The sequence below is a fragment of the Dendrobates tinctorius genome, unplaced genomic scaffold, assembly GCF_039654945.1.
Source record: "Dendrobates tinctorius isolate UK_male_01 unplaced genomic scaffold, ASM3965494v1 ptg000028l, whole genome shotgun sequence".
In the NCBI taxonomy this organism is placed as follows: Eukaryota; Metazoa; Chordata; class Amphibia; order Anura; family Dendrobatidae; genus Dendrobates; species Dendrobates tinctorius.
In genome coordinates this window covers 47433214-47577392 of record NW_027361696.1, presented here as the reverse complement: position 1 = coordinate 47577392, position 144179 = coordinate 47433214, and the positions used below count along the sequence as shown (strand labels likewise).

Sequence of the window (144179 nt, the reverse complement as noted above, 5' to 3'; positions counted from 1 at the left end):
TGGATGATCCAGAGGAGTTTTGGGAGAATGTCCTATGGTCTGATGAAACCAAACTGGAACTGTTTGGTAGAAACACAACTTGTCGTGTTTGGAGGAAAAAGAATACTGAGTTGCATCCATCAAACACCATACCTACTGTAAAGCATGGTGGTGGAAACATCATGCTTTGGGGCTGTTTCTCTGCAAAGGGGCCAGGACGACTGATCCGGGTACATGAAAGAATGAATGGGGCCATGTATCGTGAGATTTTGAGTGCAAACCTCCTTCCATCAGCAAGGGCATTGAAGATGAAACGTGGCTGGGTCTTTCAACATGACAATGATCCAAAGCACACCGCCAGGGCAACGAAGGAGTGGCTTCGTAAGAAGCATTTCAAGGTCCTGGAGTGGCCTAGCCAGTCTCCAGATCTCAACCCTATAGAAAACCTTTGGAGGGAGTTGAAAGTTCGTGTTGCCAAGCGATAAGCCAAAAACATCACTGCTCTAGAGGAGATCTGCATGGAGGAATGGGCCAACATACCAACAACAGTGTGTGGCAACCTTGTGAAGACTTACAGAAAACGTTTGACCTCTGTCATTGCCAACAAAGGATATATCACAAAGTATTGAGATGAAATTTTGTTTCTGACCAAATACTTATTTTCCACCATAATATGCAAATAAAATGAAAAAAAAACAGACAATGTGATTTTCTGGATTTTTTTTTCTCAGTTTGTCTCCCATAGTTGAGGTCTACCTATGATGTAAATTACAGACGCCTCTCATCTTTTTAAGTGGTGGAACTTGCACTATTGCTGACTGACTAAATACTTTTTTTCCCCACTGTATATAGACTGCTTTATATACAACATTTAAATGATACTGCTGTATATAATCACTGTATCGCCTGTATAATGTATGTACAGCAGTCTATGTACATTACAGTTGTGGCCAAAAGTATTGACACCCCTGCAATTCTGTCAGATAATACTCAGTTTCTACCTGAAAATGATTGCAAACACAAATTCTTTGGTATTATTATCTTAATTTAATTTGTCTTAAATGAAAAAACACAAAAAGAATTGTCCTAAAGCCAAATTGGATATAATTCCACACCAAATATAAAAAAGAGGGTGGACAAAAGTATTGGCACTGTTCGAAAAATCATGTGATGCTTCTCTAATTTGTGTAATTAACAGCACCTGTAACTTTCCTGTGGCACCTAACAGGTGTTGGCAATAACTAAATCACACTTGCAGCCAGTTGACATGGATTAAAGTTGACTCAACCTCTGTCCTGTGTCCTTGTGTGTACCACATTGAGCATGGAGAAAAGAAAGAAGACCAAAGAACTGTCTGAGGACTTGAGAAACCAAATTGTGAGGAAGCATGAGCAATCTCAAGGCTACAAGTCCATCTCCAAAGACCTGAATGTTCCTGTGTCTACCGTGCGCAGTGTCATCAAGAAGTTTAAAGCCCATGGCACTGTGGCTAACCTCCCTAGATGTGGACGGAAAAGAAAAATTGACAAGAGATTTCAACGCAAGATTGTGCGGATGTTGGATAAAGAACCTCGACTAACATCCAAACAAGTTCAAGCTGCCCTGCAGTCCGAGGGTACAACAGTGTCAACCCGTACTATTCGTCGGCGTCTGAATGAAAAGGGACTGTATGATAGGAGACCCAGGAAGACCCCACTTCTTACCCCAAGATATAAAAAAAAGCCAGGCTGGAGTTTGCCAAAACTTACCTGAAAAAGCCTAAAACGTTTTGGAAGAATGTTCTCTGGTCAGATGCGACAAAAGTAGAGCTTTTTGGGCAAAGGCATCAACATAGAGTTTACATGAGAAAAAAAGAGGCATTCAAAGAAAAAAACACGGTCCCTACAGTCAAACATGGCGGAGGTTCCCTGATGTTTTGGGGTTGCTTTGCTGCCTCTGGCACTGGACTGCTTGACCGTGTGCATGGCATTATGAAGTCTGAAGACTACCCACAAATTTTGCAGCATAATGTAGGGCCCAGTGTGAGAAAGCTGGGTCTCCCTCAGAGGTCATGGGTCTTCCAGCAGGACAATGACCCAAAACACACTTCAAAAAGCACTAGAAAATGGTTTGAGAGAAAGCACTGGAGACTTCTAAGGTGGCCACTGGCCAGCAATGAGTCCAGACCTGAATCCCATAGAACACCTGTGGAGAGATCTAAAAATGGCAGTTTGGAGAAGGCACCCTTCAAATATCAGGGACCTGGAGCAGTTTGCCAAAGAAGAATGGTCTAAAATTCCAGCAGAGCATTGTAAGAAACTCATTGATGGTTACCGGAAGCGGTTAGTCGCAGTTATTTTGGCTAAAGGTTGTGCAACCAAGTATTAGGCTGAGGGTGCCAATACTTTTGTCTGGCCCATTTTTTGAGTTTTGTGTGAAATGATCAATGTTTTGCTTTTTGCTTCATTCTCTTTAGTGTTTTTTTCATTTAAGACAAATTAAATGAAGATAATACCAAAGAATTTGTGATTGCAGTCATTTTCAGGAAGAAACTGAAGACAGACAGTTTCTTTGGTCTTCTTTCTTTTCTCCATGCTCAATGTGGTACACACAAGGACACAGGACAGAGGTTGAGTCAACTTTAATCCATGTCAACTGGCTGCAAGTGTGATTTAGTTATTGCCAACACCTGTTAGGTGCCACAGGTAAGTTACAGGTGCTGTTAATTACACAAATTAGAGAAGCATCACATAGAATCATAGAATCATAGATTTTTCGAACAGTGCCAATACTTTTGTCCACCCTCTTTTTTATGTTTGGTGTGGAATTATATCCAATTTGGCTTTAGGACAATTCTTTTTGTGTTTTTTCATTTAAGACAAATTAAATGAAGATAATAATACCAAAGAATTTGTGTTTGCAATCATTTTCAGGAAGAAACTGAGTATTATCTGACAGAATTGCAGGGGTGTCAATACTTTTGGCCACAACTGTATATATACACACACCACAGTGTCACCTATATAACGTATATACATATCGGTAGCAGTATCACCTATATAATGTAGATAGACAGCTGTATATACAATATATACAGTGGGGAAAAAAAGTATTTAGTCAGTCAGCAATAGTGCAAGTTCCACCACTTAAAAAGATGAGAGGCATCTGTAATTTACATCATGGGTAGACCTCAACTATGGGAGACAAACTGAGATAAAAAAATCCAGAAAATTACATTGTCTGTTTTTTTTTCATTTTATTTGCATATTATGGTGGAAAATAAGTATTTGGTCAGAAACAAAATTTCATCTCAATACTTTGTGATATATCCTTTGTTGGCAATGACAGAGGTCAAACGTTTTCTGTAAGTCTTCACAAGGTTGCCACACACTGTTGTTGGTATGTTGGCCCATTCCTCCATGCAGATCTCCTCTAGAGCAGTGATGTTTTTGGCTTTTCGCTTGGCAACACGGACTTTCAACTCCCTCCAAAGGTTTTCTATAGGGTTGAGATCTGGAGACTGGCTAGGCCACTCCAGGACCTTGAAATGCTTCTTACGAAGCCACTCCTTCGTTGCCCTGGCGGTGTGCTTTGGATCATTGTCATGTTGAAAGACCCAGCCACGTTTCATCTTCAATGCCCTTGCTGATGGAAGGAGGTTTGCACTCAAAATCTCACGATACATGGCCCCATTCATTCTTTCATGTACCCGGATCAGTCGTCCTGGCCCCTTTGCAGAGAAACAGCACCAAAGCATGATGTTTCCACCACCATACTTTACAGTAGGTACGGTGTTTGATGGATGCAACTCAGTATTCTTTTTCCTCCAAACACGACAAGTTGTGTTTCTACCAAACAGTTCCAGTTTGGTTTCATCAGACCATAGGACATTCTCCCAAAACTCCTCTGGATCATCCAAATGCTCTCTAGCAAACTTCAGACGGGCCCGGACATGTACAGGCTTAAGCAGTGGGACACGTCTGGCACTGCAGGATCTGAGTCCATGGTGGCGTAGTGTGTTACTTATGGTAGGCCTTGTTACATTGGTCCCAGCTCTCTGCAGTTCATTCACTAGGTCCCCCCGCGTGGTTCTGGGATTTTTGCTCACCGTTCTTGTGATCATTCTGACCCCACGGGGTGGGATTTTGCGTGGAGCACCAGATCGAGGGAGATTATCAGTGGTCTTGTATGTCTTCCATTTTCTAATTATTGCTCCCACAGTTGATTTCTTCACTCCAAGCTGGTTGGCTATTGCAGATTCAGTCTTCCCAGCCTGGTGCAGGGCTACAATTTTGTTTCTGGTGTCCTTTGACAGCTCTTTGGTCTTCACCATAGTGGAGTTTGGAGTCAGACTGTTTGAGGGTGTGCACAGGTGTCTTTTTATAGTGATAACAAGTTTAAACAGGTGCCATTACTACAGGTAATGAGTGGAGGAAAGAGGAGACTCTTAAAGAAGAAGTTACAGGTCTGTGAGAGCCAGAAATCTTGATTGCTTGTTTCTGACCAAATACTTATTTTCCACCATAATATGCAAATAAAATGAAAAAAAAACAGACAATGTGATTTTCTGGATTTTTTTTTCTCAGTTTGTCTCCCATAGTTGAGGTCTACCTATGATGTAAATTACAGACGCCTCTCATCTTTTTAAGTGGTGGAACTTGCACTATTGCTGACTGACTAAATACTTTTTTTCCCCACTGTAAGTGATACTGGCTGCTACTGCTGTATAATCACAGTATCACCTATATAATGTATATACAGCAGTCTATATACATTATATAGGCAAAACTTCTACTGATGTGTATGTAGTACGTTATTTATAGGTGATAATGCTGTGTAAATATGTATGTATATGCACACACAGCAGTAACACCTATATAACGTATATATAGTATTTGCAGTATCACCTGTATAATGTATAGACTACTGTATATACATTATATAGGTGATACAGCTGTGTATAGTCTCAGTATACACACAGATGCTGTGTGTGTGGCTATAGATATATAATGCAACAATACACAGCAGTATCACCTATGTAACATGTATACAGTATTCTTGTCATGCTGCTGCTATGCAGGTAGATGCAAGCTCCACTAGATGGCAATTGAGTGGAGGGAGGACTGCACACAGCAAAAGCCTACCTGTAGCTCAACAGTGAGGCTACCACCAGGTGGCAGCGGAATAATAAAACAAGCCGGGTCAATATTAGTCTGTAGCACAGTACCAAAGGAATAAACAAGCACAGAGTCAGAAAGAAGCTAAATGGGTCAATACTGGTCAGGAGCTGATATGCCAAAGACAAGAGACAGACAGCAGGTCAGGGTCCAAGCCAAGTCAAATACCAGGGAGCCAAAACACGAGAAGGGGAACACAAAGTTGGGATGGGAAGAGGGGAATAAACAGACACGGGTACAGTCAGCAAAAGTGGCAGGTTAAATCAGGGCAAGCAGCTACACACGCCGTAGGCAGAAACTATAACTGACATCGCCTGCAGGATGCAGTGGAGAGAAATAGCCGGCCTGAAGCTAGAATGAGGCAGAGAAAAATTAACCCTTGACATGATCAGACGGGGAAAGAAAGACAGGATACGAAACCCGGCCTGGATTATGACAGTTCTATACAATATACAGGTGATACTGCAAATGCTGTATACACATTATATAGACAAAACATTTATATATATGTTTCGCCCATATAATGTGTATACAACATGTGAAGTATCACATACAATATAAAGGTGATACTACAACTATACACAGCAGTTGCAGTATCAACTATACATTGTATATACGGTAGTTTCAGTGTGATATATTCAGCAGTCACGGTGCCTCCTATGTTATCATAAGTACATCATCCTCAGTGTCTACTATGTGATACAGTGCCTTGCGAAAGTATTCGGCCCCATGGAACTTTTCAACCTTTTCCCACATCTTATGCTTCAAACATAAAGATACCAAATGTAATTTTTTTGGAAGAATCAACAAGAAAATGGGACACAGTTGTGAAGTTGAATGAAATTTATTGGTTATTTTAAAGTTTTGCGGAAATTCAAAAACTGAAAAGTGGGGCGTGCAATATTATTCTGCTCCTTTAACTTAATACTTTGTTGCGCCACCTTTTGCTGCGATTACAGCTGCAAGTCGCTTGCGGTATGTCTCTATCAGTTTTGTACATCGAGAGACTGAAATTCTTGCCCATTCTTCCTTGGCAAACAACTTGAGCTTCGTGAGGTTTGATGGAGATCGTTTGTGAACAGCAGTTTTCCGCTCTTTCCACAGATTCTCAATTGGATTCAGGTCTGGACTTTGACTTGGCCATTCTAACACCTGGATACGTTTATTTGTGACCCACTCCTTTGTAAGTTTTGCTTTATGTTTGGGATCATTGTCTTATTGGAAGACAAATCTCTGTCCCAGTCTCAGGTCTTTTGCAGACTCCAACAGGTTTTCTTCAAGAATGGTCCTGTATTTGTCTCCATCCATATTCCCATCAATTTAAACCATCTTCCCTGTCCCTGCTGAAGAAAAGCAGGCCCAAACCATGATGCTGCCACCACCATGTTTGACAGTGGGGATGGTGTGTTCAGGGTGATGAGCTGTGTTGCCTTTACGCCAAACATATCGTTTGGCATTGTTGACAAAAAGATCGATTTTGGTTTCATCTGACCAGGGCACCTTCTGCCACATATTTGGTGTGTCTCCCAGGAGCCTTGTTGCAAACTTTAAACAACACTTTTTATGGATATCTTTGATTAAAGGCTTTCTTCTTGCCGCTCTTCCATAAAGGCCAGATTTGTGCAGTGTACGACTGATTGTTGTCCTATGGACAGACTGTCCCACCTCAGCTGTAGATCTCATCCAGAGTGATCATGGGCCTCTTGGCTGCATCTCTGATCAGTCTTCACCTTGTTTGAGATGAAAGTTTAGAGGGACGGCCGAGTCTTGGTACATTTGCAGTGGTATGATACTCCTTCCATTTTAAAATGATCGCTTGCACAGTGCTCCTTGAGATGTTTAAAGTTTTGGAAATCATTTTGTATCCAAATTCGGCTTTAAACTTCTCCACAACAGTATCACGGACCTGCCTGTTGTGTTCCTTGGTCTCTTTGGAGATTATCACTGAGCAGGTGCAATTATACGGAGACTTGATTACACACAGGTGGATTATATTTATCATCATTAGGCAGCACGGAGTCCTGGGTTCGAATCCCACCAAGGACAACATCTGCAAGGAGTTTATATGTTCTCCCCGTGTTTGCGTGGGTTTCCTCCCGCATTCCAAAGACATACTGATAGGGAATTTAGATTGTGAGCCCCATCGGGGACAGTGATGATAATGTGTGCAAACTGTAAAGCGCTGCTGTATATATAAAAAAAAAAGATTAGTCATTTAGGACTACATTGGATCATTCATAGATCCAATATGAACTTCTGAAGTGAGTTTGCTGCACTGAAAGTAAAGGAGCCGAGTAATATTGCACGCCCCACTTCACAGGAATTTCCACAAAAATTTAAAATCACCAATAATTTTTGTTCAACTTCACAATAGTGTTCCACTTGTTGATTCTTCACCAAAAATTTACATTTGGTATCTTTATGTTTGAAGCATGATATGTGGGAAAAGGTTGAAAAGTTCCAGGGGGCCGAATACTTTCGCAAGGCACTGTATACACTGCACAGTACCACTCCTCCTTTCCTCTATATAAACCACTGCACAGTACCACTGCTCCTGTTGTGCATATATACACTGCACAGTACCACTCCTCCTGTCCTGTATGTATACACTGCTCGGTACCACTCCTCTTGTCCTGTATATACACTGCACAGTACCACTTCTCCTGTCCAGTATATATACTGCACAGTACCACATGTCCTGTCCTGTATATATACACTGCACTGTATCACTCCTCCTGTCCTGTATATATACACTGCACAGTACCACTCCTCCTGTCCTGTATATATGCACTGCACAGTACCACTTCTCCTGTCCTGTATATATGCACTGCACAGTACCACTTCTCCTGTCCTGTATATACACTGTGCAGTACAACTCCTCCTGTTCTGTATGCATACACTGCACAGTACCACTCCTGTCCTGTATATATATATATACACTGCACAGTACCACTCCTCCTGTCTTGTATATATACACTGCACAGTACCACTCCTCCTGTCCTGTATATATACACTGCGCAGTACCACTCCTCCTGTCCTGTATATACACTGCACAGTACCACTCCTCCTGTCCTGTATATATACACTGCACAGTACCACATGTCCTGTCCTGTATATATACACTGCACAGTACCACATGTCCTGTCCTGTATATATACACTGCACTGTATCACTCCTCCTGTCCTGTATATATGCACTGCACAGTGCCACTTCTGTCCTGTATATACACTGCACAGTACAACTCCTCCTGTCCTGTATATATACACTGCACGGTACCGCTCCTCATGTCCTGTATATATACACTGCACAGTACCACTCCTCCTGTCCTGTATATATACACTGCACAGTATCACTCCTCCTGTCCTGTATATATACACTGCACAGTATCACTCCTCCTGTCCTGTATATATACACTGCACAGTACCACTCCTCCTGTCCTGTATATACACTGCGCAGTACCACTCCTCCTGTCCTGTATATACACTGCGCAGTACCACTCCTCCTTTCCTGTATACATTGTACAGTACCACTCCTCCTGTCCTGTATATATACACTGCACAGTACCACTTCTCTTGTCCTGTATATATACACTGCACAGTACCACTCCTCCTGTCCTGTATATATACACTGCACAGTACCACTCCTCCTGTCCTGTATATATACACTGCACAGTACCACATGTCCTGTCCTGTATATAAACACTGCACAGAACCACTCCTCCTGTCTTGTATCTATACACTGCACAGTACCACTCCTCCTGTCCTGTATATATACACTGCACAGTACCACTCCTCCTGTCCTGTGTGTATACACTGCACAGTACCACTCCTCCTGTCCTGTATATATACACTGCACAGTACAACTCCTCCTGTCCTGTATATATACACTGCACAGTACCACTCCTCCTGTCCTGTATATATACACTGCACAGTACCACTCCTCCTGTCCTGTATATATACACTGCACAGTACCACATGTCCTGTCCTGTATATACAGTGGGGCAAAAAAGTATTTAGTCAGTCAGCAATAGTGCAAGTTCCACCACTTAAAAAGATGAGAGGCATCTGTAATTTACATCATAGGTAGACCTCAACTATGGGAGACAAACTGAGAAAAAAAAATCCAGAAAATCACATTGTCTGTTTTTTTTTCCTTTTATTTGCATATTATGGTGGAAAATAAGTATTTGGTCAGAAACAAGCAATCAAGATTTCTGGCTCTCACAGACCTGTAACTTCTTCTTTAAGAGTCTCCTCTTTCCTCCACTCATTACCTGTAGTAATGGCACCTGTTTAAACTTGTTATCAGTATAAAAAGACACCTGTGCACACCCTCAAACAGTCTGACTCCAAACTCCACTATGGTGAAGACCAAAGAGCTGTCAAAGGACACCAGAAACAAAATTGTAGCCCTGCACCAGGCTGGGAAGACTGAATCTGCAATAGCCAACCAGCTTGGAGTGAAGAAATCAACTGTGGGAGCAATAATTAGAAAATGGAAGACATACAAGACCACTGATAATCTCCCTCGATCTGGTGCTCCACGCAAAATCCCACCCCGTGGGGTCAGAATGATCACAAGAACGGTGAGCAAAAATCCCAGAACCACGCGGGGGGACCTAGTGAATGAACTGCAGAGAGCTGGGACCAATGTAACAAGGCCTACCATAAGTAACACACTACGCCACCATGGACTCAGATCCTGCAGTGCCAGACGTGTCCCACTGCTTAAGCCTGTACATGTCCGGGCCCGTCTGAAGTTTGCTAGAGAGCATTTGGATGATCCAGAGGAGTTTTGGGAGAATGTCCTATGGTCTGATGAAACCAAACTGGAACTGTTTGGTAGAAACACAACTTGTCGTGTTTGGAGGAAAAAGAATACTGAGTTGCATCCATCAAACACCGTACCTACTGTAAAGCATGGTGGTGGAAACATCATGCTTTGGGGCTGTTTCTCTGCAAAGGGGCCAGGACGACTGATCCGGGTACATGAAAGAATGAATGGGGCCATGCATCGTGAGATTTTGAGTGCAAACCTCCTTCCATCAGCAAGGGCATTGATGATGAAACGTGGCTGGGTCTTTCAACATGACAATGATCTAAAGCACACCGCCAGGGCAACGAAGGAGTGGCTTCGTAAGAAGCATTTCAAGGTCCTGGAGTGGCCTAGCCAGTCTCCAGATCTCAACCCTATAGAAAACCTTTGGAGGGAGTTGAAAGTCCGTGTTGCCAAGCGAAAAGCCAAAAACATCACTGCTCTAGAGGAGATCTGCATGGAGGAATGGGCCAACATACCAACAACAGTGTGTGGCAACCTTGTGAAGACTTACAGAAAACGTTTGACCTCTGTCATTGCCAACAAAGGATATATCACAAAGTATTGAGATGAAATTTTGTTTCTGACCAAATACTTATTTTCCACCATAATATGCAAATAAAAGGAAAAAAAACAGACAATGTGATTTTCTGGATTTTTTTTCTCAGTTTGTCTCCCATAGTTGAGGTCTACCTATGATGTAAATTACAGACGCCTCTCATCTTTTTAAGTGGTGGAACTTGCACTATTGCTGACTGACAATACTTTTTTGCCCCACTGTATACACTGCACATTACCACTCCTCCTGTCCTGTATATATACACTGCACAGTACCACATGTCCTGTCCTGTATATATACACTACACAGTATCACTCCTCCTGTCCTGTATATATACACTGCACAGTACCACTCCTCCTGTCCTGTATATATACACTGCACAGTACCACATGTCCTGTCCTGTATATAAACACTGCACAGAACCACTCCTCCTGTCTTGTATCTATACACTGCACAGTACCACTCCTCCTGTCCTGTATATATACACTGCACAGTACCACTCCTCCTGTCTTGTATATATATACACTACACAGTATCACTCCTCCTGTCCTGTATATATACACTGCACTGTATCACTCCTCCTGTCCTGTATATATACACTGCACAGTACCACTCCTCCTGTCCTGTATATATACACTGCACAGTACCACTCCTCCTGTCCTGTATATATACACTGCACAGTACCACTCCTCCTGTCCTGTATATATACACTGCACAGTACCACATGTCCTGTCCTGTATATATACACTACACAGTATCACTCCTCCTGTCCTGTATATATACACTGCACAGTACCACTCCTCCTGTCCTGTATATATACACTGCACAGTACCACTCCTCCTGTCCTGTATATATACACTGCACAGTACCACTCCTCCTGTCCTGTATATATACACTGCACAGTACCACTCCTCCTGTCCTGTATATATACACTGCACAGTACCACTCCTCCTGTCTTGTATATATATACACTGCACAGTACCACTCCTCCTGTCCTGTATATATATACACTGCACAGTACCACTCCTCCTGTCCTGTATATATACACTGCACAGTACCACTCCTCCTGTCTTGTATATATATACACTACACAGTATCACTCCTCCTGTCCTGTATATATACACTGCACAGTATCACTCCTCCTGTCCTGTATATATACACTGCACAGTACCACTCCTCCTGTCCTGTATATATACACTGCACAGTACCACTCCTCCTGTCCTGTATATATACACTGCACAGTACCACTCCTCCTGTCCTGTATATATACACTGCACAGTACCACTCCTCCTGTCTTGTATATATATACACTACACAGTATCACTCCTCCTGTCCTGTATATATACACTGCACTGTATCACTCCTCCTGTCCTGTATATATACACTGCACAGTACCACTCCTCCTGTCCTGTATATATACACTGCGCAGTACCACTCCTCCTGTCCTGTATATATACACTGCACAGTACCACTCCTCCTGTCCTGTATATATACACTGCACAGTACCACTCCTCCTGTCCTGTATATATACACTGCACAGTACCACTCCTCCTGTCTTGTATATATATACACTACACAGTATCACTCCTCCTGTCCTGTATATATACACTGCACAGTACCACTCCTCCTGTCCTGTATATATACACTGCACAGTACCACTCCTCCTGTCCTGTATATATACACTGCACAGTACCACTCCTCCTGTCCTGTATATATACACTGCACAGTACCACTCCTCCTGTCCTGTATATATACACTGCACAGTACCACTCCTCCTGTCCTGTATATATACACTGCACAGTACCACTCCTCCTGTCCTGTATATATACACTGCACAGTACCACTCCTCCTGTCCTGTATATATACACTGCACAGTACCACTTCTCCTGTCCTGTATATATACACTGCACAGTACCACTCCTCCTGTATGTATACACTGCACAGTACCACTCCTCCTTTATATATACAGTACCACTTCTGTCCTGTTCTGTTCTTGGAGAGGCAAGATTGGTATTTGGGAGGGTCAATACTGGTTTAGTATTTTCAGTATTCTTTTGGGAAAATAAAAAAAATTGGAAAACCCATTTAAATGGTTTATCCCAAGTAAAGCCCCTGTCCCAAGAACTTACCAATCGCTGGGGTCCAACCGCTGGGACCCCCATGAACCCGAGAACTAGAGCTCTAAAGAGAATCATGTTAATGGACCTGTGGTCGATCATACGCACTGCGGCGCCATTCACATGTTGCTCTTCAAATGACGCTTTTAAGGCTACGTTCACACTTGCGTTTTTTTGCGCTGTGCTGCGTGTGCAGTGCAAACGCGCATAAAAAAAGCATCATGCGTTTTTTATGCGTTTTCTTGGTTTTTGAGCATGGTTTTTTGCTCTGACGTTCGCATGACCATGTGCACGTCAGCGCTCCCATAGACTATAATGTGTTTTTGGGTGAAATCCGTGCACATGCATTTTTTTGAGACAGGTCGGGCGCACCAAAAATGCAACAGGATGCATTTTGTGCGCCCGGGCACACACTACAAAAAAATGCACGCGCATGCAAACGCGCACAAACGCATGACAATGGGCACCCTTGTTATATATAGGAAAAAAAACGCATGCGCGTGTATGCACAAAAATACAGCGAAAAAAATGCAAGTGTGAAACCAGCCCAAGACAAAGTATAGCAAAATTCACTGTTCGGGGGTGGGGGTGTTTGAGTATGCGGGCTGGTTGGGTTTGTGTGGCAGGGCTGCTTTTTTGTCTCTGCCGGGCCCTGATGCTCTTACCCATGGTCATATGTGAGTGATGCATTGTGCCTTTACCCAAGGCGCGTTTCTTGTCGGCTTCCTCAAGGGCACATGTCCCTTTGTGTGTCTCTAACAGGCATTAAATATGAATGTCTCCAGGTGTAGCGAATTTCCATAGATGGCGCATGTGTAAAATCGCAATAATAATAATAATAAGGGCTAAAATAGCCAACTGCAAAAAAGCCACTTAGGGTGGCGACACGCGTCGGGTCTCCTTTCTGCCTGGCTTTATTCCACATGGGGTCCGCACACAGCTAATGTGAATCTGTGGTGCAGTTTTTTTTTTTGCAGGTGGCTATTTTAGCCCTTATTATTTATCCTTATGTACCCATTACCATTTGGTCACATTGTGGGCTTCCAGTGTTTCATGTCCGCTGTTGGACTTGGTCTATTATATTCTGGTGGCTGGCCAATTAAGCCTGTCATTCCTGACACTTATGTAATGCATATGGATAAGCTGCTCTTAGATAACACAGAGTCATTTGACATTTTCTTTGTACTATCTATATTATGTGTGTGCCCTGCTCATGGTGACCCCTAGTTACCAATTTCAGCTACGTGCTATTAGGTTTTGAACTATTTCTTGTAGGTATATTTGTGTGTGGGTCATTTTTATATTCTCTACACAGGTGCATTGACTATTTAAATGGTCCACACCTATCACACTTTGATATGCTGTTTATATGGTTCTAGGGCTAGCACACATATTGGTACTTTGTGGAGTATTTTGCTGCAGGTGGTTGGCTCTATTATGAGTCTAATGTGATTTGTCTGTATGTCACATGTGTGACTATTAATGTTTTTAAATGTTTTTTGCTTGCTTTTCTATGTCAAATAAAGTTTGTATAATTTTATGCTATTTCCTGCCTTGGGTGATCCCCTGTCTGTGGCCTATTTCTTTTTTCTTCTTTTATATTGACATGATAGGTCTAGAACGTAACATGTCACCGCTGCATGTGAGTATTTATAGAAAAAGTAACATCAGAGAATTGCAATACTCCTTGTGAATGAGAGAATATAGGGAATCAATAATAATGTGCACCTATGACATTAATTACTGTAACTAACACACGTACCATCCATATAATAAAGTGCAATATGACATGAAGCCTGCGTCGGAAGACCAGACCAGACGATTGCATAATGTGTATACATATCATAAAGTGCTAGTACTACATGAACTATTTAAATATATAGCCACAACATTATATACATCATAGACTTGTGAATGGCATAATCAGAAAATACCAGTAATAAATGCCGACAACATAAATCCTGGTGTAAGTAAAAATATACAGTTAATGTGAAAAACAGGAAAGTGATGGGGAGGAGAATGCAAAGGGAAAGAGGGAGGAAGACAAGGGGGGAAGAAATGAGCATATCATCTGCCATAATTCATGTCAATGCATGTATTGTCCAAGAACATAACGATCAGAGAAGTGGAAGTATGAGAGAAGACCATTCAATGCCTTAGGATTGCTTCCAAAGTGGACCCTTTCAGTCAAACAGAATACTACTGATCATCATTAGAGAAACAGGACTATAAAAGAAAGAAAAAGGGAAAGAAAAAGCACACAAATTAAAATTAGAGTTAAAAAAACAGAGAGCATGGAATATTTATAGGAAGGAGGTAAAGCTTACTTGTTCGTTTAGACCCGTCAGAGTAATTGTACCTAGAACAGAGGTCCAGCGGCATTCTCTCACTGTGAAAGAGTATGTTTGATATCCCAAGCCCTTATGCCAGCACATATTCTGTTGATTCCTGAGATACGCACATTTTTAGGATTCGCATGTGCGAACACGTAGTTCACGAGATGTAAGTCAGATGTATATCATCCCGCAGGTGCAAACCACATACGTAGTATTACAGGCGATCCTTCTGGCTCAGAGAAACTGTCAAACAGGGATGGCTCTGATCGTGGAACTCGAATTTGCCGATGAAGCATGTAGTAATGCATTGACTGAGGTTTCCTTGCGGTACATATCTGTATATACCGAACCGTTGGCTTGCACCTTGAGTGTAATGTCCAGAAAAGAGGTCTCCCAGTGATGGTAAGTGTAGGTGAGACTGATTTTGGAGTCATTGTGATTCAGTTCCAACATAAAGTCATGCAAATTGATGTCCATGCCTTGCCATATAAAAAGGATATCATCGATATACCCATACCATCCAAGAATCTGGGGCGTGGCATGTGTGTCATCTGAAGAAATGCCTCTCTCTCAAAATTAAAGAAACAAATTATCATAGGATGGCACACATGAAGCCTCCCTGGCCATGCCTTGCTTCTTTAGTAAAAATCGATAATTGAAGTAAAAAAAATTGTGAGTCAGGACGAATCGCAGTAACTCCAACACCAGTTCATGTACATCAGCATCAAGATTACTGGACTCAAGGAAAAACTTTTGTGGCCTTAAAACAATCTTCATGGCGGATGCTAGTTTAAAGTGACACCACATCTACCGTGACGAGGGTCATGTCCGCGTCCAGGAAGAGGCCATCAACCCACCTCAGGATGTCCGTAGTGTCCCTGACATAGAAGGGCAGCGTCTCAACCTGTGGACGTAAGTAGTGTTCAATAAATTTACAGACTGGATCGCATAGCCACCCTATGCCAGAGACAATAGGACGCCCCAGGGAAGACACAGGAATGTACCTGGCAGTTAAACCTGGCAGAAAGACAGGGCAGGAGACAGGTAAGACAATTAAACAAATCTATTCCCAGTACAATTGGATTGCAACAAATATTCACCATATGCATTTGTATTATTTATATCCTGGCTACTGAATTCACTCATATCCATCGTCCGTGCATTAACTCTTTACACTCCATCCATATCGGCCCCTCAGTTCTCTCCTCTCCTATGTATAGCACTCACACTCTTTTCACATTGGTACACTGCATAGATCCATCCAGTCCCACCATCAAACATAAGAGACGCTCTAAAATAACTTAACCATCTGTTCACTCTTTCTATCCTCCTTCTCCTAGTTGTAGGAGATATCTCTTCCAACCCCTGCTCCTCATGTTATAGTATGTCAAACCCCTCAGCTGCTACACTCAGAAACCCCTGTGCCCTTTGGAATTCTCGCTCATTGTGTAATAAACTCTCCTTCATCCATGACTTCTTCCTTTCTGATTCTCTTAACCTTCTGGCTCTTACTGAAACCTGGATCCAGCAGTCAGACACCACCGCTGCGCTGCTCTCTCATATGGTGGACTTCACTTCTCTCATACCCCAAGATCAGACAACAGAGCAGGTGGAGGCGTTGGTCTGCCCCTATCACCCAAATGTACCTTTCAGGTTATCCCTCAAGTACCCTCACTTGTCTTCCCTTCTTTTGAGGTCCATGCTATCAGACTCTACATCCCCTTCGCCATGCGAGTGGCAGTGGTGTATTGTCCTCTGGGCCCCTCCCATCAGTTCCTGGATCACTTTGCCACCTGGCTCCCACATTTTCTCTCCTGTGCCATCCCTACCCTCATTATGGGTGACTTCAATATTCCCATTGCTCTTCCCCTCTCCCCATCTGCTACTCAGTTTTATCTCTAGCCTCCTCTTTTGGCCTTTCGCAGCTTACTAACTCTCCTACGCATGAAGACTGAAACTCCCTCGACTTGGTCTTCTCCCGGCTTTGCTCAGTGTATGATTTTGCCAACTCCCCTCTCCCGCTCTCTGATCACAATCTTCTTTCATTCGTTATGAAGAGCTACCATTCCGCTCAGGTCCACACTAATAGAAATATACAGGCCATTAACACCCAGAAACTTATGAAGAACTTGCAGTCATCATTAGCCTCTATCTCCTCCCTCTCATGTCCTGAGTCTGCACTGCAAAGTACCCTGGATGAAACTGCACACCCTGTACATAGAACAACTCGGTACAGATGGGGACAACCCTGACACATTCTGCAAACACGTTTTCTACAGCGGTGCTCCAGGTGCGCCGAACGTCTGTGGAGAAAATCCAATCTACCAGAAGATTTCATCCATTATAAGTTTATGCTTAAAACATACAACACTGCCCTTCACCTCTCCAAACAAACCTATTTCAACACCCTCATCACCTCACTATCCAATAACCTGAAATGTTTCTTTGACAGTTTTCATTCCCTACTCAACCAAGAGTGCAGGCTCCAACCATGGATCTCTGTGCTGACAATCTGGCCAATTACTTCAAAGAAAAAATTGACCATATCTAACAAGAAATTTTCTCCCAATTCCCTCATACCATGCACTGTCCTCCCTCCCCCACTGCATCTAGCTCATTCTATGATTTTGAACCAGTCACAGAAGAAGAAGTAATCAGGCACCTTGCATCTTCTTGCCCTACTACTATTTGCACCAGTGACCCTATTCCGTCACATCTCCTCCAGTCCCTGTCCCCTGCTGTCGCCACTCACTTAACAAAAATATTCAATCTCTCTCTCTCTTCCGGTGTCTTTCCTTCCTCATTTAAGCATGCCATCTGTCACGATAGGGGGTTATATGACCTTTGGCCGCACATGGCTATCACAGGTGCAGGGGGGCTTATCTTAGTTATCCCTCCACTGCCAACAATTTGTTAAAAACTGCCGGGATTTATGTATATCCCACTTTCCAGTTCCGCTTTGGATCTTGCAGCTCTCTGGCACCCCCCTTACCCTCAGGTCAGTCAGGGAACTGCACCTAGGATAATTAGACGCCGGAAAGGCTACTTGTTGTGCACTGGCTATTAGGCCCGCTGCAGCGAGGGAATTATAAAGGCTCTGGCCGCAGCAAGACAATCAGCTTATAAAACCCCTTCTGTCACTGCCAGCTAGCCCACCTTGCCCAGAGCACACTTCGCTGCCACCAGCTTCTGATTTCTCTATCAATATTTAAATTAATAAAGAGGGTCCAAAGCCAACACAAAATAGTAGCGCAATTAACTTTTAGGCACGTGAATTCGTCATAGAGCAAGGAGATACGAGACTAATAATTTTATACTTTACTCCAAAAAAAGGTAGGCAGTGTTTACAGAAGGTATAAAAAGATTTTACAAAATGAGACAATTAAAACATGTACAAAGCGATTACAAATAAAAGGGAGTTTTAAAACAGAAATGAACACTCACATGTTACTTAGATCATCTCAGGCAAACCAGGCTGGGGGGATGGGCAACACATCCCAATGCATGTGGGGGTCTTGAGATAAAAGCGTCCAGGCAGCAACTAACGGGGGCTTAGTTGCAGTAACTTATGCGTCTGGGCTTGTGATATCACTAATGGGGCTGGTTTTCCGGCTCCCTCCCACAGCTCAGAGTTACAGATTTGGTTCTGAAAACTTATAACGATCATAACTGGGCTTGAGAACCTAGCAGAATATCGGCAGAACCATCATTCATCTTATTTTGAAGTTAGCTTTCTAATGAGTCCAAACTCAGAGTGGCTATTCACCTCTGTTCAAGAGAAATCTGTTTCTCTGGTTCTGTTGGTGCTGGAACCAGGAAAAACACGGGCTATGAAGCTTAGTTGACCCACGTCCCAGATATGTCATTTTCATATTTCTGTCACTGACGGGGCCCGAATTATGCCCTCTTTACTATCTCCCATATATATGAGAAGCACATGGTCTCTTTGGGACAAAGGACTGCTCTTGCTAATTAACATTCGGGAGGGGGGAGGAAGAGCAGGAAGGAGTGAGGAGACCTGTAGTCTCAGGTTACAGACTGCGAGTGAGCAGATATTTGCAGGCATGACAGGCAGGGGAAAAGAACAGGGAGGTCAAACCCTCACCACTGGCATAGCAGTGTTCAGTATGTGAACAGAAGATTCTGGAATGTTCCAAAAGGTGTGATAATAGGGAAAATCAAACATGATATTTTACATTATCGAGACACCATCATACATCCATTACTTAAAAAACCATCCCTTGACCAAAACTGTACTGCTAACTATAGACCTGTTTCTAATCTTCTCTTTATCTCCAAACTCCTGGAATGCCTGGTCCACTCCCATCTTATCCGCTATCTCTCAGGTAACTTTCTTCTCGACCCTCTACAATCCGGTTTTCGCTCTTTACACTCTACTGAAACTGCCATCACTAAATTCTCTAATGATTTACTAACAGCTAAATCTAATTGTCACTACACCATGCTAATTCTCTTGGATCTCTCTGCAGTATTCGACACTATGGATCATCAGCTCCTCCTCACTATGCTCCGCTCTATTGGCCTCAAGGACACTCTCTGATGGCTCATTCACAGTATATTTTCATGGCTCCTCCTCCTCTCCTCTTCCCCTTTCTGTTGGGGTTCCTCAATATCATTCCTAGGCCACCTCCTCTTCTCTTTGAATACTGCCCCTATTGGACAAACAATCAGTAGATTTGGTTTCCAGTACCATCTCTATGCCGATGACACCCAATTATACACTTCTTCTCCTGACATCACGCCTGCCTTTTTAGAAAAAAAACAGTAATTGTCTTACCTCTGTCTCTACCATCATGTCCTCCCTCTACCTTAAACTGAACCTGTCAAAACTGAACTCCTTATGTTTCCTCCCTCTACTAACCTACTTATGCCCAACATTTCCATTTCCGTGTGTGGTTCCACCATTACTCCCCAGCAACATGCCCGCTGTCTTGGGGTCATACTTGATTCAGAGCTTTCATTAACCCCCACATCAGATCACTGGCTCGCTCTTGTTATCTGAACCTCAAAAACATATCTAGAATTTGAACCTTTTTTACTTTCGACTCTGCAAAAACTCTTACTATTTCTCTTATTCATTCTCATCTGGACTATTGTAACTCTCTACTAATCAGTCTCCCTCTTACCAAACTCTCCCCTCTCCAATCTGTCTTGAATGCTGCAGTCAGGATCATATTCCTCACTATTAGTGTTGAGCGATACCACCCGATACTGAAAAATATCGGATCGGAATGGATCGGCCAATCTAAAAAAAGTATCGGGTATCGCCGATTCCGATCCCGGAAGTCCCATTCAAGTCCATGGAACAGAAATGTCGGAATTAAAAAAAACCCTTTCTTTCCCTGTCGGTTAATTCTACATGAAGAAAAACAACTAATAATAATGCAGAATGTATTGTGGGAGGTGTAGGAGACATTAAAGCCATAGAGGTTTAGCCCAATCAAATGGAATAGCAGGATTTTTTTTTTTTTTTTTAAAGACGTTCGTAGTTCCAAAGATATTGACTATGTTAAAATCTTTAATTTTTTGTCAGATATGTATGTTTCACTACTTCCATGCTCTTCACCTTCTTTTTTTACTTCTCCCACACTTTCTCCATCATCTTCAGCAGCAGCAGTATCTTCTTCTTCTTCTTCTTCTTCTTCTTCTTCTTCTTCTTCTTCTTCTTCTTCTTCTTCTTCTTCTTCTTCTTCTTCTTCTTCTTCTTCTTCTTCTTCTTCTTCTTCTTCTTCTTCTTCATTTTCTACTTCTTCATCTTCTTCCTATTCTTCTTCATCATATTCTTATTTGTGTCAGGCATTCCTGTAGTTGTTATCTATAAAAGTTTGAAGATTACACCTTCCGTTCAGCCTGTCACAAAAGATTTACAACAGGATTTGTCCACGTTCAGTTTGGCCTGCAGCAGCACGCCTTTTCCAGGGGCACCAGGAGGAGGAACGGACTCACCCCCATACACTGCTTAGTCTTCTTCTGCTTATAAATTTGATAATCTCATTTGCTCAGATTTTTAGTCTTATGCTTAATGTTCTTCTGCTTTTGGTTTTTATGCTTCTTGGACTTCTGTCTCTTGTTGTTCTGCATCTTGGTGGTTGTCTTCCTGTTCTTTGTCCTCTTGGTCATCTTCTTCAGGGTCATCTTTAGGTATTCTTCTGTGTGGTCTTCAGGGTCGTCATCTTCAGGGTCATTGTCAGGGAGATCCAGAGTGAGAATCAAAAACCATTTCCACAAGCTTGAACTTTGAAAAGTAGCAGAAGTTACAAGAAGGCTGAGGAACTGGCGAGAACCAGCTGATGGTACTGGAACCCGGAGTGGCAGCAGAATGAACAAGAGCCAATGGCACAACCGTGGACCAGCTGACGGTGCTGGAACACGGTTACTAAGCAGGAGGTACCTGTGCTCCAAAGCACTACCAAGGACCAGCAGATGTTGGTGGAACTCGGATACCGACAAGGAGGCACCTAGGCCAAAGGCACTGCCGAGAACCAGCTGACGGTGCAGGAACCTGGATGGGTAGCAGAAGCTGCAAGAGCAAATGAAACTAGCGAGGACCAGCTGACGGTGCTGGAACCCGGAGGGGCAGCAGACGGAACAAGAGCCAATGGGACAACCGTGGGACAGCTGACGGTGCTGGAACACGGTTACTAAGCAGGAGGTACCTGTGCTCCAAAGCACTACCAAGGACCAGCAGACGGTGGAACTCGGATACCGACAAGGAGGCACCTAGGCCAAAGGCTCTCCCGGGAACCAGCTGACGTTGCTGGAACCTGGATGGGTAGCAGAAGGTACCCATGATTAACAAAGTTTCGCGTCCGCGAGCAGGCCGCAGTTACCGAAACCCACAGTAGTACAGGGGGTGCTTTTCCTATTGGCACGATGGAACCAGCCTTTGTTACCAAAACCCGCAGTCCACATAGAAAGCACTGAAACTGCAGGCACCATAGACTCAGCTAACCCGACCGCACCACCAGAGGCGTATCTAGGCTTTCTGGCACCCGGGGCAAGAATTTGGTTCGGCGCCCCCCCCCAAAAAAAAAGTACATATGTGACTTGCACAGTTAGTCATGTACCCACGAGCTGCTCTCCCTAATGCTCTCAATGTTCAGTAAAAAACTGAAAGCAGGAAGAGAAGCTCGTTGTCACAAGACCATATCTATGAAAATCACATATGAGTGAAGTGTCCATGTGATGACACTGGAACCTGCAGAGCTGAGTCCTGACATTGGAGCTTCTGAATTCTCACAATGAATGCACTGCACACTTTTAGCATTCTCCCTTGCCGATGTACAGTCATGTCAGCACAAGTATGTGATTTGTATACTTCTGGCCACATTCCGACTAGACGTGCCCGGCCTCGCTCTGTTCATTTTCATTGAGTGAGGCCACACATGTCTAGTCAGCATGTGACCGTATGTATGTAAATTACCGGCATGAGAGAATCCTGACAGTGTTCAGTGAGCACTGTGAGAATTCAGAAGTCTGCAGTCACATAGAATGTCTGCAGACTCCGTACAAACCTGGACAACCCCTGTAATGTTCCTAACAAATAAAAACATGAGAATTAGTCAGTATCACTAATAATATTTACATCCAGGTACCTTATAGATGACGTCGTCTCTGCAGTCGTTCTCCTTTTCTTCTTCTTGTCCAGACCCCATGATGAGTTTTCTCATCCACAGCCGTCTCTGCAGACTTCCATCTTCTCCGGTCTTCTGCAGCAAATCTTCACACGATGCCCTTAAAGATAGAAGTGTCATTATAATGCTCCTAAATAAAAATGTCTGCAATATACTGTCGCCTCACACTATTCCCCTCCCTCCTCATACTGTCTCCTCTATCATCCTCCTGTTCACCATACTGTCTCCTCATATATTTACCCCCTCACTCTCTATACTGTCTGCTCACACATATCCTCGACTCCCCATACTGTGTCTGCACACATCCCATCACCCTCACTCCCCATACTGTGCCCACATAAATTCATCCGTTCGCACCCCTTACTGTCTGCACCCATCCCCCATACTGCTTCCTCATATATGCCCTCATACATACTCTTCATTTTGTGTCCTCAAATCTCCCCACACACGTTAAATACCATCCCCACTCCAAATCCACCACACACATTAAGTACCCCCCATCCCCACTCCAAATCCCCCCACACATTAAGTATCCCCCATCCCCACTCAATAATCCCTTGTCCCTACTCCCAAATCCCCCCACACATTATGTACCCCCACTCATTAACACCCATCCCCACTAATTAACCCCATCTCCACTCATTAAACCCCATACATTAACCCCCCCACTTATTAACCCCCATCCCCACATTAACCCCCATCGCCACTCATTAACCCCCACACTCATTAACGCCCCACTCATTAACCCCCATACTTTAACCCCCATCTTCACTCATTAACCCCCCCACTCATTAACCCCCATCTCCACATTAACCCCCTCACTTTAACCCCCATCCCCACATTAACCCCCATCTCCACTCAATAACCCCCACTCATTAACACCCATCCCCACATTAAACCCCATCTCCACTCATTAACCCCCCACTCATTAACCCCCACACTTTAACCCCCACTCATTAACCCCCCGACTCATTAACCCCATCCCCACTCAATAACCCCCCACTCATTAACACCCCCCCATCTCCCATCTTCGGTGGTTCTTCAGCTCCACAGTGGAGCACACTTACCACCAGCGTTTGCTCTGGGCGCCGGGGAGTGACGTCAGCAGCGTGATCACATGACATGATCACGCTGCTGACGTCGCTCTGACCCGGCGGTCAGAGCTAATTGTACAGGCGTCTGTATAGACGCCAGTACAATTGCTGCCTGGGAGCCGGCGCGGCCTCCTTCTCTGCGTTGGCTGTCAGCTTGACAGCCGTCACAGAGAACAGCCGGCTCACAGGATGGGGGGCGGCAGAGCGCAGCCGCCGGGGGGGGAGACACTGCGGACCGCTGCATTAGGCGGCCCGACTGCGCCCCCCTGCTGGCTGCGTCCGGGGCAACTGCCCCGGCTGCCCCCCCCTGGATACGCCACTGCGCACCACGACAGGACAACGTATCAGTGGCAAAGTGACGTTGACACTACCCGGAAACAGCAGGCGTGCTGTAACCAGGCTGGGCAGGAGGGAGTACCCGTGCCAAAGACACTGCCGAGAACCAGCTGACGGTGCTGGAACCCGGAGGGGCAGCAGAATGAACAAGAGCCAATGGCACAACTGTGGACCAACTGACGGTGCTGGAACACGGTTACTAAGCAGGAGGTACCTGTGCTCCAAAGCACTACCAAGGACTAGCAGATGTTGCTGGAAATCGGATACCGAGAAGGAGGCACCTAGGCCAAAGGCACTGCCGAGAACCAGCTGACGGTGCTGGAACCCGGAGTGGCAGCAGAATGAACAAGAGCCCATGGCACAACCGTGGACCAGCTGACGGTGCTGGAACACGGTTACTAAGCAGGAGGTACCTGTGCTCCAAAGCACTACCAAGGACCAGCAGACGTTGGTGGAACTCGGATACCGACAAGGAGGCACCTAGGCCAAAGGCACTGCCGAGAACCAGCTGACGGTGCTGGAACCCGGAGTGGCAGCAGAATGAACAAGAGCCAATGGCACAACTGTGGACCAACTGACGGTGCTGGAACACGGTTACTAAGCAGGAGGTACCTGTGCTCCAAAGCACTACCAAGGACCAGCAGACGTTGGTGGAACTCGGATACCGACAAGGAGGCACCTAGGCCAAAGGCACTGCCGAGAACCAGCTGACGGTGCAGGAACCCAGATGGGTAGCAGAAGCTGAAAGAGCTAATGGAACTAGCGAGGAACAGCTGACGGTGCTGGAACCCGGAGGGGCAGCAGAAGGAACAACAGCCAATGGCACAACCGTGGACCAGCTGACGGTGCTGGAACACGGTTACTAAGCAGGAGGTACCTGTGCTACAAAGCACTACCAAGGACCAGCAGACTCTTAGACAAGCGAGCCTACAAGGGAGAACCCTCTGGACCAAAACACCGAATTCCCACGAGGGAGCTCCACTAACCCCTATAACAGGGATTGACCCAGAACAATCAGGGAGGCTCATGTTCATCAGCTCCAAGATCAGAGGATCAGACCCAAGATGAACAGTAGAACTGATAGGAGGTGAGCGAGCAATCCAGGGAGCCGGAGAAGGTGAACCGAAAGATCCAGAGGGTACCGTCCGCAGGTAGATGGTAGGTAGACAGAACCTTGGTACTAGAGGAAAACAATGGATATTAATATAAAGCGAGACAAGGCTGAACAAGCAGGGGCTTGTCTGGGACCTGAGAACAGCAACATAGAACTAAGCACAAAGTTGCCCAGGCACCTCCCCAAAAGAAGTGCGGACTTTAAGTATAGACAGGCATCTCAGTGATTGGCTGAGAGGTGATTATAAGAAAAGGAAGCACAGGTCCTTTAAATCACTTGACAGCTGTGCGCGCGTCCTATGCTCGTTCCCCCACTAACGGGAAGTGAGGAGGCAGAAGAGACACGTCGGGAAGACGCTGAAGCTCGATGGAACATCGCTGGAGCGTGGACACGGTAAGTAAGATTGTGGGAAACAGAGGAATGCCTGCGGTCAGACAGAGCTTGATCTCCCAATATCCGAGACACGGATCCCGCCGACCGGGTTGTTACATCAACCCACCAAGGACCTTCTTGTTGATAATTCCTCTCTCACATGCTATTTCCAAGATGTTATGTAGTTTAGACTAGAAGGAAGATCGGCGGCTCTAAGGCAACTGTGCATAGATCTCTTTGTTTCGCAGCTGTCTAAAAGCCTCCTATTTGTACTTCTCCACCAGCCATATGACCACGTTCCCCCCCTTATCTGCTGGTTTTATGACCACATCTTCCCAAGATTTTAGTTCTACCAATGCTTTACATTGTGGGGGGTTAGATTATCCTTTTTCTCATAGTTGATAATAGTTCTAAAGTCATCTGTCACCAATTTGGTAATAATCTCAACCTGCGGGCATAGTGACAAGGGGGGAAACCTGGCACATTTGGCAGAGCTAGATGGCAGAGAAGTACCTACCATAGCTGGATTGAATTCACCTTCCAATCCCTCCAGTGTACGTATCGTCTCCAATTCAGTAGTGCTACTCATCTCTGGTCCAAGGGAGGATCGTAAGTGGAGTTTTTTCAGTATGAGCTTATGGGAGAATAAGTGGAGGTCCTTCAGGGCTGTGAAGAAATCAAAATTGGTACATGGGGAGAAGGAAAGCCTCAGCCTTTAAAATTCATAGAAAAGTGCATAGTTCTATATGAGTCAGAAGATACCAAGGGTAAGATGGTGGGGGAGAGCAATGATGCGCTGTTATAAAGCATGTGCTGAGTATTGGATCTCATGTAAACCCATCCCACCATGTCTGCACATGCTCTTATCCATGGGCAGCTATTAGTGATGCCTCATGCCTTTACACCAAGCGCGTTTCTCATCAGCTTCCTCATGGGGCCATGTCCCTTTGTGTTTCTCTAACAGGCGTTAAATATGAATCCCTTCAGGTGTAGCGAATTTCCATAGATGGCGCATGTTTAAGATTGTCCGCACTGAAACTTGCATCACTTCCAACGGCCTCAGTGACGCTGCATGTCATGGGAAGAATCCTAATGACGTCAATTACACACACGGGTCATAACTGGGCGCCATCAGTGATGCTCCAGACCGTGTCACGTTCAAGACATGCAATACATTCAATGGGCTCGAGGACTCGGCATAAAGGCAGGAACTGTCCATATTCCCGCCCTCATATACAAATGATATGTCCCTCCAGACACCATAGGTCCAAGATGTAATTTGTCACCACTGCATGTGAGTATTTAGAAAAAGTAACATCCGAGAATTGCAATACTCCTTATGAATGCGATAATATAGGGAAACAATAATAATGTGCAACCTATGACATCAATTACTGTAACTAACACACGTACCATCCATAGAATAAAGTGAAATGTGACATCAAGCCTGCGTCGGAAAGCCACAAGACCATACGATTGCATAATGTGTATAAAAATAGAATCATAGAATCGTAGAGTTAGAAGGGACCTCCTGTGCCATCTGGTCCAACCCCTGCTCAAAGCAGGATTCACTAAATCATCAGATGTCTGTCCAACCTCTGTTTGAAGACTTCTATTGAAGAAGAGATCACCACCTCTCGTGGCAGCCTGTTCCACTCATTGATCACTCTAACTGTCAGAAAGTTTTTTCTAATATCTACTCTGTGTCTCCTCCCATTCAGTTTTATCCCATTGCTTCTAGTCTTTCCTTGTGCAAATGAGAATAAAGATGATGCTTCTACAATGTGACTGCCCTTGAGATATTTGTAAAAATATGCAAAACACAAGCCGCGGAGACACCATCACATGTTTCTCAATGCAAGCAATGACTAGCCAGGTCTTTCCCTGGGAAGGAACAACCACGGGAAGGGCAGTCTCCAATGAAGGAAACCACCTATGCGAAAACATGGTATCCATCCACAGACAGCTGTTTTGGTTTATTGCCCCTCATCAGTGTGGAGTAGGAAACTGGCCAGTAGGAGCAATGCCTAGTCCCGGGGAAAGACCTGGCTAGTCATTGCTTGCGTTGAGAAACATGTGATGGTGTCTCCGCGGCTTGTGTTTTGCATATTTTTACATATTTCCCATAAGGGATGGGGGCTTTGCTCTAGAATCACTGCCTTGAGAAACATGTGATGGTGTCTCCGCAGTGTTGGATGTTGATCACCATGAGTTCATTCATCCTCATTTTTCACAGTCTTTTACTAGGCATTGCTCCTACTGGCCAGTTTCCTACTCCACATTGATGAGGGGCAATAACCCCAAACAGCTGTCTGTGGATGGATACCCTGTTTTGGCATAGGTGGTTTCCTTCATTTGAGACTGCCCTTCCCGTGGTTGTTCCTTCCCGGGGAAAGACCTGGCTAGTCATTGCTTGCGTTGAGAAACATGTGATGGTGTCTCCGCAGCTTGTGTTTTGCATATTTTTACATATTTCCCATAAGGGATGTGGGCTTTGCTCTAGAATCACTGCGTTGAGAAACATGTGATGGTGTCTCCGCAGTGTGGGATGTTGATCTCCATGAGTTCATTCATGCTCATTTTTCACACTTAAGATATTTGTAGACAGCTATTAAGTCTCCTCTCAGTCTTCTCTTTTGCAAGCTAAACATTCCCAAATCCTGCAACCTTTCCTCATAAGACATGGGTTGCAGACCGGTCACAATTCTGGTCGCTCTCTTATGAACTTGCTCCAGTTTGTTCTGTTAGTTGCTGCCGACTGCTCCAGTTTATTTATATCTTTTTGAATCCTCTCTCTCTCTTCTCTAGTATTAGCTATGCCTCCTAGCTTTGTGTCATCAGCAAATTTAATCAGTTTACCCTCATTTCCTTCATCTAAATCATTGATAAAGATGTTGAACAATACAGGGCCCACGACAGAGCCCTGTGGTACCCCACTTTAGACAATCTTCCAACTGAATGTGCAGCCCTTTACGACCACTCTTTGGGTCCGATCACTAAGCCAGTTATGAATCCACCTAACAGTTGCCTTGTTCATTCCATACTTAGTCATTTTTTCAATAAGGATGGTGTGAGATACTTTGTCAAATGCTTTGCTGAAGTCAAGATATACTATATCTACAGCATTTCCCTGATCCACCCAATCAGTGATTCTGTCATAGAAGGAAATTAAGTTAGTCAGACATGACTTATTAGTTAAAAACCCATGCTGACTCTGTTTAATCACTTCATTCTTATCCAGGTACTTACATAAATGTTGTTTAATAATTTGTTCAAAAATCTTTCCTGGTATAGAAGTCAGACTCTATGGCCTATAGTTGCCTGGGTCCACCTTCTTCCCTTTTTGAAGATAGGAACAACATTTGCTCTTCTCCAGTCTTCTGGGACTTCTCCTGTTCTCCAAGAATTTTCAAAGCTTATGGAGAGTGGTTCAAAAATTTCTTCTGCTATCTCCATCAGTACTCTGGGGTGTAATTCATCTGGACCTGGAGACATGAATTCATTTAGGTTAGATAAGTGTTTCCTCACTATCTTTCTGTTTATAGATATCCTGGATTCTTCTATTCCTTTAATAGGGCAGTGAAGAACAGTTGATGTTACATTTCCTTTCTCAGAGAAAACAGATGCAAAATAGGAATTTAAAAGTTCGGCCTTCTCAACATCCTGTCTTACCATTTCATCATTTTCATCCAGTAAAAATCCTATAGCATCTTTGACTTTTCTTTTACTTTTGACGTATCCCCCAAATCCTTTCTTATTGCTTTTGATGTCTCCTGCAAGCCTCAATTCATTTCAGCTTTAGATAATCTTATTTGTGCCCTGCAGGTTCTGCAGACAGCATTTTATTCTTCTTTAGATATGCCTCCCTCTTTCCATTTTATAAACATTTCTTTCTTCCTTTTTAGCATGTGCTTAAGTTCTGTGTTCATCCATCCTGGTTTCCTTAAATGCTTCCTATTCTTCCCTCTTTTTGGAATTGTTAACAATTGTGCTTTGAGAATTTCATTTTACAAGATTTCCCATCCTTCCTGGACATTTTTGTCTTTAAGGATATCCAGCCATTGGATCCCTTCAATTCTCTTTCTGAATCCCTTAAAATCTGTCTTTCTGAAATCTAACTTTGACGTCTGAGTCTTCACAGGTCTTCCTCCTCTAGTTATCCAAAATTCTAAAATAGCATGGTCGCTTCCTCCTAGGGTCCCAGCCACTCTTACCTCCTCAACCATTTCCTCCCAGTTTATGAGGATTAGATCCAAGGTAGCAGTTCCCCTTGTTTTCTCCCCTACCTTTTGGAAGATAAAGTTGTCAGCAAGAGAGGATAAGAATTTCCTTGACCTGTTAGTTTTACCTGAGAGAGATTCCCAACAAATGTCTGGATAGTTGAAATCTCCCATGACAACTATGTCATATTTTTTGGAGAACTTGGCCATTTGATACATAAAGACTTCATCCATATCTTCAGCTTGCACAGGCAGCCTGTAGTAAATGCCTACAATGGTGTCCTTTCCATTGTTCTGTCCTTGTATTCTTACCCAGTTTCCACAGAACTCCCAGTCTCTGAAGCTTCAATCTCTGCGCAGATATACGCGTTTCTAACATACAATGCGACACCTCCTCCTTGTTTATCAAGTCTGTTTCTTGCAAATAAATTGTATCCTTCTAGTCTTGTATTCCAATCATGTGTATCGTCCCACCAAGTTTCGGTGATTCCAATGACATCATATTTCTTTTCCTACGTTAGTAGTTCCAATTATCGTTGTTTGTTGCCCATGCTTTGTGCATTAGTACAGAAACATTTTAGTTTGTGATTGGTCTCTCTTCCTCCAAAATTTTTATTATTTAGATTTTTTTGTCTTTGTTCTTTCCTTCCACTTCTAATAGCAATCATAAATTAGATAGCAGAATCATAAACTGCTAGTGCTATATGAACTATTTAAATATATAGCCACACCATTATATAAATCATAGACTAGTGAATGGCATCATCAGAAAATACCAGTAAGAAATGTTGATAACATGAATTCTGGTTTATGTAAAAATATACAGTTAATGTGAAAAACAGGAAAGTGACGGGGAACAGAATACAAAAGGCATGGGGAAGGAAGAGAACAAGGGGGGAAGAAATGAGCATATCATCTGCCATAATTCATGTCAATGCATGTATTGTCCAAGAACATGACGATCAGAGGAGTGGAAGGATGAGAGAAGACCATTCAATGCCTGAGGATTTCTTCCAAAGTGGACCCTTTCAGTCAAACAGATTAGTACTGATCATCATTAGAGAAACAGGACTATAAAAGAAAGAAAAAGGGAAAGAAAAAATGCACAAATTAAAATTAGAGTTAAAAAAACAGAGAACATGGAATATTTATAGGAAGGAGGTAAAGCTTAATTGTTCTTTTAGATTAGCCGAACTCAGAGAGCCGCGGTTCCCACGCTGTCAAAAGACACCATGAGCGCTCAGCTGTGATCGGAGGTATAAAGTTTACCTCCAGTCACTGGTGTCAGCGGATGGGACTACTGATCCCATCTTCCGACACCTGCTGCCGCTGATTACAGTGAGAGCAGGACCGCCAGATGGGAGTATTGATTAGCCGCTCCTGCACTGTAAATAAATAATTTAAAAAAAACTGGCATGGGTTCCCCTGTATTTTTGCTAACCAGCCAGACAAAACTCACAGCTGGGGGCTGCAACCCTCAGCTGTCTGCTTCAGCAAGGCTAGTTATCAAGAATAGAGGGGTCCCCACACTGTTTTTTTAAATTATTTGAATAAATAATTTTAAAAAATGGCATGGAGTCCCCCCCATTTATGACAACCAGCCTTGCTAAAGCAGACAGCTGGAGGCTGGTATCCTCAGGCTGTTGAGGGGCCATGGATATGAGCCCCTCCAGCCTAAAAATAGAAGCCCGCAGCTGCCCAGAAAAGGTACATCTATTAGATGCGCCAATTCTGGCGCTTTGCCTGGCTCTTCCCACTTGCCCTGTAGCGGTGGCAAGTGGGGTTAATATTTGTGGGGTTGATGTCACTTTTGTATTGTTAGGTGACATCAAGCCCACGGCTTAGTAATGGAGAGGCGTCTATAAGATACCCATCCATTACTAATCCTATAGTTATATGGTAAATAAAGACACAGCCAGAATAAAATCCTTTTTTTGAAATAAGACTAAACACAGTTTTCCATTTTCATTTAAACGCCTAATTCCTTCGAAGCCCTCATTCTCCTGTAATACAACTAAAACAAAAAAACCAACAATATACAAAACCTGTCCAATGCTCTGTCCCACGCCATAATCCATGTCTGGGTGATAAAAAGTTTTCAACCTGGACGGTGCCAAAATGCGTCCGTCCAGGCTGAAAACCACTGGTGACAACTGCTGCGAGCGCAGTTTCAGAGACAGGTGGTGATGTCATCGAGATTACCTCCGGTCACTGAGACTCTGTTCCCAACTGGGTTGAACGCCGTGATCTTAGTGATATCCCCACTTGCACCGTGAGAGAAAAGCCCCAGTACGGGTACGCTGGCCGTGCGCTGGTATGATTTTACCGGTGCTTGCGCCCTTTGGGCGCTGCGCCGAGTGCACAAAAATGCAACACAGTGTGTTTTCGTGCGCTCGGCAAAGCGCCAAAAGGCGCAAGTGCCAGCAAAATCATACCAGCGCATGGCTAGCGTACCCAACGCTAAATATAGGGTACGCTGATTGCATGCAGCGTCATGCGATCATAGGAGTAGCTGACCAGAGGAGGCGCGGCAGGGGGCGGAGTTTAGCAACGGCCCTGCCCTGCGCCTCAGAAAGCTAGTCTTAGGTTATGTGCCCACGTAGCGTTTTAAAACGCTCACTAAAAACCGGACTCCTTCCCAGAAATCGCGCGTTTTTTTCCGTGCGATTTCACCGCGATTATGATCGCGATTTTGCCGCGATTTTCTCGTGCGATATTCAAGCACTTTCCAAGCGATTTCAAGCATCGCTTGGAAAGTGATTGACAGGTTGGTCACACTCGTCAAACATAGTGTTTGACAAGTGTGACCAGGTTTTTACTATTGAGGCCGCCTATGCAGCATCAATAGTAAAAGATAGAATGTTAAAATGCTAAAAAAAATAAAAAAATCAGGGTATATTTACCTTCCGGCGTCCCGCGCTGCATTCCCGGGCCTCAGCGTTCCCAGTAATGCCTTGCGAGACCTGTGATGACGTAGTCTCGCGTTGCTATAGCGATCTCGCGAGACTGCTTGAGTCACGCGAGACTACGTCATCACAGGACCTTGCCGCAATGCATTACTGGGAACGCTTAGGCCGGGAATGCAGCGCGGGACGCCGGATGGTAAATATACCCCGATTTTTTATTTTTTATTTTTTTTTACAGGGGTATGGTACCCAGGGCCTGGAGGACAGTCTCCTCTCCTCCACACCGTGGGTACCAACCGCACATGAGACGCTTAACTTCCCGCATGGTGGGCATAGCCACATGCGGGAAGTAAGCGATTCTTATGCATTCCTATGGGTGCGGAATCGCGGCAATTCTTTGCGATTCCGCACAAAAGAATGAGCATGCTGCGATTTTTTCCGTGATGCGATTCCGCCGCGGAAAAAAGCGCAGCATTAGCACAGCATGTGCGGAATGCCATAGGAATGCAGGAGGGGCGTTCTGTACACGATTTTTAAACGTTTTCGCAGTGTTTTCGCGCCGAAAATCGCGGCAAAAACGCTTAAAAATCGCTACGTGGGCACACAGCCTTACTGGTGTTTTCTGATGATGCCATTCACTAGTTTATGATGTATATAATGGTGTGGCTATATATTTAAATAGTTCATATACCACTAGCAATTTATGATTCTGCTATTAGAAGTGAAAGGAAAGAACAAAGACAAAAAAATCTAAATAATAAAAATATTGGAGGAAGAGAGACCAATCACAAACTAAAATGTTTCTATACTAATGCACAAAGCATGGGCAACAAGCAAGGAGGATTGGAACTACTAACACAGGAGAAGAAATATGATGTCATTGGAATCACCGAAACTTGGTGGGACGATGCACATGATTGGAATACAAGACTAGAAGGACACAACTTATTTGCAAGAAACGGACTTGATAAACGAGGAGGAGGTGTCGCATTGTATGTTAGAAACGCGTATATCTGCACAGAGATTGAAGCTTCAGAGACTGGGAGTTCTGTGGAAACTGTTTGGGTAAAGGTACTGTCACACTTAGCGATGCACCAGCGATCCCGACCAGCGATATGATGCGGTCAGGATCGCTGGTGCATTGCTAAGTGGTCGCTAGGAGCTGCCACACAGGCAGATCTCACCAGCGACATCGCAGAGGACGGGGGTCGCTACTTACCTGTCACACTAGGCGATCCTGACGTCCTCCCGCCCGCGTCCACGCTCGTCTCTCCACAGGAAGCCCAGCAGGAAGCTGACGACGAGAAACGACCCAGGACGTTCACGCGCGATCAGCGATAAGCAGCGGGGGAGCGGGTCGGAGGTAAGTATCAAACATAGCGATGTCGCTAGCAATATCGCTATAACGTCACAAAACCTGTGACGTTATAGCGATATTGCTAGCGATATTGCTTAGTGTGACAGGCCCTTAAGAATACAAGGACAGAACAATAATAATAATAATAATAATAATAATAATAATAATAATAATAATAATAATAATAATTTTTATTTATATAGCGCCAACATATTCCGCAGCACTTTACAATTAAGCGGGGACATGTACAGACAATAAATTCAATACAAGTTAAGACAATTCAAACAGTGACATTAGGAGTGAGGTCCCTGCTCGCGAGCTTACAATCTACAAGAAAATGGGGGGACACAGTAGGTGAGAAATGCTTGTTAATTCAGGTCTGGCAATTATAATAGGGATTTTCATATAAAGCTGCATGATCCGGTCATCAGCCCGTGTGTTTAAGTGCAATAGACAAGTATCAAATGCAGTTATCATGTGCATGAAGGGTGTGGAGACAGATGAATAGTAGGGTGCAGATTCAGAATAATATTTGGAAGGAGGGAACAGGGCAAAGTTAGCTTGCTGAGTAGTTGATGTGGTAGGCTTGTTTGAAGAGATGGGTTTTCAAAGCGCGCTTGAATAGGTCAGGGCTAGGTATCAGTCTGATCGTCTGGGGAAGTGAATTCCAGAGAACTGGAGCAGCACGAGAGAAGTCTTGGAGACGGAGGTGAGAGGTTCGGATTACGGGGGATGTTAGTCTTAGGTCATTTGTAGAACGGAGGGCGCGTGTAGGGCGATAGACAGAGACGAGAGAGGAGATATAAGGCGGTGCAGAACAGTGGAGAGCTTTGTGGGTGAGAGAGATGAGTTTATACTGGACCCTGTAGCGAATAGGTAGCCAGTGTAATGACTGGCACAAGATGGAGGCATCGGTGAAGCGGCTGGACAGAAATATGACCCTGGCTGCCGCATTCAAGATGGATTGGAGAGGAGAAAGTTTGGTAAGAGGGAGACCGATCAGAAGAGAGTTGCAGTAGTCCAGACGAGAATGAATAAGAGCGACAGTAAGAGTCTTAGCAGTTTCAAAGGTGAGAAAAGGTCGGATTCTGGAGATGTTTTTAAGATGCAGGTGACAAGAGCGACTGAGTGATCGGATGTACGGAGTAAAGGAAAGTTCAGTGTCGAATATGACCCCAAGACAGCGGGCATGCTGCTTGGGAGTTATGGTTGAACCCTCCAGGGTTATTTCGATATTAGGTAGAGTGAGGTTAGTAGAGGGGAGAAACACAAGAAGTTCAGTTTTAGAGAGATTTAGTTTCAGATAGAGGGAGGACATGATGCTAGAGACAGCAGACAGACAATCCTTGGTATTTTGAATTAGGGTAGGGGTGATGTCAGGGGAAGAAGTGTATAATTGGGTGTCATCAGCATAGAGATGATACTGGAACCCAAATCTGCTGATTGTTTGTCCAATGGGGCAGTGTATAAAGAGAAGAGGAGGGGGCCTAGGACTGAGCCCTGCGGGACCCCGATAGTAAGGGGACGAGAAGAGGAAGAGGAGCCGGAAAAAGATACAGTGAAGGAGCGGTCAGAGAGGTAGGAGGAGAACCAGGAGAGGGCTGTGTCCTTGAGGCCTATAGAGCGGAGCATAGTGAGGAGGAGCTGGTGATCCACAGTGTCAAATGCGGCAGAGAGATCCAGTAGAATCAGCAGGGAGCAATGACCTTTCGATTTAGCTGTTATTGAATCATTAGAGACTTTAGTGAGGGCAGTTTCAGTAGAGTGTAAAGAGCGGAAACCAGATTGTAAGGGGTCGAGAAGAGAGTTATCCGAGAGATAGCGGATTAGACGGGAGTGGACCAGGCGTTCCAGGAGTTTAGAGATGAAGGGAAGGTTAGAGACAGGTCTGTAGTTAGCAGTGCAGTTCTGGTCCAGGGATGGCTTTTTAAGTAAAGGGGTTATGATGGCATGTTTAAATGAGGGAAATATACCTGAAGAAAGAGAGAGGTTAAATATTTTAGTCAGGTGAGTGGTGACCACTGGTGAGAGAGACTGCAGGAGCTGTGAAGGAATAGGGTCACTGTTGCAGGTTGTAGGCCGAGCAGAAGCGAGGAGCTTGGAAACTTCTTCTTCTGAAACAGGCTCAAAGATGTCTAGTGAGCTTGAGGTGCGGCAGGGAAGGGGATCCAGGCACTGAGGAGATAGGGCTGAGATATCCTGATGTATGTGGTTGATTTTTTCTAGGAAATAAGTGGCCAGATCCTCACCGCTGAGGTTGGTGATGGGGGCCTGTACTTTAGGTTTCAGGAGGGAGTTTAAGGTTTCAAAAAGTTGTCTTGGGTTGTTGGATAGTGAGGTGATGAGGGTGGTGAAGTAGGATTGTTTGGCCAGATGAAGGGCAGAGTTATAGGTTTTGAGCATGAACTTATAGTGGATGAAGTCTTCTGCTAAGAGAGATTTTCTCCACTGCCGCTCTGCACACCTCGAGCAGCGCTGAAGAAAGCGTGTTTGCCTTGTGTGCCAGGGCTGCCATTGTCTGTCGGGTCTTTCTGCGTATAGAAGGTGCTGCTTCATCTAGGGCATTCTTCAGTGTATTATTGAAGTGTGACAATGCTATGTCTGGACAGGAGAGGGTGGAGATGGGGGCTAAAGATGTGTGGAGATTGTCCCTAAGCTGTTGGGTATTAATGGTACGTGTATTCTGATAAGTGTGGTAAGTGGGGGTGTCCTGGGTGAGGAGACCATTCTTGACAGAGAAGGAAAGAAGGTTGTGGTCCGAGAGCGGGAGAGGCGAGTTAGTAAAGTCGTGCAGCGAGCCGGGACGGGAGAAAACCAGGTCCAGAGTATTCCCGTCCTCATGTGTAGGAGAATTAGTAAACTGTGAGAGGCCGAATGAAGAAGTTAGAGAAAGAAGATGAGAGGCAGACTGGGAGAGCGGATCATTGATGGGGATGTTAAAGTCTCCCATGATGAGGGTGGGGATGTCACAGGATAGAAAGTGAGTAAGCCAGGTGGTGAAGTGGTCTAGAAACTGGCGGGAGGAGCCTGGAGGGCGATAAACAACCGCCACTCGTAAGGAGAAAGGCTTAAAGAGTCTGACGGCGTGGACTTCAAAGGAAGGAAATGTAAGTGAGGGAACAGGGGGGATGACCTGGAAAGCACATTGTGATGAAAGGAGCAAACCAACACCTCCACCCTGTCTGTTCTCAGGTCTGGGGGTATGTGAAAATTTCAGCCCACCAAACGAGAAAGCGGCAGCAGGGGTGGTGTCTGAATGCTGGATCCAGGTTTCTGTAATAGCCAGAAGGTTAAGGGAATTAGAGAGAAAAAGATCGTGAATGTAAGTCAGTTTGTTACACACAGACCGTGCATTCCAGAGAGCACATTGGAAAGTGAGAGGAGAAGGCATGCACTGAATGTTAATAAGATTAGCAGGGTTTCTATATGCAGCTGGAGGAGAGTAACGTATGCTGGTGGAGGGAGGCCCAGGGTTGGGGGAGATGTCACCTGCAGCTATTAAAAGGAGAAAAAACAGAAAAAGCAGGTGGTGGGATGATTTGTATGAACGTTTTGAGTGCTGCATGGTGGTTTTGGATGGTTTGGTGTGGGTAAGAAATGTCAATAGAGCCTCAGAGTTATACATGGGAGAGGGGAAAAGGGAGGGGTGGATATGCAGAGAGTGCACAGAATGTGTAAAAGGGCAGGCGAGTTGTTAGAAAGCAGAGGTGAAGACAAAAAAGCAGCAGGTTGATATGATCAATGCATATGTAGTACGACTGACCAAGAAGCATGCGTGCATGAAAAATTTATGCACCTTACCTGTCTCCTGCCCTGTCCAACTGCATTGTCTAACTGCAAAACACTTGATCCTGTTGCATTTAATATCTGTTGCACGCGTGAGCCCGCACGCGTGCTATCCCAGCCAGAGCTAAATATATATGAAATGAAATGTCTGCTAGCTTCAGCCACCAAAAGGCCACAATCAGTAATTAACCAATTAGCACAAGGCCAGAGCAGGCATTACTATGCAGGGTAAATAACTAATGCTGGACAAGGCCATCAAACAGAGAAAGGGAAAAAAAAAAACAAAAAAAACACCTTTCTACACTTCAAAGCAGAAACCAAATAGATAAAAAAAGAAAGACCCACCACAGGAGTGATGGAATGAAATACCATAAAAATATCTGGCAATATATGATGCAGTTCACACTTGTCAGACAGCACACATGGATGATGGAATGAATTACCATAAAAATATCTGGAAAGGAAATATACAATGGAAAGGACACCATTGTAGGCATTTACTACAGCCCGCCTGTGCAAGCTGAAAATATGGATGAACTCTTTATGCATCAAATGGCCAAGTTCTCCAAAAAATATGACATAGTTGTCATGGGAGATTTCAACTATCCTGACATTTGTTGGGAATCTCTCTCAGGTAAAACTAACAGGTCAAGGAAATTCTAATCCTCTCTTGCTGACAACTTTATCTTTCAAAAGGTAGGGGAGAAAGCAAGGGGAACTGCTACCTTGGATCTAATCCTTATAAACAGGGAGGAAATGGTTGAGGAGGTAAAAGTGGCTGGGACCCTAGGAGGTAGCGACCATGCTATTTTAGAATTTTGGATAACCAGAGGAGGAAGACCTGTGAAGACTCAGACGTCAAGGTTAGATTTCAGAAAGGCAGATTTTAAGGGATTCAGAAAGAGAATTGGAGGGATCCAATGGCTGGATATCCTTAAAGACAAAAATGTCCAGGAAGGATGGGAAATTTTGAAAAATGAAATTCTCAAAGCACAACGGTGTCTTTTGACAGCGTGGGAACTGCGGCTCTCTGAGTTCGGCTAGTCTAAAAGAACAATTAAGCTTTACCTCCTTCCTATAAATATTCCATGCTCTCTGTTTTTTTTAACTCTAATTTTAATTTGTGCATTTTTTCTTTTTTTTATAGTCCTGTTTCTCTAATGATGATCAGTAGTATTCGGTTTGACTGAAAGGGTCCACTTTGGAAGCAATTCTCAGGAATTGAGTGGTCTTCTCTCATCCTTCTACTCCTCTGATCGTCATGTTCTTGGACAATACATGCATTGATATGAATTACGGCAGATGATATGCTCATTTCTTCCCCCCTTGTCCTCTTCCTCCCCCATCCCCTTTGCATTCTCCTCTCCCCCCTCACTTTCCTGTTTTTCACATTAACTGTATATTTTTACTATGATGTATATAATGGTGTGGCTATATATTTACATAGTTCACGTAGCACTAGCACTTTATGATATGTATACACATTATGTAATCGTCTGGTCTTGCGGTTTCCCTATGCAGGCTTGATGTCACATTGCACTTTATTATATGGATGGTACTTGTGTTAGTTACAGTAATTAATGTCATAGGTGGCACATTATTATTGCTTCCCTATATTCTCTCATTCACAAGGAGTATTGCAATTCTTGGATGTTACTTTTTCTAAATACTCATATGCAGCGGTAACAAGTTACCTCCTGGACCTACGGTTTCTGGAGGGATGTCTCCTTTGCATGTGAGGGCGGGAATATGGACGGATCCTGCCTTCATGCCGAGTCCTCCAGCCTGTTCAATGTGTGCATGTCTTGAATGTGACGCGGTCCGGAGCATCACCGATGGCACTCAGTTATGACGCGTGCAGGTCATTGACATCATCGGGATTTTTCCCGTGACCCGCAGCGTCATTGGGGCCGCCGGAAGTGGGGCAGGTTCCGGCACGGACAATTTTACATTATGGAAATTTGCTACATCTGGAAGGATTCATATTTAATGCCTGTTAGAGACACACAAGGGACATGGCCCCCTGAGGAAGCCAACGAGAAACGCGCATTGGGGCTAGGCACGTGGCATCACTCCCATCTGACTATGGGTAAGAGCATGTATAGACACAGGGGGATGGGTTTTCATGAGATCCAACACTAAGCACATGCTTTATAACAGTGCATCATTGCTCTCCTCCACCATCTTATCCTTGGTATCTTCTCACTCATAGCACTGTGCACTTTTCTATGAGTCTTAAGCCCCTGCTACACACTGCGATATCGCTAGCAATATCGCTGTAAAGTCACCGATTTTGTGACGTTGCAGCGATATTGCTAGCGATATCGCTGCATGTGATACTTACCTCCGACCGGTTCCCCCGCTGATTATCGCTGATTGTGCGAGAAGCGCCTAGATCATTCCTCGTCGGTCACTTCCTGCGGCGCTTCCTGCTGTAACGACGAGAGACGCGTGGAGCCGGGCGGGAGGACGCAGGATTGCCGCGTCTGACAGGTAAGTAGCGACCCCCGTCCCCAGCGATGTCGCTAGTGAGATCTGCCTGAGTGGCAGCTCACTAGCGACCACCTAGCGATCCTGACCGCGTCATATCGCTGGTCGGGATCACTGGTGAGTTGCTAGGTGTAACGGTACCCTTAATGTTTCCAGATGTAGTTAACGATGACCATGTTGTTGTCTGCCTGATCCTTATGCTTTAGTTTACTCTGATACTTTCCTACCTGATGTTTTTATATGTGTATGATTCTGTTTTTGTGGTTTCAATAAATTGGTATTTTTTGGTTCAATGCACAAAAACTGAAACAGCCAAAAGGAGCAAAATTTTTAATGGATCCCAATTGTGCAAAAATGAATTTTATCCCCTAATACATGTATTTAGTAACGTAAGAGAAAAAAAACCTAAAATTGCTCCCAAAGGTGGACAATCTCCTTTATGTCATAGCGGGCTGTTCCTAGGCCTGCAGTAATATCACTCTGTCACCAGGTGGTGCAGCAGAGTTTCTAAACACAGAAATGCAATTTTTTAAAATACGGTAAATTATCTAAAAGTATATACCTATACCTGGAGCGGATGCAGGGTGCAATGTGATACATTTTAGGGATAAACTTCCAAAGTGTATTTCACCCTTCCTTTGTCTGTATTATGTTGTGTCTGAGACACTGACACTGATCCCAAGGTGAAGAAGCGAGATAACAATGGAGGTCATGAGGGACAAACGACAAAAACAATTCTATTGTAGAATTGGGGAAAAAAATGTCAACCTGGAGGCATGTTCTTCTCAAACCTAAGTCTTGGTCACCTGAAAAATGTCTCTGCTTTGGCTAGCCCCTTTATTTTACTGATAATTGTTACTACTGTGTCTGCGCTCCGTCGTCAGCTTGAGAGTTAGTTCCTAACTTAGTCTTCTCATTATCTCTTTTCTGTTAGCTTCGAGTGAGGCTCATACTATGGAAAGCCCTAGCTTCCTTCCTCTAATTGCCAGTTATAGGTTTTACTTGACCTTGGTTTTGTCCTTATATGTCTGCTGTGCTGACGTATGTGGTATAAAGTTGCTGACCATGCATTGTTTGACAATTCTGATTTGGTTTCTTCTCTCATTTTAAACCTTTCTCTGCCAACCTAATCTACCAGCCAGCAGCCTCTTTGTGGACCCAACCCATTGGGCCCTGTTTAAATTGATAGAGTTAAGGCCAAGATCTTCTGGGAATTGATAAATGCATGGCCTCAGGTGAGGCTCATACTACAGAAACCCCTAGCTCACTTCCTGTCATTGCCAGTACATATTTCGCAGCACTTAACAATTAAATTGCTGGGATATCAAAATCAGAGATGCATTACAACAGCTCATCAGTTGCTACATCACGGAAAACTCCTTTTTAAGTCATGAAGTAAAAAGTTGACATCCTTATGTAATCCTTGTTTCGGTGGTACGCTATATTCCAATTCTCTGGATGTAGGCAGCAGTGTAAAGCATGGAGGTTTTCATTCATGTCTTGCATTTTGTTTTATTTTATGAGATGTGGCGAAAGATAAACAGGAGATGATTAGTATAAGAAATATCCTCACACCCACTTTATGATTCCGCTCAGCAAATAAACCAGGTGGCAGCCGACAAGAGGTGATGTCATCATTACTGATGAGTAATAGTCGTATATAATACTGTTTTTAAGTGAATTTGAATGTGAGCTTTTATTTACTGTTATCAGCCATTCCAGGCTGCGGGGAGAGGTGCACATACAAGATGATTTTAGCTGTTGGACTTAAAGGGTTATTTCCATCTCCTATGCCAATATGTAGTAGGTGTAATAATAATAATGTAAAGAAGTGGTATAGTCACTCGCCGTCCCATTAATGTCCTTTATTTGGACCCGTAGAAGCACATATCGGCACGAAACGGCCGTCGTCTGTTGCATCTCCTCTTCACACTTCCTTGCTGTTTTTATGTGATTTCCAAATAAAGGACATTAATGGGACAGTGAGTGCGTGTACCACTTCTTTACATTTGCAGTTTCAACTATTGGACTTAATGTGGAGTGGCACCCGTGGTCCCGGAGCCGACATATATCTGCAGTTCTGAAGTAGTACAGCTGTGCCTAGCTGTTCTGATTACTCCTACTCTTATAATAATAATATTAGCAAATACCTCCGATTATAAATGTAGTATAGTTCTTCTGATTAGCTATGTCCCTTTCCCCATGTGCAGGCCATTGCAGGACCTTAGGTATCCATGTTAATAATCACTAGCAATTGGCTAACTGTCACTATATCAGTGGTCATAACCATGGATACCTAAAAATCAGAAAAACTATACTACATTTCTAATTGGATGTATTTGCAAATATTATTATTATTACACATACTACATATTGGGATAGGATCTTGTAGATGGAAATATCCCTTAAAGATTTATAGGGTCCTCAAAAATGCTTTGTCTGTAAAAATAATTACTTACTAATTAAAAATCAGAAATATTAACCTTTTTGTAAAAATTTCTGAAAAACCTGACGGACAACTAGAATGGTATCTGTTACTGCTACTCAAGGGTTGTCACATAGCGTAATTCTGGCGATGCCACATGGGCACTGGGCATAGGAGTTTGGCTGATGGGGAGGGCTGACAAAGTGAGGTTGCATCAAAATCAGGAGGGCTTGAACAAGCACAGGAACGTCAGGCATAAGGGTGGTCAAAATATGGGCCGAGGTCAAGCAACCGGAATCTACTTAGCAGGGTAAAGGCAGAATAACGGTGTTAACCAGGTCAGGCATAGCTTATAACTGGCAGTGGGAGACAGAAACTCAGGAGCTGAAATAGCCGTCAGCCAACAGCAGGGGGCCAACACAAAGTTAGCCAACAAACTCCCAGCCTGGCAGGCAGCACGAGTGACAGAGATTTGCACATAACCATAAAGTTGTTGCCCTCAAGAAAAGCGCGACGTCGTCCGGTGCCAGAAGAAGAAACTAGGCTGGTACCAGCACAGATGTCACAGGCTAAAGGAGAGTACCCTGAGCATGCATTTTTTTCAGCTGGAATGGGTAATTGGGTAGTAATCTGCTGCTAGTCACTTCTGGCGACAGCATACCTCTCCAGGAGAGCAAAAAGATCAGGCATGTTGAAATTCAACATGTCCAACGCTTCTTTACTCTAAATATCTGCCTTGGAGGAGAGTCTGGATACCTCCATTAACGATAGATGGTCAAGTCCTGCTAAAAATACCGGTTTGGCTTAAAAATCATTGCTATTCCTGGAAACTCTCTCCAAGGTACACAAGGCAAAAAGATGACAAACAAGAGCTAAAATATTCTTTATTACTCTGTTGTTGTTGTGTATAGTTTTTTATGGAGTTGGTCAGAATCTGAAAGTACTCTTAGTTACATCTATATATCATTTTAAAAAATGACCACACCCTATTGTCAATAAACAGACAAACATCAAATATACTGTAGCTTTAACATTTCAAAAGAATTCTCCTTTTTAAATAGAACTTGGTCCCATTTTTCAGGTGGTTATAATATTGTGAAATTTGTGAATTCTGAAATTTTTATCTACACAAGCACTTAATTTTTGGGATCTTGACTTCCGATCCTACAAGTTGTAGTGATTTTTAAAATATCTCATTTACTATGTTAGCAAACCTCCTTCCAATATCAAGTGCACCTTAGGGTTCTCCACTTCTACTAAGGTCTTCAGATTAAGACTTAGCTGTGGCTTCACAAGGCCCCACCTTGCCAAGAACCCCACCTAAGCGTCACCTTTTTCAGTCAAGGCTCAACTACGGCTTCATGTTTTTAATCCAAACCTCATCTTTTAAATAAAGGATTAACCTTAAGCCTACTATCTTTAAACAAGACCCCATCTTGGCACCACCTTCTCAACTAAAGACCCATCTCAACCTGTTCATTCAAAGCTCTACCTAGGCGTCACCATTTCATCCAAGACACCATCTCGGCTAGGCTAATTCACACAAAGCTTAACCCTTGCTCCATTTGTTCAGCTAAACCTTGGTTTCACCTTTTAAACCAAAGTGCCACTTTGCGATCATCTTTTTAACTAATGACCCACATTTGTTCTACCATTTTAACTAAGACCCATTTTTGGCTTCACCTTCTCAATCATCTTAGTGCTGCTTATTTAGCCAAGGATCCATCTTCCCTAACCCTATCATTTAAAGCTCAACCTTGGCTTCACCACATTTCAACCATATCCCCATCTTGACTATGTTAATTCACCCAAAGCGTAAGCTCGGTTCCATATTTTCAAGAAAGTCTTACCATTGGCTCCACCTTTTTAATCAAGAAGCCCCCTTGGCATAATTTTTTTTGTCCAAGGACCCAATTAGGTTCTACCTTGGGTCACGCTTTGGCTTGACCTCGTCAACCATAGCACAGCCTTGGCTACATCTTTCCAATTATGTTCCCACCTTGGTTTCAGTTTTTCAACCAAGCTTTGTCTCCATTCTATCTTTTCACTTCATGTTGGCCAATAATCATATTTTGTACTCATCTATGGAAGATCTACAAGAATAATGTCCCATTTAAAAATAACATATACTCTTTTTATAGATGGACATAAAACCTTATGATCCATGCTTCAAATGTGTAGTACAAGTTGTCTATGAAGACCACCATTTGGCCTTATCTCCTTTGAAGACATCATTAGTAGTTCTGAAGACGAGTCAACTACAACAAAGTTCACTTAGTAGTAACCAGTCCTCCCAAGGCTCCAAGCAGACAAAAAAGTGTTATTTTCCTCTTAACCCTTCGAACAATGAAGAAGGGGAGGTGGAACGCAATTATTCAATGGTAAACAAAACTATAGAGAAATCCAAGAGCTTCAAGAGGACCTTCCAAATGTCTTGGCTTGTCCGTGTCAGTGTGTCAACTGGGGAGACTCTATGGCTGTCAATATTAAACGGCTGATCTCATCCAGTTTCTTATCTAGTTGGTCGATCCTCTTCTCCAGGTCTTGGTGTGAGGAGGTAAAGTTGTAATCGAGGTCCGTCATGATCATCTGCATCTAGAGAACATAGGACATCAATGAAGGACAACCATACATTTAGGCTTTAAGACCATCACCAAATAATGATTACCACCAATTCTTCCTCTTACTTTGGAAATATCGACCATGGCATTGACCTGATCCTTCAGATTTTTGTGCTTTATTCTTTTTCGACGGAATCTGTTAAAACAAATATGAATTGCAGAAGCTCCAAACAAAAACATCAAAGATCAATGACATATGGAACCCCGAGTAGAAGAAGGTAGCTACTTCCTCCCTCTCAGATGTCACTATTGTCCTAACGGTATTCCTTATTTTTGAACTTTTATTGAAAAAAAAAAAACTTATAAAATTGTATGGGTATAAATTATGAAAAGACCCTGGGTCCAAAGGGTAATAAATGGGGCTTGTGTGGTTGGACTTACATATGAATGGCTCCTAGTAGCTCCCGCTGGTGCAGTTGGATCTTGGCCATGTCTCCCTGCTTTGTGTGCTTGTGGAGCAGCCAGGCCTCTCGCAATACATTAGCAGCTGCACATTTAATCTAAGAAAGAAAAGAGGGCGATTTATAAAAGTGTTTTCACCAGAAAACTGGTATAAAATGCTTTGAAAACTTTTCAAACTTTCTACAATGCGGAGATGCCGAAAAGTTTTGCAGCTTATTTTCGCAATTCATTAAAAAATTGCCTCCTTTTGTCTATTACAGGCTCTTTGTTTCCCCTGAACATTGCTGGCTGTAGAATAAGCTAACTGAGAATTGGTAAGACAGCTCATTTTGATTTTACATTTTGTAACACTTATCTGTGTTTTTCTAAGCTCTTCTCAACAAAATCTATGACCACTTCAAAGTTCAGCTCAACTTTGATATGGTCTGTTATCATGAAGAGGCACAGAGGAGTGCAGATAGGACTTATAAACTTTCCCTCTCAGAGCTCACTAATGGATTCTCAGTTAACTTATTCTGCAATCAGCAATGTTCAGGAATAAAAAGAAATTGTAATGCCAAACGGTGATACATTTGGAATGAAACCCAATTCCAAAAATTATCCAATTCTAAAAATTATATATAAATCTTAAGTAAAAAACAAAATTGATGTAGAACAGGAAGGGAAATTTCTTACAGGCGCCAATTAGGAACGAATTTCCCGTTTTACTTTAAAAAAAAAAAGTCCCTTTTTCGTTGGAAATGAGTCAATCCGGCCATTTCTGGAGAAGTCTTTAATGTTCACTAAGGCTTTTCAAAAGTCAGGTTCCCAAGAGGTCAAATATGGAAGATGGGCTATCGGCTGATATGTATTTGCCCCCTATTGTCTCCATTGTGGATCTGCCGTAACATGATTCATAAATGTCTATTTTCCTGTATGGAAATCTTAATTGTTTCCTGTGCGGAAGCTGAAGTCTTCTGACCCAGCTATAATAAGAATCCACAGGTCGCGCCCTCCGGGCCTCCCGGTATTGTGTGGCTACGAAGGGCACCGTTTGGCATGCTGAGAAAGATGGATAAAAAGCCTCTGTTGCCCATAGTAGTAGAAAGGCAAGGTCGTTATCAAAAGGTCGCAGGACATTCAGCCCCTCTGGTGGTGTGACTGGAGTTTCCTTAACTATTGTACAACTTTACAAGGCACCATGTGGTGGGTAGTGTGCCAGCACAACACAATCGGCAGGGTCATGTTACTGAATGGGTGAGGTACTGCGGGTGGTAGCCAGAAGATGCCTGTGGTATTAGCATATAGATGTAAGGGTAATACACCAAAGGGGTGCTGTATGGTACTATACACCTGACACTACAGAGCACTACAGTATTTATCTGGGCACTGTAGGGTATTGCTAGCCGAGATGCTATATGGTACTCTTGATGTGGACACTATTGCTGTGGGCATTGCACAGCAGGGGCACTATATGTTGTCTATGCACACTGGTGGTATTGATCTAGACAACAATTGATTTGGGCACTGTATGATACTACTGATATGAGCACTATGGTGTTTTTGATCTGGACACTGTACTGTATGTCATTATTGATTGGGATACTGTATGACACTATTGATCTGGACACTGTATGCCGTCATTCATCTTGAAACTGTGTGGCCCTACGGATCTGGGCACTGTATGGTGTTATCGATCCGGACACTGTGTGGCGCTATCGGTCCAGACATTGTATGGTGCTATCAATCCGAAAACTATATGGCGCTATCGATCCAGACACTCTGTGGCGCTATCGATCTGGACACTGTGTGGTGCTATCGATCCGGACACTGTATGGTGCTATCAATTCAAAAACTGTATGGCACTATCGATCCGGACACCATATGGTGCTATCGATCCGGACACTGTATGGCACTATCAATCCGGACACTGTGTGGCGCTATCGGTCCGAGCACTGTATGGCGCTATTGATCCGGACACTATGACATGATTGATCTAGGCCCTAGATGGCATTGATCTGGACACCATATGGTGCTATCGATCCGGACACCATATGGTGCTATCGATCCGGACACTGTGTGGCGCTATCGGTCCGAGCACTGTATGGCGCTATTGATCTGGACACTATGACACGATTGATCTAGGCCCTAGATGGCATTGATCTGGACACTGTATGGTGCTATCGATCTGGACACTATGGCACAATTGATCAAGACTCTTTGATGCCATTGATCTGGGTCCTATATGGCACTAATGATGTGGATGCTATATTATGCTCTTAATCTTTGCACTGTATGTGGCTATTGATCTGGCCACTGTTTAGCAATATTAATCTTGGAGCTGTACGGTGGCTTTGATCTAGGAACTACATGTTACTTCTCATCTGTCAGTGTTGCTCCAGGCAGAGTATGGAACAGTTAATATAGACCCTGTGTGACTCTATTGTGCTGCACCCTGTCCCTTTGGACTTCATTGTTATCTTCCCAGTACAATTTGGAGGTTATCCCTTTCTGGAAGAGGTGGTCAGGGCAGTTATTGTGAGGTTTTTGCCACTATCACATGATTCTTGTTCTCATAGAGCACCCCTGGAAATGTCTTCACATTGATGGCATCATATATGTATTGTGTAACAGTGGCTGCACCGCACTATACTGCCACAAAGTGCAGAACTCGATTCCCATGCTGCAGCGCAGCTTTATTTCTAGCACAGGTACCACGCGGTCAGGAACCTGCTGGCTGATGAGATCACCATTGTATTCAGTAAGGTCATTTATCAGGCTGATGGCTCCCACTGGTCCCAGAGCCGGATCTGTATTGTTTGCTGAGCCCACTACATGCAATGTACGCTTGGCATGTTGTGCCAACAGTTGCTATGATGGAGGATATCAAGTCCAAGGCAGCAGAATTTAGGACTAAGGGTGCATTACGGGTTAATCTATGCTGATTGCCATCTATCGGAAGGTTTCCCTTCACTGATAGCAGAGTTTTCCCTGTCATTTGGGGAGATATGCAACATTTCAAAGGGAATCTGTCACCTCAATTTCGCGCTGTATGTAAATTAGTTGGGTCCGGTCCGATGGGCAGTGTTTTGGCTCCTTCCCTCCTTGGCCGCTGTATGCAATCTTTCTGGGAATTTCCATAGTTGTCGTCCAGATTACGTGCGTGTGCATTGCAATATCCAATCGCGTGTGCGCAGTATGCTTTGCCCAACTGCAGGCAAAGCTGAAAAGCATTAGTCCGCATGCGCCGGTGAACTATGTCCCAGAACACAGAAATGGCAGCGAAAGAAGCCACATACATAATCCATTAAAATTGGATAAAGAATTTGCGCAAAACTTTCCAATACGCAAATAAATCACGTTAGAAGGAATTGGAAAACATTAAGGTAAAAATGTTGCGACATATTAAAAAAGTTAGAAATAATGAATCGACTGCAAGCATGTCAATTTCCAAAAACAACTGCGAACAGTGGGAAAAAAAGCTGAAGAAGTAGAAAACTTTAAAAAAAGTGCAACTTAAATAAAGTGTCGCAAAACAAAAAAAACTATCTTAAAACAGGGAAAAAAGCAAATATATGCACATATGTAATAATAAATTGGGCTTCAAATGTTTATTTTTTTAGTTTATTTTTAAATGGGGGGATATAAAGGTGATTAAATTTTTTATGATGTTGAAAAACTTATTTTATTAGCTATTAATTTTAAGTCCTTTTTTTAACCTCCCATCGCTTGATCATTAGCACCACCCAATCTCAATACCATGGAGACCAATTGCAACAATTTAAAAGCTGCTGTCAGAGAATGACAGCAGCATCTAAATGGTTAACAACAGCAATCTGCGGTAGCTCCGGTTGCTGATGTTAAGAGTCAGACCATACAATGAAATTGTCACACACTGTCATGTCCCATGATTTTCAATCATACAGACAGTACTGCATTTAATCATATTGTTGTTTTCATTGCTGTATATAGATCTGTTCCTTTCAGAGGTTTTCTCCTCCCCCTTTGCATGTGACTCTCATTTCTGTAACCCCTCCCTTCTTCTCCATCTTTGAGTCTTCTCCATCTTGGAGACACACATTTATACAGCTCTGTACAAGGAAAGTCTCTTACCTACTATAACTGTGCATTATGCAAGGATCCAGCTGAGAATAAACCTTCTACTAGACTCTTCAAATGTGCTCTTTTCAGTCGAGTTAAACTATCTGTAGACATCACTAAATGTGAGTAACGGTCAACAGACTCCATGGGTTGGCAGTCTGAGTGCCCAACGCTTACAGTTTGGCCATGAGGCAGAATAGTTAAAAGAGACTCCTGCAGTTAAATCTGTAAAATCGTCTCCAGCTTCTACAAGTCAGAATAGACATTAGAAGATCTGCTTACATCATATAGATTCCATCAGCCTGTGTGCAGCAGAGCCCCTCCCCCAGCCTTCACCCTGCAGAGACTGTAGCAGCTCATTTTACACAGATCTCATCTGCCTGTGAGTTACAATGGCTGAAGGAAAGTCTGCAATATCTGTATATGAGGACTCGGCCACTAACAGACCCAGGCGCTCTGCTAAGCTGTCACTGAAAGCTATAGAGAACCTTGAAGTCATTAAACATGAACTTTCTTGTAATATATCCGTCTTATGGCAAAGACTGCAGAGTCACATTAACAGCATCTCCCAGTATGCCTCTCATGAGTTTCCAGCAGAGGGAGCCCTTGAACAATTGTACTCTGCATACCAGGCTTACAAAGACACTTGCAGAAAATACATCTCAATGCTGCGGAAATTAAATACGCCAGAATTGCTAAAAGAATGTCAGGTCTTCCAACAGCTCAATGCCGAACGAGATAGCACCGTGCGCGACATCGTGAACAAAACAGAAGCAAAAATCCCACAAATGTCAGAAGTGACATCGCACAGATCCAGGTCTGCAAGGAGCTCAAAGCACTCAATCAAGTCAAGCTCATCAAGGTACTCAACCCTCAGTGAGCAGCTCATAAGAGCGCGAGCCGAAGCAGAATCTACAAAAGTGCAAGCCATTTTCGCCCAAAAGAAAGCAGAGAAGGAAACAGTATCTGCATGCAAGAAAGCAGAGATGGAAGCCGAATCTGCACACGAGAGAAGGCGGAAATAGAAGTCCTGCAGAAGGAATACGAACATGCAGCAGCCGTGCCAAAGCTAAAGGTCTTCGAGCAGGCTCTAGGTGAGAGCCAAGGAGGCAGCCTCAATTCGTACGAACTCGACATGGAAGACCCACTTAAGCGCACAAGAAATTACGTGCTGAGCCAAACCCTACGAACCCCCCTGACCACCAACAACATTCCTGTCAGCACCCATCTCTCTCTAGAGCATCAGGACATTGATCCGCCTGCAGATTCCAGCTTTCAAGGTCAGTCCAATGGACCACAAACATTTAAACCCGAACCTTCTTCATGTGTCAGTACACGGCCTCACCCTACACCCCAGCAAAAGCCATACGCCAACGTCTACATGCAACCTAACATGCCAACAAGGCACTGCGCTCCTGATGACTGTGTGGTTCCAGTCCCGCATACAACAGAGATCACATGCCACAAACCGGTTGCTGGTCTAAACGCCTACGCCACTCCGTATCTTCCCATGTTCTTGAACCAAGAAGCTAAGACCCACGCTAACAGCATAACTCAGCCAGCAAATGTTACTCCAAAGTCAGAAAGAACAGACATGGCCGATTTTGCGAGGTTAATGATACGCCGCGAACTCACCAACACCGGTCTCACAAAGTTCGACGGCCAGCCTGAGAATTACCGAGGTTGGAAATATACCTTTAAAGCCGTAATTAGTGACCTTGGCATCACTGCTGCTGAAGAGCTGAATCTGCTAATCAGGTGGCTCGGACCTCAATCCACGGAGCGGGTCAAGAGGCTCAGATCCGTCCACATCTGTAATTCAGCAGCTGGTCTTATGGATGCATGGGAAAGACTAGAATGCAGCTTTTTCAGTCCTGAAGCCGTAGAGAATGCACTGTTTAACACTAGAAGTCCCAGAGAGGGGTCATTTAACATTTCTACCTTTGGAACCCAGAGATGGGTTGAATGACCTGAAGGATTTTATCTAACATCCTATAATCACCGTCTTTTGTTGTGTAATTAAGGCCACTACTGTAGCACCACAGGAGGTTGTTTTCCATTGAGTTTAACCATTTCGTTTCTAGTTAGTTCTATTCAGTTTATTGTATTTGATAATATAAAGACTATACATATTGTATTTAGTTTAGTTTTATTTGAGCAAAAAAGAACTGAAACAATGAATCATTTTTTATATATATACAGAGCTATGAGGGGCCTGTACCGCCATATAGTGCACAGTCACACTGCTATGAGGGCCTGTAGCACCATATAGTGCACAGTCACACAGCTATGAGGGGCCTGTACCGCCAAATAGTGCACAGTCACAGAGCTATGAGGGGCCTGTACTGCTATATAGTGCACAGTCACAGAGCTATGAGGGGCCTGTACCGCCATATAGTGCACAGTCACAGAGCTATGAGGGGCCTGTACCACCAAAAATAGTGCACAGTCACACAGCTATGAGGGGCCATACCACCATATAGTGCACAGTCATACTGCTATTGGTGGCCTGTACCGCCATATAGTGCACAGTCACAGAGTTATGAGGGGCCTGTACCGCCATATAGTGCACAGTCACAGAGCTATGAGGGGCCTGTACCGCCATATACTGCACAGTCACACAGCTGTAAGGTGTCTGTACCGCCATATAGTGCACAGTCACACTGCTATGGGTGGCCTGTACCGCCATATAGTGCACAGTCACACTGCTATGAGGGGCCTGTAGCACCATATAGTGCACAGTTACACTGCTATGAGGGGCCTGTAGCACCATATAGTGCACAGTCTCAGAGCTATGAGGGGCCTGTACAGCCATATAGTGCACAGTCACAGAGCTATGAGGGGCCTGTACCGCCATATAGTGCAGTCACAGAGCTATGCGGGGCCTGTACCTCCATATAGTGCACAGTCACACTGCTATGAGGGGCCTGTAGCACCATATAGTGCACAGTCAGAGCTATGAGGGGCCTGTACCGCCATATAGTGCACAGTCACAGAGCTATGAGGGGCCTGTACCACCAAATAGTGCACAGTCACACAGCTATGAGGGGCCGTACCACCATATAGTGCACAGACACACTGCTATTGGTGGCCTGTACCGCCATATAGTGCACAGTCACAGAGCTATGAGGGGCCTGTACCACCATATAGTGCACAGTCACAGAGCTATGAGGGGCCTGTCCCGCCATATAGTGCACAGTCACAAAGCTGTAAGGTGTCTGTACCGCCATATAGTGTACAGTCACACTGCTATGGGTGGCCTGTACCGCCATATAGTGCACAGTCACACTGCTATGAGGGGCCTGTAGCACCATATAGTGCACTGTCACACTGCTATGAGGGGCCTGTAGCACCATATAGTGCACAGTCACAGAGCTATGAGGGGCCTGTACAGCCATATAGTGCACAGTCACACAGCTGTAAGGTGCCTGTACCGCCATATAGCGCACAGTCATTTGAGTGACTGAAAAACACTGAAACAATTAATCATTTTTTATATATTTTAAATACAGAATTAGAAATTTTAGAGCAAGGTACAGCTGTGAGTAATGACCAGAAGCATTTGTGTCTAAGTCAAGAGGACTGAAATTTCAGTGTGAAAAATATACAAAAGAACAACTGTTATTTGCCTCCATGCTTTTTATTTTTGATATAAAAATAATAAAAAAATACAAGGAATAAAACAATTCCACACATATTTACAATAGGCTACAGTGGCGGGGCTGCATGTGTGTGTGTGAGTGGCATGTCCTTCTTGTGTGACTAGCATTTCAGCACTCACCGAGCAGTCTGTCTGCACTGTTGGAACATACCTGGCACTGCCTGGGTATGTCCCTGGTACATTTGCCACACGTGTATTTGTAGCAGTCAACACATCTCTCAGTTGCAGAAATGTTCGTGCATCGATGGTTGACCTGACACTTTGCCCTTTTGACAGGGCTGGGTGTTCAAGGTTGTTGCCGAAGGAGTTTCTCCTTGCGTGCCTTCTTTTCACTCACATGAGAGCCACCTAACTCTTTTGCGAGCTCAGCCAGGAAGTCCACCCGTCTCTCCTGCACTTCAGTGCATGCCTGATAAAGAACATGCGCATTCAGTGCTGCCATGTCAATCATGTTGTAGAACATGGCGACTGGCCATCTCCGTGTTCCTGCATGCACGCTGTACTCCCGCACCATTTGTTCCATTACATCCACACCGCACTTTGTGTGGTTGTATTGTGTGACCGTGTTTGGCTTCCTTTTGTTGGTATCCTCAGTCTCAACCACGCTGTGCATGCTGCTGAGAATGTAGACGGCCTTCTTTCGTTTGGGTGCATACACTGTCAGTGTGGCACCAGTGGTTGAAAACACCTGAGTGGTGAATTCAGTGCGGTCCATCTGTCTAGCAGATTGAGGAATTTCCTGGTGACTCTTGTTGACTGTGCCGAGGATAGTGGTTTTCCGGCTAAGCAGTCGTTGTGCAAGTGACAATGATGTAAAGAAATTGTCCGTGGTTACAGTTCTGCCCTTGTCCATGAATGGTTCCATCAGCCTCATCACTACAGTTTCGGACAGTCTCTCCCCGCTGGGACGACTGAGGTCCTTGCCAAGATATGGGAGGACATTACAGATGTACTTTGATTTCAAGTCGCAAGCCACCCATAACTTGAGGCCAAACTTGTCTGGTTTTGTTGCAATGTATTGCAGAAAACAGCAGCGAGTCTTTGACGGGAAAAGCTGTTCATCAATAGTGATGTGTCGACCAGGGTTGTAGGATGCGATGCAGTTGGTGACAAACGATCTCCACACATCGGAGATTGCAGCAAAATTATCGGTCTCCGCTCGCTCACTGCGTGTGAACATGTCATCAGAGCGTAGGTGTTGCATGATGTCTTGGAAGCGGTTTCAGGCCATAGTTGCAATGATCCTTGGGTTTGCCAGTTTTGTTGACCAGCTGTCACGTAGTGATGGAACCTTGGTCACCCCCCGCAAGATAATGACTGAAATAAATGCCATTAGTTCCGGGAGACCTATGAACCAATCCACCTGCTCCGTGTGACGTGCATGTTGAGTAGTCCATTCTTGAATGCTACGAAGCATGTCAAGAGTGATAAAACAGAGGAAGCTCTGAAGGCGACTCCGGACACTTTGTCTGGCCTTAGCACTTGGCTCTCCATCTGTAGGGTATGGTTCTACTGGGGTGAAATGGAGACGTTCCCCACTTGTACTTCACGCCACAGTGTGCCATCTTTTGCGGTCTCTGTCGGCTCACTCGCCAACCGAGCTCTCTTTTTTGGTAGAGGAGGAGTCTCATCATCTGCAAGATAAATAATTTCAAATTAACATTTTGTTTTGGTTCTACTGAGACAGCCCTGACCAAAATAATTAATGATCTACTTACAGCCAAAGCAAAAGGACAATATTCCATACTCCTGCTTCTAGACCTGTCCTCCGCTTTCGACACAGTTGACCACTGCCTCCTACTACAGATCCTCTCCTCCTTTGGCATCAAAGACCTAGCCCTATCCTGGATCTCCTCATACAGTCATATGTAAAAGTTTGGGCACCCCTATTAATGTTAACCTTTTTTCTTTATAACAATTTTGGTTTTTGCAACAGGTATTTCAGTTTCATATATCTAATAACTGATGGACTCAGTTATATTTCTGGATTCAAATGAGGTTTATTGTACTAACAGAAAATGTGCAATCTGCATTTAAACAAAATTTCACCGGTGCAAAAGTATGGGCACCCTTATCATTTTCTTGATTTGAACACTCCTAACTACTTTTTACTGACTTCCTGAAGCACTAAATTGGTTTTGTAACCTCATTGAGCTTTGAACTTCATAGCCAGGTGTATCAAATCATGAGAAAAGGTATTTAAGGTGGCCACTTGCAAGTAGTTCTCCTATTTGATTCTCCTATGAAGAGTGGCATCATGGGCTCCTCAAAACAACTCTCAAGTGATCTGAAAACAAAGATTATTCAACATAGCTTTTCAGGGGAAGGATACAAAAAGTTGTCTCAGAGATTTAACCTGTCAGTTTCCACTGTGAGGAACATAGTAAGGAAATGGAAGAACACAGGTACAGTTCTTGTTAAGCCCAGAAGTGGCAGGCCAAGAAAAATATCAGAAAGGCAGAGAAGAAGAATGGTGAGAACAGTCAAGGACAATCCACAGACCACCTCCAAAGACCTGCAGCATCATCTTGCTGCAGATGGTGTCACTGTGCATCGGTCAACAATACAGCGCACTTTGCACAAGGAGAAGCTGTATGGGAGAGTGATGCAAAAGAAGCCGTTTCTGCAAGCACGCCACAAACAGAGTCGCCTGAGGTATGCAAAGGCTCATTAGGACAAGCCAGTTACATTTTGGAAGAAGGTCCTGTGGACTGATGAAACAAAGATTGAGTTGTTTGGTCATACAAAAAGGCGTTATGCATGCGCTGTATTGTAGACCGATGCACAGTGACACCATCTGCAGCAAGATGATGCTGCAGGCCTTTGGAGGTGGTCTGTGGATTGTCCTTGACTGTTCTCACCATTCTTCTTCTCTGCCTTTCTGATATTTTTCTTGGCCTGCCACTTCTGGACTTAACAAGAACTGTACCTGTGTTCTTCCATTTCCTTACTATGTTCCTCACAGTGGAAACTGACAGGTTAAATCTCTGAGACAACTTTTTGTATCCTTCCCCTTAAAAGCTATGTTGAATAATCTTTGTTTTCAGATCATTTGAGAGTTGTTTTGAGGAGCCCATGATGCCACTCTTCATAGGAGAATCAAATAGGAGAACTACTTGCACGTGGCCACTTTAAATACCTTTTCTCATGATTTGATACACCTGGCTATGAAGTTCAAAGCTCAATAAGGTTACAAAACCAATTTAGTGCTTCAGGAAGTCAGTAAAAAGTAGTTAGGAGTGTTCAAATCCAGAAAATGATAAGGGTGCCCATACTTTTGCACCGGTCAAATTTTGTTTAAATGCAGATTGCACATTTTCTGTTAGTACAATAAACCTCATTTGAATCCAGAAATATAACTGAGTCCATCAGTTATTAGATATATAAAACTGAAATAGCTGTTGCAAAAACCAAAAGTGTTATAAAGAAAAAAGGTTAACATTAATAGGGGTGCCCAAACTTTTACATATGACTGTACCTTTCAAACCGCATATTCAGCGTCTCCCACTCCCACACTATTTCCTCATCCCACCCTCTCTCTGTTGGAGTCCCCCAAAGCTCTGCTCCTCACCCAACCGCCTCCAAGACTTCTCCCGAATAGCCCCCGTCCTCTGGAATTCCCTGCCCCAACACGTCCGGCTATCAACCACACTCGGATCCTTCAGATGGAACCTGAAAACCCACCTCTTCAGGAAAGCCTACAGCCTGCAGTGATCCCCGCTGCCTCCTCACCACTACTGGAGCTACCGCCTCACCATCACTGGAACTGCTGTAACCACCCAACTTACTGTTTCCTTCCCCACCATCCTGTAGCATGTAAGCCCGAAAGGGCAGGGTCCTCTCTCCCCTCCGTATCAGTCTGTGATTGTTAGTTTGTTTGCTGTAAGTGATATCTGTAATCTGTATGTAACCCCTTCTCATGTACAGCACCATGGAACCAATGGTGCTATATAAATAAATAATAATAAAAATAAAAATAATAATAATAAATACAAAAGATAGTCAGGAAATTAAAATAGGTAATTTGAAAAATCTAACCTGAAGACAGCTCAGAGTCCGAATCCGGTTGAAGGGTTGGTGTTGCTCAGGATCAGTTCCAATGCCTGTTGAATGGTGTGCCTTCTCTGCATTTTGTTTCTTGTGAACAAAAAAAGGTGAAGCAGTCACCTATCTATCCCCCACAGCACAAAAGGACAATGCAGCTGGGGGGGTGGGCAGACACACTCAGGAGCAGCTTACATTCTTTTGTTCACACTCTCTTACAAGACCTTTGTTGAGGTGGATCAACATAATTGCCCCCTGCAGATTCCTCAGGCAATGGCCACATTTACAAATGAAAGGATGCTAATTGGAGCCATCAGAGTTCAGAGTTTGGACTAACGGTACTGTCACACTTAGCGATGTACCAGCGATCCCGACCAGCGATATGACGCGGTCAGGATCGCTGGTACATCGCTAAGTGGTCGCTAGTGAGCTGCCACACAGGCAGATCTCACCAGCGACATCGCAGGGGACGGGGGTCGCTACTTACCTGTCACACCAGGCGATCCTGCGTCCTCCCGCCCGCGTCCACGCGTCGCTCGTCTTCACAGCAGGAAGCGCCGCAGGAAGCTGACGACGAGAAACAGTCCTGAACGTTCTCACGCGATCAGCGATAACCAGCGGGGGAGCCGGTCGTAGGTAAGTATCACACACAGAGATATCGCTAGCAATATCGCTATAACGTCACTAGTTATAGCGATATTGCTAGCGATATCTCTTAGTGTGACTGGCCCTTGTGGGTCATTTGACCCTCTTTCAGGACTTCAGGGGGAGCTCGAAATTTCTGGGACTTCTAGTGTTAAGCGTCTACAGGATTTCCCCAAAATATCTGGCAAGGACAGTTCAAAATTCCTAGAGCTCAGTGACCTACTCCTAGAGCGCCAGTTAGCCAAGACAGACACGCACCTACCTGGTCTTAGCTACCTGGATACCGCTCGGGGCATTAACTCAATAGTTTCTAAGCTGCCATACAATATACAAGAGAAGTGGGCCACTATTGGGTCAAAGTGCAAAAGAGCCAATCAAGTCTCCTTTCCTCCATTTTCCTACTTCTGTGAATTTATCAAGCATATCGCAGAGCGTAAGACCGACCCGAGTTTTTCCTATGTAGAACCCAGCGGACCCGGTCCAACTTCTCCTAATTATGTGGGTCCATGTACTAACCTGAAAAGCCAAGGAGGCCCAGTGTCTGCGAAAAAGACAGACATCCTTCCCACACCTACATCAGCTCCTGACCAGAGCAACACAGGGGACAAGGTTGAAGATCCTAATCGTATGTGTCCCATTCATAAGAAGCCACATCCCTTAAAGAAGTGCATTGGCTTCAGAAAGAAGCCGCTCCACGAGCGCAAGGAACTTCTAAAGACGTTTGGTGTATGTTGCAGATGTTGTGCCTCTACTGAACACTTTGCTAATGACTGTGAAATTCCTATTAAATGTTTGGAGTGTGACAGTGAGGACCACTCTTCGAGTGCAACCAGATACCATCCAATAGAGAAGAGATTCCAACACAGGGGTTGCTCTTCATCACCCTCATCTAATGACGATAGCCAACAAGATACCGGCTCTTGACAACAGTGGAGATATCCTGATCCTGCTCGCTAGAGACATTCTCCGACTGCATAAGGTACGTCAGCAGATCAATGGACCACATGATGCTTCATTTGCTCAACGCTTTGATCTAGGCTGGGTTATCATAGGCAACATCTGTATAGACAAGATGAAGAGGCCTACAAAGGTTTACTCATGTAAGACTCATGTCTTGCCAAATGGTCGCAGTACATACTGTCAACCATGCCCACATCACTACTGGGTGAAAGAAACTCTGTGTGACTGTAAGCGGCAGCGAGAAACCTATGACAACATGAACATATTCTGGTCCTGTGACGACAACCTCGGGTCAACGGTGTTTGATTCTACAAATGAAGATAACAAGTTGGCACCAGCAAGAGAGGACAAAGAATTCATTAAGGTCATGAACAAGGAATTCACCCAGGATGACTCCAACAACTGGACAGCACCCTTACCCTTTCGTTCTCCAAGGACAAGGTTGCCAAACAATCTGCAGCAAGCAACTGCAAGACTTGCATCTTTAAAACGCACTTTAAAAAATAAACCAGAGATGGAAAAACATTTCCTCGACTTCATGCAGAATATCTTTGATAGAGATCATGCAGAGCCTGCTACACAACTAAAGGAAGGAGAAGAATGCTGGTATCTTCCATTCTTTGGTATCTACCATCCTCGCAAACCAAATCAAATCAGAGTGGTGTTTGACTCCAGTGCCCAGTATGAAGGTATTTCTCTCAATAACCTGCTCCTCACTGGACCCAACCTGAACAGCCCCTCACCTGCTGTGGCAATCTATGGACTGAGACGCCCAACAAGGTGAGAGAGAGTATGGATCGGATGCTCGTCTATTTGTGGAAAGGAACTTCTACGTTGAAGACGGACTTAAATCTTTGCCCAGAAGTGAAGAAGCAATTGATCTGCTGTGCAGAACACAGGAAATGCTGTCTGTGGCAAACCTCAGACTGCACAAGATTATCTCCAACAATCAGGAGGTAATGAAAGCATTCCCATCCGAAGACCATGCAACAAGCCTGAAGGACCTTGATCTGGGTTCTGATGTTCTTCCCATGCAACGTAGTCTTGGTCTGTTGTGGGACATTAAACAGGACACGTTCACATTCCAGGTATTGGCCTGCGATAAGCCTTTTACCAAATGAGGAGTCTTATCCGTGGTCAACAGCATTTACTATCCCCTTGGATTTATAGCACCCATCACTATCCAAGGCAAGATACTGTTGAGACAGCTATCCGCCAAGATCACAGATTGGGAAACTCCACTACCATCCCAGAAACAACAAGGGTGGGAAACATGGAAGAAATCTTTAAAGATCTTAAAACATCTTCAAGTCCCACGTTGTTATTCATTAACGTCCCTTTCAACTGCCGTCCGAAAAGAGGTCCACATACTTTCTGACGCATCTACAGAGGCTATAGCTGCAGTGGCCTATCTGAAAGCCTCAGAATCCAGCAACAGGGTACATTGTGGGTTCATCCTGGGTAAAGCAAAACTAACTCCGAAACCCGCACATTCCATACCAAGGCTTGAACTTTGTTCTGCCGTACTGGCAGTAGAAATTGCAGAAGTTATAAGGGATGAATTGGACATTACTATCGACTCATTTAGATTCTACACAGACAGTAGAGTGGTGCTTGGTTATATATACAATCAAACACAACAATTCTACGTCTATGTCAGCAATAGGGTAGAACGAATCAGAGCATTTTCTACTCCTGAGCAGTGGCATCACATCCCCAGTGATCTGAACCCGGCCGACAGAGGAACAAGACTTCCAGCTGCGTCTAAACTCAATGACAACACATGGCTGTCACCTCCAAGTTTCCTGTATAAAGACCCTTGTTCAAAGGACATCAGCAACACTTATGAGCTGGTAGAACCAGAATCTGACAAGGAAATCAGACCAACCATCTTTACTCACTACACTCCTGTGATATCAAAACCAAAGCAAAGTTCTCATCGGTTTGAACGCTTTTCAAGCTGGTCATCCGTCATGCGGGCCGTAGCTCATCTTCTTCACATCGCCCATAGTTTTTGCAGCAACAAAACATTAGAGTGCCATGGCTGGCACATGTGTAAAGGACACCCTACTGTTGCTGACATTGAAAATGCAAAACAGATCATCATTGGGTGTGTCCAACAAGAAGATTACTGTCACGAAATCGACAGCATCACAAGAGGTACCAGCTTATACAAAAACAGCACACGTTTATACAGCTCTGTACAAGGAAAGTCTCTTTTTACCTACTGTAACTGTGTATTATGCAAGGATTCAGCTGAGAATGAACCCTCTACTGGACTCTTCAAACGTGCTCTTTTCAGTCGAGTTAAACTATCTGCGGACATCACTAAATGTGAGTAACGGCAAACAGACACCATGGGATGGCAGTCTGAGCACCCAACGTTTTCAGTTTAGCCATGAGGCAGAATACCCACAGTGTATAGAAATGGAAGACAAAGTGAAGTGAACATGCAAGATTTATTTGATACACCCCAGAATATTAAAAAAAAAAACAAAAAAAAAAAACTCCAGATGCTACAAAAAAAAATACACTAATTATTCCGCTATACAACACTTACCTGTTTCATATAACGTATATCCATCATGAAGTTATGGACGTGCTTCTCTGCCTTAGTAAATTCCAGTTTCTGAGCAGCTACAGCAACGATTAGAGCCGTACATCCGACCCCCTGAAACAGACACACAATGTGAAACGCCCACTACAAAGTCAGTGTCACATAATGAACATAAAGCCATGAAGAGTTGTGTCATGAGTATGCGGGATGTTATAAAAAATTGGTTCATCTAGCAAATAGGAAACAATTATCATGATATCATGGTTTAGTTTTTGTCTGTCCCTCGGTAACCTGAGTTTTTGTCTTACCATAACTCCAGTGAAAAGGCACACCATCTTCCCACACACAGTTACAGGCACCAAATCTCCATAACCAATGGTTAGAAAGGTGATAGGAATCAACCACATAGCACTGGTCAGATCAGCAGTCGTGTCTCTGTGAAAACAAATATATAACTACTATAATACCACCACCTACTATATGTATAACAATATAACTACTATAATACTGCCCCATGTACAAGATTATAACTACTATAATACTGCCCCATGTACAAGAATATAACTACAATAATACTGCCCCCATGTACAAGAATTATAACAAATATAACACTGCTCCTATGTACAAGAATATAACTACTATAATACTGCCCCAATGTACAAGAATATAACTACTATAATACTGATTCTATGTACAAGAATATAACAACTATAATACTGCTCCTATGTACAAGAATATAGCTACTATAATACTGCCTCTATGTATAAGACTATAACTACTATAATACTGCCCCATGTACAAGAATATAACTACTATAATACTGACCCCTATGCACAAGAATATAACTACTATAATACTGCACCCTATGTGCAAGAATATAACCACTATAATACTGCCCTCTATGTACAAGCATATAACTACTATACTAGTGTCCCTTATGTACAAGAATATAACTACTATAATACTGCTCCTATGTAGAAGAATATAACTACTCTAATACTGATCCTATGTACAAGATTATAACTACTATTATACTGCCCCATGTACAAGAATATAACTACTATAATACTGCCCCTATGTACAAGAGTATAACTACTATACTAGTGTCCCTTATGTACAAGAATATAACTACTATAATACTGCCCCTATGTACAAGAATATAACTACTATAATACTGCCCCCATGTACAAGATTATAACTACTATTATACTGCCCCATGTACAAGAATATAAATACTATAATACTGCCCCTATGTACAAGAATATAACTACTATAATACTGCTCCTATGTAAAAGAATATAACTACTGTAATACTGCCCCTATGTACAATAGTATAACTACTATACTAGTGCCCCTATGTTCAAGAATATAACTACTATAATACTGCCCCTATATACAAGAATATGACTACTATAATTCTGCCCCTATGTACAAAAATATAACTACTATAATACTTCCCCTATGTTCAAAAATATAACTACTATAATACTGCTATGTACAAGAATATAACTACTATAATACTGCTCCTATGTACAAGAATATAACTGCTATAATACTGCTCCTATGTACAAGAATATAGCTACTATAATACTGCCTCTATGTAGAAGAATATAACTACTATAATACTGCCCCATGTACAAGAATATAACTACTATAATACTGCCCCTATGATCAAGAATATAACTACTATAATACTGCTTCTATGTACAAGAATATAACTACTATAACACTGCTCCTATGTACAAGAATATAACTGCTTTAATACTGCTCCTATGTACAAGAATATAGCTACTATAATACTGTCCCTTATGTACAAGAATATAACTACTATAATACTGTCCCTATGTACAAGAATATAACTACTATAATACTGCTCCTATGTACAAGAATATAACTGCTATAATACTGCTCCTATGTACAAGAATATAGCTACTATAATACTGTCCCTTATGTACAAGAATATAACTACTATAATACTGTTCCTATGTACAAGAATATAACTACTATAATACTGCCCCTATGTTCAAGAATATAACTACTATAATACTGCTTCTATGTACAAGAATATCACTACTATAATACTGCTCCTATGTACAAGAATATAACTACTATAATACTGCTCCTATGTACAAGAATAACTACTATAATACTGCCCTTATGTACAAGAATATAACTACTATAATACTGCTTCTTGCACAAGAATATAACTACTATAATACTGCCCCTTATGTGCAAGAATATAGCTACTATAATACTGCTCCTATGTACAAGAATAACTACTATAATACTGCCCTTATGTACAAGAATATAACTACTATAATACTGCTTCTTGCACAAGAATATAACTACTATAATACTGCCCCTTATGTACAAGAATAACTACTATAACACTACCCCTATGTACAAGAATATAACTACTATAATACTGCTTCTTGTACAATGTAACTACTATAATACTGCCCCTATGTACAAGAATATAACTTCTATAATATTGCCCCTACGTACAAGAATATAACTACTATAATACTGCTCTTATGTACAAGAATATAGCTACTGTAATACTGCCTCTATGTAGAAGAATATAGCTCCTATAGCTACTATAATACTGCCCCCTGTAGAAAACTATATCTACTCTAATACTGCTCCTATGTAGAAGAATATAACTACTATAATACTGCCTCTATATAGAAGAATATAACTACTATCACACTGCCCCTATGTACACGAATATAACTACTATATTACTGCTCCTTTGGATTTACCTTTATCATACTTGGACACATACTGTATTTAAGTGGCATGACAATCTATTCGTAGATAATTAGCCCACTTCCCTCCTAGAGCACCTGCACCAAATTTTTTTTTCGCCTCCGATGAGGAATCATTAGTCGCCCTCTCACCTCTCACACACGGACAGGACCCAAGAAGACACAATCCAGAGACTGACGGTCAGGATGAGAAGGACCCGACCTGGGCAGGTGTTCATCAGGATCTTTATAACAAACTGGTACTGAAATTTGATCTTGTTTAGGGCCCCGATGCTCCGATAAGAGGCGTCCACCAGCACCTTACTATGAAGCAGCACTGTCCTGGGCAACAGGTAAACACGAAGGAACATCAGGATGGACAGGAATATTTCGGCTTGTGAGAGGAAGACCAGTTTCTCCGAGTCGGGTACCTTGTTTTCTTCACACTGTCGCTCGAAAGGAAACGGGTGGATGGCACATACTAGAATTTCGAGAAAAATCCATGCCGACTTCTTAGTATTCACAGCAATGCGCCAATGCACTAGAGAATTATCTGTCATGAAGAGCTGAGATGAAGACAACATAAAATATAGATTTAGCTCTTGTATAATGAAGCCTCATTAATCTAGGCACCTAACTAATTAGAAGGAAAGATATATATAACATTTAAGCTGCAGCTTCAATCGTTAGATCTTATCGTCTGCCACCACCACTAGGGGGGGCTCACTGCATACAGTTTTCTTATTCAGTTCAATGTATGATCTATATACCGTGAGCTCCCTCTAGTGGTGGTTGTAGATAGCAAGAATGTTTTACCGCAGTATCTATGCAGAGGATTTGGAGCTTTGTATGAGAAAATGGAGTTCTGATCACGCTTATATTCATAAGCACACATATACATACTATAACATTTTATTTACATGTGAGTAAACAGAATAATACTGATTATCTAGAGACAATGGCATCCGGGGTGGATTATATTAGGAAAAAAGTCAAGAGCTACTGTAGTTCTTCACGATAATGAGGTTGGAAGGGTTGTGGGATGTTCTCTGGATGCGGCAAGTCTTGTCGGCTGTTTTTTGGTATACAGCATGTTTATTGAGGTGCTTCTGGTATATGGCAGGTCTTATGAGTTCTTCCCAGTATGCGTCAAGTATTATGGGATGTTCCCGGTATACCGTAAGTCTTGTATGCAGCAGGTCTTGTGGGGTGTTCCCTGTATACAGCAGGTCTTGGGGGGTGTTCCCGGTATACGGCAGGTTTTGTGGGGTTCCGGTATATGGCTGGTCTTGTGGGGTGTCTCCGGTATACGGCAGACCTTGCAGGATGTCTCCAGTATATGGCAGGTCTTGTGGGGTGTTCCTGGTTTATGGCAGGTCTTGGAGATTGTTCCCAGTATACAGAAGGTCTTGTAGAGTGTTCCTGGTATGTTGCAGGTCTTGTGGGGTGTTCCCAGTATACAGCAGGTCTGGGGGATTGTTCCAGGTATATGGCAGGTCTTGTAGAGTGTTCCTTAAAAATGGCAGGTATTGTGGGGTGTTCCTGGTTTACGGCAGGTCTTGGGGTTGTTCCCGATATATTTGTGGGGTGTCCTTAGAACATGGTAGAACTTGTGGTGTGTTACTGGTATTCGGCTGGTCTTGTAGAGTGTTCTTGGTTTACAACAAGTCCTCTGTGGTGTTACCATTATATGGCAGGTCTTGTGGGGTGTTCCTGTACATGGCAGGCCTTGTGGGGTGTCCCCTGGACATGGCAGATCTTGTATGGGGTTCCTGGTTTACAACAGGTATTAGGGGGTGTTCCCGGTATACGAGTGGTCTTGTGTGGTGTCCTTGGTACACTTCAGGTCTTGTGGGATGCTCTCTGTATAGACTGTGTATACGGTGAGTTTTATGGTGTGACCTTGGTACATGGCAGTGCTTGTGGGGTGTTACAGGCCTACAGTTGGTTTTGTGGTGTGTTACTAGTTTACATCGGGTCCTGCGGGGTGTTCCTGGTATATGGCAGATCTTGTGGGGTGTTCACTCTCTGAACAAAGTAGATATGGCTGAGTCCTATCATGAACACACAGACGATAGGTGCGGTCAACGTATCTTCTCAGCAACCAGTAAATATATGGTGCGGGCACCACCCAACTGCTTACATCGTGGCAACCAACCCAGCATGGGGTAACTAGAACATGGAGGGCATGACACACCTAGAATAATAGTTCTCCTGCCAAAATTTCCATCTTCACATAAAAAGGCAGAAATGACCACAAAGCGACAGAAACTTGAGTCACCGGGATGGGCGCATTGCAGGAAAACCATTAATGCCTTACACATGGCTCACTGCACAGTAAATGTCAAGTATATCTGGATCAAAAAAGAAAAAGAATCTGGAATGTGTTTATATAGGATTTATGGAATAATGTCTGACAACGTAGTCCAACAATTAGGGGTACTGTGGTTGCATCTTCTACTGTCTGGGAGCCGTAGAGGCCCTGTGCTAATTGAGAGTTATCTATTTTACTATTTAAACTACAAGGATAAAATTATGTTCCCAAACTGTTCCTATAAAGCTGAACATTAAGATTTCCCATAATTTTAACAAATAGTCCAACCCCTGATAACATCCCATAGTATTGTCCTCCTCCATCATCTGTACAGGAAGCACAATGCAGTCAGGGGGTAACGTCCTCCTGGAATCACCAAACCCAGACTCGTCCATCAAACGCAGATAGAGATGTACGATCTGTCACTGCACACAACACGTCTCTTCCAGAGTCCAGTGGTGGTGACTTTACACCACTCCATCTGACACTTTGCATTGTGCTTGGTGATGTAAGGCTGCATGCAGCTGCCCAGCCATGAAGCTCCCGGTGGGGGTGAAGTGTTTGTTCTAATGCTTATACCAGAGAAGGTCAGCAGAGCGGTGATGACTTTTCAGCCCTCTGCTCCTCAGCACTTGGCTCCCCGCTCTGTAACGTTACAGGGTCTCCACTTCATGACTGAGTTGCTGCCATTTCTTCCACTTCTCAAAAATATCATGGGGGAAGGTGATGGGGGAAGATTGATAGCAAGAAATTTCATGATTGGACTTGTTACCTCGGTGGCTCCTAATACATGACCACGTTGGTATCAGTGAGCTCTGGACCCCTGCTGTTCTGTCACGTTAGTAAAGACAGATGAAATGGTGGGGGGCTGGAGGTTATACACTGGGGCAAAGCGGCTGGATGTTATACACTAGGAACAATGGAGACAAGGGGCCAGAGGTTATACACTGAGGGGCAATGGACCGAATGCTATATACTGGGGGCAAAGGGGCCGGATATTATACAAACGAAACAAGGGGCCGGATGTTATACACCAGGGGGGTGTGGGGGCTGGATGTTAAACACCGGGGGTTAGGGGCCAAATGTTATAAATCTGGAGATGGGAAGCCAGATGCTATAATGTGAGGACGAGGGGGCTGAATGTTATACACTGGGGGTTCAGGGGCCTGAATGTTATACACTCAGGGGTGAGGGGCCTGAATGTTATACACGGGGGGGTGAGGGGGCCGGATGTTATACGCTGGGGTTGAGGGGCCAAATGTTTTAAATCTAGATCTGGAAGGCCAGATACTATACATGGGGATGAGGGGTTAGATGTTATACACTGGGGGAGGGGGAGCCAGAGGTGGATGTTATACATTGGGGGCGAGGGGGTTGAATGTTACACACCTGCGTGAGGGGCTGGATGTTATACACTGGGAAGTGAGGGTGCTGGATGTTATTCACCGGGGGTGAGGGGCCAAATGTTATAAATCTGGAGATGGGAAGCCAGGTGCTATACCCTGAGGACGAGGAGCTTGATATTATACACCGGGGTGAGGGGCCAAATGTTTTAAATCTAGAGGTGGAAGGCCAGATGCTATACCCCAGGGATGAGGGGTTGGACATTATATACCGGGGGATGATCAGGCTGAATGTTATACACCGGGTGGTGAGGGGTCTGGATGTCATACAGTGGGAGCGAGGGGCTGGATGTTGTACACTGGGGGGTGAGGGACCTGAATGTTATACACCGGGTGGTGAGGGAGCTGGATGTTATACACCTGGGGTGAGGGGGCTAGATGTTATACACCGGGGTTGAGGGGCTAAATGTTATAAATCTGGAGGTGGAAGGTCAGGTACTATACCCTGGGGATGAGGGGTTGGATGTTAAACATTGGGGGGGTGAGGGGGCTGGATGTTATACACTGGGTGGGTGAGGGGGCTGGATGTTATGCACTGGGTGGGTCAGGAGGCCAGATGTTATACACCAGGGGTGAGGGGGACGGATATTATACACTGGGGGCAAGGGGGTTGAATGTTACACACGGGGGGGCTGGATGTTATACACTGGGGGGTGAGGGACCTGAATGTTATACACCGGGTGGTGAGGGAGCTGGATGTTATACACCTGGGGTGAGGGGGCTAGATGTTATACACCGGGGTTGAGGGGCTAAATGTTATAAATCTGGAGGTGGAAGGTCAGGTACTATACCCTGGGGATGAGGGGTTGGATGTTAAACATTGGGGGGGTGAGGGGGCTGGATGTTATACACTGGGTGGGTGAGGGGGCTGGATATTATGTACTGGGTGGGTCAGGAGGCCAGATGTTATACACGAGGGGTGAGGGGGCTGGATGTTATACACTGGGGGCAAGGGGATTGAATGTTACACACCGGGGGGTGAGGGGTTGGATGTTATACACTGGGGGGTGAGGGGGCTGCATGTTATACACTGGGGGGTGAGGAAGCCTGATGTTATAAATATGGGGTTTAGAGCCCAGATGTTATACCCCGGGAATGAGGGGCTGGATGTTATACACTAGGGATGAAGGGGCTGAATATTATGCATCGGAGGCAATGGGAAATAATAAGAAACAGTAATGCAATGATTATGACGTGTTCATTGCTTCTCTCCATGTATAATATCTCCTCCATCAGCCATCTTTCCCAGTTGCTGAGCGTGCACCAGATGATGCTGGATCTGCTCTATTTTCTATAATGTTTGTTAACCATGACCAATATAACATAGGAATGGCAACATAGGATATTAATAGACCATTTTACCTGACTCCCTCTTCAGTCTTCCCAGACGTGCACTTTCCATCCGCCCACTAATAATGACACGTTATATTCTTAAAAAGCCACAGACCTCAGTGCGATCCTGCGCTCTGCTAATTGCAGCCTCCCTTTCTAGCGGCGAGGACTTGGCAGCGCAGAGAGCAGCCACACCTGTTAAGCACACAAAGTTATCCTAGTTAATGGCTCACTCACATCCGCCTCAATAATGTCTGCACGGACTGCTCGAAGTGGTCGGATTAATTACACGTGCATGCTGTGGAAGTGATCTTTATGTATAAAGATTACAAACTGAAGATTTTTCATCAGGTCAAAAGTGGCCTGTTCTTGCTCTAATATTATTCCCACCGTGTTAAGCGCTCACCCTGGTGCGTTAGATTTTCATTTGCTCCACCAGGGGTTTTTTGTAGAATTTCCTAGGCCTAAATAAGGCCTCCCAAGTCACACATCTGTGTCTTGGTATTAAGACTTGATTGTAACTCTTTTCATTGTCTGTGCAGAGTTCCAGTCCACAGTAATCAGTACGTCTCCTGGCTGTCTGTGGTTTCCAGTGTATGAATTACTTGGCTGCGGTTTCCAGTAACCTTTCTACTTGTCAGTGGTCTTCAGGACTTCCCTTGTCTCTGGTTTCCATTAATCTTAATACTTGTCAATGGTCTTCAGGACTTCACTTGTGTATGCTTTCCAGTAACTCTGCTACATGTCAGTGGTCTTCAGGACTTCACTTTTCTGTAGTTTCCAGGAACCCAACTACCTGTCAGTGTTCTTCAAGACTTCACTTCCTGTTAATTTGTGGTTTCCAGTAAGCCTGCTACTTGTCAGTGGTCTTCAGGACTTCGCCTGGTTGTCTGCTGTTTCCAGTAGCCCTGCTACCTGTCAGAGGTCTTCAAGACTTCACCTGTTTGTCTGTGGCTTCCAGTATTCCTAGTAGCTCTCTTTGGTCTTCAGGACTTCACCTTTTTGTCGTTGCCTTCAGAAACCTTGCTACACGTGAGTAGTCTCCAGGACTTTGAGGTTGCCTCTATTTGTCCGTCTGCGGCTTCCAAGACATCTTCTGTCCTCTTGCAGTCTCCAGGACCCCTTTAAGACTTTTAGTTTGCCTCCAGTAACTCTTTTTTCCCACTTGCAACAATCTCCTATCCTACTGCACCAACGCCTGTGGGCCATTATCCCACGTGGACCTTAAGCTTAGAGAATCCACGTCACCTTTCCTCTTTGTGCAACATGCTGCTTCACTAACTAATTTGTTTCTTGTTTTTTTTTTAAATCCACCACATGAGCCTTTTTATTTAGTAATAATTTTACCAAGGAGGTATGGCTCATTGAGATCTTACACACAGCACCCACAAGACACGCCTTCGAGAATTCTGTGAGAACCACCCTAGAGGATCTTTTGAGACATGCTCCACTGTAAGACCATAAAAATTTGTATAATACAGTGTATCGTCCCCTTGGCTTGCAGTATAAATCTACATAAAATACGAAAGAATTCTCCAAATAATTATTTTGTACTGATCTCATGATACATAGGTTATACTCCAATCACATCCAAAGCTTTATCCATAATTAGTAGACCCCCATAATGATGCTCATATAACCTAATGGGGCAAAATGAGAAGGGGTGTCCTCATGAGCCCTCAGCCTGCATTGCGGTCTGGTAGCTGGAAGCCAATAGAGTCCTAACTGCAGCTTAGGAAGTGACTAGAAAAACATAAAATCAGCTTTGTATGTAACTGTATGCCAAATTTGCGAATTTACTCAATAGTTTATACACCGTAGTTTTATCCAGTGTAATTGGGAAAATTGGGACTGTGCTATAACAAGAACTAAAATTTCAAGGCCAGCAATCGATTCTCCCCATTTCTATATGGAAAGCACTGGAGGTCGATCTGTAATTTTGGGGGGAGCAATGATGGCATACGATTCCCTAATACGAGTGCGGATATTACGTGATTGAAGAAATTAAAATGCCATATTGTTGTTTGCTGCTACTGCAGACAAGGTAGAGTTGAGAGGCTCCTGCTGCAGCAAATTGTCTTACAGCCCTTTTTTCAATAATAATATACGGTATATATAAAAATAATTATATATACTGCTGATAAATATGAGAAAAAATAGAAATTTTATATATTTGCATCTGTTAAAAATCTGATGGATGAAAATACATAAATAATATGATAAAGAGAAAAAAAATGTGAGAATAAGGCTGTGTGCCCATGTTGCGTTTTTTAAGCCTTTCCACCGCGTTTTTGCCGTGGCGGAAACACTTAAAAAACGCTAATAAAACGCATCCCCATGCAATCCTATGGGATTCCGCAGTTGCTGTGCCAATGCTACGGATTATTCTGCTGCAGAATTGCATAGCGGTAAAATCCGCAGCGTGTCCATTAATTCTGCGTAATCGCAGCGATTCCGCCGCTATAGGATTGCACTGAAACGCTCACTTTACGCATGTGGCTATGCATACCTGCGTAAAGTGAGCGCTTCATGTGCGGATGGTACCCAGACTCACCTCCATGTCCTGGGTACCATATTCCTGTAAAAAATAGAATTAAAATAAAAAATAGGGATATACTTGCCCTCTATTGGCCGCCGGAGTCCTCCCGGTCCTCATTGGCGCTGCCATCAACTTCCGTTCCCAGGGATGCATTGCACAATTTTTTAAAATTATTTTTACCATTCTATCTTTTACTGTTGATGCTGCATAGGCGTTTTACCCGTGGTTGGGAGTTGCAGAAATGCTGTGGACAATTCTGCAGTATTTACTGTTTTTTTGATGGCTGTAACTCCCCTCCAAAAATGAGGTAAATAGCATTTTGAACATCATATGTACTTTAAAGTCACACCTACAAAATTGTCAGATCATCACGCAAAAAAATCAAACCCTAATAACAGGTCCATCAATAGAAAAAAAATAATGTTACTCAAACAAATTACATTGCTGGTGTCATCCTTTCCCAGTTTACAGCCAGAGGGTGGAGGGCTGCTCAGAAGCTAAAGCCTCAAAGGGTTGCAGTGCTAAAATGTTGCTGTACCTCTTGATTTTCAGATTTGCGGAAGGTTCCAGAGGTCAGACAACTATTATACTGTGAGGGCGTATCTGAAAAATTTCTCATTGTTTTGAGGTGTACTACAGCGATAAGCCAAATAAAAATGGCCTAAACTAAAGTGAACATGTCCAGTTGGTGGAGATTCTTTAATACCCTCTTATTAGCCTACTGTCACGATCCATTTTTGGATTTGTGGCAGCTCTGGTTCCTGACTGTGATAATGTCATGGAGTGACTCGACCCAGTGGGTGGTCGGTCAACTAGCGGCACAACTCACATACAACAGGATGGTAAAGGTGAAAGGAAGGCCCTAGCGATAGGGAATGAAGGATGGTCACCACTTGAGCTCCAACCTGAGCCTGTCCCTACACTCACCTAACGCCCTGTCCGGGTCCTTCCCCCTGCCGCTGTCAGGATACCTCGTCTCTATTTGTCACCTAACTCTGCCCTGGCTACTGCACTGACCCGCAAAGGAGCACTAGCCTCACCTCTGCAGATAATAAACACAGGGGGAAAAGACAGACTCCAAAGGGACAAGGTAGCAAAACACCAGACTTAGCTTATGTACACCGCTGCTAAGCTCCACACCACAGATAATAACAGCAACTGGACTCTAAATGCCAGATGAGACTGACAAGAGAGAACTGCTCCTGCTTGGCTGGTCTCCAGAAAGGAACTTTATCACCAACAGTCAGCTGATGCATCAGGTGACCTTTTAAAGGATGGTGGGAGTGGTCACCACCTGCATCAGCTGACCCAGCAGCACTGCAGTAACACCAAATTGCCAGAGTGAAAAACTGACATTAACCCCCGATGGCCTCAAAGGAAAAAAGTTTTAACTGAGAGGAACCAGAGCTGCCACAAATCCAAAAATGGATTATGACACCTACAATGGCCCCTGGCGCTCTACCGAATGAGATGTTTGCAGATACAGCAGATGGCAAGCACAAAAATTGGTAATCCCATCACAGTTATATGGCAGGTCTATAATAATTCTGGGAGGCTCTAAGAATGCCATATAACATGTTGTATTAGGAGGACACGCGATCATAAAAGGACATCTGTGATGACCCCGTTGTTTACACTGCTGTGCAGCTCACTGTGGGTGGTGCTTCTAAGTGATTGACAGCTCTGCTCAGTGTTGGGGATAACATCTAGTCATATTCTATGTGTGTTATATAACTGTCGACCAACAGCTACTGTACTCCTTCGCACCTCCTTCCTCCGATGAACATCATTTTATCTGAGTATACATGTGAAAGGAGAGGGAGGAATAAACTGCTGGCAGACATCTCTAGAGGTTGCTCATCTTCCCTTAGAACAAAAGAGTTGGACATTTTGACATCAAACTGCCTGATCCTTCTCTTCTCCAATTTCTGTCATCGGCAAAAAGTCTGGAGATCCCTCATTTCAACATTCAATATTGAAATAGTAACACCAAGAAGTTGTAGAATGATGAAAATTACAGAATGCTCTGCAAATAATGAAAAATGGAAGCAATAGTTTCAAAATATCACAGTTTATTCAGTACGGATTATGAGCAGAGAATCATGGTACTTCCAGCCTCGACCGCCATCAGTGGGGTTAGTGGTCTTCTGAGGAAGGTTCCCTGTTCTGAATGCGCTTGGGTGAATAATCAAGATCCGCTGCTGGCAGCTCCTGTGTAATCAACATACTATAACGTCCCAGATGTGCTCGATGGGAGACAAGTTCGGAGACGCTGCAGGACCTGGTAGCTGTTTACAGTAACATGAGAAACATGCGGTCTGTGGTTGTCGCGTTGAAAACATCTTCAGGGACACTTTGGAGAAAAGGCCGCACCACTGGTTTTATGAACAAATCACTAATGCCAAGATATTAGTGTCCTGGAATGAAGACTAGATTGATCCAGTTACTGAACATTACACCACCTGACGCCTTAATCCCGGGAGTAGGACCAGTTTAACTTTCCCTCCTCTCCTCATTGCACTACCAATGTAGTCACCTCAGATTAGAAGAATGGCATGTAGTGATCCCCTCTGTACTGCAAGTGAAATTGGACGTCACGTACCAAGAATAACGCGTCTCACAAACCATTGGAAGGCGTTTGTACGACATTGGTCTACAAGCTGGACGTACAACCACAGGTGTCCCCTGACCTCACTTCTCCTCTGTCACGGGGCAGAGCAAGATGGAAAGGAGGCTGGAATGGAGGTCTGTCCACCTCAGCGATGAGTCTGCTTATTTCTTGGATGAAATTATAGCTGGAGATTGGTCCGGAGATCACATGGACAATGCCTTGCAGAGACCTAAACAAGGGAACATAAGGAACATAATAGTATCCCAGGAGCCACTTTTCAACATGACAACCCTAGGACGCATGTTCATGGTGTTACTGTGAGCAGCAAGCATCGCCTAAACGTATTACCAGGTCCTGCAGCATCTCCAGACTTGTCTCCCATCCAGCACATCTGGGATGTCATTGGTCGGTGATTACACAGGAGCTGCCAGTAGCAGATCTTGATGATTTGTCAAAGTTCATTTATCGTGTCAGAACATTACTCAGACAACCATTAAGATGTTTTGGAAATTTTGTTTCCATTTTTCCTCCTTTGCAGATCAGTAGGATATATATCCATCCCATGATTTCCATCATTCCATGACTTTTCCTTCTTGTAGTTGTAATTTTCATGTTGATACGTGTTCATTAGGTGGTCGGTGCGTCCAGTTAAGTACTTAAAAGCCACCTCTTTATCCACGTAGATTCTCACTGGATTAGGGTACAGGATAGCACTTGTCTCTACCAGATGATAGTCTCTGCTTGCATAGCCAGGTGGCATCGTTAGTGACAAGATGAACAGAGAATTTCTTTCATAGAGTTGAGGTTAATGTCGAGGTTCTTCATTCCTCTGGCCTCAGCGAGTTTATTAATTGTCAAGAAGTCAATATAAAACATTGACTCAGGGCCAGGACATTAAGTAACTCGATACAAGCACACAAATATACCAGGCAGGTCTCCTGGCACAGCCATCGGGCTTGCTCTCAAAAAGTAGGACACTTCATATTTCGTGGTCTGTACAGACCGCAACTTCAAAAACAAAAGCAACAATAGCAGTAAAGCCCACAGCCAAAAGAAACCACCAAGAACTCGCCGTCCATTTTGGCCTCGGTGCTCAAATCTGAAATTGCATTAATTGACTATTTTTCTTTGTTTCTGAGAATTTTTACAATTTACATTTCCTAAAGAATGTATTTTGAAGCTTATAAAAGATCAGCAGAGCCGTAGCGTGGGCATGGATGCATCGGGGAGGTTCCCTCAAGAGCCACCTTCTATGGGAAGGGTAAAACTTTGAGCTCACTCAAACCTGTCTAATTACACAAGAGGACTAGAGCTCGGGAATCTCCTCTATATTGGGTGGCACATAAGTGTAGTTGGAGCCCACCCTGCGGCCTGACAGCTGAACGAGTTAAGCAACCTGCTTTGTCATCTTGGTCTCTGCCACTACTTCCTATGCAGAGTGCAGCAGTAGAGATGAGTTGGTAATCAGCTGCTTCGCTCTGCATAAGCGGTGACCTAGACTTAGGAAAATGAAATGAGCTTCATTTTCTTAGTTGACTCCTATGCACAGACCTGCAGCTGATGACCAGTTCACCTTGCCAGTTGCACTCTGTATAGGCAGCAACTGAGAGTGAATAGCTAATGAATCATGTCCACATCTCCCTGCCTTAACTCTCACTTTTAATTTTTTGAAAGAAGAGACAAAGACATATGGTCCCAAATTTTAAAAAATGTCCCTGTAATAAAAATGTTAATATTATAATAACTTTTTATTTCTTATATGCTTTAGGGTGATTAAACAGTTGCATAAAATTAAACCATGCAAAAAATATATATATACTGTATATCTTTTAAAAAAAGTAAAAAATAAAGTTATAACAAATGTATAATTTTAATTTTAAAAATTTTAGGCCAGATTTCACCAAGAAGAAAAAACTTAAAGATCTTTAGGGCAACTTTGAAGTACACCAGTATTATCTTATGGTATAATACATGTGCTTGGGGAACAAGGGGTTCAATACTGGAGTGGTGGAAGAGACACAGAGTGTTAATCCTTCACTTTTAGGAGGTTACAGAGTTTTCCGTTGCCTCAGGTGCTGGCAACCAACTTTACGCCTCTGAGGAACCCACCAGACACAAGTAATACAATGTCTTGTCTTGAGCTTCTTCTGCAGGGCAGAACATAACTCAAGGATTGTCTCTGCACTCGTGTCAGGATCCACCCCTTTACCAAAAGGCTAAGTTGAGGATGATTTGACCTTTCAGAATCCTCTTCCCCATTACGCAAATATATAATTACATGTGGTACCAGGACTTGCCCTTTATGTCCCCAATCAATCATCAGTCGATGGTAGATTCGAATACCTGGATCTCCTTGATATGGAAGGCAATGATGAGGATGAGAAGAATGACGGTGGAGATGCTGATGGTACATTTCATCAGGTACAGATAAACAAACCACTGAAAGAAAAAAAGAACATATATAATGTATTCGAAGATGCTATAAATGAGGCATGTCCAGCCTAGTGAAAAAAATTACATTATTATAATAATTTATTAAATTTATGCATTGATCTGGGTCAAGGATCTACTCATAGGTGGGTTTCTAAAACAAGAGGTTGATGCCCCAGAGGAACTTTTATAAGTTCTGTCCTCTTACACTGAGAAATTGTGACTTTTTCCAGACTCCATAAACTTTTTTGCCTATCTTGGCACAGAAATGGTACCTACAAAAGTGATATGCCATGACATTTACTCAAGATTTATTACATAACTTGCGCTTTGTCTAGAAGTCACAGGATGAAATAGAAGACATTACATGGGAGCCTAATCTGTTCACGGGACCTAGGTTTTTTCACAGCTTATATTTCAATTTTACATAAAACAGGCAACTAGGGGGCACATTTCTGATGTGGCATGATGCCATCTGGTAACATGATGATATTTCTACTCACAGATGGGTACTTGCTATATCCATAGATTAAGAGAGGTCTTGATTTGTTCACTTTCAGGGTCAGGGATAATTATCAATTATATCTAGCTTGGTCAGACAGTGGCACATTTCAGTTTCTTGTGTTTCTAATATTTACTGGTGACTATTTGTTTTATTTAAAGGGGAAGTTCTCTTAAAATACATATATTTTAATATTGCACCTGCTCATTTGATGGGGGGTGATATTGACTTTGGGCCATGGAAGGAAGTGACATTCCTACATGATACCAAAGTAAACATTCTGTTTGCTGACTGACAGAATCGAGTCCCCCGTCCTTCACCTCTCGGCCGCGTGCTTGGTCTCTGCTGCTTTCCTGTTAATATTTCCTCTATATACAGACACTGCCCCTTCTCCGGACTGTATATACTTTCAACAAACCAACATGTCACGTAGTCCAGAACTTCACAACATTAGTTCTTGTCCATTGGATTTTTTCAAACAAATTGGTGTAATGTTCCTTAAAGTAAAAAAAGTAGACTCTGTGCCATGTCCCATATGCGGCTAGAAAAGTCAAACCTAATGCCACATATCACAATGTTTCCAAGAACATCAAGTGGAGAACACCAAGACAATTTCGTCTCAATGATGATAAATCTGTTATAGACAGAACTCTCTAATTTTCTCTAACTGTTTAGATGTTACAGGTGATGCTGAAATCTAAGCGGTTGAACGACCGTGATCTGAGTTATCGGATTAACAACTCCCAAGACGATGCCATCACAGTGATAAGTCTGTTGCACACAGAACTCCCTACCTTTCTCTAACCGCTTAGATGCTACAGGTGACATTGGAATCTAAACGGTGAACGACCGTGATCTGTTATCGGATTAGCAACTCCCAAGACCACACCGTCACCGTGATAAGTCTGTTGTAGACAGAGCTCCCTACCTTTCTCTAACCCTGGGGTCCCCAACCTGTAGCTCGGGAGCCACATGTGGCTCGTGGTCCCATGAATTGTGGCTCGCAACTGTCTGACAGCTTGGTGCATTAGCTCCAGGTCTAGCAAACAGGTATGAAGAGTACATCTCAAAATGGTGAATATTGTGAGTAGCCCTGCAGAGAAGTGCAGGTCTGGAAGAACATTTACTGGTCTTAGGGGTTTAGAGATGTTTTAGATATGGTACGCTGGAGGATGGTATTATCTGTTAGAGGAGGTGCTCAGAGCTGGATGTGACAGTATGTTGGGGAGAGTCCTTGATGTGAGAATACTGAATGTTGGTATTGTGGGAACCCCTGGATCTCAGTGTACTGCTTTGGAGTGATTTCTGTGGAAAAGCTTTGGTTATCATTATACCTGTAATGGGGGCTTTGGTTGACACTACTTTGAATGAGATGGGAGCTAGATGTGGCTCCTCTCTCAGTGCTGCATCCCTCTGCCTAAGCGGAATGTGGCTCTCAAGGTCAGAAAGGTTGGAGACCACTGCTCTAACCGCTTAGATGCTACAGTTTACGATGGAATCTAAGCTAGATCCCTACCTCTGCCTAACTGGTTAGATTCCATTGCTGACGATGGAACCTAAGCGGTTGAATGACCGTGATCTGAGTTATCAGATTAACAACTTCGAGGACCATGCCGTCAGACTTGTGCATGTGTGACTAATTTTACAAGACCCCTAATGGCAACACCTTGAATATATAAGTATATACATGTACAACACTGTAATGGCATAGTCCTGGGTGTTGTTAATTCGATAACTTGGATCACAGCCATTCAACCGGTTAGATTCCAGTGTCAGTTGTAGCATCTAAGCAGTTAAAAAGATGCAGTTGGTTACTCCACATTGGTAGCATCCCAAACATTACTGACATTATGTTATGTATAATGCCTCTAAACATTTCTAGGGCAAAAGGAAACTGAAGAACAGAACTGCACAATCTAACTACAAACAGGGATTTTTGTAATTTGTAACGACAAAAACACATAAATCTGCATGGGGGCTGCATACACAAAATTTTCCGACATTTCTTCTTTTCAAAATTGTATCATTTTTTGCTTCATATTCATTAAAGTGGAAACAATTTTTATGAGACATTATATGTATCCTCTGCTCATGAAGCCTGAAGGATCTCCCCAGCTGGCATTACAATGGGATCTTTGTGGCAGCACGCTGTTTAAACAAGGCATCATTGGATAATCTGTGATCAGCGGTTCAGGATGCAGAACGCTGGTGAGCAGCCAGATCATTGTCTAAAGAAATGTATATGTTTGCTCGCAAGGAGGAACATGTTCACGTGCTGTATGTCAACATTCCCTTAGTGCCTGTGGGACACATGATGAAAACTAAAGCACCACTTGGTCCTGAGAGGTAACAAGACTGAGGTAACTATACTGTAGTGTGTTGTTTGGCATTTGCAGCATCATAGCAATAAAAACCCAACCAGCACGAGAATTTAGCCCCCTCACGACTTAGCTGGTTTTCACCTTCCTGTTAGTGGTAAATTTAGGTAGATTCTTTTTTGCGTTTTTTTGTGAAAATATCGGAAATTTGGAGAAAATTTTTTAAAATTTTTTTTCAACTTTTAGTTTTTATTCCCTTAAACCAAAGAGCTACATCACGCAAAATGATTTATAACTAACATTTCCAACATGCCTACTTTACATCTGCATCATCTTTGAAACACAATTTTTTTTGTTAGGAAGTTCGAAGGGTTAAAAGTTCATCAGCGATTTTTCATTTTTCCAACAAAATTTAGAAAACCAATTTTTTTAGGGACCATCTCACATTTGAAGTGACTTTGAGGGACTTACTGTATATGGAAGAAAATACCCAAAAGTGACACCATTCTAAAAAGTGAACCCCTCAAGGTGCTCAAAACTACATTCAGTTAGTTTATCAAATCTTCAGGTGCTGTCCCACTCATGCAATAAATAATATAAAGTAAACTGTTTAGCACTTACATTGGTGGTGGTCTGCTGACGAAGGGACGAAACGCGCGTTGGGGCGTTTGGGGAGACCACACACAGCAGACCACCACCAATGTATGTGCTAAACAGTTTACTTTATCTTATTTATTGCCTAAGTGGGATACGGTTGGTACCTGGTATTAGAGTGGTTACAAATAAGGTACTATATACATGCACTGTTTACATAGGTTGTAGATCAGGCTTATGGTGGCTAACTCCCCTATTATGCTTAAGTAGTGACTTTGAATTTTTACTGGGATTAATTTTGTATTATATATGTACGAATTACTCCGATTGAGTTTAATAAAGGATAAATATTTTTATACTGGCACACAATAATGGACTTTCTCTGGTTGTGTTGATTGATATTAATAATTTTTTTGTGCCCTGGACATATAGATGTTTTTTTGTGCTATATAGTAATTTTTACTAACCATATAATAATATAATCTTTATTTATATAGCGCCAACATATTCCGCAGTGCTTTACAGTTTAACAGTTTCAAACACAACAGTGATAAGTAACAACGGTAACTGTTAGGAGTCGGATTTCTGCGTTTACTCAGCAGGGATCCAGATCCTCACATTCTGCACTCTCCTATTTTTCCACTGCAGAGGAGATTGCCTTGCAGCAAATCCCTCCTGAGGCTAAGTCCTTCTGTCCTCTTACTGGGCATGCTCATGGGACGATCTCCCATTGGAGATCGGGAGTCATGTGCTCAGGTCCCGCTCCAGTTCTCATTGGTCCATCTCGGAGATCTGGAAGCGTGCATAAGGTCCCGGTTGCTATAAAAGGCGCGCATGGCTGTTCTGCCATGTGCTAGTATAGACTATACTTGCTATGTGTGAATGGTGACGGATGTATGACTCTGGTGACTGACTCATTTGAAACCCCTTCCCTCTGATATTACGCATGGTGATAGGGAATTAGTTTAGCAGTCAGCGCCAGTCAGTGGCAAGCCTTAAGCCACTGTGCTCACCACACCGCTACGCTAGCGTCCGACATTACGCTTGCTATCTGGCTTTGTCATTGAGCGGCAGTGTCCTACACCACGCTGCAGTTGCAGACCTTCTAGGCATTCACAGCAGCGACGTCGCACACACGGTAGGTCTAGAGGGACGCAGCTCCTCTGTCTTGGGTCCTGCTCCTATGACCAGATACCGTGTGTGCATCTAACCGGAAGCCTGTGTTACTAACAGGTTCAGTGTTTTTTGTGTTTTTTGTTACGGCACCTCTGTGTGTGAACAGAGGCCGCTCTGCGCACTCCGAGTGAAGTTTAACCCGTGTGCATCATACCGCCATATTGCTTGTCTGCCACCACTTAGCAGCAGTTATACCACCTACTGCACGGAGGACCCCGAGCGGCGAACGCACTTTATTATTATTTTATTTAGTGTGTTCCACCGTTCCTAACAGATAACAATACAATAATTAAAGCAAAAAAAGATGACCCTGCTCGTGAGAGCTTACAATCTTCAAGAAGGTGGGGGGGATACAAAGTACAGGTGTGTTTTTACAATGATGGTCCAGCCATCTTGATGGAGTGGGAGATAGATGGAGATAGTGAATGGGCTACACACGCACACTTACACATAAAATTACTTTGATTACGGAATGTGATAGACCCCTGTGAACAAATGTGTTTTTAGGGAGCGCCTAAAACTGTGCAAGTTGTGGATGGTCCTAATTTCTTGGGGTAGAGCATTCCAGAGGATGGGCGCAGTGTGGGAGAAGTCTTGAAGTCAGGAGTGGGAGGCGCAGATTAGCGCACAGGTGTCATGGTCACGTGTGACTGGACACACCGCCTCCAGCAGGGCGAATTTATATGACACGCGTGACCCTGGATACACCACCTCCAGCAGGGCGAATTTAAATAATAGAACGTGCAGCCGGATACACCGCCTCCAGCAGGCGAATTTCAGTAGTACACGTATGTCTGGATACACCGCCTCCAGCAGGGCGAATTTCAGAATAAAGGGGAAAACCAGGAAAACAATTACAATGGTGGCCCTGCGATAGGGAACAGGGACGTGGAGACCTCCTGCACTCCCCTGAGTCAGAGTCTCTACACTCCTAACTATCCCTAGGCCGGTTCTCCACCGGCATCTGAGTGCAGCTCTCTTCCAGCAACAGAGTCCAGCATCTGAGTGCAGCTTTCACCATAGCTGCCACTCCACCAAGCTTTGCAAGAACTCCTCGCTGACACCATAGCTGCCACTCCACCAAGCTTTGCAAGAACTCCTTGCTGACACCATAGCTGCCACTCCTCCAAGCTTTGCCAGAACTCCTCGCTGACACCATAGCTGCCACTCCAGGATTCTGACTGAGCTGCCAGGAACTCTCGCTAGCTCCTTCCTTCACCAAGGATGGTTGGAAAACACCAATATCACCAACAATGAGTGAGAACACCTGACACACCTTTATAGTTAGGAGCCAGAGTCTCACACCTGTTAGAGATTCCCATGCAATAACGCTCACCACCACCGGGGGCAAACTAGAACAAAGGACACCACTGTGTAATAACCCCAATGACCACCGGGGGCAAAGCCAACTCCAAGCAACCAGCTCAAAGGAAAAAAAAGGTTACTTATTTAAAACCTGTCATATCCAACCTGGATCATGACAACAGGTTAGTCAAAAGTCGTTTGCAGAGCGCAGTGATTGGCTAGGCCGATAGAAATGAGGGAGGAGGTGTAAGGGGGTGCCGAACTGTGTCGAGCTTTGTGGGTGAGAACAAGTACTTTGAATTGGATCCTGTAGTGAATGGGCAGCCAGTGTAATGACTTGCAAAAAGCTGACACGTCTGAGTACCGATTAGCCAGATGGATGACTCTGGCTGCTGCATTAAGGACCGACTGCAGAGGGGAAAGTCGAATGAGGGGTAGACCAATTAATATAGCGTTACAGTAGTCCAGGCGGGTGTGGATCAAGGCGACAGTGAGAGTTTTTATTGTTTCCATGACAAGAAAAGGGGGGATTCTAGAGATGTTCTTTAGGTGTAAGCGGCAAGAGCGGGCAAGAGATTGTATATGGGAGGTGAAGGAGAGATTGGTGTCAAACGTAACACCCAGACAGCACGCCTGCTGCCAGTGTGTTATCATGGTGCCTCCCACGGAGAGGGAAAGGTCAGATTTGGGGAGGTTAGTAGACGGCGGGAGCAGAAGAAGTTCAGTTTTGGAGAGGTTGAGTTTCAGATAGAGAGCGGACATGATGTTGGAGACTGTGGACAGACAATCATTGGTGTTCTGTAGTACAGCAGGGGTAATGTCAGGAGATGATGTATATAGTTGTGTGTCATCAGCATAAAGATGGTACTGAAAGCCAAATCTGCTTATGGTCTGTCCAATTGGGGCATAGAGAGAGAAGAGAAGGGGCCCAGGACTAAGTCCTGAGGTTCCCCAACAGTGAGAGGAAGAGGAGATGAAGTGGAGCCAGCGAACAAAACATTGAAGGAGCGGTCAGAAAGATAGGAAGACAACCAGGAGAGGGCAGTGTCCTCAATGCCTAGTGACTGGAGCCTAGAGAGTAGGAGATGGTGGTCAACAGTGTCGAAAGCTGCAGAAAGGTCGAGAAGATTGAGCAGAGAGTGGTCACCATTACATTTTGCTGTCAGAAGATCATTGGTCACTTTGATGAGTACAGTTTCTGTCAAATGTAGGGGGCAGAAGCCGGATTGTGAAGGGTCTAGGAGGGAATTAGTGGAAAGGTAACGGTATCGCGGGAGTAGAGAAGGCACTCCAAGAATTTAGAGATAAAGGGGAGATTGGAGACTGGTCTGCAGTTGCTTGTGCAGGATAGGTCAAGAGCGGGTTTCTTTAATTATGGAGTAATGATAGAGTGTTTGAAGGAGGATGGGAAAATGCCAGAGGAGAGGGAGATGTTGCGAGTTCCTTCTCCCCTTCACCTTTGATGTCTGATGAACTCCCTCTGCTGGTGAAGAGAGGTAGTGAAATTGATTGGGATGGGAAGAACCTGTCATCTGTACAGGCGGAGTGTGATTGGACATCTGGAATTTCTGAGTGGATATAAGGCAGCCGACGCCCTGCATGGCTGCTGGTGATCCTTTCTGCTCTGAGCTCTTGCATCCAGCTTAGTTCCTGTCTACTAAAAGCTAAGTTTTTGCCCTGCTATTTTTCCATGAGATTTTGTTGGTTTCCTTAGTGTTTGTATTCAGCCAGTCCTGGTTGGGACTGGCTGAATTCCATTTTTGTCTCTGATTAGTTGATCTCTTTGCTCTGTTTTCAGAATATACCTGAGTGCTGATATAGTGATTTTGAAGTCTAGCGACTTCAGGGCCTTTTTCCCTATCAGACGGTTGGGACATTTTTGGTAGGGTTTTTTGCGGATTGCAGCCAGCATCTTTTCTGTCCTATCCTATCTAGTTAGTTGGGCCCCATCGTTTGCTCAGCCTGTCTTTCTGTCTGTGTTTTCATCTGTTTTTCACCGACAATACATGTTGGGGGCTGTCTATTGCTTTGGGGTCTGCTCTGGGGCAGTTTAGATTTCCCCTTTCCTTCTTTAGGCTTATGTAGTTCTCCGGCTGTGACGAGGGGTCTAGGGCACCATAGGAACCCCCCATGGCTACTGTTAGTTGTGGTGTACAGGATCAGGGGTCTGCAATCCGATAGCTACCAACCTCTCCGGTTTTCTGGACTTAGCTTGTATTTTTGTTTTCTCCTCCTCCGGTGACTCATTCATAACAGGGAGAGATTAAAGATTGTAGTTAGGTGAGTTGTGAAGACTGGAGAGAGAGACTGGAGGAGATGTGAGGGAATAGGGTCAGTAGTCCATGTAGTCAGATGAGAAGAAGAGAGGAGCCTGGAGACTTCTTCTGTGATGGGATCAAATGTGGAGAGTGAGCAAGGGGAAATGCAGGGAAGGATGGGAGTCACTGCACTTGGTGGCTGGGAGAGGATTTCCTGACGGATACTATCCAGTTTCTCTATAAATTGGGAGGTCAGGTCATAAGCACAAATGTCTGTGGCTTGTGCTTTCAGCCTGAGGAGGGAGTGAAAGGTGTCAAAAAGTTACTTGGGGTTGTTGGATAGTGAGGAGATCAGGGTGGTGTAGTAGGTCTGTTTGGCAAGGTGGAGGGCAGAGATATAGGTTCTTAACATAAATTTGAAGTGGGTGAAATCTTCTGGTGTGCGAGTTTTCCTCCATAAGCGTTCAGCACTCCTAGAGCTTCGCTGGAGAAATAAATTTTGTGATGTGAGCCAGGGCTGTTTTACTCTGTGCTTGGAGGTTCTGAGGGTGAGGGGTGCTACTTGGATCAAGGGTGCTTCTGAGAGTGTCATTGTAGTGGTGTACAGTCAGATCAGGTCAGGAAAAAGAGGAGACTTTTTACAGTGATGAGTGTAGGGAGTCTGAAAGTGTATGAGGGTTAATGCCATGTACATTTCTGAATGTGTGGTAGGTAGGTGTGTGCTGGGGTGGGCGAGGAATTGTGAGCATGAAGGAGAGAATGTTGTGGCCAGAGAGGAGAAGCGGTGAGCTATCTAAGTAGGAGATTGAACAGAGTTGGATAAAGACCAGGTAAAGGGTGTTACCGTCCTTGTGTGTCTCAGAGGTTGAGAGCTGTGAGAGGTCTAGAGAAGTGGTTAGTGATAGAAGCTGGGAAGCAGATGTGGGAGTGGGGCTGTTAATGGGATGTTGAAGTCTCCCAGGATAAGAGTTGGTAGTTCTGAGGCCATGAAGTTTGGCAGCCAGGCCGAGAAATGGTCAAGGAATTGGGTGAGTGAGCCTGGGGGCCGATATATGACTGACACTTTGAGGGAGAGGGGACGGAATGTGTGGACCTCAAAAGAAGGGAATGAGAGTGATGGAACTGAGGGATGACCTGGAAGGTGAATTGTGGGGACAGGAGTATGTCGACTCCACCACCAGGTCTGTTTGTGGGTCTCAGGGAATGGGAGAATTGTAAGCCACCATGGGAAATGGCAGCAGGGGAGACAGTGTCAGAATCCTTAATCCAGGTTTCAGTGAGGGCCAACAGATTAAGAGTTTTTCATAAAGTAGTTGTGCAGGAAAGGAAGTTTGCTACATACAGACCATGGATTCAAGAGGGCACAATTAAAAGAAGGAGATGAAGGAGTGCAACAAACATATAAACAGAATCAGCGTCAGATAGTTGTGGGAACCTGTGATGTGCATCACTGATCAGTGGTTCAGCGGCTGCAGGACTCCCGCACAGAGGTGGTGCAAAGGGAGATGGGGAAATGGACAGGAAAAAAAAAGTCTAAGTCAATAGTGAGCATGGATGCTGATCAGTGATGTTCATCACTGATCAGCACTCGGCAACTGCAAGATGCCGTATGCACCACACACACACTGTAAACGCCGAACGCAGCCTCTTGTGCAGTACCACCAGCGGTACACCGTCGCGAACACGCCGCTGCCGGGACCAGCCAAATGATTCACTGACCGCTGCCATCTTTGTACAGGGGGAGCACATGCGTAGTTTTAATGTGACTGCCGCTATCTGTCTGCATAAAGAAGGTGGCGGTCTGATTTACTGCACCTGCGCGAATTCCGCGCAGGCACAATGAATCATTTGGCTGATCCCGGCGGCAGATGCGTGACGTGTCTACAGGCAGAGGAAGCCGGTCACAATAAAGGGGTTTCATTTTAAAAATTGTCTGTGTCTGACTGTGTACGGAGCATACCACATCTCCTGGGCAGGGGAGTAAGTAAAAGACAATACTGACATTACAGCAGGGGATCACAGAGGATTCATTTTGTGAGGTAAAATATTCCACTGACTGTTTTTAAACAACATTTTACCTCACAAAATGTATCCTCTGCGATCTGCTGTAATGTCAGTATTGTCTTTTGCAAGAGCATATAGGGTACACAGGTCAAAGAAGAGATGACATGAAAGGAGAAGACAGCAGATGGGGGAGAGAGAAAGTGCACAGGTGTGAGAGAGACACAGCACAGGGGGAAGACAGCGCAAACGAGACAGCACATGAGGGGAGAACACAGCACAGGAAGGAGAGAGACAGCAGACAAGGGGGATAGCACATGGGGTAGACAGGTCAAAGAAGAGAGCACAGACGGGAGAAGTCAGCACATGGGGAAAGAGAGAGTGGATAGGTGGGTGAGCACATGAGGGGGAGACATTCTCAACGATGCAAAGCCTGCCCCTATCGTGACATTACAGCCTCCATCTAGTATTTTAATAAGCAGTAAATTGCAAAAGTGTTTGTTTTTACAAGCTCTATCCGACAATATACATAAATAAAAATGTGAATTAACTCTTTAACCTCTATCTGACATCAGACGTACTATTCTGTCCATATGCCCTGGCACAAAATGACTATGGACAGAATAGTACGTCTAAGGCTGGCTTCACATTTGCGTTCGGCAGAGCTGCGGAGGGCTGCGTAGTTCCTCCATGAAGCTCCGCCCACTGCCACACCTCCACCAGTCAGCTCCGCCTACGTCTGCATGCAGCCTGTGTACCTATCTTTAACATTGGGTACACAGGCCATGCGGATTTATGCGAATGCGTCCGCTTGCGTCGTTTTTACGCTGTGGCAACCTTCGTCGAACGCAACATGTTGCATTTTGTTGCGGTCGCCACATTGTCAAAGCGACGCAAGTGGACGCATACATCCGCACGGCCTGCATACCTAATGTTAAAGATAAGTACGCAGGTCTCATGCAGATGTAGGCGGAGGTGCAGCATTGGGCTGAGCTTCATGGAGGAACTATGCAGCACTCCGCAGCTCTGCCAAACACTAGTGTGAAACTAGCCTAAGCGATCGGCCGTGCTCACGGGGGGAGTGTGGCCGATCGTGGTGGGTATCAGCTGATTCTCACAGCTGACACCCGGCACTAAGTGCCAGGAGCAGTCACAGACTGCTCCTGACACGTTAAGCCCCGAAAGACTGCAATCTAACAAGATCGCAGCATTCAGGAGCCAGCCAGGGGCTGACAGCCCCTCTATCTTTGTATCGGAGACCTCGCAGCTTGACGCGGGGTCCCGATGTTGCCATGGTGAGCCGGACGACATTCGAGTCACAAGAGCTAAGTAAACTTGCTGATCATGCGCAGTGCATGATCAGCAAGTTTCTCTCTGTCAGTGCAGTGCTGACAGCTTACACATGTGGTCAAAATTGTTGGTACCACTCTATGATTTAAGGGCATGAAAATTCAAAGTTGGAAAATTGCGAAATTTTCAACATTTTCGCCAAATTTTTTTTTTTCACAAATAAATGCAAGTCGTATCAAAGAAATGTTACCACTATCATGAAGTACAATTTTGTCACGAGAAAACAATGTCAGAATCACCAGGATCCATGGAAGCATTCCAGAGTTATTACCTCATAAATGGATAGTGGTCATACAGTTGTGGCCAAAAGTATTGACACCCCTGCAATTCTGTCAGATAATACTTCGTTTCTTCCTGAAAATGATTGCAAACACAAATTCTTTGGTATTATTATCTTCATTTAATTTGTCTTAAATGAAAAAACACAAAAGAATTGTCCTAAAGCCAAATTGGATATAATTCCACACCAAACATAAAAAAGAGGGTGGACAAAAGTATTGGCACTGTTCAAAAAATCATGTGATGCGTCTCTAATTTGTGTAATTAACTGACCTGTGGCACCTAACAGGTGTTGGCAATAACTAAATCACACTTGAAGCCAGTTGACATGGATTAAAGTTGACTCAACCTCTGCCCTGTGTCCTTGTGTGTACCACATTGAGCATGGAGAAAAGAAAGAAGACCAAAGAACTGTCTGAGGACTTGAGAAACCAAATTGTGAGGAAGCATGAGCAATCTCAAGGCTACAAGTCCATCTCAAAAGACCATAATGTTCCTGTGTCTACCGTGCTCAGTGTCATCAAGAAGTGTAAAGCCCATGGCACTGTGGCTAACCTCCCTAGATGTGGACGGAAAAGAAAAATTGACAAGAGATTTCAACGCAAGATTGTGCGGATGTTGGATAAAGAACCTCGACTAATATCCAAACAAGTTCAAGTTGCCCTGCAGTCCGAGGGTACAACAGTGTCAACCCGTACTATCCGTCGGCATCTGAATGAAAAGGGACTGTATGGTAGGAGACCCAGGAAGACCCCACTTCTTACACCGAGACATAAAAAAGCCAGGCTGGAGTTTGCTAAAACTTACCTAAAAAAGCCTAAAATGTTTTGGAAGAATGTTCTCTGGTCAGATGAGACAAAAGTAGAGCTTTTTGGGCAAAGCCATCAACATAGAGTTTACAGGAGAAAAAAAGAGGCATTCAAAGAAAAGAACACGGTCCCTACAGTCAAACATGGCGGAGGTTCCCTGATGTTTTGGGTTTGCTTTGCTGCCTCTGGCACTGGACTGCTTGACTGTGTGCATGGCATTATGAAGTCTGAAGACTACCAACAAATTTTGCAGCATAATGTAGGGCCCAGTGTGAGAAAGCTGGGTCTCCCTCAGAGGTCATGGATTTTACAACAGGACAATGACCCAAAACACACTTCAAAAAGCACTAGAAAATGGTTTGAGAGAAAGCACTGGAGACTTCTAAGGTGGCCAGCAATGAGTCCAGACCTGAATCCTATAGAACACCTGTGGAGAGATCTAAAAATGGCTGTATGGAGAAGGCACCCTTCAACTATCAGGGACCTGGAGCAGTTTACCAAAGAAGAATGGTCTAAAATTCCAGCTGAGCATTGTAACAATTTTGATCACGTGTGAATATGGCATGCAGATGCTGCTTCTTCTGCATGCCATAGAAGCGATCAGCCTGCAAAAAATGATTGTCCCATAGTGGGACTAATTAAAAAATGTAGGGAAAAGTAAAAAAAATAATTGTAAATAATTGTAAAATATTTAAAAAAAAAAATAATAATGAAAAAATCAATATACAGTATATACAGTATATTCTATCTCTAAATAAATATTTGAATGAAAACCAAAAAACAATGAAAGTACACGTATTTGTTATTGCTGTGTCTGCAATGACCCAACCTATTAAATTGTCCCATTAGTTACACCCTTTAGTGAACACCATAAAAAAGCAAGGCAAAAAACAATGCTTTGCCATCATACCGCCAAACAAAAGTGGAATAACACGCAATCAAAAAGACGGATATAAATAAACGTAGTACCGTTGAAAAAATCATCTTGACCCGCAAAAAACAAGCCACCATACAGCTCCATCACCAGAAAAATAAAAAGTTATAGCTCTCAGAATAAAGTGATGCAAAAACAATTGTTTTTACTAAAAAATAGTTTTTATTGTACAAAAACGGCAAAACATAAAAAAATTATATAAATGAGGTATCACTGTCATCGTACTGACCCAAAGAATAAAACTGCCTTATCAATTTTACCACACATGGAACGGTATTAAACTCCCCCCCCCCCCAAAAAAAAAAGAAATTCATGAATTGCTGGTTTTTGCTCATTTAGTCTCCCAAAAATCAGAATAGAAAGCGATCAAAAAAATATAATGTGCCCGAAAATGGTACCAATAAAAACGTCAGCTCGTCCCGCATAAAAGAAGACCTCACATGACTCTGTGGGCCAAAATATGGAAAATTATAGCTCTCAAAATATAGTGATGCAAAAACTATTTTTTGCAATAAAAAGCGTCTTTTAGCGTGTGACAGCAGCCAAACATAAAAACATTAGTTTTCAACCTGGATGGTGCCAATATGCGACCGTCCATGCTGAGAACCTCTGGTGAATGAGCTGCTGTGAACGCAGCGTCAGTAACCAGGGCTGATGTCATAGAGGTTACCTCTGGTCCCTGGGCTCCGTTCCCAGCCGAGCTGAGCTGTGGTGAGATCTGGTGAGGTCCCCGCTAGCACCGTGAGTGCTCACGGCTCACAGTGCTAGCGAGGATCTCACTGGTCACCGCAGTTACATCCGGTCACTGGGCTCTACTCCCAGCCGGGCTGAGCTGCGGTGAGATCTGGGGTCACTTATAATATTCACATACCAGGAAACAGTAGGTTAGTTCCAAAAAGGGGGCACTTGTTGGGCGTTGCCACTGTTAAGGCACATCTATATAAGTTCCTTGAGGGGTCACTTGTGGGGGGGTTTCCACTGTTTAGGCACATCAGGGCCTCTCCAAACACGACATGACGCCCACAGACCATTCCATCGAAGTCTACATTCCAAAACATCACTACTTCCCTTCCGAGCGCTACCATGCGTCCAAACAGTAGTTTCCTCCCACATATGGGGTACCAGCGTATTCAGGACAAATTGAACAACAACTTTTGGGTCCAATTTCTCCTGTTACCCTTGGGAAAATTAAAAAATTGGGGCTAAAAAATCATTTTTGTGGAAAAAAAAGTTTTTTGTTTTTTTTTCACGGCCTGCATTATAAACTTTAGTGAAACACTTGGGTGCTCAACGTTCTCACCACACATCTAGATAAGTTCCTTATGGGATCTATTTTCCCAAAACGTCACTACTTCCCTTCCGAGCCCCGACGTGTGCCCACACCTTAGTTTTCTCCCACATATGGGGTACCAGCGTATTCAGGACAAATTGGACAACTTTTGAGGCCAATTTCTCTTGTTACCCTTGGCAAAATAAAAAAATTGGGGGCTAAAAAAATCATTTTTGTGGAAAAAAAAGTTTTGTTTTTTTTTCATTGCCGGGCATTATAAACTTTAGTGAAATGCTTGGGGGTTCAAAGTTCTAACCACAAATCTAGATAAGTTCCTTAGGGGGTCTAGTTACCAAAATGGGGTCACTTGTGGGGGGCTCCACCCTTTAGGCATATCAGGGGCTCTGCAAAAGGAACATGACACCCGCAGACCATTCCATCAAAGTCTGCATTCCAAAACGTCACTACTTCCCTTCCAAGCCCTGACGTGTGCCCAAAAAGTAGTTTTCTCCCACATATGGGGTACCCGCGTGCTCAGGACAAATTGGACTACAACTTTTGTGGTCCAATTTCTCCTGTTACCCTTGAGCAAATAAAAAAATGGGGGCTAAAAAATCATTTTTGTGTAAAAAAAATGTGTTTTTTTTTCACGGCTGGACATTACAAACTTTAGTGAAACACTTGGGAGTTCAAAGTTCTCACCAAACATATAGATACATTCCTTAGGGGGTTTAGATTCCAAAATGGGGTCACTTGTCGGGGGTTTCCATTGTTTAGGCATATCAGGGGCTCTAGAAACGCGACATGGCATCCAATCTCAATTCCAGCCAATTTTGGTTTGAAAATGTCAAACGGCACTCCTTGCCTTCCGAGCTCTGCCATGCGCCCAAACAGTGGTTCCCCCCACATATGGGGTATCAGCCTACTCAAGACAAATTGCACAAAATCTTTTAGGGTCCAATTTCTACTGTTAACCTTGTGAAAATAAAAAATGGGGGCTAAAAATCATTTTTATGTAAAAAAAATGTTTTTTTTCATGGCCGGGCATTAGAAACTTTAGTGAAACACTTGGGGGTTCAAGGTTGTCACGACACATCTAGATAAGTTCCTTAAGGGGTCTTGTTTCCAAAATTGGGTCACTTGTGGGGGGTTTCCACTGTTTAGGCATATCAGGGGTTCTCCAAACGTGACATGGCATCCAATATAAATTCCAGCCAATTTCGGTTTGAAAAAGTCAAATGGAGCTTCTTGCCTTCCGAGCTCTGCCATGCACCCAAGGAGAAAAGGCATGCTTTAATGGCGATCACCCAAAAAATATATATATAAAGTATATAATACAAACTGCAAATTTTTATTTGACATAAACAGAAAACACACAAAATTCAATTTAAAAGCAATTAGAACCAAAATGCCCAAAAAGAAAGATGGGTTTTTAAACCCCTCAGACCCAAATACATATATGTCAATACAAATGGCAATTTTTGGGCACCTTTACAGTGGTTCCCCCCACATATGGGGTATCAGCATGCTCAGGAAAAATTGCACAATAACTTTTAGGGTCCAATTTTTCCTGTTACCCTTGGCAAAATAACAAAATTTGGATGTGAAGTTAATTTTTTGTGAAAAAAGTTAAATGTTCATTTTTTTTTAAACATTCCAAAAATTCCTGTGAAGCACCAGAAGGGTTAACAAACTTCTTGAATTTGGCTTTGAGCCCCTTGAGGGGTGCAGTTTTTAGAATGGTGTCACTTTTGGGTATTTTCAACCATATAAACCCCTCAAAGTGACTTCAAATGGTGCTGTAAAAATGAGAAATCGCTGTTTAACATTTAACCCTTATAACTTCTTAGCAAAAAAACTTTGGTTCCAAAAATGTGCTGATGTAAAGTAAACCTGTGGGAATTAAGTATTCTTTGTGAAATAACTGTGTGATTTAACCCCTTCACGACCTTTGACGCCACATAGGCGTCATGAAAACTCGTGCCAAAACGACCCATGACACCTATGTAGCGTCATGACTTTAAAGCCCCCCTCCGGGTCGGGTGACCGGGGTCACTGAAAGGTCACCAGACCCGCAGATACAGGGGGGCTTTGTTCTTCACCACAGGGGGCGTAGCTTCACCCCCACGTGGCTACGATCTCTCTGATTGGCTGTTAAAAGTGAAGCAGCCAATCAGAGCGATAGTAATATTTCTTCAATGAAAATTGATGAAATATTACAATCCAGCCATGGCCGATGCTGCAGTAGCATCGGACATGGCTGGAGACCGTGATCCGACCCCCCCACGACTCACGGGGCCAATCGGCCCCCAATACCAACTGACGGCGCCGTCATCATCTGCTCCCCTCCCCCTTCTCTAGGCTCCCCCCACCTTCCGACCCCCCCTCACCCCCCCGGTACCTCCGATGTCCCTCTCCTGCTCCCGGTGTCCCGCGGTCCTGCTTCATGGGCGCCGCCATCTTGGAAAATGGCGGGGGCATGCGCAGTGCGCCCACTGGCTGCAAATTCATTCATTCTATTTTGATCACTGTGAGAATTTATCACAGTGATCAAAATAGAATGAAAAGTAAATAAACCCCACGTTTATCACCCCCATTGTCAGGAACAACTAATAAAATAAAGAAATTATTTTTATTTTTCCATTAGGGTTAGGGTTGGAAAGAGGGTTAGGGCTAGGGTTGGAAATAGGGTTAGGGCTAGGGTTGGAATAAAGGTTAGGGTTGGAATTAGGGTTAAGGTTGGAATTAGGGTTAGGGTGATATTAGGATTAGAGTGGAATTAGGATTAGGGTTGGAATTAGGGTTAGGGTTAGAACTAGGTTTAGGCTGGAATTAGGGTTAGGGTTGGAATTAGGGTTAGGGTTGGAATTAGGGTTAGGCTTGTGGTTAGGGTTATGGTTAGGTTTGGGATTAGGGTTAGGGATGTGTTGGGGTTGAGGCTGTGGTTAGGGGTGTGTTGGGGTTAGGGTTAGAGTTAGAATTGAGGGGTTTCCACTGTTTAGGCACATCAGGGGGTCTCCAAATGCGACATGGTGCAACCATTGATTCCAGCCAATTTTGCTTTCAAAAAGTCAAACGGTGCTCCCTCCCTTCCAAGCCCCGACGTGTGCCCAAACAGTGGTTTATCCCAACATATGGGGTATCAGCGTACTCAGGAAAAATTGCACAACAACTTTGGTGGTCTAATTTCTCCTGTTACCCTTGGGAAAATAAAAAATTGGGGGCTAAAAAACTATTTTTTTGGAAAAAAATGATTTTTTTATTTTCACGTCTCTGCGTTATAAACTTCTGTGAAGCACTTGGGGGTTCAAAGTGCTCACCAGATATCTAGATAAGTTCCTTGGGGGGTCTAGTTTCCAAAATGGGGTCACTTGTGGGGGTTTCTACTGTTTCGGCACATCAGGGGCGCTGCAAAAATAACAACGACCGCAGACCTTTCCATCAAAGTCTGCATTTCAAAATGTCATTACTTCCATTCTCAGCCCTTATGTGCGCCCAAACAATGGTTCCCCCCCACATATGGGGTATCAGCGTACTCAGGACAAACTGGACAACAACTTTTGAGTTCCAATTTCTCCTGTTATCCTTGTGAAAATAAAAATTTACGAGCTAAAAATCATTTTTTGAGGAAAAAAATGATTTTTATTTTCACAGCTTTGCGTTATAAACTTCTGTGAAGCACATCTAGATAAGTTCCTTGGGGGGTCTAGTTTCCAAAATGGGGTCACTTGTGGGGGGGTTCCACAGTTTAGGTACATCAGGGGCTCTGCAAATGTAACATGACGCCATCAGACCATTCCATCAAAGTTAGCATTTCATAATGTCACTACTTCCCTTCCGAGCCCCGACATGTGCCCAAACAGTGGTCCCCACCCACATATGGGGTACCAGCGTACTCAGGACAAACTGGACAACAACTTTTGGGGTCCAATTTATCCTGTTACTGGGTCGCCCTCCCAGGGCTGTGGGGTACTCGGTACCGGTCCGGTGTCGGTGGGATATGTCACAGCAGCGGTGACCCGGTCCGTGGCCCTGGGCGCCCAATTAATAGGGAAAGTTTAAATGGTGGAATGTAGTTAATGGAATAGTTTGTGACGCCACCCGTGGTGTTCGGCAAGTGAGATGTTAAGCCGACGCTGCATGCAGATCCACTGGGACTGATGGTATGGTGCAGCAAAGATGTAAAAACTCCCCACAGGTGAAGCTGTAGTCCCAGGGCAGTGTAGATGTGGCTGGCACGGGGATGTAGCAGTGCTGGAAGGGTAGGAAGCAGACAAAGACACAGGGGGGTGCAATTTCTGTACCTTTACTTGATAAATGCAGTCCAGGGTCCTGATTACAGATGGTACCGGAGCAGGCTAACCTGGAAGCAGCTCAGGAATTCTCTCTCAGCAGATGGGCTGTGCAGTCTCCTTCTTAGCGCTTATTTGAGTGAAGTAATCCTAGTACTGAGTTACCCTGAAGTTCCTCCTAATTCTCTTCTACTAGCACTCCTCGTATGGCAGACAGCTGTAGCCGCTATTCTTCTCTTGGCTCACTCTGTGCTGTTGTGCCTCCGAGTCTTAGATGGGGGTAGGGCATTTACAGCCTCCTACTCCTCAGGTGTCTGTTGCAGGACCATTAGTATCCGTACAACCGTGGAGACCAGGCTCCAGTTCATGCGCTCTCGCTGTGAGGGAGCTCTCTTTTCTTCAGCTCAACCTCCAGCTTCTCTCCACACGTCTACACACGTGGCCCTCCTCACACTAACTGACCACTCCTTCCTCTTGGCCCTCAGAAAGCACTCCTCCCTTCAATTCCGGTTCAGAGTCCCCCCTGCTGGCCTGGAGTGGAACTGTGTTGCACGTATAGGTTAACTGCGAGAGAGACCCTTCACTGCTTCCAAGCCTGGCATTACCCTCCCTGGAGGAAGGCAAAGCCACTGTGGCGGCCATACTCCTGGGGGCGCCACATTACCCTTGTGGAAAAAAAAATTGCTGGCTAAAAATCATTTTTTTTTAGGAAAAAAAATGATTTTTTGTTTTCACGGCTCTGCGTTATAAACTTCTGTGAAGCACTTGAGGGTTCAAGGTGCTCACCACACATCTAGATAAGTTCCTTGGGGAGTCTAGTTTCCAAAATGGGGTCATTTGTGGGGAGTTTCCACAGTTTAGGTACATCAGGGGCTCTGCAAATGTAACATGATGCCTGCAGACCATTCCATCAAAGTCAGCATTTCAAAATGTCACTACTTCTCTTCCGATCCCCGACGTGTGCCCATACAGTAGTTTTCTCCCACATTTGGGGTACCAGCGTACTCAGGACAAACTGGACAACAACTTTTGTGGTCCAGTTTCTCCTGGTACCCTTGTGAAAATAAAAAACTGCGGACTAAAAAATAATTTTTTGAGGAAAAAAAATATTTTTTATTTTCACGGCAATGCGTTATAATCTTTTGTGAAGTACTTGGAGGTTCAAAGTGCTCACTATGCATCTAGATAAGTTCCTTAGGGGGTCTAGTTTCCAAAATGGGGTCATTTGTGGGGGTGCTCCAATGTTTAGGCACACAGGGGCTCTTCAAAAACGACATGGTGTCCGCTAACGATTAGAGGTAATTTTCATTTCAAAAAGTCAAATGGCGCTCCTTCCCTTCTGAGCCCTGCCGTGCGCCCAAACATTGGTTCCTCCCTACATATAAGGTATTGGTGTACTCAGAACAAATTGCACAACAACTTTTGTGGTCCAATTTCTCCTGTTACCCTTGTGAAAATAAAAAATAGCGTGCTAAAAAATCATTTTTGAGGAAAAAAAATGATTTTTTATTTTCACTGCTTTGCGTTATAAACTTCTGTGAAGCACCTGGGGTTTCAAAGTGCTCACCACACATCTAGATAAGTTCCATAAGGGGTCTAGTTTCCAAAATAGTGTTACTTGTGGGGGGATTTCACTGTTTAGGCACACAGGGGCTCGCCAAACCCGACATGGTGTCCGATAACAAGTGGAGCTAATTTTCCATTCAAAAAGTCAAATAACGCTCCTTCCCTTCCGGACCCTGCCGTGTGCCCAAACAGTGGTTTATGACCACATATGAGGTATTGGTGTACTCAGGAGAAATTGCCCAACAAATTTTAGCATCCATTTTAACCTATTGCCCAGGCTAAAAGAAAATTTTTGTGAAAAAAAGTACTTTTTTTAATACCGATCAATTTGTGAAGCACCTGGGGGGTTCAAAGTGACATTATGCATGTAGATAAGTTCCTTGGGGGGTCTAGTTTCCAAAATGTGGTCACTTGTGGGGGAGCTCCAATATTTAGGCACACAGGGCTTCTCCAAACGTGACATTGCAACCGCTAAATATTCCAGCATGTTTTCCATTCAAAAAGTCAAATGGCGCTCCTTCCCTTCTGAGCCCTGCCATGTACCCAAACAGTGGTTAATGATCACATTTGAGGTATCGGTGTACTCAGAAAAAATTGCCCAACAAATTTTAGGATCCATATTATCCTGTTGCCCATGTGAAAATGAAAAAATTGATGCTAAAAGAAAATTTTTGTTGAAAAAATTAAAATGTCCATTTTTTCTTTCCATGTTGCTTTAGTTCCTGCGAAACACCTGAAGGGTTAATAATTGTCTTGAATGTAGTTTTGAGTAGCTTGACGGGTGCAGTTTTTAGAATGGTGTCACTTTTGGGTATTTTCTACCGTATAGACCCCTCAAAGTGACTTCAAATGTGAGGTTGTCCGTAAAAAAATGGTTTTGTAAATTTTGTTGTAAAAATGAGAAATCGCTGGTCAACTTTTAACCCTTATAACTTCCTAACAAAAAAATTTTTTTTTTTTCCAAATATTGCTGATTTAAAGTAGACATGTGGGAAATGTTATTTAGTAACCACTTTGTGTCACATAACTCTCTGGTTTAACAGAATAAAAATTCAAAATTTGAAAATTGCGAAATTTTCAAATTTTTTGCCAAATTTCTGATTTTTTCACAAATAAACACAAAAATTATCGACCTAAATTTACCACTAACATGAAGCCCAATATGTCATGAAAAAACATTCTCAGAATCGCTAGGATTCGTTGAAGCGTTCCTGAGTTATTACCTCATAAAGGGACACTGGTCAGAATTGCAAAAAATGGACAGGTCATTAAGGTCAAAATAGGCTGGGTCATGAAGGGGTTAAGGGCATGACAATTCAAAGTTGGAAAATTGCGAAATTTTTAACATTTTTGCCAAATTTCCGTTTTTTTCACAAAAAAAAAACGCAAGTCATATCAAAGAAATTTTACCACTGTCATGAAGTACAATATGTCACGAGAAAACAATGTCAGAATCACCGGGATCCATGGAAGAGTTTCAGAGTTATTACCTCATAAAGGGACAGTGGTCAGAATTGTAAAAATTGGCCCGGTCAGTGACATGCAAACCACGCTTAGGGTTAACACCTTCTCGACCTTTGTCAAACGTCGTCTCCCTGCATCTGCAGAAGACCCCCGTGCTTGTCATTGCAGATTTCCTATGAACACCAGCCCATGGCCGACGTTCATAGAAGATGACGTTTTCTGCTACATATAGCAGGGCTGCATCCCTGTTACTGTATGTATAGCACAGGCGATCAGACAATCGCAGCTTCAAGTCTATTAAAGCAATATATATGTATATATATAAATATACTGTATATATATATCTATATATATAATCGTCTTATCATGTCTGTCTGTAACCGAAGTCGGGCCGCGACCAATCAGTGCCAGGTGCAGCTATTTGTAACGGTAAGCGACAGGTGCAGTCGGGCGCAGCGCTCAATCGGGCGCAGCGCATCTGTAAAAAATAGAATTAAAATAAAAAAACAATCAGCGGCAGGTGCAGTCGGGCGCAGCTCTCAATCGGGCGCAGCGCATCTGTAAAAAATAGAATTAAAATAAAAAAAGGTTATTCTCACCTTCCGACGGCTCACAATCTCCACTGCACGCGCCCGGCCTCGCGGTCCCAGTAATGCCTTGCACCTTAGACTGGAGATGACGTCACTCTCGCGAGAGCGCGACGTCATCAGCGGTGTTTCACGCAAGGCATTACTGGGAACGCGAGGCCGAGCGCGTGCAGTGGAGATCGCAGGCCATCGGAAGGTGAGTATAACCTTTTTTTTATTTTACCAGAGACCATGCATACCAGGATTTGGGGGTGAGGGGACCATGCATACCAGGATAGGGGGGTGAGGGGACCATGCATACCAGGATAGGGGGATGAGGGTGACCATGCATACCAGGATTGGGGGGTGAGGGTGACCATGCATACCAGGATTTGGAGGTGAGGGTGACCATGCATACCAGGATTGGGGGGGTGAGGGTGACCATGCATACCAGGATTGAGGGGTGAGGGTGACCATGCATACCAGGATTGGGAGGTGAGGGGACCATGCATACCAGGATAGGGGGGAGGATGACCATGCATACCAGGATTGGGGGGTGAGGGTGACCATGTTTACCAGGATTAGGGGGTGAGGGGACCATGCATACAAGGATTGGGGGTGAGAGGACCATGCTTACCAGGAAAGGGGGGTGAGGGTGACCATGTATACCAGGATTGGGGGGTGAGGGGACCATACATACCAGGATAGGGGGGTGAAGATGACCATGCATACCAGTATAGGGGGGTGAGGGTGACCATGCATACCAGGATTGGGGGATGAGGGTGACCATGAATACCAGGATAGGGGGGTAAGGGTGACCATGCATACCAGGATAGGGGGGTGAAGGTCACCATGCATACCAGGATAGGGGGGTGAGGGTGACCATGCATTCCAGGATTGGAGGGTGAGGGGACCATGCTTACCAGGATTGGAGGGTGAGGGTACCATGCATATCAGAATTGGGGGGTGAGAGGACCATGCATATCAGGATTGGGAGGTGAGGGGACCATGCATATCACGATTTGGGCGTGAGAGGACCATGCATACCAGGAAAGGGGGGTGAGGGGGACCATGCTTACCAGGAAAGAGGGGTGAGAGGACCATGCATACCAGGATTGGAGGATGAGAGGACCATGCATTCCAGGATTGGAGGGTGAGGGGACCATGCTTACCAGGATTGGGGGGTGAGGGGACCATGCATTCCAGGATTGGAGGGTGAGGGGACCATGCACATCAGGATTGGGGGTGAGGGGACTATGCATACCAGGATTGGGGGGTGAGGGGACCATGCATATCAGGATTGGGGGGTGCATTATTGCATTATTATTAAAGCTTCATAAATAAACTACATACATATTCTAGAATACCCGATGCGTTAGGATCGGGCCACCATCTAGTATGTATATATATATATATATACATAAATATATAAAAAAAGTTAAAATCACCACCCTTTTACCCCATTAAATTATTATAATTATATTTGTTATTGTGTTCAGAAATGCCCAATCAATAAAAATATAAAGTGAATTAACCCGATCGGTAAACTGCGTAACGAGAAAAAAACAAAACGCCAGAATTATGGATTTTTGTCCGCCACAACATTGCAATAAAATGCAATAACGGGCAATGAAAGTTTAGCTCTAAAACCCTAGAACACTAGAGATATCAATTACAGTACACCCATCCCACCTAAAGCAGGCGCCACGTAACTAATTACTCGGAAATCTTACATCGGTTGCATCTTCTGCAGAACCCGACTGGGGAGTAGAGAAGGGAACGCGGTATTTGGAGAACAACAGCATTAAGTGAAATTAAAGGAAATGTTTAATCTATATTTTTTTAATAATTAAAGACAGATTGTAATAACCAGTGTGTTTTTTATCTATTGTTTTTCTATTACGACAGTAGTTTTTCTAATTTGTTTAAATGATTATGGAGTCAGATTTGCTTTACAGCAGCCACATATATAATCTATAGGAAGCAACAGACTGGAGATGCTGGTTAGTTTCTGTGAGAGATTGGAGATTGTTGTGGGCATGCTCTGTGATCTGTGCAGAGGTCACTGTGCAGGGAGGGGGAGAAGGTAAGGTGTTATCAGGAGGAGGAGGAGACCTGTGATATCACCTCTTGTGACTGGTGGATCCTGTGTTATCTACTCTATATGGAGGTGTTATCAGTCATTGTACAGGAGGTGGGAGGAGGTGAGCTGTGACATCACCTATTGTGAATGGTGGATCCTGTGTTATCTACTGTAGATAGAGATATCATCACTCATTGTACAGGAGGAGGAGCAGAGATCTCAGCCTAAAGGCCCCATCACACACAGCGATCTCGCTGATTTTGTGACGCCACAGCGATCTCGCCAGCGAGATCGCTGTGTGTGACGGGGATCAGCGACCGGCCCCCCTGCCGGGTATTGCTGATCGTGCTCGATCGGCCTGGGCCATTTTTTGATCGCTGGTCTCCCGCTGGCCAGCACACATCGTCTGGCAGCGAGAGACCAGTGATCAGCGACACTGGACGCTGGTTTCTAATGTAAACAGCAGGTATCCAGGAGCCGCGCGGCTCTTAGATACCCGATGTTTACCTTGGAAACCAGCGTGTAAGTTTTGACTTTACTCAATCCAGGTTTTTTGGACCAAGTGTTATTCACCTCCCGTCCCTGCGGGCGCTTTCTGATTTCACACATTTTGGTTTCCTGTGTATCTAAATAAACTCGGCCACTTCTATAACAAACGTTATCTCTCCCACAAGATCTAAAACAATGGGAGTTCCTGCTTCCAAAGAGAGTTAAAAACAGAAGCTTTCCAATGTAGAGAGCGGGTACGTCATCTAAACAAGGGTCGCTTCTCACACGCATGGCTGAGACTTGGCTCTAACACGGGGTTATCCAACAATGGCGCTACCTACAAGGGCTCTCCTGGGACAGGGAAATAGGAGAAAGTCTGAGATTATTATTATTTTTCTCATTATACAATGTAGCAGGTGCCAAAATATAACGCTGAGCTCAGGAATCTCAATGGCTCCAACTTGTTGGGTTGCTTTTTTAACTACTTTTTGGTGTTTTTTCATTTGTGCCTTATTCTTTTTATTTAGTTTGTGCCTTTTTAAAATTCTATTTTTTGTGTTTACCTATTTTGAGAATTCAGGATGTTTTTGGCTAATTCATCAAATGTGACTTTTTATTTAAAAGATATATAAAAAGTGTAATATATATATATATATATATATATATATATATAAATACAGGGTGGGCCATTTATATGGATACACCTAAATAAAATAGGAATGGTTGGTCATATCAGCTTCCTTTTTGTGGCACATGAGTATATGGGAGGGGGGAAACTTTTCAAGATGGGTGGTGACCATGGTGGCCATTTTGGATCCAACTTTATTTTTGTTAATGGGAAGAGGGTCATGTGACACATCAAACTTATTGAGAATTTCACAAGAAAAACAATGGTGTACTTGGTTTTAACGTAACTTTATTCTTTCATGAGTTATAGAAAAGTTTGTGACCACTTATAAAATGTGTTCAAAGTGCTGCCCATTGTGTTGGATTGTCAATGCAAACCTCTTCTCCCACTCTTGACACATAAATTGTATTATTTAGAGCTTTACAGAAGGGCGATAACACCATAGAAATGATAAGAATAATAGGCCTCAGTTACCACAACTGTCTACAAGGAAAACTGTTGCTCATAGCAACCAATCACAGCTCAGCTCTCATCTTTTAAACAGCTCAGGTGAAATGAAAGATGCTCAGTGATTGGTTGCTATATATATATATATATATATATATATATATACAGTATATATATATATTAGATATTTATTGTACGAGGCTTTGTGTGTGGAGTGAGTGTGACTTTGCAGAGTGGGCGGGGCTATGTGGAGTGGGCATGGCTGACACATACACACACACATACTGTACATACACTCAGCTTTTTATATTAGATTGACAAAAAAAAGTTACACCTCTCAAAAGCCAGGGATTAAAAAAAAGTCTATAAAAACATAATTTTGGCTTTAAGGAAAAGGGTTCACCATCTATCCCCCCATCTTTTCTTATCAATTTAGGAAACTATGTTGAAGGGACAAAGGGTCTTTCACATATCAGGCCTTGAGGTCCAAGGATAGGGTTTCAGGCTTTGAACTAAGGACCTCATTGTTTTGTTTTTTAGGAAACTTTTCTGTTTCATGTTTTGCGACATGTACTGAATACTGATGTTTTTGGTGCCACATTCTTCAAAATAAAAACTGCTCTTTATTTTTTATTTAAACATTTTTCAGACTCTTTAGCAGAAAGGCTATGTGCACACGTCTGGAATTACCGCGGAAATTTCCACGGCAATTCCGCAACTCCCTGCCGCGGGAAATACGCGAGAAATCCGCATGCGCAATTCCCACGCATTTCCCACAAAAAACAAGCATTTTGCAAGCATAATTAGCTTGCAGAATACTAGCGTTTTCCAAGTGATCTGTAGCATTGCTTGGAAAACTGATTGACAGGTTGGTCACACTCGTCAAACATAGTGTTTGACGAGTGTGACTAACTTTTTACTATTGAGGCTGCCTATGCAGCATCAGTAGTAAAAAGATATAAAGTTTAAAATAATAGAAAACTTAAAAAACGTGTTATGCTCACCTTCCGGTGTCCCACGCAGCGTCCCCAGGCCTCAGCGACGCTCCCAGCAATTCCCGTTCCCAGCGATGCCTTGCGACAATGACCTTTGATGACATAGTGGTCTCACGATACAGTAGTGGTCTCGCGAGACCGCTGCGTCATCAAAGTTCATTGTCGCAAGGCATCGCTGGGAACGGAAGTTGGTGGGAGCATCGCTGAGGCCTGGGGACGCTGCTGGGGCTGCCGGAAGGTGAGAATATCATGATTTTTTACTTTAATTCTATTTTTTACAGGGATATGGTACCCAGGACCTGGAGGAGAGTCTCCTCTCCCCCGACCCTGAGTACCATCCGCACATTTTCGGCTTACTTTGCGCATGGTGGGTATAGCCACATGCGGAAAGTAAGCGGAACAATGCATTCCTATGTGTGTGGAATTCCTGCGATTCCGCAAAAAGAATGAGTATACTGCATATTTTTCCACTATGCGATTCTGCCACGGAAAAATACACAGCATTAGCACAGCATGTGCGGAATGACATTTAATTCAATGGGTTGCTTATTTTATGCGCTTTTCAGCGTTTTCGCAGCAAAAAAATGTGGCAAAAACGCATACAATCCGCGGGAATTCCGGACGTGTGCACATAGCCAAATAGTTGCATGTTCTGCTAAAGTGCGTAAAAATTTGTACAACAAAAAAAAATTCAGACGAACATAGAATCCCTTTTTCGAGCACATTTGCAGGAAAAAAAGCAACTTGTTAAAATGTCACACTTGATGATTCAACTGAAAACGCTGAACCTCACCTACAATGGCAAAAATAAAAGAAAAACAAGAGAACACATGAAAAATTAACATTAAAAAGGGAGCAAATAAAAAAGCTAAGCAAATAAAGCAAAGCAAAAAAGCAAATAAAAACAGGAGAAAAAGAATAAAAATTTGAGCAAAAAAAGGCACAAATACAATAATGAATCTGGCGCTACAACTTTTTTTTTAGTTGTTATTTTTCTTCGATATTGCCCCATGTAGCTTTTTTCTTTGTGTGTGTGAAGACCAGTAATGAAGATTTTGATGATCGCAGGCAACAGGGTGATGGTTGTGGTCAGATAGCCACAATCTGCAGAAACAGTGGTGCTCACACCCAGAGTTTTCAGTTCACAGCAGAAAACAATCTGATAAAAAAAGAATTACTGTTGTCTGTGATACAAACCAAACACCCATCCCCCTCTCTTTAGTGCACACTCTCCGAATTCATACATTTTGGGTGACGACAATGTCATTTTTATTTTTGCCAGTTTTTAATTCCACGCTTTAATTTTTTAGTCCGCATGACGTTTTTATTTTTTTTTTGTCGATTGTGTTTTGCCTTTTTTTAGTTTGCCATATTCTCTACTGAAAAGAACGGAAAACATTATTTGTGAGGGTGGAATGGAGAAATGCATTGATTAATGTCAATATTGTCCAAAGTCCCTTTAAGGAGTCTTAGTGATTTGGCGCCATTGCAAGTATAAGTCCTTATGGGAAATGTGATCAAGGCTTACACGTGCCACAGTATCGCAGACATCTACTGCTTACTGCGGGTCGCCATTGCCACCGAACAACTTCTAGTTAACAGCTTAAAGAAAAACAAAAACAATATCACCTAATAATTAAAGAAAGTATCCAGGTAGTATGTAAAAGGCAATGCTTTCCTATTTAAAGAGATGGTTATTCAATCCTCAAAACTTAACTAACTGTCAAGTGGAAATGCTTTATTAGGCAATATGGCTTGTACTTCATATTCTGGTACATTAAATTGATATATGGGAATTAATGGTGTACTTATTTCACTGAAAATATGTTTTATGTGTTTCTACTTATCTATCTTTCCATCCATCCACTATGCTACTATCCATATAACCACGTACGTGGCGTATTAACAACGTCTGGGTTCGGTTGCGGTGTCTTTCGTTGGTTTGCCACTGACCGGTTTCCTGAGCTCTAGGAATAGTTGAGGTTTGTTTCCTGCAATGACAGTAAAGCAGTACCCCTCCCCAGGACAATTACAGATCTATGATACAGAGGGACAGATATAGGCACAGTTTCATATGTAATATTCTGGAGAACATGATCATTCAACATATTGTCCTCCATAAATGTGGAAATGTTCCATCAAACAAGTTGCATAAAGTTAAAATGCCATGATAACACCAAATTCACCCCGTGGTACCATACACAGTCTGGGGTACATTTGTGAGTGGCACATTCTGTGGCTAAATATTTTTGGGCACAAATCTGTGCCAAACAATCAGTAAGTCATCATAAAGAGCACCTGTAATTGAAACCTTTGGAGGTCACTTTACTTTTTTGTGTGGCCAAGTTTTTTAGCATTGGTTATCAAGGGTGGAGGTCGGATTCATGGCACTTCTGACAATCAGTCGATTAAAGGTGCTGCACATTTAGTGGTGAACATTGGTATTGCAAGGCTTCTCCCATAAAAGTGAATACAAGAGAGCTGGCCGGCGTGGCGCTGCACCATCTTGCTTCAGCTCTGAATTTGTAGGGATTATATGGGAAAATATGTACCAATCTCAGTACCTTAAAAACAAAAGATATTCAGTATTGTCGTCATTACCAGCACGTGTCCCCATAGCCGCCAAAACGTGTCACAGGTGTGTCAGGTGTGACAGTCATCCTGGATCCAGCTGTATAAGGTGTTAGTGACTAGCTCAAGCACCTTCTTGATTTTTGCATCTTTGTTATGTAGCAATATCCTTTTCTCTCTAGGACTCAGCAGTTACCTCCACCTTCTGCTGATAATTACACACCTGTGCTGTAGGTTTAAATACATTCAACTGCTACAGCATGGTGTTGGTTTTAGCTCTTACTTGTCTCTGTCTAGTTGGACGTACTACCAGTTGGTTAATTCCTTCTCAGAGGACTCTTGGAGGATTCCTGGCATGACATCTCTGTTGTCTTCTCATGCTAAGTGTTCCCCTTGTTTGTCTACCTACCCTCTCTGCCTTTAGTTGCAGTGGGGATCGACTAGTGTACACCTCATCCCTCCCTAACCAGGGTCTATCGTTAAGGACAGGCAGGGTTTAGGTTCCTGCTTGGAGATATGTGCAGAACTTATATAGGGATGGTAGGGCAGACAGGGTGATTTTAGATCTGCCTAGGGGTCTCCACTTCCCACTTCCCTAGTGTTTTGGCTCCCCCCTCCCTCTCCCTGTTGTTGTGCACTTACTTATCCTTCACCTAGCCTGAGAATATGCCACCATGACAAATAATACGCCCTTTTTGCCAGCCTCTATTTATTTTGTGCTTGAGGACATTGTAGGCTTACCCAGATACTAGCTGACACTGGCAACATGGCCACCTTGGCTACATGCACCTGTTTCCCACTGACAATGCCATTGGGCACAACCCTAAAGAGCTCATTACATTTTTCTCCATATGATCATGTAGACCAGGAATCGTCAGTGAAGCTGAATCTCTACCTAAACAGCTGAAGTATTTTTTTTTTACAAGCCACGACACATTCTGCCTGCTGGTTGCTGACGACAAACCATGCCCATTGTTTCCTATAAAGGGAAATGTATCTGCTATTTGTAGCTTTCCATAGCAAACAATGAAATATTCTTATCAGCGACAAGACCTCTTGGCTGCAATCGGGGGCTGGGAATTGAAGATTAAAAATCATAGCTAAAAATGTGCAGAATACCCGGCACTGCCATGGCACTGCCAGAGACATAAAGACCAAGGAACAACATTAAAAAGTGGAATCTGATTGGTCACTATCTCCTTTATAATCATTTATATCAGTGGTTCCCAAACTCCAGTCCTCGCGGACCCCAACAGGTCATGTTTTCAGGATTTCCTTAGTATTTCACAGGTGATGGAAGTATCATCAAGGCATCAGGAATTCTCTCACATGTGTAACACTATAGAAATCCTGAAAACATGACCTGTTGAGGTCCGCGTGGACTGGGAACCACTGATTTATATGGTCCAAAAAGGACATTTTAAGGGGGTTGTCCTATACATTTTTCTGATCTAATAGCAGGATAGATTGAAAATGATTGCTAAGGGTCCGACTGCTAAGACCCCCACAGTTTCCCAAAATAGGAGGCCCAAGTTCCCCTGTGTGAATGGAGCAGTAGTGAGCATGTGCAACCATTGCTCTTATGAAGAGTGAATTGAGCAGTGGTGGCACATGCTCGCTACCACCGCAATCACACAGGGGATACTGAGATATTGTGATTGCTAGGGGTCCCAGAGGTTGGACTCCCCCCGATAGTGCATTTATCACCTATCCTGGGGATAAGTCATATATATTGTAACTGGGATGACCTTTTCAAGCTTCACCGACCAGAAAAGCCCCGAAACGCCCACTTTGGAAGGGATTTGCATAGAATCCACTTTGTGGGATCATCTCGTAAATAATTCTGAATGGAAGGCCGCATTGGTGTGACTCTCATTTCTACATCCTCAAGATCAGTGGTCTCAAAGGTTGGATCCCACCGATCATAAATGATGACAAATCCTAGAGATACGCAATCATGTTAGGAGATATGAATATCTCTTTAAAGATGACCTGTCATTTGGTGTAAATATATATTTTTTTTACCTGGCGTAAAAGCCTCTGTTTTCCTGAATCTGCATTATTTTTCTTTTCTTCCTGCACCACTCCGATCTTGACATATGGCCAATACTATCATGCAAAGAAATCTAGTCTTGTTAGCCAACAAGGCATGGTCTTCAGCTCCTTTATAGGGGTGTCTTTTTGAAGACCACTTCCACTTGACTAACAAAAGTAGATTTACACGCAGGAAAGAGGAGACCATATCTCAGGAAAGGAGAGGCGCAGGAAGACAAAAAAAGATCACTGGATCCGGGGGGACAATGACATTTATACTGAGTAGGAATGTTACATATTTATACAAGTGACAGGTTCTCTTAAAGGTGGTACCCAAATCCTCATGTTCTCTATAATGCCCCCTGATACTCAAGTGATGCCATCCGACCCTATAGCAGGTCATAACATCTGATGTGTGTTTTATACTGACTGCTTTCCCTGCCTACGTCATGCAAATTCTGGGTCTCATTTCCATCGTAATAACAGAAGACTCTTTCTTCCCTTCCGTGTGTAAATTATAGTCCAAGTTCACGGGCTGTGTCTTATGTAAGCGAATATGGGGGTCTTCCACCAGCGATGCCCCTTGGGATAATGTGATAACGGCTCCATGAGTGCTGGATCCACTCATCCCATGGAGGAAGGTATTCTGGATGTCGGCATAACAGGAGATGGAGAATGGATAAAAGTGTATCCTATCCTCAGCCAAATCATTAGATTCCCCAAAGAGTGACATTCAATCTAAGGCTGGGCCCAAATAGCGATAAATGCAGCACAAGTGTAATTGTGTATAAGTATTACATGTATAACCAATTCTAAACAACAGGGAAATCTCACTATTTATGCAAAGGTAGGAAAAATGTAAAGATTTAGAGATCCGAGAGGGTAAAGATAAAGAGTCTATAGAATTCTACAATACACATGAATCAAAGTTTCCCCAAAGTTTCCAACAGAACAACCGGAGAAACAAGTTCTAAAACATAACAGAGAAATCAATGGAATCCAGCACCTGCCCTGTGTGCCTGTGATGGGCAGTTACCCTGTACATAAGGAAGGTGACATACAATATGACGACACGAGAATATGCCTTCAATGCAATGTAAATATAATGTTCTATACAGGTGGAGAGGAAAGGTGTAGTGTAATGTATGTGCACAGTGACTCCACCAGCAAATTAGTGAATGCAGCTCTGGAGTGTAATACAGGATGTAACTCAGGATCAGTAATGTAATGTATGTACATAGTGACTGCACCAGTAGAATAGTGAGTGCAGCTCTGGAGTATAATACAGGATGTATCTCAGGATCAGTACAGAATCAGTAATGTACTGTATGTACACAGTGACTGCACCAGCAGAATAGTGAGTGCAGCTCTGGAGTATAATGCAGGATGTAACTCAGGATCAGTAATGTAATGTACACAGTGACTGCACCAGCGGAATAGTGAGTGCTGCTCTGGAGTGTAATACAGGATGTAACTCAGGATCAGTAATGTAATGTATGTACATAGTGACTGCACCAGCAGAATAGTGAGTGCAGCTCTGGAGTATAATACAGGAAGTAACTCAGGATCAGTACAGGATCAGTAATGTATGTACACAGTGACTGCACCAGCAGAATAGTGAGTGCAGCTCTGCTCAGCTGCTGCTCATTGTGCTAATTGTGGGTGTGTTCACTGCTGATCCTGTTGTTTGCTCCTGAGCTCCTGAGAACCACCATCTCTCCACCCGGGGACCTGGTCTCTCTTTTACTCAGGGAGGGAGTGGATTACCTGGGATGAGCAGTGGAGCCAAGTCCCAGGCTTCTGTTTCCCAGTCCAGGCCGGCGGGGAGCAGGAGAAACCAGCAACTGGCCTGCACATCAGAGGACTTGGGGGTGAGACGCTCCACCAGGAGTCACAGCAATGTGGCTCCTACTCCCACCTGTGTCTGCAGAAACACCGAGAAGTCGCAAGGCTTCCAACATGGAGGAGAAGCCTGCAAGCGTGCATGATGGCGGTCCTTCCGGAGGAAAGCTGAGTGCCCACGGAGGTGAGGCTGACCTCACTGAGGAAGATTGGGGGCTGCAGAGACCCAAGGAGTCTGTATCCACATTTGCCTCCTGGGTCATGAGCCACCTCCGAGAGTATGAAGAGGCAAGTAAGACCCTGAGGAGGTTACAGGAGGAGCTGCGCTGCACAAGCGCCAAAGCTGCAGGTGCCTCCAAACCGAGGAAGTATCAGTTCCAGGCAGAGGTAAAGAGGCTGAAGTTTGAAATTAATGAGCTGGAGGTGAGGAAAGCATACCTTAGAGAAAAAAGTGGACCATTTAAAGAATAGAAGGAAGCTAAGAAAAATGAAGCAAAACTTCTTTCCTGCATGCTGACCAACGCAAGAAGCCTGACCAATAAGATTGAAGATCTGGAGTTGGTAATGTATGAGGAAAAATACGACATAGTAGGAATAACTGAGACATGGTTAGACGACAGCTATGACTGGGCGGCTAACTTGCAAGGATATGATTTGTTTAGGAGGAATCGTAAAAAAAGGAAAGGGGGTGGAGTCTGTCTATATATAAAGTCCACTTTAAAGCCCACACTAAGAGAAGATATACAAGAGGGAAATGAAGAGGAGGAGTCTCTATGGGTGGAGATACAAGGAGAGAAAAGTAATAAAATCCTCATAGGGGTTTGTTATAAGCCACCAAATATAACAGAAACCACTGAAAATCTATTATTGAAACAAACAGACATAGCAGCAAATCACAATGAGGTGATTATTATGGGGGACTTCAACTACCCCGACATAGACTGGGAAACAGAAACCTGCGTATCTCAGAAAGGAAACCAATTTCTGTCAGTGACCAAGGATAATTATCTGTCACAACGTGTGCAGGGCCCAACTAGAGGGACAGCCCTTCTGGACTTAATTTTAAGCAACAGGCCAGATAGAATAACAGAAGTCTGAGTCGATGGGCACCTAGTGAACAGTGACCACAATATAATACAATTCCACTTGTCCTTCAGTAAGGTGCCCTGGAAGGGGGTTACGAAAACGCTGAATTTCAGGAAAGCAAAGTTTGATCAGCTTAGAGAGGACCTTCGCCGAATTGATTGGGACAATGTCCTCAAAAATAGGAGCACAGAAAATAAATGGGAAATATTTAAATCAGTTTTACACACCCACTGCGAGCTAGCTATACCGTACAGAAATAAAAGGGCTAGGAACAGGAGAACACCAATGTGGCTAAATAAGGATGTAAAAAGGGCAATAAATAACAAGAACAAGGCATTTAGGAAGCTAAAACAAGAAGGCAATGAAGAAGCATTAAAAAGTTATAGAGAAAAAAATAAAATGTGTAAAAAACGAATACATTTAGCAAAAGTGGAAACTGAGAGACTCATTGCTAAGGAAAGTAAAACAAACCCCAAACTATTCTTTAATTATATAAACAGTAAAATGATTAAAATTGATGGTGTCGGCCCTTTAAAGAACAATGAGGGTGAAATCATAGAGAGCGATGTGGGAAAAGCAAATGTTTTAAATACTTTTTTCTCAACAGTGTTCAAACAGGAAAAGGATTTGCCAGGGGAAATGCAGAGTGATAATGTAAACTCCCCATTAAGTATTACCTGCCTAACCCAGGAAGAAGTGCAGAACCGCCTTAGTAAGATTAAAATTGACAAATCACCAGGCCCTGATGGCATTCACCCTCGGGTATTAAGGGAGTTAAGTAATGTGATAGACAGGCCTCTATTCCTTATATTTAAAGACTCTATAGAAACAGGGTCTGTTCCTTTTGATTGGCGGCAAGCAAATGTGGTACCAATATTCAAAAAGGGGTGTAACAGGGAACCTGGAAACTATAGGCCAGTAAGCTTAACATCTGTTGTGGGTAAAATTTTTGAAGGGTTTCTAAGGGATACCATTATGGAATATCTCAATGTTAATAAATGTTTAACTCCATATCAACATGGATTTATGAAGGATCGCTCCTGTCATACTAACCTGATCAGCTTCTATGATGTAAGCTATCAAATGGACCAAGAAGAATCATTGGATGTCATTTATCTTGACTTCTCTAAAGCATTTGACACTGTCCCACATAAAAGATTGGTAAGTAAGATGAGAAAGCTTGGGCTAGGGGAAAATGTGTGTAGATGGGTAGGTAGCTGGCTTAGTGATAGAAAGCAAAGAGTGGTTATTAATGGGGCATACTCAGATTGGGCCAGGGTTACTAGTGGGGTACCACAGGGTTCTGTATTGGGCCCCCTACTATTTAATATATTTATTAATGATCTAGTGGATGGCTTACACAGTAAAATATCAGTATTTGCAGATGATACAAAACTATGTAAGGTAGTTAACACATAGGAGGACAGTTTGCAACTACAGACAGATTTGAGTAAATTGGTGAATTGGGCTGAAAAATGGCAAATGAGGTTTAACACAGATAAGTGTAAGGTTATGCACATGGGAAGGAGAAACAGATGCTACAATTACTTACTAAATGGGGAACTGCTGAGGAAATCAGACATGGAAAAAGACTTAGGCATCTTAGTCAATAAGAAGCTAAATTGGAGTGCCCAGTGTCAGGCAGCTGCCACCAAAGCAAATAGGGTCATGGGATGCATTAGAAGCGGTCTGGGGACATGAGATGAAAACATAATTCTCCCTCTGTACAAATCACTCGTCAGACCACACTTGGAGTATTGTATGCAATTTTGGACGCCGGTGCTCAAGAAAGACATTACTGAACTTGAAAGGGTTCAAAGGCGGGCTACTAAAATGATAAATGGAGTTGGTTCACTACAATACCCAGAAAGGTTAGCAAAATTAGGTCTATTTACTCTAGAAAAGAGAAGACTTAGGGGAGACCTAATATATATGTACAAGTATATCAGAGGGCAATACAGAGATCTCTCCAATGAACTGTTTGTACCAAGGACTGTGACAAGAACAAGGGGGCATTCTCTTCGTTTGGAGGAAAGACAATTTCTGCACCAGCATAGAAGAGGGTTCTTCACGGTAAGAGCAGTGAGGCTCTGGAATTCTCTTCCTGAGGAAGTGGTGATGGCCAACTCACTGAATGAATTTAGGAAAGGAATGGATGCTTTTCTTGTAACAGTATAGAAGGTTATGAATAGCATAATATTATAGGTAGATGGTTGACCCAGCTTAGGGGAAGGAATTTGTTTCCCTATGGAGAAAATTGGCTTCTTCTCTGTGGGGTTTTTTTCCTTCCCCAGGATCAACAATGCAGAACAGCTGCACTAAAAATAGGCTGAACCAGATGGACATAAGGTCTTCCTTCAGCCTTCAAAACTATGTTACTATGTTACTGAATAAGGACAGATTCAGAGAAATGGCTGATAACAGAGAGCAAAGGCAGATGGGGCTGCAGCCTGAGAGCCAGCTGGATGATGATGATGATGATGACCAACAGAAAGCCCCACCTGGCAGCCTGCAAAGTCACCCACATGCCACATGCAGCAAGCTCCCTGCAGGACAGGTGACATAGACATCTGGTCGCAGTTCTTCTGGCTCTCGGGAGGACAGTGATAACAGTGGCCAGGGAGGGGCACTAATGGCAGAGATCAAGCTCCTGGAGTCCCCAGTGTACCTTTAGAATTTCCATCTTGGTGACGATTTACCAGAGGAGGCACCTGGGGGCCAGAAGAAAAAGGCAACCAAGACCAAGCCAAAGCTGCAGGAAGCAGTAAGCTATGTATATGCCCCCCTCCCTGTACCCTCTGAGTCAGCTGCAGGGTCTGCTCGCTGTATAAGCTCAGTTGCCCAGCCCAGCCCAGCCCAGCCTGGGTTCTGCTGTGGATCCAGTGCAAAGTCACGGGGAGAGTACAGAGCACGGTAGTGAGGTGCAGAGCTCCATCTCTAGCAGGAGGTGCATCAGCCGAGAGGCTGGACAGTGAGGGCAGCCCGGTGGCAGGCGAACGAACAGGCCACGATGCTGTGGTTTGCTCCTCAGTGGGAGGGGGCAGTGGCCCAGTGTCAGGGGCAGCTCCAGTAGCCTCAGTGCCCCTGAATACTGTTACCGCTGATCACTTAGTTGAGAAGTAGTGGCAGTGTGAGGGGGTTTCTGGGGCAGGTAATTCCGGTCCTCCCAAAGTTCTATTCTGTGTTGGCGCCGCTGGTCAGCAAGATCTTAATATAAAGGATCAGCTTTGCCTCACAATGGCAAAAGATCAGCAGCGCCTGGTATCAACAGTGAAGCAACGAAAATTACCAACTGATGATGTGGAGGGCACACGTAAGTCAAGGGGTGAGATCGCCTCCAGTTCTGTGGAGGAGACTGAGCCCCTTGTGCCTGATGATGCGGAGGTCAAAATGTCACCCCCTGTTGTCACTGGTCCAGAAGGAGTGAATGTGGTGAGAGGTGTGGATGAGGAAATTTCTTTGTCTATTGGTGTGGTTGCTGGTTTGGTGGAGGGTGAGGGGGTTATGGAGGTGGGGAATAGTGGTGTTGATGTGGTCACTGGTCCGGTTGCCCCCCCGGTGGTGGCAAAACCCATCAGGAGTTATGCCACTGTCACCTCCGGGGGAAGTAGAGCATGCTCCTCGTCTCCGGGCTCTTGGGACGGCATGTTTCAGTGGTGTCTCCTGGAGGCTTTAAAAAAGGGGGAGAGATAACTAATGGTAGAAGGTTGAGAGGTTGATCTATCCATCTGGATAGAGAGGCATGGCCTCGGGGCATTCTAAGAGCAAAAAGGGGGGACACAGTGTGGTCCCTCCCAACAGCCAGGCCGGGTAGTGTGCGTAGGAATGTGGTCCGTCTTTAGTGGAGGGTCATTGATGCATGTCCTCCAAGTTCTAAGGTTGTGGAGCTCCTACTGAGGATGGCCTTCAAGGCAATTGACATCTATGCCTTGATACATCCTTATTCCACACCCGAGTTTGATGTCAGCTTTGTTCAGCCAGAGGGGCTTGAGCTCTTCTGTTTGAATTATGAGTTGGCAAAAAATGAGCCCGCCTGGCGAGACTTCGCCATTCAGACAATGTCTCACCAAAACTAAGGAAAGTGACCGTGATGATGAGTCACTATCTTGTTATGACATCATGATGTGGCTTGGCCAATATGGAGAAGTGGTGGAGATACCAAAGAAAAACCGTGACGAGTATGGTATCTGGTCAGGGGCCTGGACGTTTATGGTAAAACTTAAGCTTTCAGGTGGTACGGTTGCCCACATTCCTTCATCTGCCTTCCTGGGTAAGGATCGTATTCAGGTCTTCTACCAGGGGCAACCAAAGCTCTGTCACAAGTACAGCGACCCCCACACACTTCAGTGCAAACTGCACTGTTCAGAAGTATGCACTGTGTGGGGATATCAGCCATCTTGCTGCATCTTGTGTGGAGATTAGTTGCCACCTGTGTGGTGACTTAGGTCATCCATTCAGCCGTTGTCCTCGCTCCTTCGCTAATGTAGTCATGACCCCAGTGGGTGAAAGCCATGAGGCTGATTCTGCTGGGGAAGGGACTAGCAGGGGTGAGGGAGCTGAGGGGCCAAGGAGGAAAAGCAATAAAAAGTCACCTGCCCAGCTTAGGCGTCTAGACAAGCGAAGAGAGGAGAGGGAGCTGGCCAAGCCCCGGGCTACTGAGGTGGCCCATCCTTGATGCCAGTCTTGCTGCTGAGGCCCCGATGGATGATGAGTTATACGAGGAGGTCAGGAGGATCCTCACATCATGAAAGTATGGAGGAGGATAATAGGCAGTGGCTAGAGTACAAGCGTAAGTTTGGCACCAAAAAGAAGAGAAAGAAGGGAGATAAATCATCTTCTCCCGCTCTGACCAAGGCTAGAGGCCGAAACGCGCGTTGGGGAGGGGCGACTATCCCTAGGCGATCAGAAATCTCATAACCTGTAAGTTGTAACTTTATATACAAGTGATACTTTGAATTTTTTGCTGCGGGTTTTAATGATTGTCCGAAGCTAGGATACACCTTGCTTACATATATGGATGGATGTGGATACTACGATTGGTAACCGTTCATTATACAATCGGTACTGAGACACCTGCTGGTCTTTTATTAAACTGCACTTATATTTGCACTTTATTATTTTTTATACCTTTCATCACTATACAATTATATTATTATATATTGGTTGGATTTGCACGCATATGTGAATTACATTTTGGTACAAAGAGAAGGCTGGTAGTGCAATAAGAGACTGCGCTGCTGTGGTAGAATTCAAGATATCTTTATTGCCAATAAAGATATCTTGAATTCTACCACAGCAGCGCAGTCTCTTATTGCACTACCAGCCTTCTCTTTGTACCAAGTCCTTGGACCTCGTGCAGACTGCTGCAGCTGTTTTATGCGATTATAGGTGTTGTGACTCTCACAACCCTATCAGGTGAGCCTAACACTTGCTGTGCACTCATCTACTTTCCATACAGACCTACGCATTGGAAGCGCCCTGTCTCCCCCTTTTCTTTTCACAATTACATTTTGGTGGAATTAATTGCTTAACATATTTTTGGTGGTAATAATTATGTCACACGTTTTTAAACAATATTCAGTATTTATTTGTGTTGCACCTTATTTTTCCAGCAAGGTGTTTATTACTAGTATGGTCCCATCCAATTGGATAGTAACACCCCTCTATTTTATGTAATGATGATGTAATTATATCTATACATTGATGTTTTGCTACTATTGTAAAAAACTTTGTTTTTATTATATAATTAATAAAATATACCATTTTATATCAGGACTTATGGTCAATGGTTTTAGTGTGGTATGCTCTGTTCAGTTTTTTGACTGTCCTAAGTAGTATTACATAGTCTGTGGGGATTTTGGAAGAATATATAGAATTTTGTCTAAGAGACTTCTCTGTTTGATTGCCGTCCTCTTTCCCCCAGTTTCTCCTTTTTGTTTGCTTTCCGCTCTGACCAAGGTAGCTAAGAAAGGGAAAACTGACTCTCCTCTGGTTGGTTTTTATAACCGGTTCCAAGCCCTTGAGAATATCTCTTTCTCTGAGGAGGAAGCTAAGGTTGAGATTCCGGCTTTGGCGGGGCCTACAGGGGGTGCCGCGTCTCCTTCTTCTGGAAATGTAAGGTCCTTGGAGGGAGGGACTGGCCCAGAGTCCAAAGACGAGGACGACAAAAAGAAAAAACACGTGGGAATGGACACCTCTGTGTCATTAAAGAGGGGGAAGGATTCCTCTGAGGCAGAGGATAAGGGTAGTGGGAAGAAGAAAGCCATCTAACTCAATCACCATTGATGGCGGTACCCACTCTGTTGACGCTGGCATCCATTAATGTCGCCAGCATAAGGTCAAACACAGCCAGATTTGCGGCCTTTGATTTTCTCAGTCGTGTTGAAGCTGACATTTTATTTTTGCAAGAGATGAGGCTGCCAAACATAGCAGACGTGTTTAAAGCCAAAAGGGAGTGGAGACTCGGGCCCTCTTATTGGTCTCCTGCGGCCGAGCTGTATAGCATAGTGGCGGTCCTTTTTACCACACCGGTGGAATGCCGACGGGTTATTGAGTTAGAAATGGGGATGTGCTTGATCTTAGATGTCCTCATGAAGGGATAAGAGCTACGGCTTATTAACATCTATGGTCCACAATCTAAGTGGGACCGGAAGTGTCTCTTTATGAGGATCAAGCTCTACCTTTTTAGAAGTCGTCAGGTTGTCTTTGGAGGGAACTTCAATACTGTTACGAGGCCCCAAGATAGAGGAGGTTCCAGAGACAAGCTGACTTATGATAGCGTTGCCCTTAATAGTATAGCTAGTGAGGCTCGTCTGGTGGATGTCCACATTAGGCACACCCCAGACCACGAGGGGTTCACCTATCATAGAGGTAACTGAAGGTCCAGAATAGATAGGTTTTATTTAAAGGAGGAAGCTGTCTCTTCAGCAGTGTCTGTTGTTGAGGTGGAGTTCTCTGACCACTGTTTAATTTTGTTTTCTCTGAATGTTACAGAGACCCTCTGGATGGGAAAATGCTTTTGGAGGCTCAATTTGTCTCTCTAGGAAGAAGCGGAGCTAAGACAGTCCTTTTGAGGATTTTCTTTAGAGCCAGGTACCCTTACTGGATCTTTGTAGTAGTAAGTCAGAGTGGAGGGAGATGTTCAAGAAAAGGGTGGTGAGATTCTTCCATCAGCTCTCGAGCCTCAGAAGTCTGAACATGTACCGCCTGTATCAGGGTCTGAGGAGGAAACTCGAGCATCTTGTCTCAAATGGAGGTAGCCGCGAGGAGATCTCCAGAGTGAAATATTTCCTTATGAGGTGTCAGTACAATAGACACGCATCTTTGGTTTTTGAGAGGGATTACGGGAAGTACCGGTCCCCCGACCCTTACAGAAACTGCAAGATGTCAGTGAATAGTAAAGTGGTTACAGGACTGGTTGACACTGTGGGGTCCCTGAGGCGATCCAGATCAGGGATCCTGGAGGTTGTCAGATCCTTCAACTCGCACCTCTTAGGGAAGAGGGATCTTGATTGGGATGAGATGTCCGCTTTCGTGGCTGATGCCATCCCCGAACCAGGGGGTTGACCCCTCTCTTGATGTTTTGACAGAAGCATTTGATCGGGTTAATCATGAGTACCTATAGTTGGTCCTTCTGAGATATGGCCTGCTGGGGGGGTTGTTGATTGGCTTAAGACCTTGTATGGTGGGGAAGAGAGTTTCCTGCTTGTGAACGGTTGGATTGGCAGCTCTTTTGAGGTTGGATCTGGTGTTTGCCAGGGTTGTCCCTTGAGCCCCCTGCTATACGTGTTTGCAATTGACCCACTTAGGAGTGTGGACCGTTGGCCGGGATCGGGATGGATCAGGCAGCACCGGTAGCCACTCTGAGGATGGTGGCGTATGCCGATGATGTCACTGTTTTTGTTTCCTCTCACAAGGAGGTGGAGTGGTTGATGTCAGAGGTAGATCGCTACTCAGAAGCATCCGGGTCCAAGATCAACTGGGATAAGTGTGAGACTCTCTGGCTGGGAATAGGAGATCCTGGTTTTGATCTCCTGGGCACTCTTCCAGGACCCAAAGTCTCTGCAAAAGTCCTTGGCATCGAATTTGTCCAGGGGGAATTACCCCAAACAAAATTGGGACAGCAGGCTAGAGATCGCCACTCAGAAGGTGAACCAATGGAAGGGTTGGTCTTTGACCCTTGAGGAAAGGGTAAACCTGATCAAAACTTACCTGCTCCCTTTACTGATTTATCAGGGCAGTGTGTGCATCTTGCCGGAGTCTCTCTGGACTCGGGTCTACACTTTGTTCTTCCAACTTTTGTGGGGGAATAGACTGAACCTGGTCAAGAGGGAGGTTACTTACTGTACGAGGAGACTAGGAGGGTTGGGTATGGTCAACCCTGTGGTATTCTTTGTGGATACCTTGTGGATACCTTTATTAAGATCAATATTGCAAACCTCTGGAGAGGGCTCTTCCATGGGTATTCTCCTAGGGGATGGTTTCAACCTTTTTTCCAGGGAGACAGGAGGGCAAGTGTAGAATCTTTGCACACCGCATGGACATCTTCCAGATTATGCTACCTTGGTTCTGAAGGTAATGTGCCAGTGGAGTCTGGGAATGTGGGAGATCAGGACTCTGCCAAGGAAACTCCTTGACAATAGGGTTCTGTTGACCCATTTCCAGAGGCCTTTGGCACTCAGGGATTGCCCAATTCTGGATCTTGGGGTGCAGTTAGCATCTCTTGAATTCTATCAGGATCCCCTCGAAGTTTTGGGACTTGGCTTGGTGCTGCTTCCATGGGAAACTGTGTGTAAGGGACAATCTGAATGTAGGAGCTCTGAGGACAGGAACTGTCCTCGGGAGCATTGTGGTATTGTGCTGGAAACCATGGACCACTTCCTGCTTCGTTGTCCCTTCAACACAGAGGTGTACAACAGGTGGGCGCCTCCATTGGCTGGTCTCAGCTGGCCGGTCTCTCCTATGCAGAATGGGCCTATGGAGCATTCGGAGACCTTGGTGGTCAGAACCGCTGCACCTTATTTCTAGTTATCGCAGTGGTTAGGGATCATACGTGGAACGCACGATGCTTAGTATCGATGCAATTGAAAATCCTCCCAGTGGACGATGTGTTTAGGACCATACTCCGTGATCTGGTGAAGGTGCGCTCTCTGGAGTATGAGAGACTGGGCACATGTAGGGCTGCTCTCCTCTGGAGGGGCTTTTCTTTTAGCGTGACATAGTCAGGTCATCTTTCCTGGTGGTGGGCTGATGCTGACAATGTAGGTTTTTGTTTTGTTTGATAAGTATACAGTCATGTAGGGTTGCAAGCGCCAAACTTGGGCTTTGTGATTTGTGGTTATTGTAGTGTTTGTTTCTGTATATATTGTATATAGATTTGGGTGTAGGTGTTAAATTGGGTGTTGGGAAAAGGGGGGAGGTGGGTTTATCTTGTGGGACTATGGGTACCGTTACACCTAGCGACTCACCAGCGATCCCGACCAGCGATATGACGCGGTCAGGATCGCTGGTGAATCGCTAGGTGGTCGCTAGTGAGCTGCCACTCAGGCAGATCTCACCAGCGACATCGCTGGGGACGGGGATTGCTACTTACCTGTCAGATGCGGCGATGCTGTGTCCTCCCGCCCGGCTCCACGCGTCGCTCGTCTTCACAGCAGGAAGCGCCGCAGGAAGTGGCCGACGAGGAATGGTCCAGGACGTTCTCGCGCGATCAGCGATAACCAGCGGGGGAGCCGGTCGGAGGTAAGTATCACATGCAGCGATATTGCTAGCAATATCGCTGTAACGTCACAAAATCGGTGACTTTACAGCGATATTGCTAGCGATATCGCAGTGTGTAACGGGGGCTTATGGGACACTGGGGTGTTTGAGGGAAAAACTGGCACTGCCTGATCTGGCCTATGGATGTTGGACATGGACTGAGGCAAGAGACAGAGGACCAGCTCTTAGGTCAGTGCGGGGGTTGGGAATGGTGGGCTTGAGTGTCGGATGGTGATTAGCTTAGTATTGTATATATTTGTATAGTTTGTGGTTATTTTATTTAAACATTTTTAAAAAAAAATGTATGTATATAGTTTTTGTTTGCTATTGTTTATTTTATTTGTTTGTTATTAGTTTGGTGACCGGACCAGAAGGTGTAAGTACTTAGTATTAGTTATTATTCTGTATATATGTATAATATGTGTGACAGGAGAGAATGAGCGGCTGGACCAGTGTTCATTATATAGATTATTTTTCTTGCTGATATTTTTGTTTTGTTTCTGTTATTATTATTGTTATGGTTTTCATTTTTATAATAAAAGATCTACAGGATGTAACTCAGGATCAGTAAAGTAATGTATGTACACAGCGACTCCACCAGTAGAATAGTGAGTGCAGCTCTAGAGTATAATATAGGATGTAACTCAGGATCAGTAATGTAATGTATGTACACAGTGACTGCACTGGCAGAATAGTGAGTGCAGCTCTGGAGTATAATACATGAGGTAACAGGATCAGTAATGTAATGTATGTACACAGTGACTGCACCAGCAGAATTGTGTGTCCAGCTCTGGAGTATAATACAGGATGTAACTCAGGATCAGTAGAGGATCAGTAATGTAATGTATGTACACAGTGACTGCACCAGCAGAGTAGTGAGTGCAGCTCTGGAGTATAATACAGGATGTAACTCAAGATCAGTAGAAGATCACTAATGTAATGTATGTACACAGTGACTGCACCATCAGAATAGTGAGTGCAGCTCTGAAGTATAATACAGGATCTAACTCAGGATCAGTACAGGATCAGTAGTGTAATGTATGTACACAGTGACTGCACCATCAGAATAGTGAGTGCAGCTCTGGAGTATAATACAGGATGTAACTCAGGATAAGTAATGTAATGTATGTACACAGTGACTGCACCAGCAGAATAGTGAGTGCAGCTCTGGGGTATAATACAGGATGTAACTTAGGATCAGTAATGTAATGTATGTACACAGTGACTGCACCAGCAGATTAGTGAGTGCAGCTCTGGGGTATAATACAGGATGTAACTCAGGATCAGTACAGGATCAGTAATGTATGTACACAGTGACTGCACCAGCAGAACAGTGAGTGCAGCTCTGGAGTATAATACAGGATGTAACTCAGGATCAGTAATGTAATGTATGTACACAGTGACTGTACCAGCAGAATAGTGAGTGCAGCTCTGGAGTATAATACAGGATATAACTCAGGATCAGTAATGTATGTACACAGTGACTGCACCAGCAGAACAGTGAGTGCAGCTCTGGAGTATAATACAGGATGTAACTCAGGATCAGTAATGTAATGTATGTACACAGTGACTGTACCAGCAGAATAGTGAGTGCAGCTCTGGAGTATAATACAGGATATAACTCAGGATCAGTAATGTATGTACACAGTGACTGCACCAGCAGAATAGTGAGTGCAGCTCTGGGGTATAATACAGGATGTAACTCAGGATCAGTAATGTAATGTATGTACACAGTGACTGCACCAGCAGATTAGTGAGTGCAGCTCTGGGGTATAATACAGGATGTAACTCAGGATCAGTACAGGATCAGTAATGTATGTACACAGTGACTGCACCAGCAGAACAGTGAGTGCAGCTCTGGAGTATAATACAGGATGTAACTCAGGATCAGTAATGTAATGTATGTACACAGTGACTGTACCAGCAGAATAGTGAGTGCAGCTCTGGAGTGTAATACAGGATATAACTCAGGATCAGTAATGTATGTACACAGTGACTGCACCAGCAGAATAATGAGTGCAGCTCTGGGGTATAATACAGGATGTAACTCAGGATAAGTACAGCATTAGCAATAGATGTCGTCATTGACAGAATAGTGTGTGGTTGTTTTTTATGCAGTAGTTTTCATTACTGTCTTTAATGTCTGGAAATCCCGTCATCCACAGACAATCACCACCATTGTAGCCCCTCTGTATATGACACTGTGCAGCTGCCTCATAACCTCTTGTGCTGCCGTCCCCTTCTGATGTCAGTTCCCATTGTTGCTCCTGAAGTCGCAGGCAGTCAGTGAGCGGCAGGATTTCGGGCAGTACAATGGTGAGTGTGTGCAGTGCTTTCCTCCGCCGTCCTATTTGTGTATATTGATCGGCTGATTTAGCGCTTGGGATTTGCACCTACTCTCTGCCTATGCTGGAGACGAGAGCCAGCACCGCACTATATTACTAATTAGCAGTCAGGATTCGCTTCCTTTTATCCCAAGTCTATTCAGACTCGCAGAGGACGATACATCAGGGTGACAGACCTTATTATAGGCCCCATGAAGATCCCGGTTGGGGGAATAGGACAAGTTCATACATTGTGCAGAGCAGAATCCTTTGTACTGAACTTTGGGAAGTAACTGCCCCGATCAGCACCACTGATTTACGGCTTGTCAAAAAATGGAGTAATGCTTTCCTTGTAGAGACCGTCAACCAGACAATGCTCCCTGGGAAAACAATTATGCAAATGAGCTCTCCTCCTGCAGATAGAATAGCTTTCTCTCTCTGGCGCCACCTTCCGGAGATTCCCTATAACAAGCCTTGGAACATGGCCGAGGAACTGGAACAAAACCAAAGTCTCCTCCAGATAACTACTGCTGAGCTCAGGGGGTCCAGGTGCTCAAACCCCCATGGATCATCCACTCAACAGCATCCACATCTCTGGGGGATCCAGGTGCTAAGACCCCCATGGGTCACCCACCAAACAGCATGCACATCTCTGGGGGGTCCAGGTGCTCAGACCCCCATGGATCACCAAGCCAAGAGCATGCACATCTCTGGTGCGGGTCCAGGTAATAAGACCTCCATGGATCACCCACCAAACACCATGCACATCTCTGGGGGGTCCAGGTAATAAGACCTCCATGGATCACCCACCAAACACCATGCACATCTCTGGGGGGTCCAGGTAATAAGACCTCCATGGATCACCCACCCAAGAGCATGCACATCTCTGGGGGGTCCAGGTAATAAGACCTCCATGGATCACTCACCCAAGAGCATGCACATCTCTGGGGGGTCCAGGTAATAAGACCTCCATGGATCACCCACCCAAGAGCATGCACATCTCTGGGGGGTCCAGGTAATAAGACCTCCATGGATCACCCACCCAAGAGCATGCACATCTCTGGGGGGTCCAGGTAATAAGACCCCGATGGCTCACCCACCCAAAGGCATGCACATCTCATGGGAGGGTCCACATGATAAAACCCCATGGATCACCCACCCACCACCCAAGAGCATACACATCTCTGGTGGGGGGTCCAGGTGCTAAGACCCCCATGGATCACCCGCTGAACAGCATGCACATCTCTGGGGGTCCAGGTGTTAAGATCCTCATGGATCACCCACTCAAGAGCATGCACATCTCTGGGGGGACCAGGTGCTAAGACCCCCATGGATCACCCACCCAAAAGCATGCACATCTCTGGGGGGGGGTCCAGGTGATACAACCCCCTTGGATCACCCACTCAAGAGCATACACATCTCTGGTGGGGGTCCTGGTGCTAAGACCCCCATGGATCACCCACCGAACAGCATGCACATCTCTGAGAGGTCCAGGTAATAAGACCCTCATGGATCACACACTCAAGAGCATGCACATTTCTGGGGGGTCCAGATGCTAAGACCCCCATGGATCACCCACCTAAAACCATGCACATCTCTGGGGTGGGTCCAGGTGATACGACCCCCATAGATCACCCACCCAAAACCATGCACATCTCTGGGGGTCCAGATAATAAGACACCCATGGATCACCCACCCAAGAGCATGCACATCTCTGGGGGGTCCAGGTAATAAGACCTCCATGGATCACTCACCCAAGAGCATGCACATCTCTGGGGGGTCCAGGTAATAAGACCTCCATGGATCACCCACCCAAGAGCATGCACATCTCTGGGGGGTCCAGGTAATAAGACCTCCATGGATCACCCACCCAAGAGCATGCACATCTCTGGGGGGTCCAGGTAATAAGACCCCGATGGCTCACCCACCCAAAGGCATGCACATCTCAGGGGAGGGTCCACATGATAAAACCCCATGGATCACCCACCCACCACCCAAGAGCATACACATCTCTGGTGGGGGGTCCAGGTGCTAAGACCCCCATGGATCACCCGCTGAACAGCATGCACATCTCTGGGGGTCCAGGTGTTAAGATCCTCATGGATCACCCACTCAAGAGCATGCACATCTCTGGGGGGACCAGGTGCTAAGACCCCCATGGATCACCCACCCAAAAGCATGCACATCTCTGGGGGGGGTCCAGGTGATACAACCCCCTTGGATCACCCACTCAAGAGCATACACATCTCTGGTGGGGGTCCTGGTGCTAAGACCCCCATGGATCACCCACCGAACAGCATGCACATCTCTGAGAGGTCCAGGTAATAAGACCCTCATGGATCACACACTCAAGAGCATGCACATTTCTGGGGGGTCCAGATGCTAAGACCCCCATGGATCACCCACCTAAAACCATGCACATCTCTGGGGTGGGTCCAGGTGATACGACCCCCATAGATCACCCACCCAAAACCATGCACATCTCTGGGGGTCCAGATAATAAGACACCCATGGATCACCCACCCAAAACCATGCACATCTCTGGGTGGTCCAGGTAATAAGACACCCATGGATCATCCACTCAAGAGCATGCACATCTCTGGGGGGTCCAGGAAATAAGACCCCATAGATCACCCACCTAAAAGCATGCACATCTCTGGGGGGGTCCAGGTGATACGACCCCCATGGATCACCCACCCAAAAGCATGCACATCTCTGGGGTGGTTCCAGGTGATAAGACCCCCATAGATCACCCACCCAAAACCATGCACATCTCTGGGGGGGTCCAGGTAATAAGACACCCATGGACCACCCACCCAAGAGCACGCATATCTCTGGAAGGTCCAGGTGCTAAGACCCCCATGGATCACCCACCCAAGAACATGCACATAGTGATCTATACAAAGTCCATAAATCATTTGAGAATTTCCACCTATTGATTTGAGCGGTCGGTGGGGGTCTCAGAATTCGGACCCCCACTGATCAACACACAGTACTTAATGGGGGCAACAACATATCAAAACTTTGGTAAAAGTTTAGATACACTTCAAAGGGAACCTGTCACCTAGTGTTTGAGCTATGAGCTGCAAAAAGGTGACAGGTTCCCTTTAAAGAAAGTATTATCATTTTTTTTTTTAACAAATGTGATTTTTTTCACTTTATATAAAGACTTATGCAAAAGTCCTAATTTTTCAAGATATATGTGGCCCTTAGAGGGGTCCCTTGAGACCCCGCAGCGTGCGATGCGCACGGACGAGGCGTATTAGCGGCTGTCGTCCACAATAAAAAATATCAAAGCACGGAAATGTCACCACAAACTGGGAAGAAATGTCCGTGCTCAGGGCACAAGACGTGACGGAAGGAGCAGAAAGTCAGCGTGCCAGGACGCCATCAGCAAGAACAATGCCGAACAGCCGGTAGATTTATGTAGAGATGTAGCAGAGCCGACTGTGCTGTTTCTTCTGTGACTTTATGTGTTCGAGAAATGCAACAGTCTAATGCATAAAAACAAAATTTCAGTCTCGTGCCGAATGACAAACTCCAAAAAGACTCGGTCTGTAAATCTTTTTTTGGAGTTTGACATTTGGCACGTCTCTGAATTTTCGCTGCCTCTTCAGTGGGCTTTTTTTTGTGTGAAAAGACACTTGGAATAGAGAGATGAAGCGCTGATGTAGCAGAGCCGAGTTTGCGCTCACTATTTCCTCTCCTTTACCCAAATAACACACTCAGCACTGCTACACCAGATTGAATTCTTTAGTCTGTCCGTCAGGTCATGCGTGTCGTTCTTTTTTTTTCATTGCAGAATACTCTCCCGCTCGGCTCTGCTACATCATCAAGAATGACCTGACGCTACAGCAAGCACCTGAAATAATGGCGGCCTCCAAAAAAAACACTCAGTTGAACTGAGCGTCTAAGAAAATCGCTAAAATAGCAATTCCTCAAGATATTAACTCTCCCGAGTCATATTTCAGAAGCACTGCACTGGTAATAAAACCACTTTGGGAAATTGCTTATATGGTAATTCCATAATACTGTTACTAACATTGCTCTAAACAGTTTGAGGTTAGACAGAATTCTCACAATAAAGGATATCCTACCCAGCTGGTCATTTCTGTGCCCCTCCGAGGAGCTGTACCTGTAATAATATCATATTAGGAAATTGCTTAAAAGGCAATTCCATAATATTTTATTGAAGTTAGACAGAGAACACTGAATACAAAATGTCGTACCCAGGTGTAACCCTTTACATCATTTTAGGAAATTACTTATAAGGTAATTGAATAATATTCTTAAAGTTGCTCAGAACAATTGGAGGTTGGACACCATACAGGATATGGACCCAGCTGGTGGCTCCTGCGAAACTCATAATAACTGTGTATTCCTAATAACATCATTACAGGCAATTGCTTATAAGGTAATTCCATAACTTCATTAATAAAGTAGCAATGGTCAATTTTAAGCAAGACAGCGTACATAGAGTACAGGACATCATACCCAGCGAGTCACTCTTCTCTCCCGTCCCTTGTGTGAATAGTAAAATCATATTAGGAAATCGCTTAAAAAGCAATTCCATGACATTATTAAGAAGGTTTCTCTAAGCTGTTTAAAGTCAGAAATAAAAAACAGGATAAAGGAAAATGTATCCAACTGGATGTTTCTGTGCTATTTCATCGAGGTGTACTTGTAATAACATTATTCTTAGGGAATTGCTTATAAGACAACTCCATAATATCATTATTACAGTTGCTCTGAGCAGTTTTAGGTTAGGCAGAACATACAGATTACAGGATATCATATCCAGATGGTCACTCTTCTCGCTGTCCCTTAGGGGAGTTGTACCAATAGTACCATCATATTAGGAGATCCCTTATAAGGCAATTCCATAATGTCATTAATAAAGCAGCTCTGAGAAATTTTAAGTAAGACAGAATACAGAATATTGTACCCAGCAGGTCACTCTTCTCTCTGTCCAACATAGTAACATGATATTAGGAAACTGCTTATAAGGCAATTCCATAACATCATTAACAAAAGTTTCTCTGAGCAGTTTTAAGTCAGACAGTAAAAACAGTGTTAAGGAAATGGTACCCATCTGGTCGCTCCTCTTCCTCTCTAGGGCGCTGTACCTTGTACATCATATAAAGAAATCGCTTACAAGGTAATTCCATAATGTCATTCTTATAGTAGCTCCGAGGAGTTTGAAACTAGACAAAATATACTGGATATTGTACCCAGCCGATCGCTCCTGTGCCCCTTTGCGGAGCTGTAACCAGTAGTAACATCATCTTAGGAAATCGCTTATGAGACAACTCCATAATATTATGATTACAGTTGCTCTGAGCAGTTTTATGCTAGTTAGAATGCAATGAATACAGGATATCGCACGCAGCTGTTCGTTCCCGCTTCCTTTCAGAGATCTGTACCCCGTAACAACATGGTATTAAGAAATTGCTTACAAGGCAATTCCATAAAATCATTAATAAAGTGGCTCTGAGCAGTTTGAGGCAGGAACGAATACACAGGATATTGTGCCTGGCTGATCGCTCCTGCGACCGTTTCATGGAGCTTTAACCTGTAATAACATATTAGGAAATCGCTTATGAGACAACTCCATAAAATCATTAATACAGTTGCTCTGAGCAGTTTGAGGCAGGAACGAATACACAGGATATTGTACCCAGCTTATTGCTCCTGTGCCCCTTCACTGAGCTGTAACCTGTAATAACATCATATTGGGAAATCCCTTACAAGGCAATTCCATAAAATGATTAATAAAGTGTGTCTCCTTTCCTGACATCCTTAAGAGGATCAGTGAGTGTGAATGGTGCCCTGTTGAGCCTGGAGGCATATGGATCTCCATCGATCACAACTTCTGACTTGTGAAAAGTTTGGTGAAGGTGCAGCCGGACCTGTGGCGAAACGTTCCTTCATCAGGGGGGCAAACGTTCTCTTACCTGGCAGTTGGCGAAGCGCAGCAGTTCGGTATGTATGACCATGAGCACGATGCCCAGCAGCGCCAAGAACAGAATCCAGGCGGACAGCTTCTTCTTCTGCTCTACCAGCACTTTCCTCTTCTTCAGCTTCCTCAGGTTCTCGGAGGCAGGTTGCCGGAGGAGGTCCACCTTGGCTTTGGAGCTGAGGATGGAGATCTCGATGAGCTCCTTGGTCTGCATGTTGGTGCGGGCTCTTTCCCCTCGGGATGCAGGAAGGCATGTTGTAAACAGGGGCCAGCCGCTCCTTCCCATGTGCAGCCTTGGCAGCGTCTCCTGAGCCCCGGCCCAGTCCGGCTACTAGAGACAGCGAAGGAAACCGCAGTTTCCTGTGTTCTCGCTTGGCAAAAGGGAGGGGAAAATCGACTCCGAACTCCGACCACTTGTTACCTGCCTCCTCTTCCCACCAAAAAAAAAATCCTTGAAATTTGGGAAAATTTTGAAAACTTTTTTAAACTTTTCTAAACTTTTTTCCGCTCTAACTTTTCTTCATTTTGCCGCTGGTCAAAAGTTTCCAAAACTTTTTAGAACTTTTTAACTGTTTCCGCTCCGCCTCGCCAGCTCTCGCTTTACCTCTATCTCGCTGACTCTCTGGCGTATTCGCCCTGTAATATATCTTATTTGTTTAGCTGCAGGCGATGGGAGGGGAGAAGGAGGCGGCACACACACACACACACACACACACAAAAAGTTGCAATACTGAGGTTTATTGTGTTCTTATAGAGGGTGATAAATGGATGCAGGAGCTGTTCTAGAGGCTGGAGATGGTGGCCGCAGAGCAATGCTATGTGACAGGACCCGGGCATCCTATACTCGTTACACGGTCAAGGTCTGCTAGTAAGGGCTCGTTCACACAGCCCTTTTTTCGGTCCGAGTACGATCCAACAAAACATCAAGGGGATAATAGCAGATATACATTTCGGGTTTTTTTTTCTGGAAGCGTCCCCTCCTTTACAAGCGAGTTTAATACAATTTTCTATGGCCGTCCGTTAATCCAGATTGTTTGATAATCCGGCACCTATCAGAACCCAGCAACCTTGATTTAAAGGGATTTTACCGTTGTTTTATTTTAAAATTTGTTAAAATCATTTCAGATTTTGATGAACGTCGTTTTTTTTTTTTTTTGTAAATTTGATGGTCTCAAAAGTGATTTTTTTTCCCCCCCTTAGAGAATAGGTTAAAAAAATGAGGTTGTCCACAGTGCCATCTAGTGAAATTGCAGTAGATTGCATGTGTAAGGGGAAGGAACTAACTAGGCATGTCTCCTCTGTAAAGGGTCCGGAACAGTCGGGGCTGTCGCCTATATTGTGGGGTAGAAAGCTTGAGACTCCAGATCACACTCTGTGTTTGAGAAAAGGGGGTGTGGCTAAGCGGACAGAGCTGCAGCACATGTGTGACCAGACAGTTTGGGCGGGAATTTTAGGCGCACAGGACGCCTGTGAGGTAAGACCAGCTGAGAGGGGTCTGGGCAGAGCAGAGCCTGGGACGTCAGAGCGCTTTGACAGGAGACCGTTGACTGGGTACCGCTCAGACACCGCTGTCCCAGCCGACATCATTGTCCTCACTGAGACCGCTGACACAGCCGACAATGCTGCCACAGTCGCCCCCGCTGACAGTACTGACCGTGAGAGACAAGGTCTGTGAACGGGACTAGGCGTGTGCCGATTCCGCACAGCGAACAGGGCTTCCCATTGTAAACTATGTTTGGGCAGTGCTGCAAATCTCTGTAGTGTTGAGACACTCACAGCTGAGGATAAGGACGTATCCCTCTTCATCACCTCATCTGCTGGACCCAAGACCAGCATCAGGATCCCGAGGATTCGCCGCCATCGTCAGGACCACGGGAGGACTCCCCCAATGTCTAAAGATACTATATAATTTACTGCAGGATTGTGACAGACCCCACTGCAACGCAATCTAGGCAGCACCAGTCACAGAGGCGCCTGAGTGAGAAGTTATATTTTATTGTATATTCAGCTTTACTTGTCCCTGTTCCTTAAGTTATCCCCATTAGCCCGTTGCTGTATTAGGCAATATTATCCCTCCGTTTCCTCCCTGCGTGGAGTTTCTACTGTATAATAAACCCTTTTCACCCTTGGTCTGTGTACAGTCCATTACTGCAACCAACGTGCCTGCAGTCTCCTCACACATGTAAGGGTTAAACTAGGGAGTATACTAAATAGATGGAAGTGGAGCAGAGATTTGTTGGCTCCGTGCTCCACCATTGTGTTCAATTGTATCTTTGTCCTGAGGAATGTTACGATATCCAAGGCCTACTCGAGAAACCAGGACCAGAGGAAAGATTCAAGAAGAGGACCTCTCATGTGGTGCCAAATGCAAAAAGAAGCCATCAGGAGCCACGCGAAGGACCGTTCAGGGGCTGCAGAAACAGAACAGGGGGGTAATAGGGTTAAGTATTTTTTAGATTTGCTCTATGAGGTCTCGAGATTCCATGCAATATAAATCTTGTTCCAAATTTGAACTTTGGCAGATGCCGCTCATCACTGCCACTAAATAATTCAGGCTCCCAGACCAGATCCCCTAAACAAATACAAAGCATAGACCTAATACTTGAACAAATTAAGACCTCAGAGCATTTCTCCTAAATGATTACAGACCCCCAAACCATAAGCAATTAAGGCCCCCATTCCGGACCCTGTAACTGAATATAGACCACAGACTAGATGCCCTGATTATTGACAGTCCTCAGACCAGAATTTCTGAACAAATATAGACCTCAGAGATCCTGAAAAATTACAGACAGCAGACCAGACCCTTGCACAAATAACTCCAGAGTAGATCCCCTAAATGATTACAAACCCCAAAGCACAACCAGTAAACAATTATGGCCCCCATACCGGACCCCTAAACCAATAGAGACTTTAGACCTCTTTATTGATTACAATCCTCGGACCAGACCCACTGAACAAATATAGATCCCAGACAATCCTCTAAACATATACAGAACCAAAACCAGACCCTGAACAATTACAGTATCCAGACAAGACCCTCTAAAGAAATACAGATCACTGAACAATTACATTACCCAGTCAAGACCCTTTAAACCAGTGGTTCCCAAACTCCAGTCCTCGCGGACACCAACAGGTCATGTTTTCATGATTTCCATAGTGTTACACATGTGATAGAATTCCTGATGCCTTGATGATACTTCCATCACCTGTGAAATACTAAGGAAATCCTAAAAACATGACCTGTTGGGGTCCGCGAGGACTGGAGTTTGGGAACCACTCTAAACAATACAGACCCAAAACCAGACCCTGAAAAATTACAGTGTCCAGACAAGACCCACTAAACAAATACAGACCCCTGAACAATTACAGTATCCAGACAAGACCCTCTAAACAGATATAGACCCCTGAACAATTACAGTATCCAGATAAGACCCTCAAAAAACAAAAACATATCCAAAACCAGACACCTGAACAATTACAGTACACATAAAAAGCCCCTCCAAACAAATATAGACCCCTGAACAATTACATTACCCAAACCAGACCCTCTAAACAATTACAGTACCCAGACAAAGCCCTCTAAACAAATACAGATCCCAGACCAGACACCTGAATAAAAAACTAAGCTGAGACCCCTGAACAAATACAGACCCCAGGCTAGAATATCTAAATGATTACAGACCCCAAACTACAACCAGTAAACATTAGTCCTCTCATACCAGACCCCAAACCAATATAGGCTCCAGACTAGACACCTGATTGAATACAGTACTCAGACTAGACCCTCTGAACCAATATAGACCCCAGACAAAATCTTCTGAATAAATACAGAAGCTAGGCTAGACCCCCTGAACAGTTACAGTCCCCAGACAATCTAATCAAATATAGACCCAGGTCAGACCCCCTGAACACACAACGACCAGATTCCCTGAATAAGTACAGATCCCAGACCAGACCCATTTTGTGCCCCTTAAGGGACTATTGTTATGGTAGATAAGTGCTGTAGGTGCAGTTGTGGGGAAGGTGACTTGACGGACGGACTTGACTGAAGGAAGAAGTGACGGTTTGTGCACTATAGATGGATATTGGCAATGACAGAAGGGAAACAGCTGGGGAAGATGGAAAAGGAGTGCAGTACCTAGATTTGACCACAAGATGGCGGGGGGAGTGTAGTTCAGGACTTGACAGCAGCTTAGGGCTATATAAACCGCTTAGTCATGGGGGCAGGGAGATAGGAACCCAGGAGGGAAATTCCCGAGGAAGGGGATAAATAGGACAGGACAGGGTTCCAGGCTAGGCTAGTCCCGGGAGGAGCTCAGGAGGAGAAGACTCAGTAGAGAGGACAGACGACGGTGGAGAGCTCGACCAGGGGACTGATAGGAAGAGACAGTCAGGGGGGTGGCCCTGACACGAAGAAACGCAGGACAGACGAGGCCCCGGGGGTACCGATTGGACGACGACCTCAGACTGGTGAAGTGCTGGTGGTAGATAGGCCTAGGGCAGCCCCAGCAAAAGATCTGTGAGGAACGTCACTACGACTGAAGGAAGGTGAAGGTACCCGGACCTGAATACGGAGAGCTGTAAAGATGCTGCGGTGTATGGCTATGGTCCGGTCCCTTACCACATTTGGCGTAGTCGGCAGGATCGCCGCCGCCAATACTACAACTTCAGCGGCAAGTCTGCGACAGGAGAACTACCAGGGGTCGAGTTGCTTTACTTGTGGATTACAAAGTCTGGACTGTGGTTCGCTGGCTTTTCTCGAGCAGAACCGGAAAAGGAAAATTTTGCAAAATGGTGCCCAAGTGGAATGCGAATTGGGACTGTGTTTGGAGCCAACAAAAGAAAACCCGAAAGAGACTCTGTGCCCCTGCAACGCTGGTGACCTGCAAGCAGGAGTGGGTTGGCGCTGAAGTGGATTACCCGGGGTGGCCGCTGGAGGAACTGTTGCCGGCCGTCCCTGCGGAACTATCCGGCCTGGAGGCTAGTCCTGCTGAAGGGCGGGATGAAGAACAGCGGCGGGCGCCAGACGACGGGAGCGGGAGCTGCGGAGGAGCAGCGAAGGCCAGCTACACCCCAGACCGACTTCTGGGAGAGCGGAGGAACAACCTGCAGAAAGCCGCGGAGCCGGGAAAGGTGAGAGTACCTCTGGCATAGCTGGTGGCACCGCAGGCAGGTCCCGCCCCCACGTCCCGAGGGCCCAGACACCGGCCCTCGGCCTCCCCGCTTGGCCTCCTGCTCTCCAGTGACCCCCGACTCTGGATGACTCCACGGCCCCCGCCTGTCCGACCGACACCTCGGCCAACAATCCCCAGCCACCCCCACGGCCTATCCACTGGCATCCGCGGCCATCGCTGCTCCATCTTCGGCTGCGGCCTGTTTGCCGGAACCCGCGGCTGCTCCGGCCTCGCCTGCGGCCTCCTTACCAGTGACGACGGTCGCCTCGGCCCTGTCTGCGACTCCGGTTGCGGCCTGCCCCGCGGCCGCATCTACTTCATCCCCAGAGCCGGCTGCGGCCCACTTGTTGGGCTCTGCGGTCTACCCACCGGGACCCATGGCTGCCCCTGCCCGTCGCCCGGCCACAGCGGCTACTGGGCCGTCGGAATCTGTGGCCGCCTCTGCCCCGCTCTCGACCCCGGCGGCGTCACACCCATCGGACTCCGTGGCATACACCGGACCCTCCGTTTCGGTTGCGGAGGTCAACAAGAAGAAGAAGGCCAGAGAGCGTGAGAGGCAGTGGAGTTCCTTGCTATTGGCGGAACAGCGGCTATCAGGATATGGCCCGGACTACCGAGATTTCGGTGCACCGTTGTGCAGCCTAGAGGACAGTTTCACGTCCAAGCTAAGGAAAATGTTTTTTGTTGTTTGTTGTTTTCTCCTGACACAGCGGGGATACAGGGGAGGAAGTTATCATGTTAAAGGAAGGGGGAGTACTTACATTTTGTTTTTTTGAACATTGTGTTTAAAGAAGGAGTTAAAGTTAAAGTAAAAAAAAGAAAAAGGGGTTACTTATTGGTATTAAAGCAAAGGTAACCATATATACGGTATACCAAAAGTTGATTTAATGTGTAATATGTATAAGAGTGTGTAACAGGTCCCGGGTACAGGGTATGATAAAAACGCCGACCATGACTTTCTAACTTGAAGGACGATAAGACAGAAGAGAGTGAACCAGACAGTGGACCGTCAGCCAGGTCCCTGACACCACGGACACCCCAGAAGGACAGGCGGGCGCTGACGATGACCTGATAGACGAAAGGCCACGGTCATGGTGTTCCGGACAGTAGAAGGTGACAGAAGGGGAGAGCAGTGGGAGGTACACGCCGTAGAGTAGTTCGGGTGGACCTCGCCAACCTGTAAGAAGTTGTCATGTGGCGTGCTCGCCGGTGGGTAGCAGTAGGCTGTTCGGAGCATGGTGCTCCCTGTTTGGTTCGGCCCCCCCGCGTATGGCGGGTTTGGCTCAACAACCGGTCCGACAACAGACGGTGGACAAGCTTCAGGACGACGTAGGTAGGGAATACGATTGTCACGGACTACAATAGACAAAGGAAGGGGGAGAACCGCATGACAGACGAGGCCCCGTGGGTACCGATTGGACGACGACCTTGGACTGGTGAAGCGCTGGTGGTAGATAGGCCTAGGGCAGTCCCAGCAAAAGATCCGCGAGGAACGTCACTACGACTGAAGGAAGGTGAAGGTACCCGGGCCTGTATACGGAGAGCTGTAAAGGTGCTGCAGTGTATGGCTACGGTCGTCAGGAGGACAACCAATAAACTCGGACCTGTTGCAACCGAAAATCTGCCTCCGTCTCGTCTCTGTGTCGTCTGTGCGTGGTAAGCAGTGGACCACCCCCCAGTCCGGGCCCTTACCACACAGTACTGATGTCCTCAGTGACAGGTGGAGATTTGCCACACACGACATGTCCGACAAGCAACATATTTAAATATTTCTTTAGATCTCCTAGGAATTTATGGCCTACACCAATCTCTATATATAAAAATCAATGTGTGTGTGTGTATCACCAACCAATCATGAAGCATCTTTCATTTCACCAGAGCTGTTCAAAAGAAGCTAAGCTGTGATTGGTTGCTATGACCAACAGTTTTCCTTGCAACCAATCACTAAGCATCTCTCATTTCACCAGAGCTGGTTAAAAGTAGCTGAGCTGTGATTGGTTGCTATGCACAAGTTTTCCCACTTGACAACACCTCAGCAGACACTGACATGGTGGGAGAAATCTAGCATCCCCAGCAACATAAGCTCCAGCGATCGTCTGCCCCCCAGAAAGGAGCAGTGAGTACATGACAGAAATGAATCCCCCCCTCCCGTGTGGTATCATTAAGTGACACACATGAATGTAGGAAAGTGCACATATTAGGCCTGTACTTCCGTTTTTGTCATCAGTCAAAATCCGCCAATTTTTTAAAAAAAACGGATCCGCCAAAAAGGGGTGGATCCGTTTTTTTCCTCCATAAACTAACATTAGTGGCGGGTTGTGACTGACGGTTGTCTGTCTCACCCGCTTTTTGACGGATCCGCCAAGATTTTAGCGGCTCCCGGGCGGATGAAACGGACCTTGGAGCCTTTTTTTTGGCTTGACGGACCGCTATTTGTAGCTGCGCATGCCCGGCCGGGAGCTCTTTTAACCATATAATACCATTCTCTCTCTCTCTGATTTCGCGGCCGCCGATGTCCCCCTCCAACCTCCCGCGATGTCACCTCTCCCGCGACATCTCCCCACTGACCTCCCGGGAGGCCGATCTCACCTCCGACCTCCCGCAAGATCTTGGCCGCCGATTTCACCAACGACCTCCCGCGAGATCTCGGCCACCGATCTCACCATCGACCTCCCGCGAGATCTCGGCCGCCGATCTCACCACAGACCTCCCGCGAGATCGAGGCCGCGGATCTCACCACCGACCTCCCACGAGATCGCGGCCGCCGATCTCACCACCGACCTCCCGCTAGCCGCCGTGATGACCGCGGTCCCTTTAAATCACGCCGCTCCACGGATCCGTTCTCCTACGTGGTCCGATGTCATCCGACATCACTAAACGGAGACGGATCAGTTTCTTTCATCCTTTGGTGGATTTCAGCTGACCGCCGAGGACGGAGGTATGAAACATGTCATGTGGATTTAATTTTTTCTCACAGACACTTTTATGCATTATTGATGTGTTACTGTGCTCTGATGCTGTGTTTTTTTTTAAAGTGCTACTTTTCCCATAATTCACCCGAATATACCCATATAACACGTAATACTTTTCCCATAACGACCCATTAAATATGATACTATACTGCATACAGATGCTGTACATCCATGATCAACTCAGCCGGCGAAATTACAAGTTGACGGTGCATAAAAATGTGTGTGAAGGTTTCTCTACTGTACTAATGTATAAGGTTTGTGCCTGTCCATTGGTGAAAAGTATGACTGTGATATTTATGGTGGCAGATAAGTGAGAATATCAGCCTGATCAGTAGAAAACCTGGGATCTTAGTGAACCATGTTTCTGTGCAATTTCACTATTCTACTTTTACTGGCTTTGATGGGATGATGTGGGATATTAGGGGTAGTAGTCCGGTAGCTCTGGCTCACGGGATCATGTGGGATATTATAGATGTGGGATATTATAGTGAATGTGGCTATGCGGAGTGGGTGGGGCTCTACACTCAGCTTTATATATATATAGATATAATCATTATAATTTGTTATAACTAACCGTAGTTAGTTACTATGCCCGGGCAGCGCCGGGCCCTTCAGCTAGTGTCAAATATTTTTAATAAATGAGTCCACATAAGAGAGTTTAATAATGAAGAGAATTGCACGTTAACCAAGTGTCTCATTTGCCTTTGCTGTCCGAAATAAAGAAAATTCACCACATGCATACACGGAACTATAAATGGCAGATGTAATTACGCCCGTGGGTGTCGTAACCCAGGTGCCCATCCTGTCAGGGCGTGGACAGGAGGAACTCTCTGTGGGCCACGGTCTGTGTGGTAGATGTGACTTAATTTGTCATAATGCTTATGGATGGCTGCCAGGCCACGTCCAACAACAAGGGCTCATGGGGACATTTATTTGGTGAGGCCTAGTCCGATAAATGCAAGAGCTTGAGTTATTTAACATATTTTTAGCTTATTTTCAATTTTTGTACTGCAGAGACTAATAGGTGTGCTAAGATGACAGGTCTGGTGGCCATTTTTAGGCCCCAGCTCCCATAGCAAATATGGCTCTCATAGGCCACAGTGTTAGCACCATGAGGGATCCCTGCTTTGACAGGCAGGGTCTCTGGGCGTGTTGCTTCACTCACCCACGCTGTGGTCAGTTCCTCTCTTCCTCATGCTCTGCATGCTCCCAGCAGCACTATTAGCCATGTCCCACCCTCTTAAAGGGTCAGCGTGTGCACTTGCTATTTCCTCCCCAGCCAATGGTTGAGAGACATTATATAAATATTGCTTCCTCTCCACTGGGGAGGTGCCTGAGCAACCTTCCTGTTTTGCAGTCTAAGTTGTGTAAGGTTACATACCAGTGCCTGCTGCACTCTGGTGCAAAACCTGCCTGCTGCACTCTGGTGCAAATCCTGCCTGCTGCACTAGCAAGTCATGCCTGCTGCACTCTGGTGCAAGTCATGCCTGCTGTACTCTGGTGTAAGTCATGTCTGCTGCACTCTGATACAAACATTGCCTGCTGCACTCTGAGCGCGAAGTCTGTCTGCTGCACTCTGGTGCAAAGTCTGCTGCACTCTGGTGTGAACTCTGGGGTGGATATGGAGACATCAAAGGATGTGTGAGCATTATACATTCTGGGGAAATGGGGGGAAACATAATGTTTGGTGGCACTGTGGGGAGATTCTGAGAGATACTGTGAGAACATCATACTGTGTGGGGGTCAGTGTGGTCCATCACATTGTTTGGGGTCATCACTGAGGCAGCTTACTGTCTGGGGAACTGTGGGGGCATCATATTGTGTGGGGGCTGTAGAGGTAACATACTATGTCTTGGGATGTGGAGCTCCTGTGGCGGCAGTATACTGTTTGGGGACATAATGAAGGCAGCATACTATGTTGGTGTCTGTGGGGTCATCATACTGTGTGCTAGGGATCATGCTGTAGGGAAGAATGTAGTATGGGAAAGACGTTGGGACATCATACTGTGTTGGAGGCATTGTGGAGGCATTATAATATGTGTGGGTACTGTGTGCCATCATACTTTGTGAGGAGCACTGTGGGGTCATCATACTAAATGTGAGCACTTTTGGAGCATCATACTGTGTGAGGAACATCTTAGGGGCTAGGGCACCATTGTACTATTGTGGGGCAAATACTGCATGTGAGTCATTATGGAGGCATTATATTGAGTGTGGTGAACATACTGAGTAGGGGAATCTTGCTCTGTGAGGCATACTGTGGAGGAACCATATTATGAGTGGGCACTGTTGGAACATCATATTGCGTGAGTTGCTGTGAGGACATTATACGATGTGTGGGGGACTTTGGAGTCTATCATACTACGTGGGGGCATCTTACTGTGTGTGAGGGCATCTTAAAGTGTGAGGGGTGCATCATACTGTGTGAGGAGTTGTTGGGGCATCATACTGTATGGATCTTCCATACTGTGTGAAGGCACTGTGCGGTGTGTAGGGGACATTGGAGTCCATCATAGTATGTGGGGGCATCTTACTGTGTGTGGGAACTGTGGGATACATCTTACTGTGTGTGGGGGCATCTTAATGTGCGAGGGGTACATCATACTGTGCTAGGAGTTGTTGGGGCATCATACTGTGTGCATGTTATGAAAGCGATAATTTACCGGGAGAGAAGTCCTTAGAGGTTTTACTAAGGGCTCTTTTTCTGGGGTATAATATGTTCCCCTCTTTCCCATCAGGAGGTATATTTCTTGTAAATGGTAGCTTTTCTAACACACTCACAGGCCCTGAACCATTTTCTTCAGATTTCTTTCCGTATTCATTATTTACAAGATGTATGTCCCTCGGGTTTTACAGTTAAAATGGCAATTTTTTTAAATGGACATCTGATTGTGGCACGTGAAGCTACACTTCTTTTCCAAGCCATGTCCTATCTAAACGCCCCATCAATGTCCAACTAGTCAACTCCAGTATCATCCACTTCTGTAAAGTTGCTGCTTTTGGTGCAGCTCAGAAGATTAGCCATCTCTTTAGAAAGTCCAGGTGGTCTCCTCTTTTTCTGAAAGCCATCTAGATGTTTCATGAGAATCGGCAAGTTGGGGTTGCCTGGCGGCTTTAGATGACCGACGTCATAGTATCTTTTCTGATGTTGGTCAATGTGCTTGACTGGAACGTTACTGAAGCCGAAAATTCAAACCTTTTTGACTTTGACTTTGCCATCGTGGATCGCAATGCAAGTTCTGATGGACTGCTACTGGTTTGCTGCTTTTTTTTAAATTATTTTTCTTTTTATGTTATTAGAGCCAAATCAAAAATCTAAAAGTCACACAACATCCAAATTCATAAGGATTTTTTAGGTCAAGTGACCAAATCTCCGAGTAGCCCTCTTCGTAGGGTTCTAAAAGTTTTGCAAATACTTACAGACTGGTATTGTAATGATGCAGTATGAATTGTTTTCATTCATGCATCGGGCAAGGTGGGAATAACTCCCATAAAAACATCATGGAGATTATATCTGGAGTCTCTTCCGTCAGTTCATCAGTTTAATCCTCACGCCTCATTTGTAAAGTTCAAGATCTTGAGTAAAACAAAGTGTGCACTTGATTCAGGGTAATTTTCCAAAAGGAAGTGAGCGGGAAGACGCAGACAGGTGAAGAAAAATGTCAAGTGTCCCCTGGGGCAGGAACGGGAAGCTCGTTTTAACCCTTCTTTGTGTTTGTATTCTGCCTCGTCTTCTTCTTGGTTCTCAGAGCTGTCATGCAGGAAAAGCATGATATGACAACTGAGTGGTGGTCCGCACATATTTCTGGATTTAAAGGGACCTACATGTAAGGCTATCCTGATAAGGTTTCTCAAAATCTATAGTCCTGCTTCTAATTCCTGTTGGAAGTTCTGCCAATCAATAGCAATGCAGATCAGGTCAACAATGGTGAGGTCCCATTTTCCTAAGGGACCATAGTTTGATGTTCTACTTCTTCAGTATGTATAGGCAGCCCAATGGCTAATATAGTCATGGTACATAGGCTAAACCCATCATAATAAATCCAGATCTATCACATGCGGTCGTTACTTTACAATATGGAGGCATCCACAATTTGGATAAAACATGTCGTTCGTGATCATAAGATAGTCAATCCACCTAGAGATGATTTATGTACGTATGTGACACTTCTCTAAGCTTTTCATGACTATATAACTTTGTTAACCACTCACACAGGCAGAAAAGTTTCCAAGGAAGGAAATTAGATCAATCGCATCTCTTTCTGAGCCACTGAATTATTCTTGGAAGTCGTATAAGAAATGGCTACAAAGAAAACTGTTTCACGGGAGAGTGAAGCTGTCCTGAAAATGAGTTCAGTAGACAGTGGCCCTATAATTATCAGTAAAGATTTGCCTGCAGGATATTATGCCACCGGACTAACGAGAAATCGCATTTTTGGCATTTGGTGGCACATGCTCGATGGCTGTCTTCAGAATAACGGACAACATGCTGAAATAATTATTTCAGTAAGATAGATTTGTGGCTTCTACGGAGCTAGTCATACACTTATAGAATGGTGGCCCAGATATATAGCTGTTAGAATATTCGATTTGTGAAGTTTCACCCCAATCCAAAAGAAAAATTTGATCTGCATCAAATAAATTAGCTGCAAATTGAAACTATTGGTAAGAGGTGAAATAAAGAAAACTCACATCCCCATCATCTCCATAAGTGGCCACATGCCTCCAGTCCTCCGAGTGGCTATTTTTTATCTTCTATATCCTATCACCTGAACTCTTGGCTCAATATGTTCAGCTTCTGTCTGGGATAAGGAGGGTGGTAGGATCGAGACCTTGGGGAGGTTCTCACAAAAACAAATTACACTTTTTGAAACTGAGAAGATAAAAATTAGATATTAGGAAAAACTTTGACAGGGAGGGTGATCAATGAGTAGAACATGCTGCCACAAAAGGGGGTGAGTTCTCCTTCAATGGAAGTCTTTAAATAGAGGCTGGACAGACATCTTTCTGAGATGGTTTAGTGAATCCTGCATTGAGCAGGGGGTTGGACCCCATGATCCTGCAGGCCCTTCCAGCTCTAACATTCTATGAGCATCTTCCTTAGACCAAATAAATACTAAATCCATGGTATAAGAAAGAAATCTCTGTGAGGGATTTCCTCAGGGGTTTTGGTATTTATTTCATTGTTTGATTCCTGGTAACCCGCACCTTATATATATGTGTAAGTGAATTTTTTTTTCATTCAGAGAGGATACATGGTTTTGTATGTGCATGTTAGCATGTTTTCTTGGAGATTTGGGATTTTTGAAAGTACAGTAATTATCACATTATGCCATGAGGGTGTCCAGCCCTTTATTTTTTGGCTAGAACTGTGCTACTACTGTGACACATTGGTTTGTACTTGTTTTAATTGTTTTTCATTTTTTGGAGGTGCTTTTTTGTACACTTTTTTTACATGAATGATCAATAAAAATGATACAGGAAAGATGTATATCTTTGTACCGTGTTAGCCAGTAGATAGAAAAATATTCAGGATTGAGAGTCCTCAGTAGTTGATACCTTTTAATGGCTAACTGAAAAGATGGTAACACATTGCAAGCTTTCCAGACTACTCAGGCCTCTTCATCAGGCTAGACTAATACAAAATCTGAAGTAACATATTTATGCACAATATGTTACTTCAGATTTTGTATTAGTCTAGCCTGATGAAGAGACCTGAGTAGTCTCGAAAGCTTTCAATTTGTTACCATCTTTTCAGTTAGCCATTAAAAGGTACAATAAAAATGATACATTCTGAATATAAGAATATTTCTGCATAATTTGTTTTGTTTTGTTTTTTTTTTACTTAGGATGCTGTTATGACAGTACTAACAACACTGCTGATATAATTATATTCGAAAACAAAAGTACTAGATAAAAAAGGTATTATCCAGCCACTAGACAGCCACCAAGCCAATATTGCTATATTATTCTGTCCCTGAGGCCTGTGGCTGCAAATATAGCTATGTGAGATGCTGAATCTCTTCACCTTACTTACAATTGGCGACGGTCACAGATAGCTTAACG

At 44.3% G+C, this 144179-nt stretch overlaps 1 protein-coding gene across 2 annotated transcripts; it reads right to left on the bottom strand.

Annotated features, from left to right (window-relative positions):
* Positions 1-43584: 43584 nt before the first annotated feature.
* KCNN4 (potassium calcium-activated channel subfamily N member 4) lies at positions 43585-130597 on the bottom strand. 2 transcript variants are annotated; one of them, XM_073570630.1, is made up of 9 exons: positions 129960-130597; positions 76977-77072; positions 64588-65000; positions 61996-62122; positions 61691-61801; positions 57520-57618; positions 45720-45838; positions 45405-45474; positions 43585-45312 (listed from the first exon to the last, which is right to left on the bottom strand). In XM_073570630.1, the coding sequence occupies exons 1-9, from the start codon at positions 130248-130250 to the stop codon at positions 45166-45168; spliced, it is 1473 nt and encodes a 490-aa protein (XP_073426731.1). In that variant the 5' UTR covers positions 130251-130597; the 3' UTR covers positions 43585-45165. The 2 variants fall into 2 exon arrangements, with proteins under 2 accessions (XP_073426731.1, XP_073426732.1); XM_073570631.1 differs by lacking the exon at positions 57520-57618 and having other exon boundaries at positions 129960-130596.
* Between the last annotated feature and the right edge of the window lie 13582 nt (positions 130598-144179).

Coding starts and splice junctions, on each gene's coding strand:
- KCNN4 (XM_073570630.1), bottom strand. CDS start 130,250: ATGGGAAGGAGCGGCTGGCCCCTGTTTACAACATGCCTTCCTGCATCC. Junction 61,802..61,995: donor GCCTTTTCACTGGAGTTATG/GTAAGACAAAAA, acceptor TGTCTGTTTCAG/GGGGTCGGATGTACGGCTCT. Junction 45,839..57,519: donor GGACTCTGAGCTGTCTTCAG/GTTAGATTTTTC, acceptor TTTCTTTCTTAG/ATTAAATGTGCAGCTGCTAA.